The sequence below is a fragment of the Lithobates pipiens genome, unplaced genomic scaffold, assembly GCF_037356315.1.
Source record: "Lithobates pipiens isolate NorthernLeopardFrog02 unplaced genomic scaffold, aLitPip1_a1.2 Scaffold_19, whole genome shotgun sequence".
Classification (NCBI taxonomy): domain Eukaryota; kingdom Metazoa; phylum Chordata; class Amphibia; order Anura; family Ranidae; genus Lithobates; species Lithobates pipiens.
Window position 1 is genome coordinate 52,417,488 of NW_027507764.1, and position 144,179 is coordinate 52,561,666.

The 144,179-nt window shown below is 44.1% G+C and overlaps 1 protein-coding gene across 1 annotated transcript; it reads right to left on the reverse strand.

Moving 5' to 3' along the window:
- Positions 1–2,412: 2,412 nt before the first annotated feature.
- On the reverse strand, positions 2,413–47,693 carry LOC143998198 (protachykinin-1-like). The gene is made up of 6 exons (XM_077493918.1): positions 47,556–47,693; positions 37,024–37,179; positions 23,915–24,020; positions 22,160–22,183; positions 14,341–14,394; positions 2,413–2,580 (listed from the first exon to the last, which is right to left on the reverse strand). The coding sequence occupies exons 2-6, from the start codon at positions 37,132–37,134 to the stop codon at positions 2,531–2,533; spliced, it is 345 nt and encodes a 114-aa protein (XP_077350044.1). The 5' UTR covers positions 37,135–37,179; positions 47,556–47,693; the 3' UTR covers positions 2,413–2,530.
- Between the last annotated feature and the right edge of the window lie 96,486 nt (positions 47,694–144,179).

Here is a 144,179-nt window from a genome sequence, read left to right on the forward strand (position 1 = left end):
TCCAAAGTGGTCTAACAGCTGCACATTGATACCAACAATTGGACATCGTGTTAAATAACGAGTATCTTAATACATGGATAACCGTTTTGAACAAAGGAAATATTCGTTTGTGCGCCAATGACTCTTTTTTTTTTTTTTTTTTTTTATGTAGTGTAGTGGACAGTATAGTGTAGTGGTCAGTATAGTTGGCAGTATAGTGTAGTGGACAATATAGTGTAGTGATCAGTATAGTGGACAGTATAGTGTAGTGGTCAGTATATTTGGCAGTATAGTGTAGTGGACAATATAGTGTAGTGATCAGTATAGTGGACAGTATAGTGTAGTGGTCAGTATAGTGGACAGTATAGTAGTCAGTGTAATGTAATGGACACTATAGTGATCAGTGTTGTGTAGTGGACAGTATTGTGGTCAGTATAGTGCAGTGGACAGTATAGTGGTCCGTGCAGTATAGTGGTCAGTATAGGAATCAGATTGGTTAGTACTATTGTAGGAAGGGAAGGGACAGGACTCGGGGAGTCCTAAAAGTCCACATGTTAGGGGCGCAAATTACTTGCCTTGCCCCGGCGCTGACAACCCACACTACGCCACTGACTCAGGGTCAGCCCAGCTGGGGAGGAGTTGTGATCGAGTGGAAGCTGGAGATGGAGTGTTAGGCTGTCTGGGACTTTGAGGGAGTTACCCAGTCTGGGGGGGACCTTGGGACTGGGCTTGGGTGTGGACAGGACCCTCTCAAGACACACAGAGGTGTCCTGGACAAGAGGCACTGCGAGCAGGGAGAGGGCAGCAGGAGAACACTGCCGGTCAAGTCTCTAGGAACAGGAGGAACAGCCAAGAGAGCTGGTGAGTGACACACAGTCAGGAGGACTGGGAGACACACCTGAGAGGACTGGGTACAAGCAGCCTGGGATGGGTGCAGAGCCAGTAAGGAGGACTGTGGTAGCAGGGGCAGTTAAAAGAGGCAGCTATGGTCAGGAAGGCTGGCAGGGCCTGAAAAGGTGGTGCTGGGATCAGTAGCCAGGTGAGACAGCTAGCACTAGGACTGCCACCATTTTTGCTACACTAAAGAGGCCCACGGTCCCTGCCTGCAAAGGTCATTTGCTTTAGACCTGGCAAGGCCTGAACAAGTGTCAGGCCTTACACACAGTGCTAGCTGGTCCTGAAAGAGATAGTTTGCGACTAAGTGAATGAGCTGGAGGTGAAGTGAGGAAGATGTATATACTGGAGATACTGGAGGTGTATATAGTTTGTCCCTGAAAAGTTGTTCTTCAATCAAGTGGGCATCCCATATCTACTCCATCCCCATCCAAGTTAATAAAAACATAAAAACAAAGTGCAAGAACTGCTTCTTGACTACTGAATGCCTGAAGATTTGTGTGCAATAATCAATGATGAGGGCAGAAACACCAAACTGGACACCATATCCCAAATACAAAAACAAGACAGAAAGGGACTTTCTGTCTTGTTTTTGTATTTGGGATGCGGTGCCAAAAAATATAAAAAATATATTGTCATATACATATATACAAAGAAACATAACAATAACCAAATTGTCACAAAAATATATAATACATACGTCCACATGGAGGCTTACCAGTATTGCCACAGAAGTGAATACGAAGCAACAACAGTAATGATAATAATAAAACCAGCAAGACTTAAAAAACGTCAGTGCAACATCAGTGGGGTCTCCCCTGCTGGGAGCCCTGGAGGAATTTATTTGCACTGTGTTGCGGGTGTTTTTGTGCTGCCTTTACTTTACTATTTTCCCTAATTGGTTTGCTTGGTGATTACTTCCCTGACGTATGTATTATATATTTTTGTGACAATTTGGTTGTTGTTGTTTCTTTGTATATATGTATATGATGTATATATATATATATATATATATATATATATATATATATATATATATATATATATATATATATATATATATATATTTTTTTTTTTTTTTTTATATTTGTTGTTATACTTTCTGACTTGCTATGAATTCTTATCCATTTCTTAATTATTACTATTCCTAGCCTACCATAAAATGTACTTAAACTCCTGAGGAAGCTCAGATGAGCGAAACATGTTGAGTGGTATATGTAAAATGCTAGTCTTCGCTTCCATCCATTTTTCTTCTGTGTATAACATCTGATCTGGATATGTATTTTTAACTTGTTGTCTATTATAAATTTGTGCAATAAAATATATTTTTATGGATATTTTTTAATACCCATCTACTTTGTTTAAAGACACGTTTAAAGTCCCGGGGGTTGGTTCACCCCAAAGTCCCTTTCTGTCTTGTTAAAGATTTGTGTGCCTGGCTGTGCAGAATGAGAGACAGACCACAATAACCAGCAGCCCCTATGGGGGGGGGGGGGGGGGGTATCGCTACACAACTTTTCAGAAAAACGCTTCACGCTGTCAGTTGTATAAATACTTTATTGAATATACATTTGGCTAATTTCATTGAATTAGCCACTGAAAGAGAAGAAAAGACTTTCCAGCCAACGAACCATAACTCATTACAGCGAGAGATAATTTATCTACGCCTTCTGATGAAATACATTTCATTGCTGCTTTCTTGGGAGTCTGAAAAACAAAATCGTGATCCGGTCAACATTGAAGCAATTCAGGAAGAATCCAGATCTTCGTATTCCTAAAAGTCATTGAAAGGGTTGTGAAAGGCTAAATATATTATTTTATCTTGAAAATGCTTAAGTGGACCTTTCCCCTTCAGTGCATGCGCGCCTTAGTAAAATGTAGCATATGGAGGAATAAGACTCTTGTTTCTGGGATTTGTGATTGAAGTTCGACATGTAAATCCATTTTGAAAAGCTTTTACTGTTTGTTGTGTTTTTTTTTTTTTCTAAAATTTTTATTTTACTTTATTGCACCTAACTGCTGGTAATTATGGCAGAAATGTAGCGATATCAACCCAAAAGTGTAGCCCCCAGATAAATCACCCCAAAGGTATAGCCACCCATCCTAATCTATGCTAAACCCTCCCCACTCAGCTGCCTACTTACCGCTTCCTAACAATGGCGGCCTCCTGTGATGTTCATGACCTCATTGAAGAAATGTTGTTCCTTGCTGCTCAATCCTGCACAGTAACTTCCCACTTGAATGGACTGTACCCGTAACGTTAAAGTAAGGCCCCATTCAAATCTTTAGGGCAGGAATTCTCAACCAGGGTTCCTCCAGAGGTTGTAGGGGTTCCTTCAGCATTGGGAAATTTCTGCCTCCCAGATAAGTTCCCACCGACACCATTGATCTTTTTAGCTATCTGTAAGGAGGTAATTCTTCCCAATGATCACAAGTGTAAGGACCATTCTTCCCACTGACCATCACACTAATGTATCATGAGTTGTAGAGTTCTAATTTGTAGCAGGGGGTTCCCTGAGACTGGAGAACTATTTCAAGGGTTCCTCTGTGTTGAAAAGGTTGAGAAAGGCTGCTTTAGGGAGTTAAAATGAAAACCCCCAGCCGTCCTCCCTATCCTCCTAACTTATTCTAAACTAACCCCCCAAAACTGAGGTGCCTACTTACCTCTTTATGACTGCGTCAGCCTCCTGTGTTGTTTACGGCCTCACTGCAGAAATCTTGTCCCACATCTGTGTAGCATCTTGCTATAGACTTGAATGGGGCTTAAATTCAACGGTATGGGTAGGGCCTGTTCAAGTCTAGGGCGAGTTAGTGTGCAGATGCAGGCAGAGCAGGACAAGATTCCTGGAACAAGAAACCAGGAGGCCGCCACCTCTGGAAAAAGGTAAGTAGGGACCTCATTTGGAAACGGGGTGGCGCCATTTAAATGAGAATAGGTTTGGGGCTAGGAATTTTTGATGTGATTCTGTCCTTTACAATTACCAGAATGTGGTATCCAAAGATCTACCAATAAAAGAAATACAGTAGCTTTTCTTTTTTTATATATAGAGATCTTTTTTTATATATAGAGATAACAGGGTGAAATAGTAAAAAAAAAGCAAAAATAAAATGAATAGGCCCATTAATGTGGCCTTTTGAATATTTGATGCTTTTGATTTGGCTTATAATACATGTACACTATATTGTCAAAAGTATTGTGACACCTGTCTTTACATGCACATGAACTTTAATGGCATCCCAGTCTTAGTCCGTAGGGTTAAATATTGAGTTGGCCCACCCTTTGCAGCTATAACAGCTTTAACTCTTCTGGTAAGGCTGTCCACAAGGTTTAGGAGTGTGTCTATGGGAATTTTTGACCATTCTTAGAAGTGCAAATGATCCCCCAAATGATTTGGACCAGTGCACAAAGCAAGGTCCATAAAGACAAGGATGAGCGAGTTTGGGGTGGAGGAACTTGACTGGCCTGCAGAGTCCTGACCTCAACCCAATAGAACACCTTTGGAATGAATTAGAATGCAAACTGCAAGCCAGACCTTCACGTCCAACATCAGTAACAATGTGCTTCTGTAAAAATGGTCCAACTTTCCCATGGATACACTGCTAAACCTTGCGGGCAGCCTTCCCAGAAGAGTTGAAGCTGTTATAGCTGCAATGGGTGGGCCAGCTCAATATTGAATCCTACGGACTAAGCCCTTGTACACACGGTCGGACATTTCTACAACCAAGTCGGATTTTGTCCGACGGATCTTGTCCGTCGGATTTTGTCCAAAACTGTTGCATACACACTGTCGGACAAAGTTGTCGAAAATCCGATCTTTCAGAACGTGATGACGTAATTTTGTTACAATGGGACTACGTTCAGACTAGTAGCCAATAGCTTTGATGTAGGAATTTGATCTGAGCATGCGTGGCACTTTGTCCGATCAGAATTCTCTACACATGATCGGAGTATGTCCTATCGGACCAGTTTGTCGGAAAATATTTCCAGCAAGTTTGAAAATTTAGTCCGACGGATATTCCGACGGAAACAGTCCGATGCATACCACACACAGTCGAATTATCCGACAACACGGTCCGATAGGACACATTCCGACGGATTCTCTGATCGTGTGTACAAGGGCTAAGACTGGGATGCCATTAAAGTTCATGTGTGTGTAAAGGCAGGTGTCCTAATACTTTTGACAATATAGTGTATAATAGAAAACAATTATGTCGATAATATATGTAGCCCAAATGCCTTTCCAATTTGCCAATCTTTTTTTTTTCATTTCTTTATTCCCTAGATAATGATGACATCAAAATAGAATCCCTCATGCATAAATAACATTCCCCCAGGAATTTGTGAGCCCTTTCAATAAAAAGACTACAACAAGTTCCAAGGAAGGTGAACTTGAGTTAAATTGTAGACTCCAAACAAAAGGTGTACCGTTCCTGTTGGCACGTAACTTACTTCTGTTATTAATTATCAATTTAGGCTCTGGAGGGAGATAATGAGTTGCATACACTTCAGAGGCATGTTATTGTGTTTCGTAGGTAATCCTTAACTCAATAGGACTTTGTTTGGGTTTTGTTTTTTTGGTCGCCATAGAAGTTAAATTTTTCAAAGGCTTGTTATAGACAACAGGTGTCTCTTCCACCCCCCCAGGATCAGAGTTCCATATTGACAAAAGTTGGCTTCCTTTCAAGACCGGGAATATTCTACATTAAGAGCTAGTGATAGTAGTGAAGGCTCTCCAGCAGCCAAGTCTTTAGTAATTTTAAGGAATGGGATTTTGCTCCTTTTAGGCTTTGGTCTAGGCATTATATGCACCGAATAGGCTTTAAGCAAGATATCAAAGGACATTAACGAGAAAAATTGTCCTGCCGTACAAAATGCATTGTTAATGTATTTTTCCCTCGTAATGGATCATTCAGGAGAGAAGAAAGGTTTTAATGGTCCTGTTTAGCAATTTCTTCTCCCTTGTCTGCTTATTCTGCTCCTGATATGGACAAGGCGATATTATTTTAGAGGGGGAATTACATGGTCGTGCCAGATTCATTTTGTCATTTTAGCATCCTTTGGCATATAATGGATTCAGAACTAGTTATGCCTGGATTAGAAAAGTTGTAGGTTTGGCACTGTGGTTTAGAGAGTTGTCTAATCATGAAACAAATATTAGTCAAGGTGGTATTAAAGGGACATTGGCCCACAATATGTATGTATATGCCTGCTTGCTCTGTGTTGGTCACTTATTGAAGCTGTTAGTATTGGAGCCATTAGTCCAACATGGCAGCCAGGCAACTAGCAATTTTTAAAAGAAGAAATAGCAGCCCCTGCATTTCTTTAAGCAAAGGTTTCAGACAAAGTCTACCACCCCTTACAATAGTCTGTTAATTGTCATGTTTTTTTATGAACAAGTTCCCAGGGTCCGAAAACACAAAGGATCAGTGACCACCTTGGAGCTATGCCCTGTCCACACAACTAAGTCCTGCTCATGTTTTTCAACAACTCTTTGAGAAAGTCTCAGGAGTCAGTGGCGGCTGTAATATCTGATGGTGGAGGCCGGACTAGTCCCAGGTTGGGAGCACTTGACTTTAGATAGATGTTCAAGGCCTGGTGTATAGCAGAGACCCATATCCACACAACTATTGAAACCTGCTAAGGATTACCATACATTATCCTCTGTACTTTGACACAGCTAAGGTGATTTTTGAAACCCCAAATGGCTAAAACTTAGTTGAATGCTTAAACAACTGTCTCTTTTTAAACTTTTTTCATCCTGTTTGTTATCTCAGTAATGTTGATGTCCTCCAACCTTTTTTTAGCCACTTCTTGTCTTCGTGCCATTTCTCCAGGATTGGCTTCCTGATGGTGACAATGGTGGACCATGCTTGTGGAATGTGCCTCAGGTTAATCATGCTGTGCAGTCTACACCAGGGGAGCATGTGACATGGTGACAATGCAGGGGCACAGTTAGGAGACAGTTGTCATCCTAGAACTGTAATGTTTGCCCCCAATACAGTCGTCAAAGACTATGGCTGGCTAATGTCGATTTACCTATAGCAGCCTATTTGGTTGCCCCCAGGACCAAACACAGAATGCTATAATTTTTGGCCAATGGTACTAAAGGAAGAGCAAAAATATAAAAAGAGGTACATATGCTTCTTAGAAGAGGCAATGATTCAGCGGGTGAGTAGCCCATAGCGATATCCAGAGGGAGGCAGAAGCCAAGGCTGAGGGCAGTCAGTTGCATAATCCAGGATCAGGCCAAAATCAAGGCAGGCGGTAGATAGTAAACATTATCAAGAGACAGACAGAGGTCAGGAAGGGCAATAAGGATAATAAAGGGGCAGGCAGAGGTCAGTGCAAGCAGCATATAAAAAGCATTATCAAGGGACAGGCAGTGGTCAGGGCAGGCAGTAGGGGTAATTCAGGGATGGGCAGAGATCAGGGCAGGTAGCAATAGCAATCAAGAGACAGTCAGTCTAGCAACAGACAGTAAGCATAATTCAGGAACAGGCTGATGTCAGGGCAGGCAGCAAACTATAGAGTATTCCAGGGACAGGATGAGGTTGGGGCAGGCAGCAGACAGGATAGTATTCCAGGAACAGGCTATGTAGGGTCAGAACTGAGAATTTCAGAAACATTGATTGTAGTCAGTGTTGGCAGAACTATCACAAGCCCAGAGCAGTGGACTTGGGATGCTTAAATAGGGTGCATTAATTGCTGCAGCCAATGACGACAGAAGAGGCAAAGTGGCTCACATTGATTGCTACTCAGTAATAGGGAAGCTTTTTCAGAGTCAAGGGGGCACCACGTGCAAAGCAGGGCATGTGATCCAGGCTAAAGAGAGACAGTGGCTGAAGTGGGCTTCCCGGAGGTGGGGATGGGCAGCACAGGAGCATACTGTACAAGATGCTCCTAGCAATAACAGGCATTATCCGAACAATGACCTTCATGGCAGGATCACCAGGTATTTTCTAAATACTTTTGAAATTACATTAACATGTTAAAACCTATATGCATTTTTAGTAATTGGGTTTAGACCTACTTTAGGTGGAATTACCCTTAAATGGTCATAATTAGTTAAGCCCGTGAATGCATAACAATGTGAAATAATACACTGGATCGATGCATGGTAGCACTGGGGCATGGTTAGTAGTAATAAGCATGACAGGTTAAGCTGCTTCTTCATTAACATCTGGATTTGCCGCAGGGGAGTCAAACACCTGACATATGATGGAAAACAAATCTATGGAGGGCATAAGATTAAAAGGGTTAAGCTTGAATGACCCCTCTAGAACTCAGACCATTAATCTGTGTTAGTCTTCGACCTCGGAGACTTTGCCATGAATATTGAAGTCAAAAAGTGTAATTCATGGGCTTGCTGCTATTTTTACTGTGATGTGCATAATATCGATCGATGTATTTTATTTCTGTAGAAAAAGAGAATTTCTCCCAAAAGGTGGATTGTCTTGATGAAAAAACTGAATTTATGTTTAGAAATATTAACAAATTAAAGTCTACAACTTTTACATTTTACAACAATGAGGGGCTTTTCTTGTTGTCTCTGTTAATAAGTAAGTGAGGTCCTTGCTCCCAGGCATGACTTTTCCTTTTGAAAGTTTAACCAATTGCCAAACGGGCCATTTCTGACACTTCTCTCATATATGTAAATATCTGTGTTTTTTTTTGCTAGAAAATAACTTAGAACCCCCAAACGTTATATATATATATATATATATATATATATATATATATATATATATATATAAAAGGGCGACTGTTGCAATTTTTCATGTCACACGTATTTGCACAACGTTTTTTGAAACAAAATTTTTTGGGAAAAAAAACACTTTAATGAATAATAATAAAAAAAGCAATATGTAACCCAATTTTTTTGTAAAACATAAAATGGGGTTGTTACACTGAGTAAATAAATACCCAGCATGTCTTGCTTTAAAATTGCGTACACTAGTGGAATGGTGGCAAACTATAGTACTTAAAAATCTCCACAGGTGACGCTTTAAAATGTCTATAGGTTACAGGTTTAGAGCCACAGATTTGGTCTAGTGCTAGAATTATTGCTCTCACTCAGACATTAGCAACAATATCTCATAGGTGTGGTTTGAACACTGTGTTTACATATTTGGGTGTGACCTGCATATAGGTTCACCACTGTGAGCGAGCACAACGGGACTGGGTCGCTTTAAAAAAAAATATTTTTACACTTTTCCTTTTTTTTTGGATTACTTTTATTTGGACATTTTCACTTAGGGGTGTACTCACTTATGTTGCCAGCGGTTTAGACATTAATGGCAGTGTGTTGAGTTATTTTGAAGGGACAAGCTGTACATTCACTACTTTACATTGTAGCAAAGTGTCATTTCTTCAGTGTTGTCACATGAAAAGATAAAATAAAATATTTACAAAAATGTGAGGGGTGTACTCACTTTTGTGATTTTTATCAGGACTGCGACATTGCAGCCGACAGATCGGACACTTTTGGGATCAGTGCCATTTATACAGCGATCAGAGCTAAAAATAGCCACTGATTACTGTATAAATGTCACAGGCAGGGAAGGGGTTAACACTAGGGGGGATCAAGTGGTTAAGTGTTCCCTGGGGATGTGTTTCTAACTATGGGGACAGTGTAGTAATCACTAGTAATCACTAGGAACAGCAGATCTGTCTGTCCTCCCCTGACAGAACGGGGATCTGTCTGTTTACATTGTCAGATCCCTATTCTGTCTCTCTCACGACCAAAGGCAGGTGGGCGGCGGACATCGCGGCTGCTGGCCATGCACATCAGCTCCAGCATCATGCAGCGGGCACCCTAGTGGTCTTAAAGTGGCCGACGTATCATGATGGCGATTCGCCCAGGAGAGCCAACCTGCCGCAGTGTAATTGCGGCGGCTGGTCTTTAAGTCGTTAAAAAAAACTACCACCATTCAAAACAAAACCAAAAAAAACCCCACCCCCCTGGTGGTATCTCTCCTGTGTTTTGCCCTACCCTCTTGAATATTATCCCTCTGATTATAGAGGGAACAGATCTTTAAACAAGCAATAGGGAGTCCAAGTCCTCCAACATTTCTCACTCTGTTCTTTCATTGACATTGTGAGATCTTCCATTTCCTGGATTCCCATAATTCTAGCAATACACTGTTTTAGTCGGCGCAACTGGACTTTTCCAAAATGCAGGTATACATGATTTTTCAGCCGTTAAAAGATGTTTTAACATTGAGTTTTTATAACTTTTACTGGATACGGGTGTATCATGGAGTAAATATGCTACAGGCATCCTTTCAAGAGACACACCCATTAGCTCTTTAATCGTCCATTCAACCATATCTCAGAAGTCATTCAACATCGGACAATCCCAAAAAATGTGAAATAGGGTACCCTCCAACTTCCAACAACGCCAACAGACATCTGGGGTCTGAGGAAACCTATGATGTAGTACTGATGGAGTTTGGTACCATCTTGTAAGGAGTTTATACCCTACGTCTTGATATCTGCTCACTACTGAGGCCTTAGGAGCAAATAATAAAATTCTCTTTTTGAGTTTCATGAAGTTGATTTATAGATCTCTTTCCCATTGTTGAAGAAAAGGAAGATCATGTGGCGCATTGGCCGTTATCAGCAAGGAGTACAGATGTGATAGTGAACATCTCACTGGCTTCCCGGCAAGGCAGGTCTGTTCGAACGTGGTCAGGTCACTTATCTCAGAACATTTCTCTGGGATAGTATGGAGATATCCACCCAGCTGAGCACAGTGGAGGAAGTCCCAACTGTGGGTGAAATGACTAACAATTTCATGGCTTGTCATGAGCCGATTTTCTTGACAAAAATGAATCAAATGGAAGGAGTCCCGACAAATAAGTATATCAAATTGGAGATCGTTCAGTCCAGATTGAAAAAATGGATTACCCAAAATTGAGATTAGGGGACTCAGAGAAGGTGAAAGGTAAGTATGTTTAAAAACCTATCCTGCCACCGTAAGGGTGGTACGCGCTAAAGAGTGTTGACTGGCCTCTATTGGAATGACATCCCCTGGAATCCAGGGGAGTCCAGCTTACTGGATACCCACGGTCACTGTTCTAAATGCACCCATTGTTCTTTGTTTTTTTTGGGCGCACCAGTCAAGTATTCTAGATAAATGCACTGCCTTATGGAATTTTATTGGGTCTGGAAAACCGATAGCACCTTTTGGCTTTGGAAGTGTCAAAATAGATCTATGCACCCTTGTTGGTTTACATTCCCATGTGAACTTCAAAAACCTTGCACGCAAGTCCTTTAAGAAGCCATGGGGTCATTTAATTGGTAGTGACCGCAACAAATAAATCAATCGGGGCATGACATTCATTATAATAACGTTAAGACATCTTTTGACTATGGCCTGTTTGAGAAGTGGTTTTAAAAAAAAAAAAACTGACAAGTTTACTTTAAGATGCACAGTTTAGATAAAATAAAATACTTTTTATTTGACCTCACAAAGCTTCATTTTTCTAAGTGGATGAGTAACAGAAGGCTCTCAAAGCTCAGGGATAGTTTATGTATTCTGGTTATTGTTTTAATCAATGTAAAAGAAATCTATCTAGCAGTAAATTCAACTTTTAAATCCATAGTTTTTTTCACTTAGATACATTTTATAGCTTACTTGTAGTTTTAATAGATGTGACGTCAGTTGATATAGATACTATTATTAAGGGGAATCCACCCACATTCTTCTCATAAATCAGCAAGCCATTAACAGTATTCTTCTACTGTTGAGGTTATTGGGTAAAACATAAAGTTTTGCTTGATTGACAGGTTCCACTTTCCATTAAGGGATGACATCAGAGGTGACTGAGTGATGTCATTACAGACTTAAGATTAAGAGAATCCGTGGGTGCTCTATTAATCTATAGCCATAGTTTCAATTGTAAAAAATCTAAACTTAAGAGTCCTATAACATAATTGGCTAATAAAATCTGTACTAAAGTAATGTAATGACTGACAGCTGCTCCTCAAGTGGTTGGGTCACATGGTTGCTGGCAAGGTTCCACAGCTCTGGTTGGGTGCTGGCCGCCGGAGGAAGCCTAGAGCTTTAAAGAGGAAGTAAACCCTGATGGGTTTACTTCCTCTTTGATTCCCTGCAAAGGTAAAGCATAATGGACTACTATGCATCGCATAGTAGCCCATTATGTGTCACTTACCTGACACAGGAGCCAGCGAAGTCACCGCTGTCCCCTGTAGTTCAGAGCGTCCATCTTCTTGGTGGATCTCGCTGCTCCGGCGCTGTGATTTGCCGGAGCAGCGATGACGTCACTCCCGCGCATGCGCACGGGAGCCGACACTCACGGCATATCGCCGCGATCTTCAGCTTGCCCAGTGCGCCAGCGATGGCTGTCTTCAGGTAAATATCTCCTAAACCGTATAGGTTTAGGAGATATTTCTTGTACCTACAGGTAAGCCTTAATCTAGGCTTACCTGTAGGTCAAAGTGGTTTGTAAGGGTTTACAACCACTTTAATCACATGTAACCTTTACTCAGAGTTTCTTAGCATCCTATGATAGAGAACAGCCTGGGGACAGCAGTACACAGCATCAAAGTTTAAGTCAACTTAAAGTGTAACTCCATTTTTGTTGAGGAAAAAAACAATGCTGGTATACAGATGAGTTTCTTTACCATTGCATTGCATTTTTTTTTTTTTTTTTTTTTTTGGTGGTGGGGGAGGTTCTGTAAAAGATGTACAGTGCATCCAGAAAGTATACACAGCACTTCACTTTTTCAACATGTTGTTATATTACAGCCTTATTCCACAATGGATTCAATTCATTATTTGCCTCAAAATTCTACAAATAATACCCCATAATGACAACGTGAAAGAAGTTTGAAATCTTTGAAAATGTATTAAAACTAAAAAACTAAAAAATCCTATGTACATAAGTATTCACAGCCTTTGCCATGACTCTCAAAATTGAGCTCAGGTGCATCCTGTTTCCACGGATCATCCTTAAGATGTTTCTACAACTTGATTGGAGTCCGCTTGTGGTCAATTCAGTTGATTGGACATGATTAGGAAAGGCAAACACCTGTCTATAGAAGGTACCACAGTTAACAGTGCATGTCAGAGCACAAACCAAGCCATGAGGTCCAAGGAATTGTCTGTAGACCTCTGAGGCAGGATTGTGTCAAGGCACAGATCTGGGGAAGGGTATAGAAAAATGTATGCAGCATTGAAGGTCCAAATGAGCACAGTGGCCTCCATTATCCATAAATGGAAGAAACTTCCTAGAGTGGGCCACCCCGCCAAAATGAGTGATTGGGGGAGAAGGGCCTTAGTAAGGGAGGTGACCAAGAACCGATGGTCCCTCTGACAGAGCTCCGGTGTTTTTCTGTGGAGAGAGGAGAACTTTCCAAAAGAACAACCATCTCTGCAGCACTCCACCAATCAGGCCTGTATGGTAGAGTGGCCAGAAACAAAATTCTCTGGTCTGATGAAACAAAGATTGAACTCTTTGGCCTGAATGGCAAGCGTCATGTCTGGAGGAAACCAGGCAATGCTCATCACCTGAACAATACCATCCCTACTGCATGGTGGTGGCAGCATCATGCTGTGGGGATGTTTGCAGGAGCTGGGAGACTCGTCAGGATCGAGGGAAAGATGAATGCAGCAATGTACAAAAACATTCTTGATGGAAACCTTCTCCAACGCGCTCTGAACCTCAGACTGGGGTGAAGGTTCTTCTTCCAACAGGGCAACAACCCTAAGAACACAGCCAAGATAACAAAGGAGTGTTTACGGGACAACTCTGTGAATGTCCTTGAGTGGCCCAGCCAGAGCCCAGACTTGAACATGATTGAACATCTCTGGAGAGATCGGAAAATGGCTCTGTACCGACGATCCCCATCCAACCTGATGGAGCTTGAGAGGTCTGGCAAGGAAGAATGGGAGAAACTGCTCAAAAATAGATGTCCCAACACTTGTAGCATCAAAAAGACTTGAGGCTGTTATTGATGCCAAAGGTGCTTCAACAAAGTATTGAGCAAAGGCTCTGAATACTTATGTGCATGGGATTTTTTTTTTTTTTAATTTTTTATAAATTTGCAAAGATTTCAAACAAACTTCGATCACATTGTCATTATGGGGTATTGTTTGGAGAATTTTGAGGAAAATAATGAATTGAATCCATTTTGGAAAAAAGCTGTAACATAACAAAATGTGGAAAAGGTGAAGTGCTGTGAATACTTTCCGGATGCACTGTGTATACTATCCGATCTGTAGTATTTCTGAATATTTCTGATTATTTATGAATATGTTTTTGAGTATCTGAATATCATAGGAAAATTAGATTTTATTGTTTGGAATGGGGATTTGACTTTGATCTTGATTTTGCAATTAAGAAGAAACCTCTTTTTAAAATTGTAATTCTTCAGGTGCTTCCTTTCTAAACATGTACTTATATATAGATAAATGTTTTAAAATTCATAGCAGTACTTACCAGAACCTAATGCTCTTTTGCCCATCAGCCCAACAAAAGAATCCAATTTGTGCCCTGAGACAGAAAACAAGGATCAATTATTATTTGATGGAAATGAAAGAACATCTTTTGGGCCGGCTGTTTTTTAGATGTGTGATGTGCATTGACTTGAGTGACCTGAATTTTACAGTGGAGATATAATGGTGTTGATAATTTTTGTTTATTCAACATTCATACCTGATTTTAATTTAAAAAATGTTTCATTACTTGTATAAAATGTTTACTTAAATGTATACATTTATAAAGTTTGCGAATAAACATTTAAAAGAAAATTATACAATCAGGAGTTCCCTGTAAAGAAGACATTTAACCACTTGCCGACCATTATACTGCGGCAGGTCAGCACGCTCCCGCGAGCAGAACCCACCACTGCCAGGAATGCAACACCCACCACTGCCAGGAATGCAGCACCCACCACTGTCAGGAATTCAGCACTGACCATTGCCAGGAATGCAGCACCCAGTATTGCCAGGAATGCAGCACCCACCACTGCCAGGAATGCAGTACCCACCACTGCCAGGAATGCAGCACCCACCATTGCCAGGAATGCAGCACCCACCACTGCCAGGAATGCAGCACACAACATTGGCAGGAATGCAGCACCCACCATTGCCTGGAATGCAGCACCCACCATTGCCAGGAATGCAGCACCCACCACTGCCAGGAATGCAGCACCCACCACTGCCAGGAATGCAGCACCCACCACTGCCAGGAATGCAGCACCCACCACTGCCAGGAATGCAGCACCCACCATTGTCAGGAATTCAGCACCCAGTATTGCCAGGAATGCAGGACCCAGTATTGCCAGGAATGCAGGACCCACCACTGCCAGGAATGCAGTACCCACCACTGCCAGGAATGCAGCACCCACCATTGCCAGGAATGCAGCACTCACCACTGCCAGGAATGCAGACTCACCATTGCCATCAGTGCAGCCTGATTGATGCCCATCCATCTGCAGCCTCGGAGGGGACAAAGAGGGGACGGGACGAGCACCAAAAGATTACATACAGGAAAAACTCATGTTTTCTCGGCGGCCTTATTAATAGAAAGTCCCGCCTCATTTGATGGACAGAACAGTCGTCCAATGGCAGCGCCATAGATGGGACTTCCTATTACATAGGCTGCCGTGTAAACAGTAAATACCTCTGTGTGTAGGGCACTCATCGCGCCTCCTCCCTGTCCCCTCCAAGGCAGCCAGCATATATGCCTTTTGTGGCCCCGGTGCTGGGAGATCGTTGGGGCCACAAAAGATATATATGTCAAAATAACCAGGCAGGCCACTCAAAAACGATTGGCCCACGGGCCGGACTTTGGATATGCCTGACATAGACCACCCGCCTTCATTAAATGTAACCATATTGCTAGACTTAGAGGGGCCTCTCTTCTCTTTTATATTCTGTAGTTCCTGCTGGATTTTGCTTCTAATCCCCTTGTGGAGGCTTCCATTAGGACATTTTATGGTTACACAACCCATCACAGTGCTAGAATCGTTTTACGTTGACTATTAACTGAAAGACCTATAAATAAATGGTTGTGGAACAAATCATCTTTGTTTTCCATAATTTCTTATGGGGAAATTCGCTTTGATGTACAAGTGCTTTGGATTACAAGCATGTTTCTGGAACAAATTATGCTCGCAATCCAAGGTTTTACTGTACCATACTTTAGAGACATGTCCCTGCGATGGCATTGTGGCTTCACATATATCTACAAACGCATGTTACAAAACCTTTCTTTCTGATGTAAACTGTTGAAAGAGTTTAAGCTTTTGTGTTTGTGTGCCAGGGTGCCATTTCCTGCCCTATACAGTATCTCATCTTCATTATAAACAGCTGTTGTGTCTCCAGCACCAGCTCTCCCCGCTCTGCATCTGTTAATCACGACTCGGGCCATGTGTTCAGTTCAAACATCCTGGGCCAGGTCTATGATTAGCCTTGTTATTAATCTGGGAACTGACCTATCCATCCGCCCCCCCCTCCCCTCCCCTCCCCTCCATGCTCATATCTACCTTTTGGCATGATAACAAGCTAAATTAACCTTTCTCTGCCAAATGGGAAAATTTAATCAAAAAGATTTAAAGGAGTTTAAATGTTACCATTTAGCAAAAGGGTTAAATAAAAAAAAGTTTTTATGCAAAAATATCATTTATAAATACGATAAACACTAGACTTGTGCACAACGGAACATTTCGTTTAGTTTCGGTTCGTTGTCATTCGCAAAATACATAATTTCGCTCTGTTATATTGGTTATGTTACATTAATTTGTTTTCAGATAATTTGTTATTTCTGTAGAGTGTCGATATTCATTATACTGAATTTTGAATCATGTCGAATTCATTAGTTATATCCGCTATAATTTCTTTCATATTAGTTGAAATTCGATATTTATGTATGTACTGTATATATATTCATGATAATGATTCGTAGTTTGGAAAGTCGTTTGTTTATTGAATCTTTTAACACACACAATGACAATATCTCTTCTCCTCGGCTCAAATACAATACAAAACCCTTCTCACTCACTTCTCAGGAATGCACTTTGCCAGTAATCCAACCTCCAGCACAAAATCAATCAGCTGATTGGACTGTAAGATTTACTTGGAGTTGACCTTTTGTTTCTTTAGATCTTTAACGAATTACCGAATCATGTCGAATTCATTCGTTATATTCGCTATCATCTCTTTTGTATTAGTTGAAAATCGTTATTTTTGCAGAGCAGGGATTTTGCAGAGCAGTGTTGGCAGCTTCTTCACATGCTCAATTTTCAGTGTATTTCTACCCTGAGCATTTCCTCCCTATGCAGGGGCGGACTCATGGGGTCCCCCAGGCAATAGGAGATTATGGTGCCCCCAGGCAATCAGACATTATAGGGCCACACAGTATACAATCACACAGTATACACATACATGTACACACAGTATACACAGACATGTTTCTATTGGCTGAGAAGGTACTGGAGAGGTGGGGCAGCTATAATCTCGGGATTTTTAGACCAAAAGTATGTCGGTAAGGGACATTTCAGAGGCAGATGTAAAAAAAACACTGATTTTTACATACTGTCCCTGGTTTTACTGAGGCTGGCAACCCTAATGGGGCCCCCTAGTGGCCCGGGGCCCTCGGGCAGTGCGGTGACGTACAACACGTATGATGGGACTAGAAAAAGGAAGTTCAATAGCCAGTAGCCAATAGTTTCCGTCTCGTACTTGCTTCAGAGCATGCATCTTTTTTGGTACATCGGAACAGCATACAGACGATAGGAATTGGTTCCGTCTGAAATATTTAGAACGTTCTATTTCAAGGTCCGTCAGAATTTGAGATGTAAAAAGTCAGATGGGGCATACACACAGTCGTAATATACGATGAAAAGCTCGTGTCTGACATTTTTTTGTCTGACATTTCACTCGTGTGTACACGGCATTAATCTCAGGGCTGTATAAATCACTAGAATCGGTGGGAGACGACCCCCTACTGAAATATAGGTCCCAGTGGGAACAGGAATTAAACTTGGGTAATGATGATCTTGACTGGGAGGCTAACTGGCAGAATATGTGCAAATGCACTAAAGTTTCTGTTTATGAAGCAGTGAAAAAATGTCACTGCTTCATTCTCTGACATTCTCAGAGGAGATCGTTCTCCTCTGGATGCCAGTTTATGAAGCTTTGTAGATTGCTTCTCATTCGGAGGAGTGAAGTGATCTACAAATGCTTCAAACAGTGGAGAACGGCCCCTGATACTGGAATCCTGCGAGACTTTACGAGATTACAACACCAGAAATTCACAGAAAGACCAAGGTGTCAGTTTATTAAGCGGTGATAAATTATCACTGCTCAATACACAGACAGACGGCGTGGTTAATGCTAATAAAATAAAAAGTCCCCCTACATAATATATACATATATACCTTTTGCCACATTTCAGGCTTCAAACATAAAGATATAAAATGTAAATTTTTTGTGAAGAATCACCAACAAGTGGGACACAATTGTGAAGTGGAACGAAATCTATTGGATATTTTAAACTTTTTTAGCAAATAAAAAACTGAAAAGTGGTGCGTGCAAAATTATTTGGCCCCTTTACTTTCAGTGCAGCAAACTCACTCCAGAAGTTCAGCGAGGATCTCTGAATGATCCAATGTTGTCCTAAATGACTGATGGTGATAAATAGAATCCACCTGTGTGTAATCAAGTCTCTGTATAAATGCACCTGCTCTGTGATAGTCTCAGGGTTCTGTTGAATGCGCAGGGAGCATCATGAAGACCAAGGAACACACCAGGCAGGTCCGTAATACTGTTGTGGAGAAGTTTAAAGTCGGATTTGGATACAAAAAGATTTCCCAAGCTTTAAACATCCCAAGGAGCACTGTGCAAGCGATCATTTTGAAATGAAAGGAGTATCAGACCACTGCAAATCTACCAAGACCTGGCCGTCCCTCTAAACTTTCAGCTCAGACAAGGAGAAGACTGATCAGAGATGCAGCCAAGAGGCCCATGATCACTCTGGATGAACTGCAGAGAACTGCAGCTGAGGTGGGAGAGTCTGTCCATAGGACAACAATCAGTCGTACACTGCACAAATCTGGCCTTTATGGAAGAGTGGCAAGAAGAAAGCCATTTCTCAAAGATATCCATAAAAAGTCTTGTCTAAAGTTTGCCACAAGCCACCTGGGAGACACACCAAACATGTGTAAGAAGGTGCTCTGGTCAGATGAAACCAAAATCGAACTTTTTGCCCGCAATGCAAAAAATGGTGGTGGCAGCATCATGGCTTTTCTTCAGCAGGGACAGGAAAGATGGTTAAAAATTGAGGGGAAGATGGATGCAGCCAAATACAGGACCATTCTGGATGAAAACCTGTTGGAGTCTGCAAAAGACCTGAAACTGAGACGGAGATTTATCTTCCAACAAGACAATGATCCCAAACATACAGCAAAATCTACAAAGGAATGGTTCACAAATAAACGTATCCAGGTGTTAGAATGGCCAAGTCAAAGTCCAGACCTGAATCCAATCGAGAATCTGTGGAAAGAGCTGAAAACTGCTGTTCACAAACGCTCTCCATCCAACCTCACTGAGCTCGAGCTGTTTTGCAAGGAAGAATGGGCAAGAATTTCAGTCTCTCGATGTGCAAAACTGATAGAGACATACCCCAAGCGACTTGCAGCTGTATTTGCAGCAAAAGGTGGCTCTACAAAGTATTAACGCAAGGGGGCCGAATAATTTTGCACACCCCACTTTTCATCTTTTTATTAGTTAAAAAGGTTTCAAAAATCCAATAGATTTCGTTCCACTTCACAATTGTGTCCCACTTGTTGGTGATTCTTAACAAAAAATACAAATTTTATATCTTTATGTTTGAAGCCTGAAATGTGGCAAAAGGTTGGAAAGTTCAAGGGGGCCGAATACTTTCGCAAGGCACTGTATATATATATATATACACACACACACACACAAACATGTTATATATACATATATATATATATATATATATATATATATATATATATATATATATACATATATATATATATATATATATATATATATATATATATATATATATATATATATATATATATATATACATACACACACACATTATATATATATATACACACACATTAAACATTGTATACACATAAATAGGACAGGAGGACATGATAACTGTCTTGGGGAGTTAATAATCTTCCTCTTTCCCCCTTAGTTCCCCCCAGATTCCCTCTTCACTCCCCAATTCTCCACCTCTGAGCTTGTGAATCAGGGAGTGTAAATTCTGACACCGATCGCCAGTGAAGCGCTGAGATCGTAGCTTCATAAACTGCCCGTTTCTGTGTCAGTCAATGAGGATTCTCCGTGTGCGGAGATGATCGGCAGGAGAACATGTTCAAACTTGTTCTCCCCCCAATTATCTCTGGTTCATAAACCGTTTATGGACTGAGACCAGTGGTGATCCTCTGGATGATCGCTGTTCACTTCTTCATAAACGGACACCTATGTTCTTACGGTACTCGCTGGTACTACACCCCTTCGCGTCTGGGTAAAATATACTCACAGTCCTCCTCTTCCTGCTTTAGAGGATGTGCCCACCTGGGTTCCCTTTTTGCATGTGTTCTGGAACTGTGAGACTCTACAACCTACCCGGAGAGAGGCCCTGGGGCTGATTGACAAACTAGCGGGGAGACCGATGGCTCTGACACATACTCACTGTCTTTTTTTAAAAAAACTCTCAGATACCCCGAAACCTCTAATGAAACTAGTACACACGATTTGTGTTGCGGTACATTGGGTAATTGCACTTAACTAGAAGTCTAATACAGTCCCATTCTCACAAGTTATCTCTCGAGTTGATCAAATTATGTTATCAGAAAAAATATTTCATACCCTGAATGGCTCTATCCCTATATATGACGCTAAGTGGAACCCTTGGTTGTTATTTTGTCTTCAAGTATGAGTTAATGTTTTGTTCTTTTTATTATTTTTTCTGTTTTTTTTTTGCTTTTATTTTTGGCTTTTGTTGATGTTTTTACCTTTTATGGTTTCAGTCATGTTTGAAACGCCATATCAATGATTAGCTCATATAGACTTTATTCCTTCCTGTTTAACAGCAGACATTGACACTATTCAATGGATATGTGTTTTATTATGTATGTCAAAAGATATCTTGATGTGTAGATCTAAGACTCGGTTCACACAGGGGCGACTTGTTAGGTGACTAAGCCACTTGACAAGTCACGTTCCATTCTGTACTACGGAACCGTTCTAATAGGAGCGAATCAAGTCGCTCCGACTTAGAAAAAGGTTCCTGTACTACTTTTGGGGCGAGTTCAGGCGACTTGAATTGACTTCTATACAGAAGTCATTTTGCAAGAAGTCGTGTGCAGGTCGCCTCTGTAAGTCGCACTGCAAGTCGTGTTGCCCCTGTGTGAACCGGCTCTTATGCCCTGTACACACGGTCGGACATTCCGACGACAAAATCTGTCAAATTTTTTCTGACGGATTATGCCACAAACTTGTCTTGCATTCATACGGTCGCACAAAGTTGTCAGAAAATCCGATCGTTCAGAAGGCGGTGATGTACAACATGTATGACGGGACTATAAAGAGGCCAGTAGCCAATAGCTTTCATCTCGTAATTTATTCTGAGCATGCGTGGCACTTTGTCCGTCGGAATTGTCTACACACAATCGGAATTTAAGCGATTGGATTTTGTTATCGGAAAATTTTAGATCCTGCTCTCAAACTTCGTGTGTTGAAAATTCAGACGGAAAAAGTCCAACACACGACCGGAATTTCCGACAGCACAGTCTGATCCCACATTTTCCATCAGAAAGTCTGACCGTGTGTGCAGGGCATCAGTCTCATATCATTTTGTACTGTAAACCTTTTGATTGCATTAAAAACCTTTAGAAAAAAACAAACTGTTTGTTGATATTAATTGTTCATGTTTACTCTGTATTCCAAAGGCTGTTTTTGTTTATTTTGAGCATGCGACCAGCAGCAGAGGACTAGAAGCTCCTCCTGCTTATGTTTCCCTGCAGACAGGCTGGGAGAGAGCTGGGTCATGTGACAGCTGTATATCAATTGGGAAAAGGGCACTGCTGTTATTTATTAAAAGTATGACAATGCCACCATCCACATACAGAAAAAGAAAGGGCAATGCAACTTAAACAGTGTGTGTGTGTGTGTGTGTGTGTGTGTGTGTGTTTGTGTGCGTGCGTGCGTGCGTGCGTGCGTGCGTGCGTGCGTGTGTGTGTGTAGTAACACTTTAAGTGTTTACTTACTTTTTGGAGATGACCGTTTAAATTCTGAAAAGGGAAAAAATATGTTACATATGAATAACAGCAGTAACTATAGTACAAGTTTTTTTTGCACAAGAAAATATAGGCAGTGAGGGATGAAGAATGGAATCTAATCAGTTAAAGGAAAATGATAATGGTTAGCTGGTCACTTTTATTTATTTATTTTTAAGCTGACCTCCAGAAAAACAGTCCAATACACAAATGAAACACATATCTGGGAGCTGTTTTACCTGCCAAAGGATTTTTGTTTATGTCCAACCAGGTATAACTGTAATGCCCCGTACACACGGTCAGACTTTCCGACAGAAAAAGTCAGATCGGATTATGTTGTCGGAAAATCCGATCGTGTGTGGGCTCTATCGGACTTTTTCCGTTGGAAATCCCTACGGAAAAAGTTTGAGAGCTGGATCTAAAATTTTCCGACAACAAAATCCGATCAAACTTTTTCCAATCCGTTGTAGAGAATTCCGACGGACAAAGTGCCACGCATGCTCAGGTTAAATTAAGAGACCAAAGCTATTGGCTACTAGCCTCTACGTAGTCCCGCCGTACGCAATGAACGTCACCTCTTTCTAAACGATCGGATTTTCCGACAACTTTGTCCGACTGTGTGTATACAAGACATGTTTCGGACAAAATCCGGAAAAAATCAGACGGATTTTGTGGTCGGAATGTCCGATTGTGTGTACAAGGCTAATTCCAAGTCATACTCAGATCAGGGCTGCTGATAAGGCAGTACAGCCAACCCTCCTGTACTGGGCCCCATCAGTTCAAAAGGGGGGCCCGGGCACCTGCTGAGCAGGAGCAATGGCTGTATTGACTTATTGCCAACTCTTGTGGCTCCCCCTGCAGCTCTGCCGGCTTCTGCTCCTTTTTCTTCATCCGGCTGCACTGCAGGGGGATTGGTATCTGCGTCCCCCTCCTCCCTGCCATTGTCTGGGCCTCCCTGTGTGCCCCCGTCCCCTGCAGCATTTCCAACTTCCCTCCTCTCCTCTCCTGTCAGCAGCTGCTGAGGGCACACTGGGGAATGTTTCAGGATGGAGAGTGAGGGTGGGGGGAGGGGGGTCGGGCAGTAAATATGTTCTATTTATCAGCCCCTTCCTTTCCTGAATACAGTGAGGGATTTGTCCCGATCACTCACTGTGTCCGTTCACCAAGGAAGGATAGTAAATTGTGTTCACTATGCTTCAGTTTGATATTGACCAGGAAGCCTCAAGAGCACTTCCTATTGATTCACTGTCCTGTGCAGCTGAGGCTGCAGAGAAAGGGACTGGGGAATCTCTGTCCTCAGTCCCGTTCCCTGTCTCAAATATGAGGCATCAGAGGTCCGTTTAGACCCGAATGAATATTCGCTACTGTAACACTGATTCTCCTCCCGGCTAATCAGGAAGTGGGTCATGACCCATCACCCGATTGACTAAAAGGAGATCTGATCCGATTGGCCACCAGGAGGAGGAGGAAGGAGATGCACAGAGGAGGCAGGAATCTTAAAAAGCAGCCACCTGCAGCCCGGAGAGGAGCCACGCTGCCCGCGAGATGGGGTAAGTGCGGGGCCCCGACTGACCGCTGACGGGGGGGGGGGGCTTTGATTTGCCAGGCCGACCGGGAAGGGGGTGTGGGTGGGTGTATTGCTTGCCATCCTCCTCCCCCCAAAAAAACACCAGCAGCCACCACTGGAAATGGGATATTACACTAATTATCCTTTTAACACAAATATATTAAAAGCCTGCTCCTTACCCATGTCACCAGTATTCCTTTTGCCCATGGTTCCGTAAAAATGATTTGGTTTGGGTTTTCGTGCGAATCTCAGACGATATCTGTATATTGGTTCATCTAGATCTATCTAAAATTGAAGCAAAGATACAAAAGATAATGTCTTAAAGGGGTCAGGCCCTTGAAAACAAATAGATAAGTAAATAGTGAATGCTAAAGGTTCCCAACTCCACCATCTAAACCTCACATACTATATACCCAGTGTAGTGACTGGCCTCAGGTGAGACACAGAGATGGAACAAACCCTCCTACATAAGTTGTACCTGTTCATCTGCAGCCCTCTCTTCTCTACAGTTGTTCAAAGTCCAGAATTTACACAGCATTTCTCAACTCAAGAAGGAAGGGGGGAGGGGGGCAGATCTGTCCCCGAACAAAATTTTTATCGCTTTGTTCCCATAAATAGAGCTTTCTTTTGGTGGTATTTGATCACCTCTGCGGTTTTTATTTTTTGCTAACCAAACTAAAAAAAGAACAACATTTTTGAAAAAATAAAGTTTTTCTTTGTTTCGGTTATAAAATGTTGTTTTCTGTTTCACTGATGGGCACTGATGAGGCAACACTGATGGGCTCTGATGAGTTGGCACTGATAAGGTGGCACTGATATATAGAATTGATGGGGACTGATAGGCGGCACTAATATGTAGCACTGATGGGCACCAATAGGCAGCACTGATATGCAGCACTGATGGGCACTGATAGGGGGCACTGATGGGCACTGACTGGTGACACTAATGGGCGCTGACTGGTGGCACTGATGGGCACTGACAGGCAGCTGTGATGGGCACTGAGAGATGGCATTGATTGGCAGATAGGCGGTACTGATTAGCACTGACAAGTGGCACTGATGACCAACACTGATGTTGAGGTACTGACAGGTTTTACTGCTGGGCACTGAGATGGGGATTGACTGGCACTGTGGTGGGCACTGATTAGCACTGACATGGGCACTGATTGGCACTTTGATGGGCACTATAAGCTGTGTTTTTATGGGGCACTGACTGATAGCTTATGGGAACATTTTAAAAGGTGTTGTGGCACATCTGAAGGGGCTGTGCTGGTAATCAATGTGCTGATTATCGGCACAGACCCCCCCTCTGACAGGGAGAGCGGGAGAGCCTCCGATTGGCTCTCCCTGTCAGTGCGAACCAAGAAATTATGTTTACTGGTACTTCCTGGTTCACACGATGATCAGCTATGATTGGTCACAGCTGATCACGTGGTAAGAAGCCTCTGACAGAGGCTTCTTATCACGATAGGAGATGCGATGCGTCACACTGACATGCCGCGCCCGTGATCGCCGCGCTACTTACCCCCACGGGTGCTCGCTGGCATGTTATCCTGCTGGACATCATAGGAGGCTCAGTCAGGATAACAGAGCCACTTCCCGGCCGTCATTCTGCATACGGTGGGCAGGAAGTAGTTAAAGTGTTTGCAAAGTCACATTGTGACTTTATTCTATTCTGTTCTATTCCTTTATTTTCTATTCTATTACTTTATTTTCTATTCTATTCTATTCAATTTATTTATTTTCTATTCTATTCCTTTATTTTCTATTTTATTGTTTTCTATGCTTTTATATTCTATTTGTTTCTTTTTTTTTTTTTTATTCTTTTCTTTTTTTTATTCTATTAAATTCTTTTCTATTTTGTTCCTTTATTTTCTATTCTATTTTATCTTATTCAGAACTTCGAATTCAAATCAGGTTCGAAAACAATTTGAATTAGAAAACATTTCGAATTTGATTCAAATTTTGTTTCGTTATTTCAGATTCGTTTGAATTCTTTACTATTGTAATTCAGAAATTTAGAAACGTCCGAATTTCTGAATTGCGAAAAATTTGTCAAAATTTTAAATTTGGAACTAAACGAACCACACATGTCTAGATGGGAGGTCAATCGGCCACAGCTCCCCTTAACAACCTCTGGAAGATTGCTATGGGGGTTATTTACGAAAGGCAAATCCACTTTGCACTGCAAGTGCCCTTGGAAGTGCAGTCGCTCTAAATCTAAGGGGTAGATCTGAAATGAGGGGAAGCTCTGCTAATTTTATCATCCAATCATGTGCAAGTTAAAAGGCTGTTTTTTATTTTCCTTACATGTCCCCCTTGGATCTACAGCGACTTTACTTCCAAGTGCACTTTCAAAGTGGATTCTCCTTTAGTAAATAACCCCCAATGTGTCCAGAGAATCCTGGTGGAGAATGGCTGGTGTGAACTGTTTGGCTAGTGAAAGTTTAAGATTTTTCGGAATTCCAGCTCAGCCTGGTCTGTTACTAACCCATGATCGCTGGCACGTTGACAATATCTCTAAAGCTTTTGTAAGAGGAAAGTCGCAGATTTGTGATTCACATTGACAATTACATGCGGTAATGGCTTATTCTTCTCTTGTCACTGTACGGCCGTCTATTCAGTCACGGTGAGAAGCTCTTTATTTATCGCAGCCTTTGTGAGATCAACTTTATCACATTTACCGTGTCAGCCACAATTAACTTCTCTGGAACAATGCCAAGAGATCCCACCACTGCAGACAACAGCGCGGGCTGCCGGAATTGTGTTCTGATAATAGTCGATTAATGGGCGGTGTGCTTTTGTGTTGTATTCATATATAATATATTCTGGATCTGAAGCCGGATGCAAATTATGTGTATGCAGCCTACATATAACAATAGAAAATTCAACGCAATACCGAGCGCCTATACCTTCATTTTCCATCGTTTTCTTTTGGGTTCAATCTGCACTTGAAACTGTATTTACGAATGTTCAATGGTGACACTTATGTGCTTACTGCTTTGTTCAAATTCTGATTGAAATAATGATTGTTATTAAAAACTAACTTCAGAAATGATTTCTATTGCATACTTACATAATTCACACTTCCCAACTTTTTGAGATGGGAATGAGGGACACCTATCAGCAAAAGTATGCAGGCATAGGACACGCCCCCAAGAAGAACCGAAGAGGGGGACAAGACCCCTGAAGTCGGAAGAAGACCACCGGGCGGTGGCGAGAAGACTCCCCCAAGATGGAAGACCACTGGAGCTGTGCAATAAATTATTTTGAAACCTTGTGTTGTGTTTTATTTACTTTTTTTTCCCCCAGATGAATGGGTAGGGGTACATGGTACCCCAATACTTATTCACAAAGGGTGGGGGGCCAGTATCTGGGCGCCCCCTTCTTAAAGGGGGCTCCCGGATTCTAATAAGCCCCCTGCCCGCAGACCCCCACAACCAACGGCCAGGGTTGTCGGGAAGAGGCCCTTGTCCTCATCAACATGGGGACGAGGTGCTTTGGGGTGGGGGGGCGCAGGGCGCCCCCTGCCTCCAAAGCACCCACCCCCCAATGTTGAGGGCACGCGGCCTGGTACGGCTCAGGAGAGGGGGGGCGCTCGGCCATCCCCACCCCCCTTTCCTGACCGGCCGGGCTGCGTGCTCGGATAGGGGTCAGGTATGGATTTTGGGGGGACCCCCACGCAGATTTTTTCAGCATAGGGGATTCCCCTTAAAATCTCTACCAGACCTAAGGGCCTGGTATGCCCCCGAAGGCATGCCGGTTTCATTAGTGAGGCGACATTATCGCCAATGTCCCTACTTGCTCGCTACTATAGGAAAATTACATTTTCCTTTTGCAGCCAGCGCGAGAACCAGCGTGATGGGATCGCGCTGGTTAGAGAAGCCTGTCGACGGGAACCAGCGCGACAGGATAGCGCTGAAAACACAATATTGGCGGCACTTACTGTACCTAAGGGTGTCCTGGCCCTAACCCTCTCTCCCAACATTCTGCTTGAGAGAAAATAAATCGCTTTGCATTCACAATGTGTCTTGCGCCCATGAATCTATCCTGCACTACACCCACCATGTCTTGCAACCTACTCTATACAGAAGAATGTCAGCTGTCCCTGGCTCTGGAGGTTCTCATTTGACTAAAGGAGACCTGGGACCTTGCTACATTAATATAATAATAACATTAGAGTGGTTGTAAAGGCTTCAGGCTTGTTACCTTAAAGTTTTACTAAACCCACAACAGTGAAATCAGTCTGTATATGCAGTAAATCATGCTTGTTATACTCACTGTGGAACCTAAGGGGTTAATCCTCTGCATTGTGTAAAAGGCTGTTTGATCCTGTCTTCTCTGATCCTCCCCTTTGTCCACTGTCCCCAATCTATCTGCTGATAGAACAGAGCCTTGGGGGCAAACTGCACATGCTCAGGTTGGTGTGTATTGCTAGAGAGGTTTTTTATTCTTCCTCTTGGGAGGGTGCATGTGAACAGCACAGGGCCAATCAGCACTGTCCAGACAGAAGGTCAGGGGTCCTGCAGCCTCATAGGACAGTGAGAGGATGAAAACTCCTCCTACAAGCTTTAACCAGACACTGATAGAAGTCACAAGACTGCTATATACTGCTGATGAGAAAAGGTATTTAGCAGTTTATATTTACCAAAATAATTGCATTTCCATGTTTTGTGTACTGTAGTGAATGCAGGGTCCTGGGATTAGTAACACTTTAACCGCTTCTCGACCTCCTCGTGCAGATTAACGTACCTGTACGTTGCTCTTTAAGAGGCTGTTTGCGGGCCCGCCGGGAGCTCCGTGAGTGTGATCGCCGGTCCCGTGGACTCGATGTCCGCGGAGATACCCACGATCGTCTCACAGAGAGGAAGAGCAGGGAAATGCTAATGTAAACAAGCATCTCCCGCGTTCTGCCTAATGACACTGATCACAGCTCCCTTTAATCGGGAGCGGTGATCAGTGTCATGTCACACACAACCCCTCCCCCCCACAGTTAGAATCACTCCCTAGGACACACTTAACCCCTACAGCACCACCTAGAGCTTAACCGCTTCACTGCCAGTCACATTTACACAGTAATCAGTGCATTTTTAATTGCACTGATCGCTGTATAAATCTGAATGTCCCCAAAATCGCGCCATAATGTCGCAGTCACGATAAAAATTTGCTGATCGCCGCCATTACTAGTAAAAAAAAAAAATTATCAATAAAAATGCCATAAAACGATCCTTTAATCGGGATGCCATAAAACGATCCCCTATTTTGTAGACACTACAACTTTTGGCAACGCTTATTGCGTTTTTTTTACCAAAAATATGTAGAAGAATACGTAACTGAATCGGCCTAAACTGAGGAAAAAAATGTATTTTTTGGGGATATTTATTATAGCAAAAAGTAAAAAAGTTATGCGGTTTTTTTTCGTCGCCTTTTTTTGTTTATAGCGCAAAAAATATAAATAGCAGAGGTGATCAAATACCACCAAAAGAAAGCTATATTAGTGGGAAAAAAAGGATGTCAGTTTTGTTTGGGAGCCACGTCGCACGACCGCGCAATTGTCAGTTAAAGCGACGCAGTGCCGAATCGCAAAAAAAAAAAACGCTCTGGTCTTTGGCCAGCCAAATGGTCTGGGGGGTTAAGTGGTTAATGACCATTCAACCCTTGTGGGTTGGGGTAAGTAAAAACATAATTCTGGAATTGGGCTTTAATATTAGCTATTTATTGACATTGGCAAATATCTATTTTTTTGCTTGTCTGAAAGTGATATATTAAAATTTGTACAGACTGGCAGGAACCCTGTAAGCCCTTGTACACACAGTCGGACATTCCGACGGAAAATGTCCGATCGGACCGTGTTGTCAGATAATCCGACCGTGTGTGGGCTCCATCGGACTGTTTCCGTCGGAATATCCGACCGACAAAGTTTAAGAGCTGGGCTATAACATTTTCCCAAATAACGTCATTGCGTTATGAACGATCGGATTTTCCGACAACAAATCCGTCGGACAAAATCCGATGGATTTTGTTGTCGGAATGTCCTACCGTGTGTACAAGGGCTTAAACAAACACTTACAGATTACCAGCAATTCGGTCCATCGTGTTAATGAAAATGAATTCTAATTTGTCAACACATGCGGGAGGGGCGGCTGCGATCACAAAGCACTTCCACGCGTCTCACAGCATTTTCTGAGAACTGCTCAACCTCACATGTCACGGGGGAAAAGAAACGTTTCTTTAAATTCCTTTCTTCTATTGTGATAATTCCCAGCGCATAACAGAATGAGTTTAATTCAAGTATATTCTGCTTAGGCAGAGAGCGCCGCGAGATGAAATAAACATTAGCCTCATTTAGGCTTAATGGATTCCTCATCCAGCCTCTCCTACTCATCCCGGTCTCCAGATAATTCCTGTCAATTGCATCTTCTTCAACCCGTTCTTCATGGTAATCAAGACTTCATTATCATCAGCCTTTGCCCACCTTTTTGCTTTTCTTCCTTTGTCTCTCAATGGCATCAAGTTAGATAAGGATTCCTTTACACTTGTGGTTGGGGGGTGGTAAAAAAACAAACAAAAAACACATGGTTGAGGTACTTTTTAACTGTTTCCCCTACTACTCCTCCTTAACCAAAAAGCGATTACCGCTCCAGCCTCTCACCACACACGTATATATCCCTCATGAGACACTCAGGGGCTGGCTCTGCACAGCGTAGAAAATAAAAAAGAAGTTCCTGGATGGCCGCACGTCAGAGAAATGGCATCTTTATTGGTCGATAAAATTCAAATGCAGTCACTTATCAAATATGGAAAAACAGGATTAAAAACTAACGCGTTTCACGCCTTGTTCTGGCGCTTATTCATAGCTAAGGATAGAGAGCGAAACCACAGTTATAAATAATAGCCTAAAAAGTGTCTATGGGATGAACAGGAATAATAAATTAATTTTGTGATGTCTGATTGGCTGTTCATCCCATAGACACTTTTTAGGCTATTATTTATATCTTTGATTTCTCTATCCTTAGCTATGAATAAGCGCCAGAACAAGGCGTGAAACGCGTTAGTTTTTTATCCTGTTTTTCCATATTTGATATGTGACTGCATTTGGATTTGGACATGTGGCCATCAAGGAACTTCTTTTTATATATATCTTTTTATTTTCTGCTCCCCCTTAACCACTGCCATCCGGAAGATTTACCCCCCTTCATAACCAGGCCATTTTATGCTATACGGCACTGCGTACTTTAACCACTTTCTGACCAGCCACCACAGTTCATACTGCGGCAGAATGGTACGGCTGGGCGAAACGATGTTATGTAACGTCGTTTTGCCTTGTGGCCATTAGGGGCACATGGAGCCCTGTCCTGCTTGCCCACGGAGCCGAAGCGAGTGCCCGGCTGTCGCGACCACTGCCGGGCTCCCGCTAGGGGCACACGGAGAACCGGGATCTGTGCATGTAAACACACAGTTTCCGGTTCTCTGAAGGGAGAAGAGACAGATCACCTGTTCATACAGAGTATGAACAGCGATCTGTCATCTCCCCTGCACAGTCCCCTCCCCTCTTCAGTTAGAACACACACTAGGGAACACACTTAACCCCTTGATCGTCCCCTAGTGTTAACCCCTTTCCTGCCAGTGACATTTTTACAGTAATCAATGCATTTTTAGAGCACCGATCGCTGTATAAATGACAATGGTCACAAAAATGTGTCAAAATTGTCCGATGTGTCCACCATAATGTCACAGTCCCGATAAAAATCGCAGATCGCCACCATTACTAGTAAAAAAAAATATATATATATATAATAAAAATGCCATATTTTGTAGACGCTCTAACTTTTGCGCAAACCAATCAATATACGCTTATTGCGATTTATTTTTACCAAAAATATGTAGAAGAATAAATATCGGCCCAAACTGAAGAAAACATTTTTTTTTATATATTTTTGGGGGATATTTTTTATAGCAAAAAGTAAAAAATATTGCAGTTTTTTCAAAATTGACGGCCTTTTTTTGTTAATAGCGCAAAAAATAAAAGCCGCAGAAGTGATCAAGAAAGCTCTAATTTTGGGAAAAAAAGGACGTCAATTTTGTTTGGGTGCAGCGTCGCATGGTTGCGCAATTTTCAGTTAAAGCGACGCAGGGCCAAATCGCAAAAAGTGCTCTGGTCAGGCGGTTAACTAACAAGTGCGCAATCGTGTGGCGCTGTACCCAAATAAAATTTTTCCCCCACAAATAGAGCTTTCTTTTGATGGTATTTGATCACCTCTTTTTTATTTATTTTTTGCGCTATAAACAAAAAAAAGCAACAATTTTGAAAAATAAAACAATATTTTTTACTTTCTACTAAACGTACCCTGTACAAAAATGTAAAAAATCTAATTTCTTCATCAATTTAGGCCAATTTTGTATTCTGCTATATATTTTTGACCAAAAAGATCCCAGTAAGCGTATATTGATTGGTTTGCACAAAAAGTTATAGCGTCTACATATGGGATATTATTTTTTTTTTTAAATCAGCAACTTATAGTGGGACTGCAATATTGCGCCAGACAAATCGGACACTAACTGACACTTTTGACACTTTTTGTGGACCAGTGACACTAGTACAGTGATCAGTGCTACAAATATGCACTGCCACTGTACTAAAGACACATCAGGAACGATCAAAGCATTAATTGTGTGCCTAGGTTGGGTTTACTGACTGTGTGGGAGGTGCTTTGACTAGGGGAAGGCAAAGATCTGTGTTCCTGCCTTGCAGGATCACAAAATCAATACCTTCCCTTCTGACGGAACGACAATCTTCCTAGTTTACTAAGGCAGATTGTCTTCTGCCTGTGTTCTGTGTAATCAATGGAAGCCAGTGGACATCGAGTCCATGGTATCCACCGCTGGGCTGGGTTGCCAGAAGCATGTGCACACACCCCAGACCCGGGCTTGTTAGATGACTTGATCAGGTACATGATCTGGAACAGAGCAGCCACCCTGCCACAGTAAATGTACTATGGGTGGTCTGCAAGTGGGTAAGTGGCAGAGGCAGTGGATGGGGTTGTACCCATGTTGCAGTGAATATGCTTTGCTTCACAGCCGCAGCAAGATTTAAATCTTTGATTCCATGCAAAGGTATCGCATAGTAGTCCATTATGTGTCACTTACCTGACACAGGAGCCAGCGAAGTCACCACTGTCCCTTGTAGTCCGGAGCATCCATCTTCTTGGTGGGTCTCGCTGCTCCAGCTCTGTCATTTGTCGGAGCCGCAATGACGTTACTCCCGCGCATGCGCACGGGAGCCGCCACTCGCGGCATATCGCCGCTAACTGCGGCGCGCTCAGTGTGCCTGCGTTCCGCTGTCTACGGTGCATGCGCCGTAGACAGTGATGCCTGTCTTTCGGCAAATATCTCCTAAACCGTGTATATTTCTTGGACCTACAGGTAAGCCTTAATCTAGGCTTACCTGTAGGTCAAAGTTGGTTGTAAGGGTTTACAACCACTTTAAACCCCCTTTCGCGTTCCTCAGGCAGCACCACCTACCAAACGTGACCCTTGCAAGTGAATGGGGCCATGCTGCGACCCATAGTGAAAGGCTTTTAGGGGTTAAAGTGGCTATAAACCTGTGAAATGGAACATTTACAAACCATATCCTGCTATAGTGTGTGTTTGCCTTAATCCAAAGCACTTAGTGTGATTTCTCATGCCTCCTTCCTCTGCTATCTGCATGAGTCATTTCTGACAGTTTATGCCAACACCAGACAATCCCAGGAGATGGCCCCGTGCAGACAAGTGCAGTTTATCCTCCTCTCTGTAGGTGGCACTGTTTTGTTGACTGCTGTATAGCGGGAATGGAGGATGAGAGGAGCGTTGTTCCTCTGAAGCCTCAATAGGTGTCATCAGGGAAGCAGCTGTCTGATTGGAAGTTGCAAGATGGCAGCCATCTTAAAAAATGGGAATGCTAATAAATAGCACTGTTCCAATGTAGTTGGTGTGCATTTGCGAAGTGGATAATGAAGGGACAGGATCTCCACTGGGAGGGAAAGGTTTCTGTTGAAGAGGGACACAACAGGGCTACTGGCTCCACTATCTGGGACAAAGATCTTGCTATCGGTCTGCTAAGTGTGGCAGCACCGCTGTTCTGCCTATCAGCCACCCCCTTCACTCAGATGCTTCTCTGGTAGGGTGAGCATTATTAATGTGGCACCTCAAGTCTTGGGACTGTGTTAAAGTACTGCAACGCTGCTGAGAACTGTTGTACGTAAGTCTCCTGTGTTATCAAGACTCTTATGCTATATTGTTTTGGACTGTTAAGTACGTTGCTGCTGCCCTTCACATGTTATTTGTTACTTCTAGTTAACCAAATTACAATGGTGCTACTTTACTTGGTCTCTGTGTGCCTTGATGCCATCTTTGGTGGCAATCAACTGGCACCACCCACAACTCGTTATAGTCAGCAGTGTATGCCTCATACATCGACTGGCTTGGACAGGTGTCTAGGGACCACTATGGCACCCTTAGGAGCAGCTTTAGTGCTAGCCCTAACGCTCAATGGATCCTATGTCTTGGAACTGGAAAGTGCAGTATGGCTCTACTAAATGCCCACCAAGCTGATGCAGAGTAAGCTATTAATTCACTGGAGGATGATGCCCACCAAGCTATCATGGTACTGCCAGAGGAGGAACGCGCTAGCTTGGAGCAAATAGTGGTACTGCTAGAAGGCCTATTTGAGGAGAATGTTATTCTGACTGAGCTAAGATGCAGATTTTTCATTTGCATACAGCAAGAGGGTAAAAGCCTTAATCAATTTGTTGTAGCCCTGCAGAAATTATGGAAGCAGCTAAAAAAAGGACCTTCAGGAGTGTGCTGATATGGGTGCTCTGAACAAGCTATCATGGGACCAATTCATAGGAGAGGTGAGTGCTGGCCCCATGTGGTGGGTCCTGCAAGGATGGGTGAAGTCCCAACCTTCCCTCACCTTTTGGTGAGGGAAGCGTTGGCCTGGGTACAAGAGGATAGGGAGACCACTCTAGTGGTGACAAAGAAAACTGAGCTGGTGTGCCTTAGAGAAGAGGCTGTGGCAACTTCCCCTTTGTTGGCTCAGCATACAGCTATACAGGAGCTGACACAGAATATGGCCTCCATATAACAAGAGATTTGGTTCTAAAGGAGATTTAAAGGAGACGTACAGCCAAAGCTCATTTGGCTGTAATTCTCCCATGGATAACAGGAGTGCAGTTCGTTCTGCACTCCTGTGCCCTGTTTTCAGCAGACAGTGGGCTGAAGCCCACTGCTGGCTAATGTCACAGAGCCGGTCCAAGCTCGTGAAGCATCATGCCCATATGATTGGGATCTGCCCAGAAAATTGGACTGGCACCCAGCTCAGCCTTTCTGCGAGCCGCTGAAAGCCTGAACCCAGGGCCGTCTTTTCGTATGAGCCAAGCATTTCATAAAGTTTGTTGCTGCGTTGTGCCAGTGCTGTGCAATGGCATCACCAGCGTGGGGCCTGATGGGGCCATGACCCCCCCCAATTTTACTTGTGCACCCCCAAATTAAGTGCTGTACTGTTTTTGTAAAACCGAAACAATGGCCGCCGGCTGGCACCACGCCACGGCTGTCTGAGTGTCTGCCCGCTGATCGCTGAATGACTCATTATTGAGTGGTAGTCTGTCAGGTGACATTGCGTGATGGCTGCCGTTGTGGTTTATGGGAGTTGTATTCCGGGGTGGTGGCTGCGTGCTCAAGCTCTCTGCCCCCAGGAGGTGGAGTCAGTCTCAGGAGGGCAGCGCAGCCAGCCTACCACATGCTATGACTCCCATCAGAATCCAGGATATTTTGCCTGCCCCAGTGCCTCTGCTTGGCTGGACACTGTGTAAAAACACCACGTTGCGTGGCTGGCTGGTGGTAGGTACAGTAACAGTACTGTGGAGTAGATGTGACGCCCGGCCAGAAGTAACATCATCACCCACCCCCCAGGACTGGAGGAAGTTGTGGAGAAGGAGGACCTGTCCTGCTGCTGCTGAGCATTGAGTCTGCTAAGCAAGCTCAGATGAGAGACCCTGACACCCCTACTGGATCAATCATCCCATCCCATCCCATTTCAATCTGTAATTTCTTGTTTTTCCATTTCTTGCTTTTCAAGCTCGTGTTATATTGTCCAAACGTTGTGTTAATGTTTAAACACTGATTTTGTTGTAAGTACCAATAAATATAATTTGCATTTTTATTTTCGGGCGTGATTGTGTAGACAGGGCCCCAGTGCACTGTATTGCCCAGGGGCCTATAATGCTATTAATAAGGCACTGCCTGAACCAACCACTCGGAGAGCGCGGGGCAGGGCAGAGCAGAGAGTTGGTTACTGACAGTCACCAGCTCTCTGCTCACGGAGCCATAAGAACTGGGTTCCCAGGGTTAGAGCCAGCGCGGGACAGGTGCAGCATCGGATTGATGCTGCATCTAGCTAGGTAAGTATGAATAAAAAAAATACATTCTTCTCTTGTAAGTGGTGTACATAGGTCTGTTACCCAGGATACTGTCTCTAGGGACTTTGATAAATTCAAGATGCATTATGATGGATTTACTAAACTGATTAATATTGTCCTTTTGGGAATGTGGACAGGGCTAGAAGGACTTTGCAATGTGAGAAACGGTGTCATAGTGGAATAAAAGGTAACTAAACATAACTATGAAGGTCACAAATACAATGGTGAACTAAGGCTTTCATGATCTTGCAGATTGCATGACTAAGGGTCGGTTCACATCTGAGTAGTGTGTTTTAGGCATTGAACTCTGGTCTACCTGCCAAATGATTTGTATTTCTGTCCCTTAGATTCAGAGATTTATACCACTCTGCTACATGGCACAGCTGTATCCTGTAGGGCAGAGGAATTGATTTTTGCCTGCTGCAGTTCAGTAATACATACAGATCTTGTGCCTCCCCCTAGGCTGTGACTGGACAGTGAAAGGAGAAGCAGCAGACTGATGAGCTCATCTCTCTGTCACTCTGATCTCTCCTCCTATTAACACAGAAGCACTGAAGCACAGCTGATTGATGCCTTTGCTGCTTCTCCCTGCCCCAATCTGAGCTCTGCTATACAGAGGATGACACCAAGTCAAATTCTGGCGACTTCAGTTACATATCAAAAATACATTGATTGATGTCATGCAATGTAAGGCGCTGCATTCATATGTGTCTGTTATATCTGCCTGAAGTAAAACTTACAATTGTAAGTTAAACAACACTCTCGTCATCAAATAACGGACAGACCTTTACACTCAGATGTCCATAGAAGTATCCCAGCAGTCTTACCTGATTTAATTCACTTTCTGGCCATAAGCTGCCTTCGGTCCACTCCATATCCTCCGCCAGTAACTGTGTCGTAGAGAGGAAGAACACTAGACATGCTACTATGAGGTTCATATTGGAATCCTTTTCTTCTCTTTCCCAGGGGTAGCAGCGTCGCTCCTTAAAAGCAGAACGGTTGTGGTTATTTATTTATCTGTCGTACTTATATAGTGCCAGTTATTACACAGCTCTTTACACAGTGCGTAGAACCAATGACATCAGCCTCTGTCCCCAAAGGAGCTCACAGTCTAACACTTCCGCAGTCACACACCCTTCAGTGCCAATCTGTTCCTAAGCCAAATACGTTAATCCTGTATCTTGGGAATAATTAGTAAACTCCAGTACTTGGAGGAAGACCATCAAACTTAGGGAGAACCTTCAACCCTATGTAGAAAGTGAGAACAGTGCACCAGATAACAGTACAGCACAAGCAGATAGCCCAGGAAGTTAGAAGTTCACTGAGGGTAGAAAGTAAAAATGTTTCCTACATTATTTCAGTCTTTTCTACAACCATGTGATACGTAAAGTGAAAGTATGAGTACAGAAATGTGTGAGCTGTTATAGTTGACCTGTTTTTTTTTCCTTGTTGGGAAATCTTATCTTTCTCGCTAATTAGTAAACCCAGGATTAGAACACAGAGCTTGCAATTCAAATAAGCTGTCACTGAAGATACCAAATTCCTGCCAGGATCAGTTTAAAGCTATATGCAGCCAAATCTTGAAAAAAAAAAAATGGATAGCATAGGGAATGGTTAAAAACTCAACACATTTTTAATTTTTTTTCCTTGTTCCATTGTAGAGATTTCACCTTTTGGGGACACAACAGGAAATGAGAGGAAATATTTGAAGTGAGTGGACATCTACTCCTGGACAATTGTCATTAGCACTGGTGTCTCTATTGGAGAACAACTGTAAAATGTTGGATTTCCCAACATTTTGGACCATTGTGAAAAAACAGAGTGTGAATCTTCCAGTGAAGACATAGAAAGCAATATAAACATGAAAATGTTTTTAAACACCTTTTGAGGACACAACAGGATATGATTGTAAATCTTTAAAGTGAGTGGACATCTACTCCTGGACACTTGTCATTGTCACAGGTAGTGATGGACGAACTTCCGACGGGACGTTTCGCGAACGCGAAACGCGAACGGACACAAACATTCGCGAAAACGACCGTTCGCCGCGGGCTCCATTGACTTCAATGGGAGGCGAATTTCGCAAACCTTTAGGTCGAATTTGCGGCCACGGGGTAATTATTAGGGGGTAGCACGTAGTCCCACCACCTGGACAATAGCATAATACATGTATGAGGTGAATTTGGGATCGATAACTACAAGCATTTTTTTTTTATTTGGGAAATTGTTCTGACAATTCAGGACTATGGAGCTAATGAAGGCAATGGAGGAGAGGGAAGGTCAGGGACCAGGGTAGGCAAACAAGAGGGTGCAGGAGATACAGAGCACTGACAGCAGCACCGTAATACAGAGCACTGACATCAGCACCGTGACATACAGCGCTGACAGCAGCTCCGTGACATACAGCGCTGACAGCAGCTCCGTGACATACAGCGCTGACAGCAGCTCCGTGACATACAGCGCTGACAGCAGCTCCGTGACATACAGCGCTGACAGCAGCTCCGTGACATACAGCGCTGACAGCAGCTCCGTGACATACAGCGCTGACAGCAGCACCGTGACATACAGCGCTGACAGCAGCTCCGTGACATACAGCGCTGACAGCAGCTCCGTGACATACAGCGCTGACAGCAGCTCCGTGACATACAGCGCTGACAGCAGCTCCGTGACATACAGCGCTGACAGCAGCTCCGTGACATACAGCGCTGACAGCAGCACCGTGACATACAGCGCTGACAGCAGCTCCGTGACATACAGCGCTGACAGCAGCTCCGTGACATACAGCGCTGACAGCAGCTCCGTGACATACAGCGCTGACAGCAGCTCCGTGACATACAGCGCTGACAGCAGCTCCGTGACATACAGCGCTGACAGCAGCTCCGTGACATACAGCGCTGACAGCAGCTCCGTGACATACAGCGCTGACAGCAGCTCCGTGACATACAGCGCTGACAGCAGCACCGTAAGCAGCCCCAGGAGGAAGTCAGCACAGCACAGGGATGGTGTGATCCCCTCATAATAAGAACCCCCAGGAGGAAGTCAGCACAGCACAGGGATGGTGGGAGCCCCTCATAATAAGAACACCCAGGAGGAAGTCAGCACAGCACAGGGATGGTGGGAACCCCTCATAATAAGCAGCCCCAGTAGAAATATGACACCGCTCAACCTCTTCAAAGAGGAGGGTAGGGGCATATAGTACGGTGTGCTTTTTTGGGTCAGGGAAGTGAGCCAAATGAATTAAGAAGGTCTGTGTGCTTGATTCCAAAAATTGTTTATAGACATATACATGGTCTACTGATCACATGTGTTGAATTCCTCCGAGATCCATGCCTCATTCATTTTTAGAAATGTGAGGTAGTTAACACTGTGGTGAGCTAGGCGAGTACGCTTATCGGTCACAATCCCCCCTGCTGCGCTGAACGTCCTTTCGGACAGGACACTGGATGAGGGGCAAGCCAACAGTTCGATTGCAAATTGGGCAAGCTCTGGCCAGAGGTCAAGCCTGCCCACCCAGTAGTCTAGGGGTTCATCACTCCTCAGAGCGTCCACATCGGCCGTTAACCCAATGTAGTCGGACACCTGACGGTCTAGGCGTTCCCTGATGCTGGATCCGGATGACACCTGTCGATGGGTCGGCTGAAAGAATGACCTCATATCCGAAGTCACCAACACATCTTCAAACCGGCCTCTTCTTGCAGGCGCTGTTGGATTGGTACCCGCAAATCCTTCTCTGGGAGTGGGAATTGCTCCTCTGCCAGCGCACGCAAAAGCAGAATGCAGCATTTCTCGAAGCAAGGCCTGGAAGTGCTGCATTCTGACAGCCCTCTGCGACGGCGGTAACATTTCCGCCATTTTGTGTTTGTACCGGGGGTCTAAGTACGTTGCCACCCAGTACTGGTCCTTGACCCTCATGCTTTTTATACGGGGGTCCCTATTAAAACACTGGAGCATGAAGGCCCCCATTTGCACTAAAGTGGAAGCGGTGTGGTGGCCTGGCTCCTGCTCATCATCCAGGATAATGTCGTCCTCTTCATTCTCCTCTCCCCATCCTCGCACAACAGGGATCCCAGAAAGGTTTAAAGCATGCTCTTCTTGCTCCTGCTCATCCGCCCCGGCACCATCCTCCTCTGACTCCTCATCAGACTCCTGTTGTTGACTTGTCTCAGATAGAGTAGCCCCCCCTGGGAATTCATCCAGCATTGCGACTTCCTCATCTTCCCGCTCCTGCTCCTCCACAGCCTGATCAATGACACGACGCAATGCACGCTCCAGAAAGAAGGCATAAGGTACCATGTCACTGATGGCGCCATGGCTGCGACTGACCAGTTTGGTGATCTCCTCAAATGGCCGCAGAAGTCTGCATGTGTCGCGCATGAGCAGCCACTGGCGCGGTGAAAAAAAACCCAGCTCCCCAGAACCGTTTCTTTCGCAGAGTTCATACAGGTAGACGTTAACTGCACGTTTCTGCTGGAGCAGCCTATCAAGCATATAGAAGGTTGAGTTCCATCGCGTCGGGCAATCGCAAATAAGACGTCTGACCGGCAGATGGTGTCGCCGCTGAATGTCAGCAAGGCGAGCCATGGCCGTGTAAGATCTTCTGAAATGGGCCGAGATTTTCCTTGCCTGCCGCAAGATGTCCTGGACCCCAGGGTATTTGACAAGGAATCGCTGCACGACCAAGTTTAAGACGTGTGCCATGCACGGCACGTGCGTGATTTTGCCCTGTTTCAATGCGCTAAGCAGATTGGCACCGTTGTCACACACCACTTTACCAACTGTCAAATTGAGCGGTGTTAGCCACTCATCTGCCTGTGAACGCAAAGCTGAAAGGAGTGCCGGGCCAGTGTGGCTCTTTGCTTCCAGGCACAACAGACGCAGCACGGCATGGCAACGTCTCACCTGGCATGTGGAATAGGTTCTGGGGAGCTTGGGCGGTGCAGTGGAAGAGACGCTAGCAGCGGAAAAGGAGGAGGCAGCTGAGGAGGAGAGGGAGGAGGATGGAGTAGGAGGAGGAGAAGAAGAGTCAGGCCTGCATGCAATCCGTGGCGGTAAAACCAAATCTACACGGGTGCCACGGGTTACATGCTTGACGGCCGTCAGAAGGTTCACCCAGTGGGCAGTAAAACTGATATACCTTCCCTGCCCGTGTTTGCTAGACCACGTGTCTGTGGTCAGATGTATCTTGGCACCGACACTGTGTGCCAGAGATACATTCACTTGCCGCTGAACATGGCCATATAGCTCTGGGATGCCCTTCTCTGAGAAATACTTCCTTCCTGGGACCTTCCATTGTGGTGTTCCAATGGCCACAAATTTGCGAAAGGCCTCCGAGTCCACCAGTTTATATGGCAGTAGTTGGCGGGCTATGAGTTCTGACAAGCCAGCCGCCAACCGTTGGGCAAGAGGGTTATCCGGCGTCATCATTTTTTTACGCTCAAACATTAGGCCCACGGAAGCCTGCCTTTTTGCAGAAAAATGTGAGCTTGGCGTGATGGAAGGTGGAGTGGAGGACAATTGTGAGGAGAGAGGAGAAGGAGAAGTAGAAGACGAGGCTGGACGGTGAGAGCCTGCAGTGTGGCTTTGTGTGTTCCGTTGCTCCCACTGGGCTCGGTGATGGCTGCTCATGTGCCTTCTTAAGGCGGTCGTCCCTAGGTGAGTATTGGGCTTACCGCGACTAACGCGTTGACTGCAAAGATTGCAGATGGCAACGCTATTGTCAGCAGCGGACACGTTAAAAAAAGCCCACACTGCGGAGCCATGTGCCGGTGTCCTGGGAGCGCCAGATGTGACCGTACATGGTCGATGACTCGCTCCTGATACATTTGCAGTCTGCTTTGTCCCTGCTGTGCAATGTAAGTCATTGCTGCTTCTCCTCCCTATCTGCTGGTCCATATCTCCCTCTGAACTCCCCTCCTCTTCCTCTCTTGTGGGCACCCACGTGACATCACTAGACACGTCATCATCAACGTCACCTTCCCCACCGCTATAAGTAGAGTAGGCAGCAACACCGGGGACCAACCTCCTCCTTGGGCTGATCTGGGTACTGGCGTCAGACTGCTGAGTAGCGCTTGTTGCTACCTCCTCTTCCTGATCCAATACCAAGAGTGGCTGCGCATCAGAAATGTCCTCTTGATATGGATCGGAAAATAATTCCAGTGACTCAAGCGGAAGGTATGTGGTGGTGGTGGTGGTGGTCGTGTTGTTGGTGGTAGTGTCTTTGGGGGTGCACATAGCAGAGAGTGAAGAAGAGGGTGCAGATCGAGAGGATGAGGAGGGTGCAGAAGAGTAAGGCTGAGCGAGCCACTCAACCAAGTCTGGTGCATCCTTTAAAGTAATTGAACGCACCTTCTGCAACTTCCCACTTTGGCTCAAGCCTGTTGCTCCTGCCCTACCCCTACCACCCCTGCGGAAGGGCCTGCCTCTTCCTCTGCATGTCATTTTTTAAATGACCCTGTGACAAAACTCTTAGTCCCTATACCGCTGAAGGACTGCTGCAGTATAGGTGAGCGGTCAGCAGTGGTGCACGTCAACCCTATCTATTGTGGACCTATAGCGGTCCTTACAGAACAGCAGACTGTACCGCACTCAAGCCTATGTACCGTAGCACCCTATACCAAGTTACCAGTCCTTATAAGAACTTTTGTGGACCAAGCAGGTTGTGTATTAGTGTTTAGCAGACTGTACGTCAGTCCCTATACCGCTGAAGGACTGCTGCAGTATAGGGCAGCGGTCAGCAGTGGTGCACGTCAACCCTATCTATTGTGGACCGATAGCGGTCCTTACAGAACAGCAGACTGTACCGCACTCAAGCCTATGTACCGTAGCACCCTATACCAAGTTACCAGTCCTTATAAGAACTTTTGTGGACCAAGCAGGTTGTGTATTAGTGTTTAGCAGACTGTACGTCAGTCCCTATACCGCTGAAGGACTGCTGCAGTATAGGGCAGCGGTCAGCAGTGGTGCACGTCAACCCTATCTATTGTGGACCGATAGCGGTCCTTACAGAACAGCAGACTGTACCGCACTCAAGCCTATGTACCGTAGCACCCTATACCAAGTTACCAGTCCTTATAAGAACTTTTGTGGAACAAGCAGGTTGTGTGTTAGTGATTAGCAGACTGTACGTCAGTCCCTATACCGCTGAAGGACTGCTGCAGTATAGGTGAGCGGTCAGCAGTGGTGCACGTCAACCCTATCTATTGTGGACCGATAGCGGTCCTTACAGAACAGCAGACTGTACCGCACTCAAGCCTATGTACCGTAGCACCCTATACCAAGTTACCAGTCCTTATAAGAACTTTTGTGGAACAAGCAGGTTGTGTGTTAGTGATTAGCAGACTGTACGTCAGTCCCTATACCGCTGAAGGACTGCTGCAGTATAGGTGAGCGGTCAGCAGTGGTGCACGTCAACCCTATCTATTGTGGACCGATAGCGGTCCTTACAGAACAGCAGACTGTACCGCACTCAAGCCTATGTACCGTAGCACCCTATACCAAGTTACCAGTCCTTATAAGAACTTTTGTGGACCAAGCAGGTTGTGTATTAGTGTTTAGCAGACTGTACGTCAGTCCCTATACCGCTGAAGGACTGCTGCAGTATAGGGCAGCGGTCAGCAGTGGTGCACGTCAACCCTATCTATTGTGGACCGATAGCGGTCCTTACAGAACAGCAGACTGTACCGCACTCAAGCCTATGTACCGTAGCACCCTATACCAAGTTACCAGTCCTTATAAGAACTTTTGTGGAACAAGCAGGTTGTGTGTTAGTGATTAGCAGACTGTACGTCAGTCCCTATACCGCTGAAGGACTGCTGCAGTATAGGGCAGCGGTCAGCAGTGGTGCACGTCAACCCTATCTATTGTGGACCGATAGCGGTCCTTACAGAACAGCAGACTGTACCGCACTCAAGCCTATGTACCGTAGCACCCTATACCAAGTTACCAGTCCTTATAAGAACTTTTGTGGAACAAGCAGGTTGTGTGTTAGTGATTAGCAGACTGTACGTCAGTCCCTATACCGCTGAAGGACTGCTGCAGTATAGGTGAGCGGTCAGCAGTGGTGCACGTCAACCCTATCTATTGTGGACCGATAGCGGTCCTTACAGAACAGCAGACTGTACCGCACTCAAGCCTATGTACCGTAGCACCCTATACCAAGTTACCAGTCCTTATAAGAACTTTTGTGGACCAAGCAGGTTGTGTATTAGTGTTTAGCAGACTGTACGTCAGTCCCTATACCGCTGAAGGACTGCTGCAGTATAGGGCAGCGGTCAGCAGTGGTGCACGTCAACCCTATCTATTGTGGACCGATAGCGGTCCTTACAGAACAGCAGACTGTACCGCACTCAAGCCTATGTACCGTAGCACCCTATACCAAGTTACCAGTCCTTATAAGAACTTTTGTGGAACAAGCAGGTTGTGTGTTAGTGATTAGCAGACTGTACGTCAGTCCCTATACCGCTGAAGGACTGCTGCAGTATAGGGCAGCGGTCAGCAGTGGTGCACGTCAACCCTATCTATTGTGGACCGATAGCGGTCCTTACAGAACAGCAGACTGTACCGCACTCAAGCCTATGTACCGTAGCACCCTATACCAAGTTACCAGTCCTTATAAGAACTTTTGTGGAACAAGCAGGTTGTGTGTTAGTGATTAGCAGACTGTACGTCAGTCCCTATACCGCTGAAGGACTGCTGCAGTATAGGTGAGCGGTCAGCAGTGGTGCACGTCAACCCTATCTATTGTGGACCGATAGCGGTCCTTACAGAACAGCAGACTGTACCGCACTCAAGCCTATGTACCGTAGCACCCTATACCAAGTTACCAGTCCTTATAAGAACTTTTGTGGACCAAGCAGGTTGTGTATTAGTGTTTAGCAGACTGTACGTCAGTCCCTATACCGCTGAAGGACTGCTGCAGTATAGGGCAGCGGTCAGCAGTGGTGCACGTCAACCCTATCTATTGTGGACCGATAGCGGTCCTTACAGAACAGCAGACTGTACCGCACTCAAGCCTATGTACCGTAGCACCCTATACCAAGTTACCAGTCCTTATAAGAACTTTTGTGGACCAAGCAGGTTGTGTATTAGTGTTTAGCAGACTGTACGTCAGTCCCTATACCGCTGAAGGACTGCTGCAGTATAGGGCAGCGGTCAGCAGTGGTGCACGTCAACCCTATCTATTGTGGACCGATAGCGGTCCTTACAGAACAGCAGACTGTACCGCACTCAAGCCTATGTACCGTAGCACCCTATACCAAGTTACCAGTCCTTATAAGAACTTTTGTGGAACAAGCAGGTTGTGTGTTAGTGATTAGCAGACTGTACGTCAGTCCCTATACCGCTGAAGGACTGCTGCAGTATAGGGCAGCGGTCAGCAGTGGTGCACGTCAACCCTATCTATTGTGGACCGATAGCGGTCCTTACAGAACAGCAGACTGTACCGCACTCAAGCCTATGTACCGTAGCACCCTATACCAAGTTACCAGTCCTTATAAGAACTTTTGTGGAACAAGTGAGTTGTGAATGTTTAGCAGACTGCAGCAGAAGGGCAGCAGTCAAGTATAATATCCTTTCTATATTTGGAAGAAAGAATATTATACATGTACAAGCCTATTACTGTACCACTGATACCAGTCCTGAAAAGAACCTTTGTGGAACTAATAATAACAGCAAGTCTTTAAAATTACCCTCACTGCCTGACAACACTGCTTCCTTCCTGTCCCTATACAAATTGGCAAAAAAAGAGAACGATTAGTGGTTACTGGAACAGCTCTTTTGTGGACCTTGATAGTAACAGCTAATGATGATGATGATGATGATGATGATGAAAGACTAATCTGGCTGTCCCTGTAGCATACACCGTCCTTTCCCTTTCTCTAAACTAACAAAAGACACTCAGGCTGCTGCAAGAATCAGCAGCACAGCAAACCTATCAACACCTAACACCTATACCAGTCCTGAAAAGAACTTTTGTGTACCAAATAGCTAGTGGTTTATCTCTCCCTACTCCACACAGGAACCTGTCCCTATCTTAACAGAAGAAAGAATGTAAAATGGCCACCGGATCGGGTGTATTTATAGGTTAGGGGGAATGTACAAGTGTCCATGTGCTGTCATGTCTCAATTGGCTGTCCTGTATCACATGATAAACGTGTCACCAAAGGTTAAAGTTCTTGTATACATTAAACACGTAAGTCCGCCGCGGCGAACGACGGAAAAAGGCGTTCGAACGTGCGGACCGCGAATGTCGGAAATTCGCCGCGAAACGACCGCCGGGCGAACCGTTCGGCCATCACTAGTCACAGGTGTCTCTATTGGAGAAAAACTGTAAAATGTTGGATTTCCCAAAATTTTGGGCCATCGGGACAGAGAGTGTGAATCTTCCAGTGGAGACAAAGCAATAAAAACCTGACAAAGTGTTTAAAAAACTTTTGGGGACACAACAGGAAAAGAAAGGAAACCTTCAAAGTGAGTGGACATATTCTATTGGACAGTTGTCATTGGGACAGGTGTCTCCATTGGAGGACAACTGTAAAATGTTGGATTTCCCAACATTTTGGGACATCAGGAAAAATAGAGAGTGTGAATATCCAGTGGTGACAGAGAAAGCAATAAAAACCTGACAGAGGTTTTAAAAACCTTTTGGGGCACAACAGGAAATGAAAGGAAACCTTCAAAGGGAATGGCCATCTTCTTTTGAACAATTGTTCTTGGGACAGGTGTCTCCATTAAAGGACAACTATAAGATGTTGGATTTCCCAACATTTTGGGCCATCAGGACAGAGAGTGTGACTCTTCCAGTGAAGCCAGAGAAAGCATTAAAAAGTTGACAAAGTTTAAAAAAAAAACCTTTTCACTTTTTGGGCACACTACAAGGAATGAGAGGAAATCTTTGAAGTGAGTGGACATCTACTCTTGGACAGTTGTCATTGGCACAGATGTCTCTATTGGAGAACAACTGTAAAATGTTGGATTTCCCAACAATTTGCACCATCAGGACAGAGGGTGTGAATCATCCAGTGGAGACAGAGAAAGCATTAAAAACCTCACAATGTTTTTAAAAACCTTTTGGGGACACAACAGAAAATGAAAGGAAACTTTTGGAGTGAGTGGACATCTGATTTTGTACAGTTGTCATTGGAACATGTGTCTCCATTGGAGGACAATTGTAAAATGCTGGATTTCCCCAAAACTTGGGCCATTGGGAAAAATAAAGATCTCCCAGTAAAGACCGAAAAGGCAATACAAACCTGAAAGGGTTTTAAAACTTCCAAATAATTAGAATATAGATAAAGTTTAAGATAGATCCAAAAACCATCATCAAGCCAACAAACGACTAAACATCGTATTCAGTACTTACTCCTTTGTAGAGCAGATCAGCTTCCAGCCTTGAGAGTATCTGAACATCTCCAGACAGCCTCTTCGTTTTTATATCCCTGGTGACCAGCCCAGCAAATGAGTCTAATTTGTTTAAAGCTAATAAACTTTGAAATTTTTCTTCCCAAAACAAGGAACAGTGACAGCTTCCTCGTGTTTGTTTTTAATCATTATTTGATTACCTAGCCATGTTGAAGAATTTGTTCCGATGAGTGAGCATTGGAAAAAAACGAAGGCTGGCCTAGACCTTCTAGTTAAATTTGGAGCTGTGAAGTCATGGCCTAGCACCACCTAGGTGTGCAGTCTGTAAAAGTCAACTTGTGTCTCTGCTAGCTTCTAAGGAATCGTTGACTTCCATGTTGCCCGGTATTGTGATGTCATGCTGCGCCGTAAAGTTTAAAAACATGTATTGACTTCATTAATTTCAATGGAAAATCAGGCCCCCGTGTATACAAAGTAACATACATGCATTCAGTGGGTGTCACGTAAGCTTTGTTTATATACGACTCTTTTATGTTGATTACTATGGGTGCTTTCCAAAAACTTGTTGATACAAGGGAGTAGGATATGATTTGTTTGCGGTATTCAGCTAGAAAGGAAATGAGATGTGATTTCTAAACAGGTATCGCTGACCACATAAAGGAAGTCTGATATCCAAGAACATATTTAATTTGTTGCAAAGCTACAAGGAAAATGATTAACAATAGAGCCACAGACAGATTTGGAGTGGTTTGGTTGTAGCTATTAAACGTTATCACAGAAAAAAATCATTCTGAGGTTTTAAGAAGATTCTTTTATATCGTACATTTTATGAATGGTCTTTTTAAAAGATGATAAAAAAAAATTATATGATGAATCCAAGTCTGAAGACTTACAGTCCATGTACAATAGCAGTGATTGGTGAACAATGGCATTGGGATATTGCCAAGAAATACATGACAAGGGAATAACATGATAACTATAAGCCCTTGTACACACGGTCGGAGATTCCGACGGAATGTTTCCTATTGGACCGTTTTGTCGGATATTCCGACTGTGTGTGGTCTGCATCGGACTGTTTCCGTCGGAATATCCGACGGACCAAGTTTTCCAACTTGCTGGTAAAATTTTCAGACAAAATGCTCCGATTGGACATACTCCGATCATGTGTAGCCTACTCCGATGGACAAAGTGCCACGCATGCTCAGATCAAATTCCTAGACCAAAGCTATTGGCTACTAGCCTGAACGTAGTCCCGTCGTAACGAAATAACGTCATCACGTTATGTACAATCGGATTTTCCGACAACTTAGTCCGACCGTGTGTATGCAACATCGCATGTACAAGGGCTAAGAAAAGTTTGTTAGAGAAGGAGGAAAGGAGAAAATGTAAGAGATAACAGAGGAGGAAGAAAGAAGAAAACGAAAGGAAGAGGAGGACAGAAACAGATGGAGAGAAGGAAAGAGGACAAAAACTATTGAGAAAGAAGAGAACAGAGCAAACACTATATTCTGAAAATGATTGGGGCACCTACCTCCAACTCCACCCCAAACTCGCTCATCCATGTCTTTATGGACCTGTTTGTGCACTGGTGTACAGTCATGTTGGAACAGGAAGGGGTCATCCCCAAACTGTTCTCACAAAGTTGGGAGCGTGAAATTGTCCAAAACATCTTGGTATGCTGACACCTCAAGAGTTCCCTTCACTGGAACAAAGGGGCCCAGCCCAACCCCTGAATAACAACCCCACACCATAATCCACCCACCACCAAATGATTTGGACCAGTGCACAAAGCAAGGTCCATAAAGACCTCACAAATGCTTCTGGAAGAATGGTTAAAATTCCCATAGACACACTCCTAAACCTTGTGGCTTTTCCAGAACAGTTGAAGCTGTTATAGCTGCAAAGGGTGGGGCAACGCAATATTGAACCCTGCAGACTAAGACTGGGATGCTATTAAAGTTCATGTGTGTGTTAAGGCAGGCGTCCTGATACTTTTGACAATGTAGTGTAGATGTAGCTGTGTTTATTGTGCTCATCTTTGAGCACTAATCCGTGCCACTTTTTCCAAATTTTTCAAGCTCCCATAATTCATCCAAGTGGGTTATTTTTGTGGTCAAACAGCTTCAACATCTATAAAGAATGGCATCTGGGGATTCTGTCAAGTGAGATGTCTTTGGGCTTGCTCCATGGTAGTGGTGGTGCATCCCTCTAGTGCAATGTGTTTTTATCAGCAGTGTTATGTGATTGGATTCTTTTGTGCCATCTCTGTTCCTTTAAAGAAGACATTATCTTGAAATGCGTCAGTAAGATAAATTTGTGTGTTGTAATTTCTAACTGTTTTAGCAGCTACTTATGATATGTTTAATATTTTGGTATTATTATTATTATTATACAGGTTTTATATAGCGCCAACAATTTGCGCAGCACTTTACAACATGAGGGCAGACATTACAGTTACCTTACAAATTGGTACAAGAGGAATCAGAGGGCCCTGCTTGTTAGAGCTTACAGTCTAAAAAGGAAGGGTCAATTGATACAAAAGGTAATAGCTGTGGTGGGGTGAGGTGATGAAGGAAGTAAAACAGTGTTAATTAGAAGGAGAGTAGGCTTCTTTGAAGAGAAGGGTTTTCAGGGATCGTCTAAAGATGGATAGATTAGGGGACAGTTGTAAGGGCTTACCTAGATTGGAGTCCATGTTGCAGAGATGTAGGCTCACCCTTGCAAATAAACACAGCCCACAGTAACAAACAGATAAGCTACCTGGGCTGTGAATCTGTGCACGGGGGCTTGACAGGAATTTGCCAAAGGATTGTCCAGGTAAAGCCATAGTCAGGGATTCCAGAAGACAGAATAAACGATATACAAGCCAGGGTCGGTAGCCGGGGTCAGTCTTGGAACTCAGGAACCTTTGGCAACAAGAGACAATGAACTGACAAAGCCCTCAGAGTGAGGCAGTGTTTTATACCCTAGCTGATTAGGTAACCTGCCACAGCTGATCCAAGAGTGAAAGGTACAAACAGAATTGCCCACAGTACTAATGCAAAACTAGACATGGCTGGAAAGCAGGCAGAATAGAACTGAGGTGTGGCTCAGAGGTAAGGTAACGGGAACAACTACTGGCAGTCATGAGTTCAATACCACCCAGAGCCACTTGAGGCGTGACTACACCTGGCTGTCCAAAATACACGGTAGGGACCGTGACAACAGTCGGACAGATTGGGGTAGGGAGTTCCAAAGGGTGGGAGAAGCTCTGGAGAAAACCTGGAGGTGAGCATGGGAGGAGGTGACAAGGGAGCTAGAGAGCAGGAGGTCTTGGGATGTCCAAAGAGAGCAGCTTGGTTGGTATTTTGGGACTAGGTTAGTGATATAACTAGGGGCAGAGTTATGGATGGCTTTGTAAATTATTGTTAGTACTTTGAATTTTATTCGTTGGGTGAGTGGAAGCCAGTGGAGGGATTGGCAGAGAGGGGTGGAGGACACTGAATGGCTGGTAAGGTGGATGAGTATGGCAGCGGCATTCATTATGGACTGAAGGAGGGATAGTCTATGTAAAGCTAATTCAATGAGGAGGGAGTTGCAGTAGTCGAGGCGAGAGATGACCAGGGAGTGAATTAAAGTTACGCTTACCTGTAACGTCTTTTAGGGCAGGCACAATGAGAGACCCTGGCTCCTCCCCCTCCTAGGAAACCGCGCTAGCCCACAAAACTCCACTTCCCCCTGCCGGACCCCAGTTTTTTCTAAGAGCATCTCCAGCTAGCTGGGGAGACACAAGAACACATTAATAACATACCATCACATATTACTACTGTGCCTGTGTTGAGGTCTTCCTCAAGACCTCCCATTTATTCAGGTGGGTAACTAATGCTGTCCTGAAAGATTACCGCAAAAGATGTTACCGGTAAGGGTAACTTTAATTTTCCCTCACCGTCTTTCAGGACAGCCACAATGAGAGGATAGACAAGCACTTACCACTACTACCAGCTGTAGTCTCACCCTTTAGCCCAAAGGCTTGCTCATTTGCCGACACCAGGTCCGCCCTGTAATGTTTTACAAAGGTGGCGAAACTGGCCCCCATTGCTGCTTTGCAAATTTGCTCTGGCCGCACTCCAGCCTTTTCCATTTGAGAAGCTGCCATAGCCCTAGTATAGTGTGCTTTTATACCAACAGGAACTTCTTTTCCTGTTAACATATAAGCCTGGCCAATGGTTACCCTGAGCCATCTGGCAATAGATTTTACTCAGGGCCGGCGCTACCACTAGGCGGACTAGGCAATCGCCTAGGGCGCACTGCCGCCTAGGGCGCCCGGCCGCTGGTTAGTTTATTCCTGGCTGCCTGCACAATGTCCTCCTTGCTGTCCGTGCCATGTCAACTTGTCAAGCAGCGGCGCCATCCGCCCTCCCCCTCGCCGCGCTCTGGCTTTCCAAAGTAATCCTCCTCACTGTTCAGACCTCTATAGGGCACCGCACCGCCTCTCAGTGTCTCAGGCAAGCCGCCCCCCTCCTCCCCTCCTCCCCTCCGCTCTCTGTCAGACGCTGTCAGCCTCAGTTATGCCACACTCACTCACACACAGGCAGGCACACTGCAGCCGCTCCCCCTCCCGCCCCCCACCCCCACCTGTCAGTCCGACGGTCTGGGAGAGGGACATGGACATTAGCAATGATGATCAGTCTGTCTGTGTGACTCACACACAGGCACAGTAGCAGCCGCTCCGCCCCTCCGCTCTCTGTAAGTCCTCTGTGAAGGCTTTGATAGCATGGAGGCGGAGCCCCTGGCCCCGCCCCCACGCTCTCCTGGAAGTTCCTGGAACGAAGGATGGATCATGGATGGATGCAGGCAGAGGCAGCATGCATGCATCATGGGATACAGCATCAGCTACGTGCAGCCTGGAACAGGAAGAGAAGAGGCACCGCACCACACGAGGCAGGTACACAAGCTAGCAATTACTATTACTAATTAGCAATTAGTAGCAAATACAGTGGAGTTGGTGCCAGCAACAGGTGTTAGGCTGCTTTCACACTGGGGCGGTATTCAGGCGTTACAGCGCTAAAAATAGCGCCTGTGTAGCGCCTGAAAAAAAACGGTCCCTTTAACTCCAGTGTGAAAGCCGGAGGGCTTTCACACTGGAGCGATGCGCTGGCAGGACGGTGAAAAAAGTCCTGCTAGCCGCATCTTTGGAGCGGTGAAGGAGCGGTGTATTCACCGCTCCTAAACCGCTCCTACCCATTGAAATCAATGGGACACCGCGGCAATACCGCCGGCAAAGCGCCGCTGCAGCGGCGCTTTGTGGGCGGGTTTAACCCTTTTTCGGCCGCTAGCGGGGGTTAAAACCACCCCGCTAGCGCCCGCAGACCGCCGCTAAAACGACGGTAAAGCGCCGTTAAAAATAGTGGCGCTTTACCGCCGACGCCGCTCCCGCCCCAGTGTGAAAGCAGCCTTACTGGTGTGACCGTGAGGTAAGTAAAAAACTGTTGCTTTCTCTCTGTTACACCCCTTTCACACTGGGGCATTTTTCAGGCGCTAGAGCGCTAAAAATAGCGCCTGAAAAAAAACGCCCCTTTCACTCCATCTAAATCAATGTGGCAGCGTGGCTATACCACTGGCAAAGCGCCACTGCAGCAGCGCTTTGCGGGCGGTTTTAACACTTTTTCGGCCGCTAGCGGGGCAGTTTTAACCCCCGCATACGCCGCTAAAACAACAGTAAAGCTCCGCTAAAAATAGCGGCGCTTTGCTGCTGAAGCCCGCACCACCCCAGTGTGAAAGGGGCCTTAATGTGAATGACATTATGTGAATGTGATGACCATGAAATGTAATTTTAAAATGTGAGTGTATATATATCTATTATATTGACTGTTGACTGATCTGCCAAATGTTCCCCCAAGTCTGTAATTTATGCACGCTGGTGAAGTGGCTTTGATGCGCTCTGGTGTGGCGGAATTGTTGAGCGCTGGTGAAGCAGTATTCATGGGCATTGGTGGGCGCTGGTGAGGCGGCATTGTTGAGCGCTGGTGAAGAGGTATTGATGGGCGCTGGTGAGGAGGTATTGATGGGCGCTGGTGAGGAGGTATTGATGGACGCTGGTGAGGAGGTATTGATGGGCGCTGGTGAAACGATATTGATGGGCGCTGGTGAAACGATATTGATGGGTGCTGGTGAAACGATATTGATGGGCGCTGGTGAAGCAGTATTGATGGGCGCTGGTGAAGCAGCATTGATGGGCGCTGGTGAAGCAGTATTGATGGGCGCTGGTGAAGCGATATTGATGGGCGCTGGTGAAACGATATTGATGGGCGCTGGTGAAGCAGTATTGATGGGCGCTGGTGAAGCAGTATTGATGGGCGCTGGTGAAGCAGTATTGATGGGCGCTGGTGAAGCGATATTGATGGGCGCTGGTGAAGCAGTATTGATGGGCGCTGGTGAAGCAGTATTGATGGGCGCTGGTGAAGCAGTATTGATGGGCGCTGGTGAAGCAGTATTGATGGGCGCTGGTGAAGCAGTATTGATGGGCACTGGGGAAGCGGCATTGATGGGCACTGGTGAAGCAACATTGATGGGCGCTGGTGAAGCAGTATTGCTGGGCCCTGGTGAGGCTGCATTGAAGGGCGCTGGTGGCAGGGGAGGGCTGGTAGCCTTAGGCCTGGGGGGCAAGTCCAGTCAAGTAGCCCATTTAACCACCAAATTAGCTCCACGTTGCCTGCACAGAGAGAGAAATAGCTCCACGTTGCCTGCACAGAGAGAGAAATAGCTCCACGTTGCCTGCACAGAGAGAGAAATCGCTTCACATTGCCCGCACAGAGAGAGAAATCGCTTCACATTGCCCACACAGAGAGAGAAATCGCTTTACATTGCCCACACAGAGAGAGAAATCGCTTCACATTGCCCGCACAGAAAAATCGCTTCACATTGCCCACACAGAGAAATCGCTTCACATTGCCCACACAGAGAAATCGCTTCACATTGCCCACACAGAGAGAGAAATCGCTTCACGTTGCCCGCACAGAGAGAGAAATCGCTTCACATTGCCCGCACAGAAAAATCGCTTCACATTGCCCACACAGAGAAATCGCTTCACATTGCACACACAGAGAGAAATCGCTTCACGTTGCTCGCACAGAGAGAGAAATCGCTTGACATTGCCCACACAGAGAGAGAGAGAAATCGCTTCACATTGCCCACACAGAGAGAAAGAGAAATCCCTTCACATTGCCCACACAGAGAGAGAAAAATCGCTTCACGTTGCCCACACAGAGAGAGAAAAATCGCTTCACGTTGCCCACACAGAGAGAGAAATCGCTTCACGTTGCCCACACAGAGAGAGAAATCGCTTTGCATTGCCCACACAGAGAGAGAAATCGCTTTACATTGCCCGCACAGAGAGAGAGAAATCGCTTTACATTGCCCACACAGAGAGAGAGAAATCGCTTTACATTGCCCGCATAGAGAGAGAGAAATCGCTTTACATTGCCCGCACAGAGAGAGAGAAATCGCTTTACATTGCCCACACAGAGAGAGAGAAATCGCTTTACATTGCCCACACAGAGAGAGAGAAATCGCTTTACATTGCCCACACAGAGAGAGAGAAATCGCTTTACATTGCCCGCACAGAGAGAGAGAAATCGCTTTACATTGCCCACACAGAGAGAGAAATCGCTTCACATTTCCCGCACAGAGAGAGAAATCGCTCCACATTGCAAGCACATCGAAAGAGAGAAATCGCTTTACATTGCCCACACAGAGAGAGAAATCGCTCCATATTGCATTTTCTCTGTGGAAGCAATGTTGAGAAGTCTCTCTCTCTCTGTAAAGGCCAGTGCACCAGTCCCCAGGGTCAGATTAAGGGCACTGTGGGCCTGGTGCAGCAGTGAAGCAGGTTTAGGAGTGGCAGGGATACGATGTAAATAACGTCATATCCCAGCTCTCCTGTTACTAGGCACCATGCTGCATCTCTAGGAGCCTGTGCTGGCTTGTGCCCAGACTTAGTCGCAGCTGCACAGGTGTAATGCTAGGGAAGCCTGGCATTTGATTTATCAAGCTTCCGTAAGAGCCGTGTGTGGGTGTGTGCTCTTAGGTGAAGGTTTCCGAGCCATCAGAATACAGTGATCACTGCTGGCAGCTATAGCAGCCAGCAGTGATCGTCAAAAAAAAAAAAGACACGCTGGTTGTACTGAAGTCAGTTGATCTTTCAAATTCTGTACAACCAGTCTGCCCATCAGGGCCAGTGCTACCACTAGGCAAACTAGGAAGCCGCCTAGTGCGCACTGCTGCCTAGGGGCGCCTGGCCACTGGTGTTACTACTCTGTTCTCTTTGCAACAAGCAACTAAGTCTCAGCATCAGCAGGCAGCCACCGCTCAGTTCGTACATAGCGTTGGAGGCGCAGTGGCGGCGGAGGACTGTGTCTGTGTCCCAACTCCTGAATGAATGGAAGCAAGCAAACATTCATTGATGGGCACAAGTAGGCTGCATTGATGTGCACTGGTGAGGCTACATTGATGGGCGCTGGTGAGGCTGCATTGATTGGTGCTGGTGAGGCTGCATTGATGGGCGCTGGTGAGGCTGCTTTGATGAGCGCTGGTGAGGCTGCTTTGATGGGCGCTGGCGAGGCTGCATTGATGGGCGCTGGCGAGGCTGCATTGATGGGCGCTGGCGAGGTTGCATTGATGGGTGCTGGCGAGGCTGCATTGATGGGCACTGGTGAGGCTGCTTTGATGAGCGCTGGTGAGGCTGCATTGATGGGCGCTGGTGAGGTGGCATTGATGGGCGCTGCTGAGGCTGCATTTGATGGGCACTGGTGGGCTGCATTTGATGGGTGCTTCATTAAAAAGGTGGGGTATACATGGGCAGGACAAAGGGGTGAAGTCAGGGGTGGAGCGGGGGGGGGGGCGGCAAAATGAGGTTTCGCCTAGGGTGTCAAAAATCCTTGCACCAGCCCTGATTTTACTGCCCCAGAAAACAAAACAACCAAGGAATCTGATTTCCTTACTGCTTTCGTCAGTTCCAAGTACTGCAGGATACATCTCCTTACATCTAAAATGTGTGAAATTTAAACTCCCTTTCTCCTGAGGTATTAGGGAAAAAAAGTGGGTAAAACCTTCTCCTGGCTTCTATGAAACTCCAAAGCCACGATAGGTAAGAATGCCGCATCCATTTTGAAAACGACCTGATCCGGAAATACAACAAAAATAGGGGGTCTGACTGACAAGGCCTCCATTTCGCTGACCCTCCTGGCAGTTTTCACTGCAACCAATGTTTTGAAAGTAAGATCCTTTAGTGAGCAATTTTATAAAGGTTCAAATGGTGGCTCCATTAGGGCCTTTAATGCCGCGTACACACGAGCGGACTGTATGGCATACTTAGTCCGTCATACAATCCGACGGACAGTCCGTCATACTTTCGACTGAACGGATTTGACCACACACGGATGCACAAACAGTCCGTCGAAAGCTTGCGCGATGACGTGTACAGCACGTACGACGGGACTAGAAATAGGAAGTCCAATACACAGCAAAGCACCCTTCCGCCGTGTAAATCCTTTCTGGGCATGCGCCATTCTTAGTCCGTCGAACTAGCATACTGACGAGCGGATTGTCCGCTGAAACCAAAGTATGACGGACAGAATTTCGAAAAATCTGAAATACTTAGAACGCCAGACTGCACGCTGAAAATGTCCGCTGAAGCCCACACACGAGCGGACTGTCCGCTGAAATGTGTTTTGACGGACTAAGTACGCCATACAGTCCGCCCGTGTGTACGCGGCATAAGACCAAAGATAGGTCCTGCTTGGGGAAGGGTATTATATGTGATGATGACATTTTGTATTTTTATACAATTTAGTAGCTGGAATGCCTAAAAAAAAATCCCAATCCATGCACTTTCCTTGTTATAGATGGAGATAAAGTTTGAGAGAAGAGGGAAAGATAACAAGACCAGAGAAGAGAGGAAAAGAGAATGGGTGGGGAGAAAAGCATATGAGAAGAATAAAACAGTAGAATGGGAAGAGAAGTGTAGGCTATAAAGGAGGAAAGGAGAGTAGAGAGGAGGTGGCAGAATAAAAGAAGGGAGAAGAGGAGAGCAAAAGGAAGAAGAGAGACGACCGGGGAGGGAATGAACAGTGGAGATAGGAGAGTTGGGGCAGAATGTGGAGAAGCAGGAAACTAAAAGAGATGAGAAGCTATAGGCAAGGAAAAGAGAGGACAGATGAAGGGGGAAGGGAAGAGAAAAGTAGAGGAGTAAGAGGGAAGTAGATGGTGGGAGTGGAGGGGTGGTGAGGGCAGAATGAGTAGAGCGAAGAGAAGGGGAGCGAAGACAAGAGATGAGGAGGCAAGAGGAGCGTAGGATAGGAGGGAAGATGATCAGGGGGGAAGAGAGAAGGATAAGGAAGAGGAAAGGAGAGGCGAGAAGAGGAGAAGAGGGAGGGGAGGTTGAGGAAAGGGGAGAGTAAAATAAAGGAAGCTGAGGGAAGGAGAGGAGAGCAGAGGAAAAGAGAGGTAAGTAGGATAGTAGAGGGGAGAGCAGAGGGAAAGAGAACAGAGAAGAGAGGAGAGAAAAGAAGAGGAGAGGGAAGGAGATGGTGGTAGGGGAGAGGAGGGAAGAGAAGAGGAGGGGAAAGGTGCGGTAGGAGACAGGGGCGTAACTAGAAATCACAGGGCCCCATAGCAAAATGTTGTATGGGCCCCCCACCAAAAAAAATGAACTAATGCCATTAAACAACAGACTACCACACCCATGTGGCACAGTACCCAGGCAATGGCTTATATTAATTTTGAACAACAAAGTATGCAGTATACTCTATGCAGCCCCTGAAGGGAACACATTGCTGACCTCCAGGCCTTTTAACCAATTTCTGTTCTGTTATATAAAATGAAATAGTTCAACTCACCATAATGCAAAATCAGTGGGATCCCTGAGCGTGTCACTTGCCATCATCGCCTGCCACCAGATGCAGATTGTAACTTGTCAAACGTTGCGGAATGTCACCTACCACATGTTGCGGATTGTCCACTTGCCACATCCCAGATTGTCACTTGCCAAGTCACCTGCCACACATTATGGATTGTCACGTGCCACGTCCTGGATTGTCACTTGCCACACATTATGGATTGTCACATGCCACGTCCTGGATTGTCACTTGCCACGTCACTTGCCACACATTATGGATTGTAACTTGCCACGTCCTGGATTGTCACTTGCCACACATTAAGGATTGTCACTTGTCACATCACCTGCTACACATTGCAGATTGTCCACTTGCCACATCGCCTGCCACCAGATGCAGATTGTCACTTGTCACACGTTGCAGAATGTCACCTGCCACATGTTGCGGATTGTCCACTTGCCAAGTCCCGGATTGTCACTTGCCACATTACCTGCCACACATTACGGATTGTCACTTGCCATGTCCTAGATTGTCACTTGCCACGTCTCGGGTTGTCACTTGCCACGTCACCTGCCACACATTACGGATTGTCACTTGCCACGTCACCTGCCACACATTACGGATTGTCACTTGTCACATCACGGATTTTCACTTGCCACGTCACCTGCCACATGTTACGGATTGTCACTTGCCACATCCAGGTTGTCACTTGCCACATCACCTGCCACACATTACGGATTGTCACTTGCCACGTCCTAGATTGCCACACATTACAGATTGTCACTTACCACATCCTAGATTGTCACTTGCCACACATTATGGATTGTCACTTGCACGTCCCGGGTTGTCACTTGCCACGTCACCTGCCACACATTACGGATTGTCACGTCACGGATTTTCACTTGCCACGTCACCTGCCACATGTTACAGATTGTCACTTGCCACATCCAGGTTGTCACTTGCCACGTCACCTGCCACACATTACGGATTGTCACTTGCCACGTCCTAGATTGCCACACATTACAGATTGTCACTTACCACATCCTAGATTGTCACTTGCCACACATTATGGATTGTCACTTGCACGTCCCGGGTTGTCACTTGCCACGTCACCTGCCACACATTACGGATTGTCCCTTGTCACGTCACGGATTTTCACTTGCCACGTCACCTGCCACATGTTACGGATTGTCACTTGCCACATCCAGGTTGTCACTTGCCATGTCACCTGCCACACGTTACGGATTGTCACTTGCCACGTCCCTGGTTGTCACTTGCCACGTTGCCTGCCACACATTATGGATTGTCATTTGCCACGTCATGGATTTTCACTTGCCACGTCACCTGCCACACGTTACGGATTGTCACTTGCCACGTCCTGGGTTGTCACTTGCCACGTCGCCTGCCACACATTATGGATTGTCACTTGCTCTGCCACTTTCCTGCTGTGTCACAGAGTCAGGCAGCAGATTATCAGTCAGGCAGCAGAGAGATAATGTCATCTCTCTGCTTCCTGGCTGCCTGCACAGTGAGGGGGGAACTGCACTGCAGGGATGAGAGGGCGGCGAGAGATGATGTCATCTCTATGCTCCCTCGCCCGTCAGCTCCCTGATTGGCCAGCCCGCTCACGCCCACTCTCTCACCAGCGGACCGGCCACTCTCATCTGCCTCCCACTATCACCCGCGGACCCGCGGAGCCCCCCGCGGACTGCCCGCTCTCACCCGCGGAGCCGCCCCGCGGTCCACCCGCGGAGCCGCGGACTACCCGCGGGCCGCCCGCGGACCACCCGCGGAGCCGCGGACTGCCCGCGGGCCACCCGCGGAGCCGCCCGCTATCTCCCGCGGAGCCATAGTGCCTGTCCTCACCGGGCCCCATTTGACTGTGGGCCCCATAGCGCCCGCATGTGCTGCTATGGCGGTAGTTCCGCCACTGGTAGGAGAGATGAAAAGCAGGTAAAGCAATGGTATAGGAGAGATGAAACACAAAAACATACAATTTTATTTCTACAACAGCAGAAAACTGAACAATTGACAGAACTTTTACCTAAAATATATTTGACAATTTCATATATGTCAAATAATATAAATTAATAGTAACATTTATTTAATATGTCTTTAATACATTTTGAAAATTTTGCACTTTCAACAGATTTGAGGTGCATCTATCAGATGGTATCATACCATGCTTTGAGCAAGCTTCAAGTTTTGCTCAACCTTGCTGAGAGCCTGATAACGTGCTAACAGTTTATAGCTACTGCCAGTACACTCAAGAGTATTCAGCACTCCTAGATGGGATTTAAATGGCACTGCTTCAAGAATGATCTTTCAAGCATGGCTGAAATAGTTTTGAAAACTTGCTACTGTAGATATGGCACTTCCAAAAAGCCTCTGCAAATGAAAGCAAATGGGTAATGGGAGGAATCTATAAACTGCCGGCACTGACCTTTTAAAATTGCTAGGTGACTGGCTGTCTCTGGCTTCAATACTTTCTGAGCCACTGACCAGAAGTAAACATGGAAGCAAACCAAAGTGGAGGCAACAGGCCTGATCTCCATACTTGTCGGGGGAGTCAATGACTCAAAACTTACAGTGCCTTGCAAAAGTATTCACCCCCTTGGCTTTTTATGTATTTTGTTACATTACAGCCTTTAGTTCTATGGTTTTTTTGATCTGAATTATATGTGATGGATCAGTACACAATAGTCTAAGTTGGCAAAGTAAAATTGGTTTAAAATATACATAAAACTATTTTTCAGAAATAAAAAACTGCTAATTGGCATGTGCGTATTGTATAGGGTCAGCCTGGGGCAGAGTTAAAAGGGGGTTAATTGAAGAAGGCAGGTACTTCCCTTTCAGACCTGCTTATGGTCAGGTGTGCTGAAAGTGTCAGTGTGGAGCTGTTGAGTAGGAGAGAGAGACACAGCAGCACGCTGTGTGGAAATGTCCATTGCTGGATGGTGTACCTGCTGGATGAGCTTAAACCACAAAAAGACTGTAGCTCTGATTGGAGCCATGAACTGTTACCTCTAAGCCTGTGTGCTGATGAACTGTGAGCTGTACCTGTGTGCACATCCGTGTGATATGACAAGTCTCTCTGGTCTTATGTTTTTTTTTTTTTTTTTGCTGTTTTGCTGAATAAAAGCCACTTTTATTTTACTGGACTGCCTCTGAGCCAGCTATTTACCCCTCTGATCCCCTACAGTATGTATTCATCCCCTTTGTTATGAAGCCCATAAAAAGCTCTGGTGCAACCAATTACCTTTAGAAGTCACATAATTAGTGAAATGATGTCCGCCTGTGTGCAATCTAAGAGTCACGTGATCTATCATTACATATACACACCTTTTTGAAAGGCCCCAGAGGCTGCAACACCTAAGCAAGAGGAATCACTAAGCAAGCGCTGCCATGAAGACCAAGGAACTCTCCAAACAAGTAAGAGACGATGTTGTTGAGAAGTACAAGTCAGGATTAGGTTATAAAAAAAAAATCCAAATCTTAAATGATCCCTAGGAGCCCCATCAAATCTATCATAGCCAAATGGAAAGAACATGGCACAACAGCAAACCTGCCAAGAGATGGCCGCACACCAAAACTCATGGACCGGGCAAGGAGGACATTAATCAGAGAGGCAGCACAAAAACCAAGGTAACCCTGGAGGAGCTGCAGAGTTCCACAGCAGAGACTGGAGTATCTGTACATAGGACAACAATAAGCAATACAATACGCTCAATAGAGTTGGGCTTTATGACAGAGTAGCAAGAAGAAAGCCATTACTTTCAGCAAAAAACAAAATGGCACATTTTGAGTTTGCAAAAAGGCATGTGGGAGACTCTCAAAATGTATGGAGGAAGGTGCTCTGGTCTGATGAGACTAAAATTTTACTTTTTGGCCATCAAAGAAAACACTATGTCTGGTGCAAACCTAACATATCACCCAAAGAACACCATCCCCGCAGTGATGGTGGTGGTGGCAGCATCATTCTGTGGGGATGTTTTTCAGCAGTCGAGACTGGGAAACTAGTCAGGGTTGAGGGAAAGATGGATGGTGCTAAATACAGGGATATTTCTGAGCAAAACCTGTACTACTCTGTGTGTGATTTGAGGCTAGGACGGAGGTTCACCTTCCAGCAGGACAATGACCCCAAACACACTGCTAAAGCAACACTAGAGTGGTTTAAGGGGAAACATGTAAATGTGTTGGAATGGCCTAGTAAAAGCCCAGACCTCAATCCAATAGAAAATCTGTGGTCAGACTTAAAGATTGCTGCTCACAAGCGCAAACCATCCAACTTGAAGGAGCTGGAGCAGTTTTGCAAGGAGGAATGGGCAAAAATCCCAGTGGTAAGATGTGGCAAGCTCATAGAGACTTAGCCAAAGTTACTTGGAGCTGTGATAGCCGCAAAAGGTGGCTCTACAAAGTATTGACTTTAGGGGGGTGAATAGTTATGCACATTGACTTTTTCTGTTGTTTTGTCCTATTTGTTGTTTGCTTCACAATAAAAAAAAAAAATCTTCAAAGTTGTGGGCATGTTCTGTAAATTAAATAATGCAAATCCTCAAACAATCCATGTTAATTCCAGGTTGTGAGGCAACAAAATACGAAAAATGCCAAGGTGGGGGGTGGCACTACAGCTAAGCCATTGGATCAGCCAGAAAATTAGCATTTCCGCAATGGTAAAAAATATATAAATCAACCAGTGCAGCATGTTTACTATCATCCGTACCTTGTAAACATCAGTAGTGACCAATATAATAAAACTGATAGGGTGTAATAAAATTGTTAGTACTGTCATTAATACCCTATAAACATCAATAGTGACCAGTAAACAACATACAATGTCCTGTAATGAAATCGTGACCATAAACAGAAAAGAGTCCATAAAATGTCCAGCTGCAGTGTTGTTAAACAACTATTCCACCATACGCGCAGAATTTTGAGTTTTTATTATTTCCGCAATGGTAGCCTAAATTTTTCGCTCAGGACAAGTTTCCTTCAAACCACTGTAAACTAGTACTTACTGCTACACTTTCCTATTACTTTTACTGACCCTGTTTTCCAGTAAATATATGACTGTTTTGGCATCAAAGCAAATGAGAACACTTATAAATAGGCCCCAAGGAAGGAAAAACATTTACAGAGAATACAGAAGATAGAAGATGAGATCTAATGATCTACCACTAGGTCTTACCATGGCCTTTCTTCCAGATATCTTTAATCTCATCTCTAACATCCACTGACAGCCTGTAGCCATCTGCGTACATATTACTCAGCTCCCATTAAAGGAGTAGTTAGCAGGGAGGGTAGTCTGTTAGCCAATAACCTAAATTCTAGTCTATTACACTCCCGGCATTGCGTTTCAAGTGTCTTCGACTCGGCAGCGGCTTTGCTTTGCTGTAAAAACACAGTAATTACTGTTTTAGAGGATGACAAATTTGTATCATTTTGAGGGCAGGTTATACAGACAAGAAAACTACAAGAAATCTTTTTTTTTGCTTTACTTTCTTGTGTTCCGACAGTGATTTTATACCATGGTAAAAAAAAATGGTTAGGAATATTTTGTTGCATATATCTAGCTTGTTTTTGATGATCAATAAATGTATATTTAATATTGGTTGTATTAGCATTGCAACTTTGCTTTTATTAGGATCATTCTTTTTGTTGTTTTGGTCCATAGATCCTTCTAAGGCTAAAATGTATGAACAGATCTCATTCAATCCCTCAAAAAAAAAAAAGATTATTTCATTTTTTGGGGGGAAAGTGGGTGAAGATAAGTAAATCATTTCTATCCGCCCCAAAGGCCAAATGCACACTCAGAACCGCTGCTGTCTAACAAAAAAATCTCCAAAATGAAAAGTTGGCACCACAGTAAACATCTACTGATGAATAGCAACTTTATTGGCATATAAGGCTAAAATCCAGCATGACAAAAACCTACGCATTTCAACCATGTGGGCCTTAACCATAGCTAACCGTTAGGTAAAACAACCACATTAAATAGCCCCTTTTCACGCTTACCACAATGCAGGTGGTCAGACACTATAACTAGCTTCTGTGTTTGCCTATAGCAGCCCCTTTTCCCTCTAAATTTGATGTTGTTTTGCCTGGAGCGATCCTCTAAGTCAGCCAATTTCAATTTAATGTGGTGTATTTCTGATGCGTGGTGATAATGTGCATCTAACAGCTCATTATGTGCTTTAGAATGGTAATGCATGTTTTCCTCTAGCACATCAGCACTTTCTTCCAAACAATCCACCCTGTCATGTATTTGACAGATTGACAACTGGTTTTGCAGGGTCAACAGCATGGATTTTAGCATGGCGTCTGACACAGGGATGGCTGCTAAAGCCAGGATGTGTTCTGTGTCAGAAGTTTCACTTGACAGATTCGCCCAGAGGTGTTTTTTGAGTTGGGGCTCTTTGCTGGGGAGAGAGCAGGGGAGGATGGCAGCCTCTTACCTCTGTCTGTGCCCTGCATTGAGGAAGGGGTGTTAGGTGAGGGCAGGGTGTCCATGTCATCTCTGGGGTCCTCCCTGGAGAGTGTGGCAGGGAAATCCTCCAAGAGGATGTGGTGTGCTGTGTGTCCACAGCCAGAGAGCGGGGCTGAGTGTTTCTTCTGTTCCCAGCACTGGTGCCATCTGGGGCTGAGTTCATAACCGCGTTGCTGAAATAATCAGTGAGGCGGCGGGGTGCAGGCAGCTTATACCGCTTCTTGTACATGCCTGGGATGGTCCTGAGTCCTTACCCCCTCCATGTAGCTGGATCAGGGGCCGGACAGTTGCCATGAATTGCTCTGGATCTGAGCAGTGGTGCAGAGCTAGGGACTTAAGTCCGCAGCAGGCCATGCCCACAACCCTCTTTCCCATAAGGCAAGCAGGCCTACCAGTACTCAGTTACCCCCAGGTCTTATACACAATGCTATAGTGCCTGGCTACCACACCAGGGCAAGCACAAACTGAGCAAAGCAAACAGGTACCTGAGGTTAGCAGACAGGCAAGCAGTGTTGCCAACCTACCACAGCATTTTTTACTGGCAAAATATGGAAAATGTACTGACAGAGTAGTATTTCATTTTATTGAGAACCTGAAAAATAACAGAACTCCTATTAAAAAACAACAATTGACAATTGATATAGATATTTAAACACAACCAGGAAACACGGACAAAACCCATATCAAGTAATTGCCCGGTTTACACTCGGTCCCTGATATTTACAGACAGTTGTAAAAATCACAAATATTTCAAACTGTCACCCTGTAGGCAAGGTTTAGAAAAGTCAAAAGACAGGCAGATTTTAAAAAATTGTCGATATCCAATCTGAGGTCGTCAACGAGGGAATTTAGCAGAGCAGGCCGGAAAAACGGGGAGCCTGCAACACGTATTACAAGTGCTATCACAAGCCTGAGACTGCAGGCTTGGCTAGCTTAAATCAGGTTTGGTCTCCACCCAGAGACTGACCACATCAATCACCTTGCAGGTGGACAGGCAGAGATGGGAAATGCATCACAGCCAAAATCAGGATGCTGGAACCAACAGCTATGATGAAGCAGGAGCGCACATGCTCCTATCACTCCTGTATCCAAAAGGGAAAAGGAAGAAGTCACAAAAAGTCATGTCTATAACCTACGGAAATAATAGCGTGATTGAGCACTTATGAGAACGTGAAGGAAGGTTTGTCTGACGGCAATACAGACGCTAATTACCCACACAGAGAAGCAGTCTGGAGACTGTAGGATTACCATCTGAGATCCATTGTGGTGGACATGAGGAGTGATTTGTCTATGCTTTTACATTCATCTTTGAGGTGAGCAGGCACTTTAGGTGGTTGAGGTGTCCACTGGATGTTGGACCTTTTGAAGACGAACACACACAGCGGTGATTGTTTTGGAAGCATTGACACAGATGAACTGTTTTTTTTGTTTTTGTTTTTTTTTACCTTTTTGTTTTTTTTGTTTTTATTTAAACTATTTTTTGATCATGAAATGTTTAATATAAATTTTGTATGCACATTATTTAATGAGACACAGCACTGCACTATTTAGAAAACAACCCATAGGGATGTGCGTGGTTTGCTGCTCGAAGCGTGATGACAGTGGAAAGAAAATCCAAAAGGAAACCAGTTTCTATTGTCCTTATTGTGACGTCTGACTTTGTGCAGTCCTATGTTTCAAAATTTATCATACCAGGGATGTTTACTGAAGCAATATGACTAGGAATATTGCACCCTTGTTTGGACAAATGTCAGTGTTTTTGATTTGATTATATTATTGACTAAAATGTATTGAATAAAATGTATTATTATTATATTATTATTTGTTATTATTTATAGTTATTATATTATAATTTTGTGTTTCTAACTTAATCATACCGGGGATATCTACTAGACTATTGATTTAAGGGTCCTAAGAATTACAGGCCTATAATATAAAACGCCAGATTTCCATGCAAAACAATTGTACCACTTTCAGCATCACAAATCTGACATAATCATACCGCCAGGGAGGTTAAATTAGTGTTTTATATTAATATATAAGAATGGGAGTTCTACACAGGAGACTTTAACATGCAATCAAGTGCTTAAGTCCTATAAGTTTATCAAAAACATCTCTATTGAAAACTTTTTTCATTTTGGATAAAGTAAGGTATTTATTTATAGAGCACATACCTGTCTTTTTCTTGGTCTCTGTGTCCTGTTGGGTAGATTTCCTCTCACCTTTTGCTCCAAAGACAACAAGTGAATGAAAATCTCTCAAAGTTGAGGGGAAATTATCTCTTGACAAACAGATTATCCCATTGCAAAATTTCCCCTTGTACCCTGTTACTATGACAGCTTTGAAATTTTGGATTCCCCTTCACTCTCTGTTTGGATGACAGATAGGAGTTGATTTACTTATGTTACAAATAAACTGTGCACTTTGAAAAGTGCAGTTGCCCTCTGCAAGAGCAGTTGCTCCAGAGCTTAGTAAATGAGCAGAGGCTCTGCAGACTTCCATCATCCAATCATGTGCAAGCAAAAACTCTGTTTTTTTTTTCAATTTTCCTTGCATGTGATTGGGTATTTTTTGCAAAGTTAAGCTTTACCTCATTTACTAAGCTCTAGAGAAACTGCACTAGCAGAGGGCAACTGCACTTTGCAAAGGGCACAAGTCTTTTTGCCTTTAGTAAATCAACCCCATAGATGGGTATTTGTCTCCAGAGGGCACACCGCCATAACAATCTTGAGTATGGACTCCAACGCATTTTGAGTGTTTAAACCATCCCTAATTTTTGAGGGTGAGGTGTTGAACAAAGTTTATACTGGACTGCACCATCTGGAGAGATCATACTAGTTATTCCTCTGGATCCCTCCAATTTTATATGTGTGGTGCATACTTTGTTCAACCATACCAAGCCCTGATCAAGGTGGTCCATTTAAAACCCCCCCCCCCCCCCCCCCTCGAAATGCATTGGAATTTTTTAAAATAGGAGTCTAAATAAAACTGAATCTGCACTTTATATGTTCTGTATTTAGTGCTTTCCTTTATACTGACCCAGCCCATGAGTGAAGTATCAACCTTCTGACACCAGCATTGGGAGAGCTACCCAAGGAGAATGATCTCTTCTACAATGCTTAATTAGGATCTAAGAACAAGTACTTCTTTAAGAGATCCAGCGCCACACACCTTTCTTCTATTTCTTTTCAGAGGTTGTAACTTTAAGGGATCCACCACCCTACACCTTTTTTCTACTTCTTTACAGAGAAGTAACTTTGAGAGATCAAACACCCGAAGCCTTTGTTCTACTTTTCTACAGAGGTTGTTACTTAAGGGGATCCAGTCTCCAACACCTTTTTTCTACTTTCCAACAGAGGTTGTAGCTTTACTCTATCATTTATACTATGCCTTACTGTACTCTAGTGGTACAGTAACAGGAAGGCTTAGTATAAAAAAGCCCTAGCAGAGCATCACTCCTTGTGGCAAGTACTGTGCGGCCATTAAGCATTCCATGTTTGGGGCCCCGCTTATTCTAAATGTAGATCAGATGGTTGCTGGGACACCTTCCACAGTCATGTAGACCCAGGCATGGCTCATACCATCTAGTTGCCAATCAATCCAGCGTAAATAAGTGTTTTTACTTGGCCAGTTGTTGTGTAAAGGCATAAACATTGGTCATGCTCATCCTTTGGTGACTCTAGCTGGCATTGTGCTCTCCTCTTGCAAATCTGCAGAAAAAACAAAAAGCCTACAGTAATATTAGAAATCATAAGATCTTCTCAATTTTCATTATTTTTTTTTATTCTATCTCCATCTCGTTGACTTTTCATGATTTTCTTCTGATTTACAATATTTCCACGAGGCGGCCTTTAAATACATCCTTTTTGGCAATTATGCAAAAATGAGTGCTCACTGGAGATGTGCCTCCCATTTCTATTAAATTACATTTTACTTTATTGAAAATTATTTTAATGTAAAACTTTTATTGGCCCATATTTCCTTAGCCAGCTCTGACTCACAGACATGTAGCCCATACTATTAATAAATGGAGAGGATTAAGGTGCCTCGGGGGAGCCATACGTTTGATATAGTTAAAATACTTATGGAAAAATATGCAGTACAAACTCCAGTGGGTTTTCTCTGCCTTGGAGGCTTGTTGCTTGCATAATATAAACAGTTTATTCAATAAAGCAGTGCAAAGGGCAATGATGACATGCAATATGCAATAACCAGCAGAAAAAAATAATGGCCTCTCTGCAAGGAAATACTGTTGGTCATTGCCTTAATAACAGTTGCTCAGTGTATGTGCATATCCCTTTGCAATGATGTTTTAAAGAAAATCTAATATAGAGCGAAGCAACAGGTTTGCTTTAAACCTGCCATTGCCAGAAGTAGACCTTTCTTCCACTCCTAGTGTCTCTGTTCGGCTTTGGGAGCCATAGAAAATCCCCAATACTTCTGGGTTTTAAGGAGCATTTGGATAACACTGGGCCAATCAGTAGTTGCAATAAAAAAAATAGTCCTGTGTAAGCTAAAGTCCTGGAAACTTGTCTTTTGCATACTTTGTAATGTAGGCTGGGCAGAGATGGCCAACACTAGAAGCCAATCAGGTGACATGGATGGGAGAAGAGAGCAGACTGAGCAGATCTTATCTCTGTGCTGCTGCTCATTCACTGTCCAATCACAAGCTGGGGGCATAGAGGTAACCAGACTGCATAGGTGTGGGCAACCTATTGCATTAGGGTGTGCACCCCAAAGCTCAAACACTCATGCATGTATGTGTCTATATATGGCCCTGGCACATTGATCTCCCTGCTGGCACAGTGAAAGAGGAGTGCGTAAATACTTCTCTTATGGCAGAGCCGGGAAGAGAGAGATCTTTGCCATCTCCCCACTGCTACACAGAGTGATAATGCTAATGCATATTAGGTGATTAGAGTGTGCCCATGCACACCAGGCACACCCTGTGCACATGCCTATGCCAGACTGTGTTCCATGACTGTAAACTGTGAAATACCTTTCACCTGATCGAGGCTCTCTCCAGGTGCTTACACTCAAGCAGAGCTGTGGTGGTGATTTACGCAGGGAAATTGATTAGCTGGCTTTTGGGCAGGTGGATGTTGACTGTGTCTCGTGACCATAAGCCTTCTGGGTTCTTCTGGGCTACACTGGGCAATTGTGGGTGGGGTCACTTGCAGTACATTTGCTGTGTAGTGCTCATCAATAGCCCAGGACAAGGCAGGGATTGCTTTCAGGGAAAGTCAACCTTAAAACAGTCCTCCAACTTGGAGATGGGCTGTACACTATGTACACTGATTGCATAACTGGATTTCAGTTAATCTTCTGTTCTCATGTCAATGCACACCTTGGCTGTATCTGTTGCACTTAGGAGGGAAACTCCAACCATCCAGTGTATCTCTGCCACCTCACTCCCAGTGACAGAATGGGGCCCCATTGTGAACATAGCATGGTTCTGATGGCTGTACTATATTCCTCTTGCTTTCTCGAAACTGGTGGCTAGGCGAGGGCTTCCGTGACGCTGATCTGCTCCCATTGCTATGGAAGATGGTCCGCTTGGGAGCCCAGAGAAGCGACCAGAGGACACCTCACCTAGCACAGGTACCACGCATCTTGACAGGATGCTTGTACTGGTTACTAGTCTCTCATTACCCTTGGAAACTACTTGCTTCTCCTCCATACCATGTTGACTCCTGAAGAGACTGACTTCATACTCAAATGTGCTTTACTGACCCGAGCTTCAGATGTCTATGTGTAGCGTGCCAGGTACTTTCATACACCCCTTTAGAATGGCTTCAGACCAGGCAGGATAACCTTTCCAAGGCTTTACTGATAATACTTCAGCATAACGGTTTAACAGTTCAAAAAGGCAAAGAGTCTTTCCCTAACTAACCCTAACTGTGGCTGCCCCAGCATATCTGCACAGGTAGAATCCAATAGTGGTGAATCCAGAATGGCGGTAGTCCATGCAATGGTGTCCCGATGAGACAGCGTTCTTCAGAGAAGACTCCAAGTCCCAGGAGACCCTTTACATGGTCTCAATATTACTATTCTCCAAGCAGAGTTCAGCAGAAGACTCTCTGACTCACTGGAGACCCTCCGGACTCCCCGGCCCCACATTCTCCTTTTATAGACATACAAGACAGGTGGGCCAGACCCAGACAAGCCAGTGAACTAAGCCTGGGGAAGGCGGTAAATGATTTAACCCCTTCCCCCTGGCCAGGGCAGCCATAACTAGATACCTACAGTAGGCAACCTACTTACAAGCTTAGTTTATATTTCACTTTTTTTTTATTCTTCTTTTGCATAAGGCACAAAAACATCCAAAAACATATGCAGTGAGCAAGACAAAATCCACATTACCACTCAGATAAATTATGTATAAGGTACATTTTGACAGCGTGCATCATATATCATGCAATACTTATTGAGAAACTGTCCTTAATCAAAAACTCTGCAGATGACACTATAAGAAAGTTCACCTGTGGGGAAACATGCAGCAACCTTACACAAAGTTTTCAAAATTTTGTGAGCTATGCTTAAAAAAGACCCAAGTAGGAACTAGAAGTAGAAAATGGGATTAAGGAGAGAGAAAAAAGAAAGAGGGGGGGGGGGGTGAAGGGAAGGATGGGGGAATAGCAGGAAGGGCAGTTAATGAAGGGAAAGGGGGTGGCCCCCCATCTTATTGCCTATGAGAGGTCTTCGTAATTCTTTGTAAGTTGCCAAGACATTGTGAGGTCCTCCACAGTCTTTTTTATTGGTTACTGAATTAATCCATTGGCCTATCGAAGGAGTCAGGCCTGACTTCCAGTTACATGAGATACAAGACCTGGCATTTCAAAAGTGGAGAACCAAGGATTCCAGGTTTTTTTTGCTTTGATAATGTGTGGAGATGTAGGAAGCATGCATTGGGGTCATTTGCTAGGTATACACCTGCGCCGTAGACAGCGGTGGCTGTCTTCGGACAAATATCTCCTAAACCGTATAGGTTTGGGAGATATTTCTTGGACCTACAGGTAAGCCTTAATCTAGGCTTACCTGTAGGTCAAAGTGGTTTGTAAGGGTTTACAACCACTTTAATAGATCAAGCTGACGTTGGAAGCTGATTGGCTACCATGCACAGCTGCACCAGATTCGGATTGCTCCAGTTTTAGTTAATCAACCCCCATGCCCAGTGTACTGGTGGAGACCAGATATGGTTAATACAGGCTCCTGGGTTTAGTAACACTTTAAAATATTATTTTCAAAGCATGACTCAAAGATCTCTGACTAACAATATCACTTTCTTCTAAACCAGGAATAACAATGCGTCTTTTGTATGTATGATTCCACTTAGACATTGAAGCCCCCGCCATCTTTGACTAGATCAGTTACACGGTGCACTAAAATTGCTTTTCAAGTATAAAGACATTTTAGAAAAACTTCTGAAAGGCGAAATGGCTAAACTAGCTCAGTTGTAATGATTGCATGACAAATGATTTCAGAGAGAATGAAGTAAAGAAGAGATTTTCATGATAGAAATTGAATTTTAAAAGAACATCCTGGGAGGATTGTTATTGATTGTATCTGACAAAATTTTATATTGTTTTTTTTTTTTTTTCTTCTGTGCAATTAGCATGAGAGCATTAGACATTTCCATTAGGCTGAAAGAAAAGAATACGAGTGACTTTTAAAAGTTTTCAGTAGAATAAAGTGCTGCATGTAATGTGTGTGGCATTTTTTTTTTGTTTTAAATCTTCTTTATTATTTTTCTTATAACAAATACATCAAACCATTACTTTCAATCTTAAAACATTTGGGGTTTACACATATACCCCAGTATCTTCACATTCATACATTCTTTTACATATCCATAATAACATTATATGTTGGCTCTAGAGGGGGGGGGGGGTTTGTTGGAGCGGGGATGTTCTGTGGAGGAGAGAAAGAAAAAAAAAAAAAAAAGAAAAAAAAAAAAAAAGGAGAAAATTTTTGTGTTTATCCTTTCTCTTTCTATAACCTTCCTTTGGTGCATTATTTATACTTTGTGCGAGAAAGAGAAGAAAAGAAAAGAAAAAAAAAAAAAAAAAAAATTTTTGTGATTGTGACATTTATTTTAATGTCTCCACATATGGTCATCTCCGCTCTCCCCCCCCCCCCCCCCCCATGGCATGTGACCGGATTGAAGAGTTTGGAGAGGCTCTTTTGAGTCTTTGGGGGAGAAAAAAAAACAATCTACTACCCCACCGAGGTCAGCATGATATCAGTCTCTCTAACAGTGCACTTTCTATTATAACACAGTGCCCGCTTTGACCAATGAAACACTCCAATTGTGGATATGGATATGGCAGGGCTTGGACCCAGATTCAGGAAGTCAAGCCCTTAGATTGAATTCACACGTACCACCTTCTGGAACATGTAAATGAAGCCTTATGCCACGTACACACGTCGGAGAATCCGTCGGAATGCATCTTATCGGACCGTGTCGTCAGATAATCCAACTGTGTGTGGTATGCATCGGACTGATTCCATCCGAATCTCCGTCGGACCCAATTTTCCAACATGTTGGAAATATTTCCCGACCAACTGGGCCGGTCGGACGTAATCCGACCATGTGTAGAGAATTTTGATTGGACCAAGTGCCACGCATGCTCAGATCAAATTCCTACATCAAAGATATTGGCTACTAGCCTGAATCTAGTCCCATCGTAACGAAATTACGTCATCACGTTCTGAAAGATCGGATTTTTCGACAACTTAGTCCGACCGTGTGTATGCAACAGTTTCGGACACAATCCGTCAGACTAAATCTGACGGACAAAATCCGACGGATTTGGTTGGCAGAATCTCCGACCGTGTGTACAGGGGCTTAGAGGTTGACTGCGTGACTTCATTCACAAGTACTTCCCCCTGGATGGAAGAGTTTGGAGAGGCTCTTTTGAGACTTTGGTGGAATGTTTGGTGAAATGTGGAAAATGTTCAGAGCTTATCTGGTTTAATTCTGGGCGGGTCTACAACTTATATGCGCTATTATTAGCCAATCATTGCATAGAACATGGGTGTGGTTAATACATAGGTGTACATTACATATCATTGCATATCATTAATTATGCCATCTGCTTTCATGACTCATAGTCATGAGTCCTGTGGCCCAGACATATTGAGACACAATTTCTTTATTTAGACAGTACACAATAAAACTGCTTATGCAAGCTATATTTTCTTATATGTATGTGTTATAGGAAAACCACTACAGTCTGTAAATACAGAGTTTAAACTAACTAACAGGTTAACCCAAGTTAATCTTATATGAACTTATAAAGATGGAGTCACTCCGGTTCAGCAATATCACAACACTCCCCTGGGTGGAAGAATTTGTAGAGGCTCTTTTGAGACTTTGGGGAGAAAAAAAAAGCAATCTACTAGACCACGAGGTCAGCATGATGTCAGTCTCTCTAACATTGCGCTTTCTATAATAACACAGTGCCCCCTTTGACCAAGGAGACACTCCAGTTGTGCAAGAATATGGCAGGGCTTGGTCCCAGATCTAGGAAGTCCAGCCCTTAGATTTAATTCACATGTACCACCTTCTGGAACATGTGAATGAAGCCTTAGAGCTTGACTACGTGGCTTCATTCACAATTATCTGCCCTTGGATGGAAGCGTTTGGAGAGCAGTTGTGGCCAGTGAAATTTTTGTTTGGGAGGGCAGCAAACAGTATGCCAACTCCCCCCCCCCAGTAGGGAGGTCGGTAGCACTTACATCATCACCGGCAGCTTCCCCTGCTCGGTGGCGGCAGCCACCCATTCTCCTGCTCTGCACGGTGGCTTCAGTTTCCTTCCTCCTCCTCGACGGCAAATCAGGAGTCTTCTCTTTTCGGCCAGTCGGAAAATGGGTCTCACATCCTCTTCTGATTGGCCGGATTGTGGTTCAGTGTTTCAACAGCGAATATTCATTCTCTGTTGTAACACACCTGGGTGGGATTTTACGCGCATTCTCTGACCTGAGCTCCCCCCTATTTTGAAGCCTATTAGAGCTTCTGGCTCTAATCAGGTACTTAAAAAAAAAGCAGCAGCTGTAATTCATGTGCTCTAGCATCCTGAAAGGGGCCAGACGCATGAATAGGGGGTGGCCGCAGCGGCCGTGGATAGATTCATGCTATGCATGAATCTATCCATTGTATATAGGGGGGTGATGTGGAGAGAGGGGGCGGCGCCCGGGCGCCCTTAATAGAAGGGCCGCCGCTGTTGGAGAGGCTCATTTGAGTCTTTGGGGGGAAAAAAGTAATCTACTACCCCATGAGGTCAGTCCCTGTAACAACACTCTCTATAGTACCATGACTATCTCAGGCACTCTAGTTGTGCAAGGATAAGGCAGATGAACAGGGCTTTTTCCAAGATCCAGGAAGCCAAGACCTTAAAGTGGGAGTAAACTCCCATGCATTAATTGTACCTATAATAAGGCTTACCTATAGGTACTGTAAATATATATTATACTATATTATATTTATATAATACTGTATACTATACTATACTATATTATATTTACTGTATATGTAGCCGGTGCATGTGCTCCGAAGGAACGGCCACCCAGGCAATACCTACAGAGTCCTGTGCCGTAAACAACGGAAGTGACATAATCGCGGCTCCGGCCACTCACACATTCGGAGTTCGCGAACCTGGAAGGAAGACGGGTGAAGATGAAAGCCGTATCAGCGCACTGCTGGAGAGCTTTGTTCGAAGGTAAATTTCACATAATGGGCTAGTATGCAATGCTTACTAGCACATTATAACTTTGCCTCGCAGGTTAGAAGAAAAAAATAAAAAATCGCCGGCTGTTTACTACAATTTTATGTGTTTAAACTCTTATTTATTAAATTTTTATATAAAAAAAAAGGACATAGCATAACAGTCACAAGCATGTGTATCATTCCTAGAATAAACATTATATAAAACATTTTAAAGCCTCCAAAATATGGTCAAATTTCTTAAGTTCTAAAGTTCTTTCTCAACCGTTCGTCCTCCAACAACAACCACCCCTCCCTCCCCTCCCCCTCCTAAAGAAAAGAGGAGAAGAAAGAAAAAAGAAAAAAACACACAAACCCCTCTCTCTTATGCCATGTACACACGATTGAATTGTCCGGCGTACTTAGTCCGGCAAACAATCCGGCGGATAGTCCGGCGGACTTTCTACCAAACGGACTTGGCCACACACGGACACACGGAAAGTCCGGCGATTGCTAGCGCGATGACGTACAGCACGTACGACGGAACTAGAAAAAGGAAGTTCAATAGCCAGTAGCCAATAGCTTCCTTTTCGTACTTGCTTCTAAGCATGCGTCATTCTTAGTCCGCCGGACTAGCATACTCACAAACGTATTGTCCGCTGAAACCCAAGTCCGACGGAAAGAATGGGCTGCAACACTACTTTCTAAGTCCACCGGACTTTACGCTGAAAAAGTCAGCTGAAGCCCACACACGATCGGATTGTCCGGTGAAATGCGGTCCGGCGGACTAAGTCGCCGGACAATTTGATGGTGTGTACGTGGCATTACTAACCGTGGATTACCAAATAAGCCTAACATTTTGGAAAGTGAATTGTTTATTAATTTAAGGGATGGAGTCAGGATTGAGGTAAGCTAAATAAAGCCACCATCCTGTCTCCATCCGTATTACAGTGACATACTTACTGTACAGCACAATATTTACCAAAAAAATAATAAAAAATGTGTTTGTGAGCTCTTAATTTATTTTAAGGGTAAATCAGGATTTTGTGTTTGTGAATTCTTAATTTAATTTCAAGGGTAAATCTAGAGACGACCACATATAGTTGCCCCCTTAGTTACCATGTGATTCCCCTAACTACTAGGGCTTTAAGCAGGCCATACACAATTCCCACCGTGCGTGGGCAGGCTGGATGTACCAAGTTGATCAATCAATCAACTTGTGTACAACCAGCATGCTGGTGTTCTATCAGAATACCGCTACCCATCAGAAAGTGCAACGGAAGTGACGTTCCAGCCAAAAATGCCTTCTGCACCTTCTGTTCCAACATGGCCGCTGTGCGTTCAATCTGACAGAACACCAAGGCGGCAGTGGACACCTTGCTTTACCCAGCAAAGTCTTGTATTTTACACTTATTTTAGCAGTAAACTCACCTTATATACTGAAATACAGTATCTTCAACTACTTGTGGACTGCCCGCCGTCATTGTACGTAGGCTGTTGAAGTGGAATACCGTTGTTATGGCAGTAGATAGCTGCCATAACCCCGGTATTCTCTTCAATGGCGTAGGTCCTCTTTTAGATAAAAGTGGTCTCCTTGGTGGATTCGCTGAGAGATCTCTTTTATCGGGGGCGGTGCCCCCCCTCCAGCCGCACTCGGGTCGTCTCTCTGCCGCTTAACGGAGTCGTCGGTAACGGTGGAGGCGATTACGTCATAACCCCTGTGAGACTCGATGCCGAGTGAGGGAAAGATGGCCCCCGCTCGGCTCCATAACATTGGATGACAGAAGCAACGTCAAACGTCACTTCCGCCCAATGGTCTTACAGGGGAAAAAATACATTTATTTATTTATTTATTGCACTTTAGCGTAAATATGAGATCTGAGGTCTTTTTGACCCCAAATCTCACATTTAAGAGATCCTGTCATTCTTTTTTCTATTACAAGGGATGTTTACATTCCTTGTAATAGGAATAAAAGTGACGCACATTATTTAAAATTTTTTTAAAAGGGCAGTGTAAAAGTAAAATATAAAACATTTAAAGCACCCTGTTCCACGAGCTTGCACGCAATGTGAATTGATACGTAAGTCGTGCCCGCATATGAAAACGGTGTTCAAACCGCACATGTGAGGTATCGCCACGATTGTTAGAGTGAGAGCAATAATTCTCGCCCTAGATCTCTTCTGTAACTCAAAACTGGAAACCTGTAGAAACTTTTAAATGTCGCCTATAGAGATTTTTAAGGGTCAAAGTTCCACAAATGGGCGCAATTTTGAAACGTGGTATCAATTTACATGGTGTAATATCATCTTTCACAATATAAAAAAAAATTGGGCTAACTATACTGTTGTCTTATTTTATAATGAAAAAAATTTATTTTTTCCCAAAAAATTGCGCTTGTAAGACCACTTCACAAATACGGTGTGACATAAAGTATTGCAATGACCACCATTTTATTCTCTAGGGTGTCTGAAAATAATATCTATAATGTTTGGGGGTTCTAAGCAATTTTCTAGCAAAGAAAAACAGATTTTAACTAAAGTCTGAAAAATAGACCCAGTCCTTAACCTCCCTGGGGGTATGATTAGTTCGGATTTTAGGTGCTGAAAGCGGTACAATTATTTTGCATGGAAATTTGACGTTTTATATTGTAGGCCTGCAATTCTTAGGAATAACTCTCTTAAATCTGTTCAAACCTGAGTCTAGCAGACATCCCGGGTATGATAAAGTTTATAATATAATAAATAATGATAATAAATAATAATACAAATTATTCAATAATGTAATCAAATCCAAAAACACTGAAATTTGCTCATTTGCAGAATTGTCGCTGTCATTAGATTCAGTGTTTGATGACGAATTTCCCCACAAATCGCTATCGCTCAATTCTCCAAGTGATTATAATTTATTATCGCTGTTTTCTAGTTGGTCTAAAATTACTTTTGACATAAAGGGACAGTTTTTGGTTGCTATGGACAATCTCCAAATTCCAGGCAGAAAAAAACAGTATTTATAATATAAAACTACATGCAGGGCACTGGACAGACCACTAGGGACAAAGAGGGTGTGTAATTTTTTTTTTATACAGTACTGTAATCTGTAAGATTAGAGTACTATAGGTGTATTGTGGGTTTTTACTTTTTTGAATTTGGCGCTGATCTCCGCTCCCGTGCGTCGTAACGTCACAGGGAACGGAGCTTGGCTGCACTCGGGCACTGTGTGAATCGAGGGGAGGACGGCTCGCTCACACAGCGCGGAGGACATCGCTGGATCCAGGGGACAAGGTAAGTAACCTCTCCCTGTATCCAGCGATATGATCCCAAGTCTGGCTCGGGGTTACCGCTCGTGGTACTGAAATCCCAGCCCGAGCCAGACTCGGGATCACCGCCAGGGAGGTTAACTAATTAAATTTGTTTTGATGTTGAATTTGAAAAGCAGTGACAAGACTGCAGTGAGAAGGTGGCGACGGCCATCTTGGTACACCCCGCACTGCTCAGCACCAAACTGATAGTCATTATGCGCCGAGGGACATTTTTCGACACCCTCACAAGGTCTTGGTGAAATTGTCTATTTCAGTATATAGGTGAGTTTACTGCTAAAATAAGTGTCAAATTGAAGACTTACCTGGGTGTAACAAGATATCCGCTGCCGCCTTCATTTACTGTCAGACTAGGAAACCTATTGGAACACACAGCAGTCATGTTGGAATGCAAAGCGCATGCGCAATAAGCATTTTTTGTTCGCAACGTCACTTCCGTTGCATTTTCTGATGGGTAGCGGTATTCTGAAAGAATGCCGGGCTTTACCTGTGATTATCGCAAGCATTAATAACTATCTTCACACGGCAGAGATGGCATACACACGGCGGAGATGGCATACACACGGCAGAGATGGCATACACACGGCGGAGATGGGGGGGGGGGGGGAATCAGACAAAAATTTGAAGATATACAAAAATAATATAGTAGCAGTAAATTGTATTAGTAATTAAACATGATTAAAAATTGATATCCTCAAGGGGAAAGGTCTCCCTGCACTCCAAGGCAGCAGAACGGCCAGAAGATTATACTGGGGCCAGATAGTGGATATGATACTATTAGTTGCCTAAAAAGTCCATTCAGGGGAACCCCCTTTCTTTGTCGTGATTTTTGTATATTCCATTTTCTTGTGGACGTTCTGTCGATCGCTCTGCCATGCAGAAAGCTCATAGAAGGAGAAACCACAAAGCAATACAATCAAAGGAATGTGGAAAAGCAAACATGTTAAAGGTAAACGATGTACTGAATACAACATTGATTCCTTTCCAAGTAGCTGTTGAGGTTAATAAAAAGTAAGCATTTTTAGGAGAATTGCAAAGAATGTATTATAAGTACAGTTGTCTGTCTCCGTTGTGTTTCCATAGCAATATAGGTTGTCAGTCTCTGGCTGTCAGTTCTGCTACTGACAATGAAACATGGTAACAACATGTAAAGGGAATAAGAAGGAGTTCAGTATTAGGAGCCTCTATCTTTTTCTTTGTCATTAATGCCCATATTAAAGAAAGAAGAGCCTCTTAAAGTGGAACTTCAGTTATTTTTTCATTGTTTCATCTATTAAATCTTCTGCCCTTGTTGTTGTTTTAACTTTGGATAGTAAAACTTTTTTTTTTATGGCAGCAAATACCTAATACAGCCCACTTCCTGTTTCTTGTCTGGTCATTGGCCTAGGCTTATGACATCATACACAGCTCTCTCTCTCTCTCATGAGAGTTTGCCAGGAAGGGAGAGGGAGATGAGTCATAGGAGAGTCAGCTCTGCAGCTCTCATTGGCTCTCCTATGACTCATCTCCCTCTACCTTGTGTTAAAGAGGAACTGCAGTCTGCTCACATAATTTGTAATAAAAGCATCTTTGCCATTCTGAAGCTTCCCTCCAACCACTTTGCATATTATTTTATATATACTGTGATTCTGTACTTGCCCAATATGCTGCAGAAATCTCCCTCCACTGAGTCTGGCTGCATCCATTTTAACTGTGGGCAGCTGAAGCTGCTGCCTGTTCACTTCCTGGATTTACACAGACACTTTTATTACAAATTATGTGAGCAGACTGCAGTTCTTCTTTAACACAAGCTCAAGTGGACATTTCACTAGTGTTACTAGTCCGCATGAATAAATTACCATATAATGCGAAAATATATTTGTTAAAAAAAAAAAAAATATATATATATATATATATATATATATATATATATAGTCTGACATATATATATATATATATATATATATATATATATACATTACAAACGTGTTGGGTACAAGAGTATTTTGTACTATTGTATGTATATTGATGTAAATGCCATACATGCATTCCCTATTTTACATGATTCATACTTTTTTATATCAGATTTTATACCATATATTTAATAAAATATTTTTGTATTAAAACGCTATTTTATTCTCTATGTGTCTAGAAAGTCCACCACTAGGGTTTTTTGTTTTTTTAGCTTTAATACTGGATGTGGCACAATAAAATGCATTAAATTGCTTTCTATTTAAATTTCTTCCATATTTGCGCAGAGGCTGCCTTGTAGGGTGTGTAGCCCAAATAAAATTCCCTTCCTCAGCCTTGGTGTGTCAGAGGGTGTGGCATTGCTGGAAGGGGTAGTTGCCATCCAGAATTAGGGCAACCATACATCCGCAGCTCCTCCAGGAATGAGCACTACACTGATATATATCACTTCTAAAAAGGGTGACCCCATTGGTCCCATCCCAGGTTTTGCCAAAAGGCTTCCTCAGGTGATAATCTCCTTAGGAAGTCTTTCAGATGAAACCAGGTTGGATGATCAAGTTTGGGGTGGAGGAACTCGACTGGCCTGCACTGACCCGATAGAACGCCTTTGTTATGAATTAGAGTGGAGACTGTGAGCCAGGCCTTCTTGTCCAGCATCAGTGCCTGACCTCACAAATGCGCTTCTGGAAGAATGGTCAAACATTCCCATAGACACACTCCTAAACCTTGTGGACAGCCTTCCCAGACGAAGCTGTTATAGCTGCAAATGGTGGGCCAACTCAATATTGAACCCTACGGACTAAGACTGGGGTGCCATTAAAGTTCAGGTATATGGTGTATTTTTCTTTTAACTATTTTCTTTCCTAGAATATTTGAAAACACAATGATCCCTCTAATTAACCTAAGTATTCCCCCAGCTCTTCTGCTCTGCTGTGCCCCGGTGTACACATTATAGAAGAACTGTCAATGAAATGTGATTAATAGGTGCGTTTTATACGGTGTACACCGCTCTAGTGAATGTTTTGTCATTAACAAGGATTGAGATCTTTGTGTTTTTAATCTTCAAATGAATCCGGTATACATTGAACAGCCCGGGGCCCTTGGAGGCCTGCCTTTTGAAGCTGATGATACCAGTGATATAGAAGCCGCATCTATAACTCAATGATAAATGGATCTCTATCAGCTCACAAGACATTGCAAATTAATCAAAGGTATAAAGAGACAAGACCTCTGCCTTTGGACTACAGAACAATGATGAGATGAGTTTTCGTTGATCAGTTGGGGGTCTCGTGTCCTTTTCAAATGTCAGGTAGCAATGTTATCTGACCTTGTAGGTAGAACGAACGGCTTACGTTTTCTTCATTTTATATACCGTATACAGTGAGGGGAAATAAGTATTTTATCCCCTGCTGAATTTGGAAGTTTGCCCACTGACAAAGAAATGATCAGGCTATAATTTTTATGGTAGGTTTATTTTAACAAGGAGAGACAACAAAAATATCCAGAAAAACGCATTTCAAAAATTTTACAAGTATTCGACCTCTTCGCAAAACATGACTTGTGGGAAAACCCTTTGTTGGCGATCACAGAGGTCAGACGTTTCTTGTAGTTGGCCACCATGTTTGCACACATCTCAGGAGGGATTTTGTCCCATTCCTCTTCGCAAATCCTCTCCAAGTCATTGTGGTTTCAAGACTGATGTTTGGTAACTCAAATCTGCAGCCCCCTCCACATATTTTCTATGGGATTAAGGTCTGGAGACTGGCTAGGCCACTCCAGGACCTTAATGTGCCTCTTCTTGAGCCACTCCTTTGTTTCCTTGGCCATGTGTTTTAGGTCGTTGTCATGCTGGAATACCCATCCATCCTGACCCAAGATTTGATGGTACAAGACCGCATCCATCGTCCCTTTGATGCAGTGAAGTAGTCCTGTCCCCTTAGCAGAAAAACACCCCCAAAGCATAATGTTTCCACCTCCATGTTTGATGGTGGGGGGTGGTGTTCTTGGAGTCGTAGGCAGCATTCCTCCTCCTCCTCCAAACACAGCGCATTGAGCTGATGCCAAAGAGCTTGAATGTGGTCTCATCTGACCACAACACTTCACCCAGTTCTCCTCTGAATTATTCAGGGCATGTACATGTGCTTTTTTAAATAGGGGGACCTTGCGGCGGGCGCTGCAGGATTTCAGTTCTTTGCAGTGTAGTGTGTTACCAATTGTTAAAAAAAACGCTTTTTTTCATTTTTGGGCAAAAAATTATTGTTCAGTATTGCCAATAAAAAGGAAATAATGGATACAGATGTAAGGTGTAAATACGCCTCTGAATAGTTTTATTTCTTATAAAAATGTATAGAATTACTTACTATAGAACTAGAGCTTAGGGCTCCAATGATACCATAAGGAGGGTTGTCAGCGGTGTAAGTACAGGCTGGAAGTCAGGGTACTGTACTATTATCTGCAATGGCACCAGATTTCAGACAAGTCAATCATAGGAAGACAGGCACATTTATTTTCCGTCCCCTACAATGATCATTTCCCCGAACTTGTCAAGGACGGCACTTGAGCAGAATGTTGATCATAGCGGTGTGACATCTGTGAGATGAATAGATGTTTTTACTCCTTTCATCATTTAGCTACATACTATATCTTGCTACAATGTCATTTATTATTTTTTGGCTACCTTGATCCAAGAATAACTAGTCGTTCAATGGAGGGAAATGATTATGGTTTAAGGTCAGTTTGATTTTAAAATAGTTGTAAGCCTCTGAAATGTAAAATGAACAAAGCATGTCCTTCTATATTGTGTACTTGCCTCAACGTCTGGTTAGATTTTTAGCTTTTCTCTCTTTCTCTATTTTTGCTTGCAAATGATTGGATGATGGGAGTCGGCAGAGCTTCTGCTCATTTACTAAGCTCTGAAGCAACTGCTCTTGCAGAGTACAACTGCCCCTTTGTAAAAGGCACAGTCTATTTGCCTTTAGTATATCAACCCCAAAGCACTCTAAGGCCGCGTACACACGGGCGGACTGTCTGCCCAACTTAGTCCGCTGAACAGTGTTTCAGCGGACAATCCGCTCGTGTGTGGGCTTCAGCGGACTTTTTCAGCGGACAGTCTGACGAACAAAGTCTTACGGAATTTCCGTAAGACAGTCCGTTCAAACTTGGTTTTGTCCGTCCAAACTTGGTTTCAGCGGACAGTCCGCTCGTGTGTAGGCAAGTTGGACGGACTAAGTATGGCGCATGCTCAGAAAGGGTTTACACGGCCGAAGGTTGCATTGCAGTGTATAGGACGTCGTTTTTCTAGTCCCGTCGTACGTGCTGTACACGTCATCACGCACGCTTTCAGCGGACTGTCTGCTCATCGTGTGTGGTCAAGTCCGTTCATGCTAATTTTGAACGGACTGTCTGTCGGATTGTCTGCCGAACTTAGTTGGGCAGACAATCCGCCCGTGTGTACGCGGCCTGAGGTTAATTTGCTCAAGGCAAATGTGCGCTTTGCAACGTGCAGTTGTTCCAGATCTTGGCAAATGAGATAAAGCTTCACTTTGCAAAGAATACCCAATCGCATGCAAGGAAAATATAAGAATAAAAATAACAACATTTTTGCTTGCACATGATTGGATGATGGAAGTCAGCAGAGCTCTCCCTCATTTACTAAGCTTTGGAGCAGCTGCACTTGCAAAGTGCGCAGTTTATTTGCCTTTAGTAAATCAACCCTTCTGTGATTAGGTGGGGTGGAAGTTGTAAAAGTGGCTACATGCGACTCTGCAGCTGCTGGAGCTGAGACTAGAAGGTCCAGCATTGGAGTATAGCAATAACCTTGATCCCTGTGCTCAGTAAAAAATTCAATTATGAATGAAAGGGATGCTGTAAGTCCAGGAAGTGGCTTGCACCTCATTAGAATTAACCCCTGGTAATCCAGAACATTTTTCAAAGTCAAGTCAAACTGGCTTAGTTCCTGGAGTTCAGCTTTAAAAGGGTTGTAAACCCTTGTGGTTTTTCACCTTAACCTCCCTAGCGGTAATCCCGAGTCTGGCTTGGGTTGGGATTTCAGCACCATAAACGGTAACCCCGAGCCAGACCTGGGATCGCATCGCTGGATACAGGGAGGACACAGGGAGAAGTTACTTACCTTGTCCCCTGGATCCAGCGATGTCCTCCGCGCTGTGTGATCGAGCCGTCCTCCGCTCGATTCACACAGTGCCCGAATGCCGCCGAGCTCCGTTCCCTGCGACGTTACGGCACACGAGAGCGGAGATCGGCGCCAAATTCAAAAAAGTAACAACACACAAAACACACACAGTACTGTATAAAAAAAACAGTATACAGTATTGAATAAAAAAATATACACCCCCTTTGTCCCTAGTGGTCTGTGCAGTGCCCTGCATGCACTTTTATATTATAAATACTGTTTTTCTGCCTGGAATTTGGAGATTGTCCAGCAACCAAAAAGTGTCCCTTTATGTCAAAAGTGATTTTAGACCAACTAGAAAATTAGAATCACTTGCAGAATTGAGCGATAGTGATTTGTGGGGAAATTCGTCATCAAACACTAAATCTAATGACAGCGACAATTCTGCAAATGAGGAAATTTCAGTGTTTTTGGATTTGATTACATTATTGAATAATTTTTATTATTATTTATTATATTATAAACTTTATCATACCCGGGGTGTCTGCTAGACTCTTTTTTGAACAGATTTAAGAGAGTTATTCCTAAGAATTACAGGACTAAAATATAAAATGCCAAATTTCCATGCAAAATAATTGTACCGCTTTCAGCACCTAAAACCAGAACTAATCATACCGCCAGGGAGGTTAATGCATTCTATGCATTAAGGGGAAAAACCTTTTGTAGTGCTGCAGCCCCCCAGTGCCCCCTTTTTACTTACCTGAACCTGGTTTTCTTCTCCCCGGGGGGAGCACACCAGCTCTATCTGGTGTCTCATGTTCTGATTGAATAGATTGATAGCAGCGCAGCCATTGGCTCCTGCTGCTGTCAATCTAATCCAATGACTTGGGCGCCGGGGAGGTCGGCCCGTAGCCTGCTTTCTGTGTCAATAGAATCAGAAGCAGGATTCGGGAGTGAGCCCGCATGGGTGTCCCATAGGAGAGCGCTTCTCCGACGGGTCACTGGATGCGGGAAGGTGCTACTAGCCCCACTGAGGTACCACAGAAGAGGAGGATCGGGGCCACTCTGTGCAAAATGAACTGCACAGTGGAGTATGACATATTTGTTATTTAAAAAAAAAAAAAAAATCACCAGGGTTTAATAACCCTTTAAAGCCACTTTCAATAAATCTATACTTTGAAAAACTTTTCTGGTTTACTGCTGAAATTGATACCCATTCGTAATATTTCCTTGTTTTTTGTTGCAGATCTGTGAGATAAATTTACATTCACTTTTTGTTTTTACACAGGCATAGGGGGTTATTTACTAAAGGAAAATCCACTTTGCACTGAAAGTGCACTTGGAAGTGCAGTCACTGTAGATCGCAGGGGGACATGCAAGGAAAATTAAAAAAAACAGCATTTTAGCTTGCACACGATTGGATGATAAAATCAGCAGAGCTTCCCCTCATTTCAGATCTACCCCTTAGATTTAGAGTGACTGCACTTCCAAGTGCACTTTCAGTGCAAAGTGGATTTGCCTTTCGTAAATAACCCCCTTAGTTTATTTCAACATTTGCCTTTATAATGAATTTGTGCACATTTGCTACATATTTACAGAAATAACCCTATTTCAGCATAATGTTGATTCGGAAACCCTCATGCTGTGATTATCCTGAACAATATTTCAGAGTGGCTGATATATCAGGAGATCATTGACAAACATGACAAGAGTAGTGTCACCTCAACTTTGGGAATCACAAGACCTTGTCATTGATCGGTTTAGGAGTGACAGGCTTGTCATGTGGATCGGGACAGCTCTTCACGGACCCTCATTCACTTGCTGCTTCATGCTTTGTGGATTTACCTCATCCACGCCATGTTGAGATACGCCGACACGTCTTTGGGGAAAAAACACAAATCTGGTGACGTACAGCAACAGTGATACGAGACTAATGAGGTTACAAAAAGACACAAGCTTATCGAATGTAACATCTGCCAAATTGTCATGCTACTAATCCAGAGGAAGGCAGCAAATAAAACTGAGTAGACAACGGTATTATTTGTTTTGTATGCTTGTATTTGGAAAGACTTCATCTTAAATTGCCTCTATCCTGGTATAGTAACTTGAATGCTGCCTGTAAAGAAAAGTCTTAAAGAGGAAATCAAAATTAGAAGATGTGCCAAAAAAATGGCAGAAGGCAAAAGATGAATAACCAGCATGGCCTGTAGTCTCCCTACAGCTGATCATTCCTCATTACTTGTTGGGAGGTTCAATGGATCACCCTCTAAGCCCCGTACACACGGTTGGACATTCCGACGGAAAATGTCTGATCGGACCGCGTTGTCGGATAATCTGATCGTGTATGGGCTCCACCGGACTTTTTCCGTCGAAATGTCCGACCAACAAAGTTTGAGAGCTGGATATAAAATTTTCCGACAACAAAATCCAATCGGACTTTTTCCGATCGTTTGTAGAGAATTCCGATCGGACAAAGTGCCACGCATGCTCAGATCAAATTACGAGACCAAAGCTATTGGCTACTTGCCGCAACGTAGTCCCGACGCAACAAAAAAACGTGATCACGTTCTGCACGATCGGATTTTCCGACAACTTTGTCCGACCGTGTGTATGCAACACCAGTTTCAAAATCCGACAGATTTTGTTGTCGGAATGTCCAACCATGTGTACAAGGGCTAAGGGACACTGGGGATATGCAAGGCATTTCAGTTATACTCTTAAAATTCCGGGCTATTTCTAACTAAGCTTAAAGGGATTGTAAAGTAAATTTTTTTTTTTTTTTTTAATAACAAACATGTTATACTTACCACCACTGTGCAGCTCGTTTTGCACAGAGTGGCCCCGAACCTGCTCTTCTGGGGTCCCTCGGCGGCTGTCTCTGGTTCCTCCCGCAAGTACTTCTCACATTCATGCGAGCACCCTCGCATGGGGAGAAGCACCTGCGGACGCGCTCCCGTGATACAGCCGGCGGCTATAGCCGCTCGCTGTATCACACTGCCCCGCCCCCCGGCGCTCCGCGTCAGTGGATGTGATTGACAGCAGCGCGAGCCAATGGCTGCGCTGCTTTCCATCCATCCACTCTAGCCAATCAGCGGCCAGGCTGAGTGGTGAAGAAGAATGGTGGGGGCGAGTGCGGGATTTTCGAGGGGTGAGGTAAGTAAAACGGGGGGCTCGGGGCGCCGGCAGTGTCAGATGTTTTTTCACTTTAATGCATAGAATGCATTAAGGTGAAAAAACATTTACCTTTACAACCCCTTTAAACCTGCTCCCACCTCCTTCTAAACCCTATTCTAATTACCCTGTGAAATGCACACACAGTAAGGGAAAAAAGTATTTAATCCCCTGCCGAATTTGTACATTTGTCCACTGACAAAGAAATGGTCAGTCTATAATTTTCATGGTAGGTTTATTTTAACAGTGAGAGACAGAATAACGACAAAAAAATCCAGAAAAAAAACGCATTTCAAAAATGTTTTAAATTGATCTGCATTTTAATTAGTGAAATAAGTATTTGACCTCTTTGCAAAACATGACTTGATAGCAAAACTCTTGGCAATCAGAGGTCAGACGTTTCTTGTAGATTTTGTCCCACTCCTCTTTGCAGATCCTCTCAAAGTCATTAAGGTTTTGAAGCTGACGTTCGGTAACTCGAAACTTCAGCTCCCTCCACATATTTTCTATGGGATTAAGGTCTGGAGACTGGCTAGGCCACTCCAGGACCTTAAAGTGCTGCTTCTTGAGCCACTCCTTTGTTGTCTTGGCCTTGTGTTTTGGGTCATTGTCATGCTGGAATACCCATCCACGACCCATTTTCTATGCCCTGACTGAGGGAAGGAGGTTCTCACCCAAGAGTTGACGGTAAATGGCCGTGTCCATCGTCTCTTTGATGCAGTGAATTTGTCCTGTCCCCTTAACAGAAAAAACCCCCCAAAGCATAATGTTTCCACCTCCATGTTTGACAGTGGGGATGGAGTTCTTGGGGTCATAGGCAGCCTTCCTCCTCCAAACATGACAAGTTGAGTTCATGCCAAAGGGCTTGATTGTGGTCTCATCTGACCACAACACTTTCACCCGGTTTTCCTCTGAATCATTCAGATGTTCATTAGCAAGTTTCAGACAGGCCTGTACATGTGCTTTCTTGAGCAGGGGGACCTTGCCAGCGCTGCAGGATATCAGTCCTTTATGGCGTAGTGTGTTTTCTTGGTGACAACGGTCCCAGCTACCTTGAGATCATTGACAAGAGTCAGTGTAGTTCTGGGCTGATTCCTCACTGTTCCCATGATCATTGAAACTCCATGAGGTGCGTTCTTAAATGGAGCGTCAAACTGAGGGAGATTGCCAATTATTTTGTGTTTCTTCCAAATACAAATTTTCGCACAAACTGTGGTCACCTTCTCACCAAGCTGCTTGGCGATGGTCTTGTAACCCATTCCAGCCTTGTGTAGGTCTACAATCTTTTCCCTGACATCCTTGGACAGCTCTTTGGTCTTGGCCATGCTGGAGAGATTGGAATCTGACTGATTGATTGCTTCTGTAGACAGGTGTCTTTTTTACGGGTAACAAGCTGAGATTAAGAGCAGTCCCTTTAAAAGAGTGCTCCTAATCTCAACTCGTCATCTGCATAGAAGATACCTGGGAGCCAGAAATCTTGCTGATTGATCAATACGTATTTCACAAATTTAAATGCAAATCAATGTATAACTTTTTTGAAATGCGTTTTCTGGATATTTTTGTTATTCTGTCTCTCACTGTTAAAACCTGCTATTAAAATTATAAATCGATCATTTCTTTGTCAGTGGGCAAATGTACAAAATCAACCGGGGATCTATACCTTTTTCCCTCACTGTACTTATACTTACCTATTTTCAGGGAATCATGATCTCCCCAGCTGCCAATTTCAGGGGAGAGGAGAGATTGCCAACAACGACTGAGATGCCTGGCCGCTAACATCATCCCTAGGCTTGCTATGGGGCATCTGCTGTCGGCTGTTCCACCTTTCCCCTGAAGCTGCTGATGGGAGGCAATTATGTGATAGGACTGAGTTCCCTCAGAATGGGTAAGTATAAGCATCTTCCCACCACAGGGTAGTTAGAATAGGATTTAGAATGGGGATGGGAGCAGGTTTAGGTTTAGTTAGGAATAGCCTGGAATTCCACTTTGGATTGCATTTGTTTTGGCATTATCACTTTCAGAACAGCAACCACTTGCCACTTAAAGCCCCACTTACACTTATAGAAGGACAGTGTCTCTTCTTCAGCCAGAAGCTAGGTCTGTTCGTACCTGTCCCACAACAAGACTACAAAGACATTTTGAGAAAGTGGCACAAAGCACACACTTTACCCCGCTAGCCTGTATTTTCACACTGCATCTTTACCTTGACCAGCCCATAGACACTAAGGGAGGCCCACATACTTCATTTCACAAGGCCTTGTGCATTTGTGATTCCAGCCTTGAAGATCCTGTACTGCCATGGGCTCCAATATGGAGACCCTAGCACTAAGGGAGGTGCATGAAATATGAAGCTGCACTACCACCACCAGGACCCCCTGTCTCCTGTCACTCTGAATGCTTCCTTTGTCTACTGGCTGCTTCTCCTTTTTGTTACACACCTATGCTTCTCAACCATCAGGTAGACCAGAATGTTCACTGTAAATACATAAACACTTGGGTTAACTTAGTAAAACTTATTAGTGCATAGATACTCTTCTCCTTAACCCAGATAGATAAACATGTCTTGCTACCAACTCCCAGTTCTTTTGAATGCACCATGAATACCCCATGTAGTAATACACTTTAAAAAGTGCACTTTAAATTGCACTGAAAGTGCACTTGGAAGTGCAGTCGCTGTAGATCTGAGGGGAAGCTCTGCTGATTTTATTATCCAATCATGTGCAAGCTAAAATTCTGTTTTTTATTTTTCTTGTATGTCCCCCTCGTATCTACAGTGACTGCGCTTCCAAGTGCAATTTCAGTGCAATTTTTCAAGTGCACTGTGCACTTGTAGTGCAAAGTGGCTTTGACTTTCATAAATAACCCCCTTAGTTTCTTTCATAAGTAATTCAAACCAGGCACCTCTTCTTCTTTCCCAAGAAATGTGTTTACTGTATAATATAATTTGGGGTTGTTTATATTTAATAACGTAACATCCTCGGACATAACACAGTCTCGCCACACTGTGCAATACATTGGGCTTGCTACAACTGGCTGTGTTCTGCCATCCCCCTGTAATACCCTGATTTAAGCAAAGTCTCTCTCTGATTGTCAATCTATACACGTGGAACCCAGGATCGGGTCCTGTAGAAGGATAGATTGCTGGCAATGTACAGTAGATTACATCTCAACGTTGGTCCTTACACCACCACTCCAATGCCCATCCTGCGGCTACCATCCCTGGTATCTATTCCCAATACAGGGGACATGACACATACACAGGGAAAGAGATGTCACAAGAATTGTTAACCCCCTGGAGCGCTTGCCAGAATGATAACTTTTACTTAGCCATATGCCTACATTCTGACTTACCGTGCTTTCTTGTAATGTGTCTCTATTTGGAGGTGGCCATCTCTGTAGGGGAGCAGAGCTTGCTTCTGTCAGAGCTTCCCATTTGATGAATGATGATCTGGTGACTGACTGGTGAGGAAAGATCAAGACACAAAAATGTTGAAGGAAGCAAAGATCAACAGAATGAAAAAACAGAAGCAGGGAGATCCTTGCACTGTAGTGCTTCAGGTATAGCTTTCTTTCCAGCAAGGAGAATAATGGTCAGCACAGTAGTGACACAGGACCCAGAAGCTAGCGGCAATCACTAGAGTAGTGGTGTCTATTACAGTGATTTCCAGCTTCAACAGGGATTGGCCAGGAGGGGGGCGTGGCGACCGCTGAGCGAGATGGCCGCATAGGAGAAGGCTCCGTCCGACGCTGGGGGAATTGCTGTTAGCACGGCGGCATTAGGAAGCACCAAGAGCGGCAGCTTACCGGATCATCAGCGGATCATTCCGGCATTCGCCTCAGGATGGGGAAGAGGCAGCCCGAGCAGCCACGAGTGGCGAAACTGCCGGATTTCTTCCCGGCGGCACAGCGCGGCCCTCCACAACATGGCGACGGCAGACCCGCCGCTCCGAAACACGGCGACATCACGCAGGTAAGCTCTGCGGAACCATCAGAGCACACAAAGGGCGCGCTGGGCACAGGGGAGCACACAGATTCCAGCACACCATCTTCCCCTGGCGATTCTCCTCAAACAAGGAGCCCAGTAAAATCTAAACCCAGGCTGGACTTTGCAACTCAGCAAGGGTCCTCAGCTCCCACAATAGCAATGGAGGTGAGCGGCATGCTTAGCCAGGAGCCACATGCTGGAGCAGGTAGTGATCCTATGGCACAATTCCCCACCACAGGTCAACCTCTTTTGGACAGCACCATGAAAGAGATGTTGCTTTCTTTACATTCGTCCATTCAATCAGACATGATAGCATGTGTACAACAATGCAGGGAAGAAATAAGAGATATTGGGGACAGAGTGCACCAAGTAGAAACTCGTATGTGTGATGTCACAACATCTTTTAACTCCTTGGTGGATTCTCACACCGCACAACAACAAACGATCTCAAAAATTCTTAACAAACTGGCAGACCTTGAAGATCGGTCTCGCAGAAACAACCTAAAACTTAGAGGAATCCCTGAGTCCATTTCTGCACAGCAACTCCCACAGTTTGTACAGGAATTGTTCCATGTGGTGGTTCCCTCCCTCTCACCTGCGGATCTTGTGATCGATAGAATCCACAGGGTACCAAAACCTACATTTCTTCCCCAGGAAATACCCAGAGACGTGCTATTACGAATACATTTTTTCCTAGTGAAAGAAAAAATTCTAGAGGTTTTCCGCAGAGCGGAGAATCTTCCAGAACAAGCCGCCGGTATCCAAGTGTTACCAGACCTGTCACAGCATACGCTTCAACTACGGCGTAACATGGCAACGCTCACAAAAGCTTTGAGAAACAGCAAAGTAGTTTATAGATGGAAATATCCTGCTAAGCTTATCATTTTCCATCAAGGCTCCAACCACACAGTTAACTCGATGGAAGAAGGGATCCAGCTCCTAAACCAATGGCGTATTCTGATTCCTGAACAGAGTCCAGAAGTACCCACTCCCCCTCATCAGCGAACCACATCTGGGAAACTAACCTCAGATTGGAAGGTCGTGACGCACCGTAAGACATCAAACAGACATAAATGACCGATCTTAGACTGAGTTTGCAGTGCTTCATTCATCTAAGTTTTATTCCCCCAGCGGACGGAATTCTATGGTACACAACACCGTACCAAGACCCCGTTGTACTAGGCAGCAGATGCCTGTCCTTTGGACCTTTCTTAGTTATTCTTCTTTGTTCTACCTGAGTTTTTTGTTAACCTCATCACTTTTAAGGTTCCCCGTTGGGAGCATAGCAGTTTTTACTCAATTTGTACCTTCACAATGGATCCTCCATCCCAGATTCGTCAGGAGCATACTGTACGATTACAAGGAATGTATCAGTGTCTCCATGTTCCCTTACTCCAAACTTTACAAGATGACAAACGATTCCTGCATTATTTACCATTACCAGACATTTCCACTTCTTATTTCATTTTCTTGGATGACAGTGATCGACAGCATACAACCCCCTTATATTCTTGGAACTTAAAGTTGTATCACTTAATGCAAGAGGACTAAACCACCCAGTCAAGAGAAGATCATTGTGGAGAGAAGCTACTTCCCTTAAGGCAGACATTTTGGCTGTACAGGAAACCCATTTTCATGAGTTGGCCACTCCGAAATGCTCTCATCCCAACTTCCCAAATATTTTCCATGCTTCACTACGAGCAAAAAAAAGAGGAGTATTATTGGCTATAAGAGACATGATATCCTTTGTTCTAAAGCGATCGGTGATTGATCCTCAAGGCCGCTTCATTATTTTAGTGTGTACTATCAATCATTTTCCTGTAACCTTAACTAATGTCTATGTTCCAAACTCGCACCAAATTAAATTCATTAGGAAACTTATAAATAAAGTAAACCAGGTGCGAGAGGGGAACATAATAATTTGTGGGGATTTTAACACAGTTCTGGATAGTAAGATGGACACTACTTCACTGACAAGGAGACAATCCCCACTTTTTAGGGACCTCCTGGTCAGGGAAGAGCTTTTTGATGTGTGGCGATGTAAAAACGCTAACGACAAATCATATACCTTTTACTCCCCTATACATAATTCTTATTCAAGAATAGATCTTTTTTTGATTGACAAAACAATGTTGCAATGGATCTCTAATTCTGAAATTCTGGGAATAACATGGTCGGACCACGCCCCAATTACGATCCAAATAGAAGTAGGGAGATCCTTTGCAACATCCAGTATATGGAGGTGCAACAATAGGGTTTTACAGGATCCAGAGTTCCATAAGGAAATTTCCCTTAACATTGAAAACTACTTTACTTTTAATATAGACGAGGCCACTGATACGTTCACTAATTGGAACGCCCACAAGGCGTTCATAAGAGGCGTTCTCATTAAAATTAACGCCAAACTGAACAGAAAATATTCATCTAACATATCGGAGATTCTCGTAAAATTCAAACACTAGAATTGCAAAATCAGTTATCCCCATCCCTCTCTTTAGCGTCAGCTTTATCTGATCTAAGAAACAAATTAAGAGAAATGTTGAGTACCCAATATGACTACTATATGAGGAAGCTTAAATTAAACTACTACGCTAACAATAATAGAGCAAGTAAGCTACTAGCTAGTAGGTTGAAAAAAAAGAAGAAATAAAACAAACATACTTCACATATTTCACCCCAATACGTCAGCTAAACTACTTAACCCACAAGAAATAGCGGATGCGTTTGCGGACTATTACTCTGCACTTTACAACCTAAAAGCAAACCGAGATACCCCTCAACCCCCATTAGATGATATAGAAAAATTCCTATCCCAATTAAAGCTCCCGTTGCTATCTGAAAGCCAGCTAGCTTTGTTAAATTCCCCATTCACCCCAGAGGAAATAGAAAAAAATATTTTAGCATCACCCTCAGATAAAGCCCCTGGGCCGGATGGCCTAACCAATGCTTATTATAAAGTGTTTAGACGAATACTCCTTCCTAAGTTAACAACGTTATTCAATAAAATAATGACTACCGGTGAAGTATCAGAGGAGATGTTAAAAGCTTATATAATTACATTGCCCAAACCAGGGAAAACTCCAGATACACCAGCCAACTTTCGTCCGAAATCTCTTCTAAATACAGATATCAAGCTTTATGCTAAGACACTAGCCACAAGACTGTACGACATTCTACCTGCCCTAATAAATCAGGACCAAACAGGCTTCACTAAAGGCCGCCAAGCCACAGACGCTACAAGATGTTTAATCAACGTTATACACTTAGCCGAAACCACAAGAACGCCTTCTCTGCTCCTGTCATTGGATGCAGAGAAGGCGTTTGACCGCATCCATTGGGGATATATGGAAAAAGTGCTTCACAAATTTGGTTTTAGAGACCAGATCTTATCGGCAGTTCTGGCCCTATACTCATCCCCATCAGCTCAGGTTCTCACTTCTGGGTTACTATCAAAAAAATTCAAGATCACAAATGGAACCCGCCAAGGGTGTCCGCTTTCCCCGTCTATTTTTAACCTGATGATGGAACCTTTGGCGGAAACTATTCGCTCACACCCTCACATATCAGGCTTCAAAATTAAGCAAACCTCACATGTCATCAATTTATTCGCGGATTATGTCATCTTACTTTTATCTAACCCGCTGGTGTCGCTTCCGTTCGCACACGAAGTCCTCCGCACCTTTAGCAATATTTCGTACTACAAAGTAAACTTTACCAAATCGGTCATTCTTGATCTAGGCATAAACCCGCATATTCGCACACACTTAAAATGCCAATTCCCATATAGTTGGGCAGATAATTCCATTTCCTATTTGGGGACCACAATCACAGCCACAGTTTCACAATTGACGGAAGCAAACATCAAACCACTAATAAAAGATATTCGGGCTCTCTTGCAGCGCATTTCGAAAACGGAGGTATCTTGGGTAGGAAGGATTGCAGCTTTTAAAATGTTAGCCCTCCCAAAAATCTTGTATATTTTCAGAACTATCCCAATCCCTATTAAACCTGCGCAACTCAATGAACTTCAGAAACTGATTAGACACTACGTGTGGCAGGGAAAGAGAGCGAGATGCCCCCATATACACCTTATACAGCACAGGAAAGCAGGGGGTATAGGGCTGCCGGAAATTAAAGATTATTATTGGGCCAGTCTCCTAACACAACTCAAACAAGGGTTTATAACGCAAGAGGCACCGCACTGGGTGAACATAGAACTGGCCTTCTCTAAGGTCTCTAACATAAGACATCTTTTAATAGCTGACAATTGGAAACCAATCAATATTCAAGGGATATCTCCTACCATACAAGCGTCGATACTGGCTTGGAGATATTTAACCACTCATATACATCAAGGGGTTCCCGTATCTACAATTAGAATACCAATGGAAACACTTAACACCCTCCTCCCGTATAGTTCCTTTACCAAATGGAAAGAGAAAGGTTTACTCTGGATAGATGAATTGCTCGAACGGGATACTCTTATACCATTCAACAAATTAAAAAAAAAATACGATCTCCCTAGTAACAGTGTACACCTACATAGACAACTAGCTTCTTTTCTTACCAAACATCCCCCTCCCCTTTTGGGTATCCAGCCAACATTTTGGCAGTTTTACACATCACCTGAATACAGAAGGAAAGGTATAGGTTTGTTTTACAAAAACAAGAATTTGTTAAAACCCCTCCCATGAAGGGTGTGGGAAAAAGATCTAAGCCAGGTTTTCGGCCCCGACAAATGGTCAAGTATGTTAAAAATCATTTATTTTTCCTCACATTGTATTAATCATTGGGAACTAGCACAAAAGGTCTTGGCTAGGTGGTACAGAACACCGCATCAACTCGCCATGATGTACCCAACATATTCCTCCATGTGCTGGAGAGATTGTGGCAACCCAGGTACGATTTTTCATGTTTTCTGGACTTGCAGGAACCTCTCTAGTTATTGGAGGAAAATATTCAGTATAGCAGCCGAAATTACGGGTATTTTAAAAGGTCCTGAACTGGCATTGGCTATCCTTCTTCTAGGAATAGATGATTACTCACCTCAATTTAGAACTGTGTTGGTTCATTTAATGAACACAGCTAAACTAGTGATAGCTAGACATTGGAGAAGTAGGTTCTCCCCTAATCCTTCTGAAGTAGTAGCCCAAGTGAACCTTAATTATCATTTTGAGAGGATGCTAGCCATTAGGAACAACTCTTGCAAATTTTTCGATAGAAATTGGGATTGCTGGAAAGTCTGGTATAAAAAGTAACTAATGAAAGTTTGAACATGTTAAATGTTATTTCATATTTTAGGTCATGATGAAGATCATTAGGATTATTAACGATTAGGGTTGGACTTCTAGCGTGAAGATCAAGTGGGAGGTGGGCGGCGCGCTCCAGCCCCGTAGTCACAGTGAGATCCCAGTGTGATCCCTCTGTGGGGTAGGGAGTGGGCACCTAGCCTCCCCGGGAATAGATAATTTAAATGTAAGACTTTATCGCCATGATAGGATAATCGCCTTGTTTCGAAACAGAAACTTTTGGAGGATCATATAATATATATATTATATAGTTTTGTTTGATTATATTGTTTTTTTTTTCTTCTTTTTGTTTGTTTATTGATTATTGTCAAATGGTACTTATAATAATCACAATATACATTTAATGGCAATATATATCGCAAACAGCTTTGTATTGTTATAGCCTACTGTGTATTCTGTTATATGCTGAAACTTAATAAAAACTATTTAAAAAAAAAAAAAACAGGGATTGGCCAGGTATGGCGCATACAGTCATGGCCAAAATTATACCTTCTCAAAATTGTAATAAATAATTGCATTGCATTTGTGATGCTCCTGTAATTTGTAAATAAGCTCACCTGTATCAATTAACAGGTGCTGACAATATAGAAATCACACCGGCAACCAATGGTTAAAATGGTGAAACATTGACTCAACCTCTCTCTTGTAGGTCTCTGTGTCTGTGTGCTACACAGAGCATGGAGAAGAGAAAGAACAGCAAAGATTTGTCTGAGGATTTGAAAAAAAAAATGTGGAAAAGTGTGGACAATCTTAAAGTCCATCTCCAGAGATCTTAATGTTCCTTTGTCCAGTGTGTGCAACATTGTCAAGAAGTTTACAGCCCCTGGCACTGTAGCTAATCTCCCTGGACACGGACAAAAGAGAAAAATTGATTAAAGATTGCAACAAAGGATTGTTCGAATGGTGGATAAAGAACCTCGATCAATTTCCAGACAAATTCAAGCTGACCTTTAGGCAAGGAACAACTGTGTCAGCTTGCACTATACGTCGCCATGTAATGAAAAGGAATGCTATGGTAGGTGACCCAGGAGGTCCCCACTGCTGACAGAAACATAAAAAGCCAGATTGGAGCTTGCCAAAATCCAAATCCTTTTGGGAGAATCTGCTGTGGACAGACAAAACAAAATTACAGCTTTTTGTAAAGCCCACCATTTTACTGTTTTCAGAAAAAGAAATGAGGCCTTTAAAGAAAAGAATACAGTTAAACATAGTGGAGGTTCACTGATGTTTTGAGGTTGCTTTGCTCCTTTAGGCACTGGATGTCTTGACCATGTGCATGGCAATTATGAAATCTGAAGACTACCAAAGAATTCTAGGATTCAATGTAGGGCCAAATGTCAGAAAGTTGGGTCTCCATCAGAGGTCATGGGTCTAACAGCCGGACAATGACCCAAAGCAAAACACACCCAGAAATAGTTTAATGCGAAGCAGTGGAAAATACTGAGCAATGAGTGCAGATGTAAATCCCATAGAGAACCTGTGGAGAGATCTCAAAACAGCAGTTGGGAAAAGGAAACATTCCAGAAGAGTGGTGAAAGAAACTCATTGATGGTTGTGGTGAAAGAAACTCATTGATGGTTGTGGTGAAAGAAACTCATTGATGGATGGTGGAGTGGTGAAAGAAACTCATTGATGGATGGTGGAGTGGTGAAAGAAACTCATTGATGGAAGTGGTGAAAGAAACTCATTGATGGTTACAAGAAGCCATTGATTTCAGGTATTTTTTGCAAGGGGTGTGCTATCAAATATTAAATTGAGGATGCCAATAATTTTGTCCAGTCCATTTTTAGAGTTTTCGATCTGAAATGAGGGGAAGCTCTGCTGATTTCATCATCCAATCATGTGCAAGCTAAAATGCTGTTTTTTTTCTTTCCTTGCATGTCCCCCTCAGATCTACAGCGACTTTACTTCCAAGTGCATTTTCAAGTGAACTTGCAGTGCAAAGTGGATTTTCCTTTAGTAAATAACCCCCAATAGTGATGGACGAACTTCCGACGGGACATTTCGCGAAAGTTGACCGCGAACGCGGCTGATAGTTTGCGAACTGTAACGTTCGCGGTGGGCCCCATTGACTTCACTGTGAGGCGAACTTTGCAAACCTACAGGTCAAATTTGCAGCCAAAAAATAATTACTAGCTGTGCAAACATAGTCCCACCACATGGCCAATGACATAACACATGTATGAGATGAATCTGGGATCGACAACTACAAGCATTCTTTTTTTATATGGGAAATTGTTGTGACAATTCAGGACTGTGGAGCGCATGAAGGCAATGGAGGAGAGGGAAGGTCAGGGTAGGCAAAGAAGAGGGTGCAGGAGATGATCACCAGCAGCGTGACATACAGCAATGACACCTGCACCGTGATAGTGATCTGACACCAGCACCGTGATAGAGAGCACTGACATCAGCAACGTGACATAAAGCACTGACACCAGCACCGTGATATACAGCACTGACACCAGCACCGTGATATACAGCACTGACACCTGCACCGTAAGCAGCCCCAGGAGGAAGTCAGCATAGCACAGGGATGGTGGGAGCCCCTCATAATGAGCATAGCACAGGGATGGTGGGAGCCCCTCATAATATGCACAGCAGAGGTACAGCCCCAGGAGTAAGTCAGTATAGCACAGGGATGGTGGGAGCCCCTCATAATAAGCATCCCCAGGAGGAAGTCAGCATAGCACAGGGATGGTGGGAGCCCCTCATAATGAGCATAGAACAGGGATGGTGGGAGCCCCTCATAATATGTACAGCAGAGGTACAGCCCCAGGAGGAAGTCAGCACAGCACAGGGATGGTGGGAGCCCCTCATAATAAGCAGCCCCAGGAGGAAGTCAGCACAGCACAGGGATGGTGAACTTTACAAACCTACAGGTCATATTTGCAGCCACAAAATAATTACTAGCTGTGCACACATAGTCCCACCACATGGCCAATGACATAACACATGTAAGAGGTGAATCTGGGATCGACAACTACAAGCATTCTTTTATTATATGTGAAATTCTGACAATTCAGGACTCTTGAGACAATGGAGGCGAGGGAAGATCAGGGTAGGCAAAGAAGAGGGTGCAAGAGATGATCACCAGCACCAGCACCATGATATAGAGCACTGACACCTGCACCGTGATAGAGTGATCTGACACCAGCAAATGATAGAGAGCACTGACATCAGCAGCGTGACATAAAGCACTGACACCAGCACCGTGATATACCAGTCCTTAAGGATTAGCAGACTGTACCTCACTCAACCCTATATACTCTAGTACGCTATACCTTACCAGTCCTTAGAAGGACCTTTGTGCAACTAGTAGGTTGTGATTAGCAGACTGTACCTCAGTCCCTATACTGATAAAGGACTGCTGCAGAATAGGGCAGCAGTCAGCAGTAGTGCACCTCAACCCTATATATTGTGGACCTATACCAGTCCTTAAGGAATAGCAGACTGTACCTCACTCAACCCTATGTACTGTAGTACACTATACCTTACCAGTCCTTATAAGGACCTTTGTGGAACTAGTAGGTTGTGATTAGCAGACTGTACCTCAGTCCCTATACTGATAAAGGACTGCTGCAGAATAGGGCAGCAGTCAGCAGTAGTGCACCTCAACCCTATATATTGTGGACCTATACCAGTCCTTAAGGAATAGCAGACTGTACCTCACTCAACCCTATGTACTGTAGTACGCTATACCTTACCAGTCCTTATAAGGACCTTTGTGGAACTAGTAGGTTGTGATTAGCAGACTGTACCTCAGTCCCTATGCTCATAAAGGACTACTGCAGCAGAAGGGCAGCAGTCAAGTATAATATTCGTTCTATATTTGGAAGAAATAATATTATACGTGTACAAGCCTATTACCATACCAGTCCTGAAAAGAACCTTTGTGGACCTAATAGTAACAGCTACTGATTAAACTGACTGTCCCTCACTGCCACACACAGCTTCCTGCCTGTCCCTATTTAAACTGACAAAACACAGGCTCCTGCAACAATAACTTGAATAGCACTCAAAACTATATCCTGTACTACTTTACCATACCAGTCCTGAAAAGGACTTTTGTGGACCTAATAGTAACAGCTAATGATTAAACTGACTGTCCCTGCTGCACACAGCATCCTGTCCCTCTCTCTACACTGACAAAAGACAGGCTGCTGCAACAATGACTTGAATAGCAGTGCCTCAAACCTATATCCTGAACTACACCTAACACCTATACCATACCAGTCCTTAAAAGAACTTTTGTGGACCTAATAGCTAGCGATTTGGGTCACTTCAGTCTCTCCCTGCTCCACACAGCAACCTCTCCCTATAGTGACATACGAAAGAATGTAAAATGGCCGCAGGATCGGGTCTATTTATAAGTTAGGGGAAATGTCCAAGTGTCCATGTGCTGTAATGTCTCAATTGGCTGTCCTGTACCCCATGATGGATGTGTCATCATAGGTCAAAGTTCTTTTACACAGTAAACACGGAAGTCCACCGGGCGAACAGCGGGAATAGTCCGCCGATCGGGCGGACCGCGAACAGCCGAAATTCGCCGCGAAATGACCGCCGGGCGAACCGTTCGGCCATCCCTAACCCCCAATGTGTCAGATTTGGCTGTTTGTTTCTCCACTTTTTTGTGCCATACCAATATAAGCAACAAAATTAAACATGAGAATGCTTAAACATTTGTAATTGCAACAATTTTCTGGGTGAAGTGGTGCATCATCTGACAGAAATGAAGGGGTGCCATGACTGTACATACTTACACTGGTTCATACTGGATAAATGTAACTATGCAAAAACACCCATACATAAACTTCAACCTTAAAGTGGATGTAAACCCAGTCTCATCCTTTTTAAACTTCTGCAATATTGGTTATCTAGAAGGATATACATGCCTCCTGCATGTATACTTATCTGTCGAATGTCTCCCCTCTGTCTGCTATGAGACCCGAAAAACTGCAGATTTTGTGGGTGGGTCTGTTTTCCAGGGCTCAGTGGGTGGAGTTGTGATGTCAGTAGACTCCCCGCCCACCTCTACACTCCCCTTGTCAACATGCATTTTCTCCTGTGTATTTCTTACACTGAATTTCTGCTATGATCTCTAACATCCAGTCAAAACCCAGAAAAGTCCCCACATGACTTCAGCATGGCAAATCATGCTGAGGTGTGGAACAGCCAATCCTTGCAGAGCAGCAGAAGAAAGGAGTGGGAGGGAATTCAAAAATAATGCATGTCTCTTAGGCTAGTGCACGAGATATGTAAATCACCCGTCACTCACAGCAAGGGGGAGGATTTGACAAAGTTTTTCTCTGTTTGTGAAGATTTATCTCACTGAACAATAAAAGATGATTGCTCAGAGCTGGATTAACTCTTTGTGGCAAGACTGGGCTCAAATGATAAGAAATCTTATACTCTACATTATGACATCAAAATAAATAAATAAAAAATTGGGGTTTACATCCACTTTAAACTATTCAGTTGTGCTTTTACTTTAAAAAGATTAGTTGGGTTTTAAAAAAGTTCCACGCAAATTATTTAATATACACAATACATATTCTAAGATTGTATTGTCCTCACTTGATTATACTGTATGTGGTTATTGTTGATTTGTTCTGCTTAATATAAAATTTCATGCAGAGAAAAAAAGCACACAATATGAATACACCGTATATCACATTAGTACGGTCACACTGATTTTATTATATGAAAACCCCCCTTCTGAGATGGGAAAGGTAATATCATCCTAAGAACCTCTCCTGTACTTCACTAGCGAATTCTTCAGCGCTTTCAAAATAAAAGCAGGATGCACTGACAGCCATTAATAAAACAATCTGCAATCTCGAGTATGCAAATTAGGCAAGGATATATTGTGAATTTCTTATGAGCGTTGCTAATCAGACAAACAGCTCGGCTCGCCAGCAGTGCAATTTATTCTACCTGTGTTTGTGTTATACTACACTGTAAAAATAAAATATCATTTCCTCTGTGATTAGCTTAAATTGCAGGTTATATAACACCATTTCCTTATTATGAGACATTTGTGTTTTATGTTTTGAGTCTTCATAATTTACTGAGAGATATAAGTTATGAACAACAGCCAAATAAAAATATAGACAGATATTACCAGGGAACATGAAATGTTTCTCGTGATTTTGAGATCACGTGTTTTTTTTTTTTTTTATTGCATTTCTTTTAAATTATTTAATAAATTCTGTAAAGTGTATGTAAACCCTGAATTTTTTTTTTGTAAAATTATATGCAGTTGAAAATCTAAATCTAAGATTTTGTAATGTTACGAATTGTAATAATAACTACCCGTTATTATCCTAAGTCCTATGGGACTTCCGCTAAAGTGATTTTTTTATATATATATTTTTAAGTTTTCATCATAGAAATTTGTAGAAATTTACAGACGAGAAAAAAGAAACTCAATTAGTAACTTGGAAATATACAGCAGAAAAAGGTGATTTTTAAAATAGCAAACATGCTATACTTACCTGCTCTGTGTAACGGTTTTGCACAGAGCAGCCCCGATCCTCCTCTTCACCCCGCCGGTGCCCCTGTTTTCTCCTGCATTCAAGCATGACGCCCTGATTTGGAGGGACTGTCCCTGATTTGGAGCAATGTCCCTCTGTCCCTCTTTCCTCCTCATTTGTCCCTCATTTTGGTCTGATCTATATAGATGTATATAAAATGCACTTTTTATCTTTCAAAAAGTGTTTCCCAGTGCTAAACCTTTCATCCAATTTCTAAATTGCTGCATTTGAAAATTTTAAAAGCCAATAAAAGGAATAGTCGAGGTAAAAAAAAAGCCCTTGTGGGTTTAACAAATCTTTTATTTTTGGTTAATTCTCCTTTAATGGGGTGTGGCAGGGGGGCGTATCCTATGCTTGTAAGTGTCCTTTATTCCCATCTCAAAAATTTGGGATGTATGATTCAAGTACCTCCTTAGCAAGCTGCTTACTGGTGGGGTACTCATGTGAGCTTGATCCCGAGAGACACATGGTGTGTCTATTGACACACACAGTGCAGCAGTGCAAGCCTCCCACTCCCTTGTCTCTTTATTTGATTGACTAAATCCTGTGAGGAGGGAGAGAGAGAGAGAGCAGTGCTGCTGGAATATGGGGAAGTATTAAAGTGGTCCTAAAGCCCAAACATTTTTTTACCTTAAAGTGGAGTTTCACCCTAAAGTGGAACTTCCGCTCATCGGAACCCCCCCCCCCCCTCCAGTTTCACAGTTGGCACCTTTCAGGGGGGTGCTGATACCTGTCTAAGACAGGTATTTGCACCCACTTCTGGGCATAGACTCCCATGGGAGTCTATGCGTCTTCCTGTCCCGCCGCTCTGTCTGCTGGGGTACACACGGGTCCCACAGACAGCGCGGACCATTCCCATTGTGCTTCGCGTCTTGTGCATGCGCAGTAGGGAACCAGGAAGTGAAGCCGCAATGCTTCACTTCCTGATTCCTTCACCGAGAATGGCGGCGGCAGCAGTCGAGCGATCGATCGGCTTTGGTTGCCGACATCGCTGGACCCTGGGACAGGTAAGTGTCCATTTATTAAAAGTCAGCAGCTGTAGTATTTATAGCTGCTGGCTTTTAATAACTTTTTTTTCCAGTGGACTCCCTCTTTAATGCATTTTTTGTATTAAAATGGTTGTAAAGGCTCAAGGTTTTCTACCTTTATATGCATGAAGGTAAAAAAACTTTCTGTGTGCAGCATCCCCTCCAGCCCCCCTCAAAACCTACCTGAGCCCCATCTCAATCCAGTGATGTGAGTCTCAGCTCTCACCCTCCTCATTGGCTTAGACAGCAATCAGAGCTGCCAATCTGTCAATCAATCACAGCCAGTGAGTCAATTAGAAGAGCGAATGGGCGAGGCCATGCCGTGGCTCTGTGTGTGAATGGACACGCAGAACACTGGCTCAGGAGCAAGCCTGTGTGGGCGCCCCCACAGTAAGCTGCTTGCTGTGGTGGGAATTTGGCAGGAGGGTGGAGCCAGCAACGCCGGCGGGGAACCACGAAGAGTAGGATCAGGGCCACTCTGTGCAATTCCTTTGCACAGAGCAGGTAAGTAATGAGATGTTTATTATTTTAAAACAAATCTTCCTTTACGATCACTTTAGACCCTGTTCACACCTGAGCGATTTTCTGCATGAAGCTTGTAGCTCTAAAACACCCAACAAACCAAATCCCATTCATATCAATGGCCCCTGCTCATCTGAGCATTCTGTCACCTGAAGTAAAATGCCTGTCACTCAAAAAAGTACATGAGCTTCCTTTTGGCAGGTTGCAAGCATTTTTGGCCCCCATAGACTTCAATAGAAACATCTGACTTGAGCGTTTTACGAGCATTTTGTCGCCATTTTCTGTTCTCCATCCCTAATCTCCTCTCCCTCTCCTCCCCCTAGTTCTTTCTAGTGGCTAAACAAATTTATGTGCCTATGTGTACTAGTGTTAGTGTAGTGTTGGTGCAAACTCACATTGATGTCTTCTCTCCTCGGGTGCCGGAACGAAAAAGCTGCACAAGGAGAGATGACATCACGCGCATTTCAGAAGCAGAGGAAGCTTCCCATTCGTCAGGAGCGATCGTGAGGGGGTGGCCATGAATTTTTTCCCAGGCTTCCTATTAAGCCTACCTATGATTAAAGACGAGCTGCAGTCTGCCGAGTAATAAAAACGATTTTGCCATTCTGAAGCTACCCTCCAGCCACTTTGCATATTATTTTATATATACTGTGATTCTGTACTTGCCAAATATGCTGCAGAAATCTCCCCCCAATGAATCTGGCTACAGCCATTTTAACTGTGGGCAGCTGAAGCTGCTGCCTGTTCACTTCCTGGATTTAGACAGAAGCACACCTCCAGCTCTCATTGGCCCTCTTATGACTCATACCACCTCCCTCCCTGGCAATCTCTCACGAGAGTGAGAAAGAGAGCTGTGTATGATGTCATAAACCTGGACTAATGACCAGACAAGAAACAGGAAGTGGGCTGTATAAGGTATTTACTGGTAGAAAAAAAAAAGGCAGAAGATTTAATAGATGGAAAGATGAAAAAAAAATACTGAAGTTCGCCTTTGAGTAGAAAACAAATGTCGAATATCATTTTGCTGTGTTCTAATTGTCGTAGTGGAATGTCTTTACTGCCTGCTTGAGAGACGTTGAGATCGAACACCACACTGGAATGACTATGATTAGAAACTACACAGGAGGCACTGAAGGATCGTATATTTGAATTTAATGTTATGGTTTCTTATATACACTCAAGAGGTAACCGTACTGAATTTTCAATTTCAACTTCAGTTTTATTGAGATAGATAAATATCCTCTGGGCCAACTATAAATAGTGAATTTTAGAAATCTTGACTTGTAGCTACCTGCCTGCTCCTGATATTTAGATATTTTTTATGCCCCCCATTTTTTGTTTCTTCACTTATTCTTTACAGTGCTTTGAAAAAGTATTCATACCCATTGACGTTTTCCACATTTTCTGATGTTACAACCAAAAACGTAAATGGATTTTATTGGGATTTTATGAGATAGATCAACACAAAGTGGCACATAATTGTGAAGTGGAAGGAAAATTATAAATGTTTCTCCAAATTTTGTCCAAATAAATATGTGAAAAGTGTGGGGGGTACATTTGTATGGCGCCCCCCTGAGTCAATACTTTGTAGAACCGCCTTTCACTGCAATTACAGCTGCAAGTCTTTTTGGGGATGTCTCTACCAGCTTTGCACATCTAGAGAGTGACATTTTTGCCCATTCTTCTTTGCAAAATAGCTCAATCTCTGTCAGGTTGGATGGAGAGAGTCTGTGAATAGCAATCATCAAGTCTTGCCAGAGATTCTCAATTGGATTTAGGTCTGGACTTTGGGCCATTCTATCACATGATTATGCTTTGATCTAATCCATTCCATTGTAGCTCTGGCTGTATGTTTAGGGTCGTTGTCCTGCTGGAAGGTGAACCTCCGCCCCAGTCTTAAGTCTTTTGTAGACTCTAATGCGCCTACACATGATCCGACTATCCCGCGGACTTGGTGCGGCGGACAATTCGCCCCTGTGTGGGCTCCGGCTGACTTTTTCTTCCCAAAAGTCTGGCGGACTTTGAAAGAAGTCTTGACTCAAAATTGTCCGCCGGACTCGGCAGCCCGTCTGTGTGCTAGTCCGCCGGACTTTTGAAATGAACGGACTTGCCCACACACACAGTAAAGTCCATTCATTTTGAACGTGGCTCCAGGTAGACGGAACTAGCGAAGGACGTCAACGTCGCTGCCTCCATCGGCATGATTGACACCTCGCTAGCCCCGTCACCTGGTATGGATTTAAAGGGAAACCCCAACACCAAAAAAACGCAGTGGGGTTCCCCCAAAGTCCATAGCAGACCCTTATCCGAGCACGCAGCCCGGCCCCTGGAAAGGGGGTGGGGACGAGTGAGGAGCCATACCAGGCCATATGCCCTCAACATGGGGGGGTGCTTTGGGAAGGGGGCCCCCACCCCAAAGCACCTTGTCCCCATGTTGATGAGGACAAGGGCCTCTTCCCGACAACCCTGGCCGTTGTTTGTCGGGGTCTGCGGGCAGGGGGCTTATCAGAATCTGGGCCCCCTACCCTATGTCAATGAGTATGGGGTATGATGTACCCCTACCCATTCACCTGGGCAAAAAAGTGTACATAAAAAAAACACAACGCAGGTTTTTAAAGTACTTTATTAGAAAGCTCCAGGGGTCTTCTTCCGTCTGCATGGGGGCTCCTCCGCTATCTTCTGCTCTTTTGCTAGCTCTTTTACTAGCAGAGGAGCCTGGCTTTCTCCTTTGTGGCCACCGCTGTCCGGGGGTCTTCTTCCGACTTCAGGGGTCTTCTTCCGACTTCTGGGGTCTTGTCCCACTCTTCGGTTCTTCTTGCCGGGCCTCCGCTTTCTTTTTCCAGCTCTTTAACTAGCGTTGGCCTGGTCTTGTCACTGTCGCTGCCGCCTTCTTCTTCCTTCCGATGTTGACACAACGCTCTCTCCAGCCTTAATGGCAGGGACGCGTTGTGCGGTGAATTATCTATGGATAAGGGGCGGGGTCACCGGGTGATGTCACATGGTGACCCCGCCCCTTATGATGTCACCGTCCCAGCATCCTCCTAGTCGGCCAGAAAACTCCGGTCATGTGCGGGCGTGTGTGTGGAGATCCGCTCGTTTGAAAAGTCTAGCGGACCTCCGCTGCAAAGTCCGGCAGGATAGTCTGATCGTGTGTACGCGGCATTACAGGTTTTCTTCTAAGTTTGCCTAGTATTTGGCTCCACCCATCTTTCCATCAACTCTGACCAGCTTCCCTGTCGATGCTGAAGAAAAGCATCCCCACAACATGATGCTGCCACCACTATGTTTCACGGATGGTGTGTTCAGGGTGATGTGCAGTGTTAATTTTCCACCTGACAGTGTTTTGCTGTTAGGCCAAAAAGTTACATTTTGGTCTCATCTGACCAGAGCACCTTCTTCCACATGTTTTCTGTGTCCCTCACATGGCTTCTCACAATCTGTAAATGGGACTTTTTATGGCTTTTCGTTTAACAATGACTTTCTTCTTGCCACTCTTCCATAAAGGTCAGATTTGTGGAGAGCACGACTAATAGTTGTCCTGTGGACAGATTCTCCCACCTGAGCTGTGGATCTCTGTAGCCCCTCCAGAGTTACCATGGGCCTCTTGGCTGCTTCTCTGATGAATGCTCTCCTTGCCCGGCCTGTCAGTTTAGGTGGACGGCCATGGGTAGGTTTGCAGTTGTGCCATACTCTTTCTATTTTTGGATGATGGCTTGAACAGAGCTCCGTGAGATGTTCAAAGCTTGAGATATTTTTTTTACAACCTAACCCTGCATTAAACTTCTCCACAACTCTAACCCTGTCAACCTGTCGGATGTGTTCCTCTGCCTTCATATTGCTGTTTGTTCGCTAAGGTTCTCTAACAAACCTCTGAGGGCTTCACAAAACAGCTGTATTTAATCTGAGATTAAATAACACACAGGTGGACTCTATTTACTAATTGGCTGACTTCTGAAGGCAATTGGTTCCCCTAGATTTTAATTGGGGTTTTAAGAGTGGGGGGGGGGGGGGGGGGTGAATACAAATGCACAACACACTTTTCAGATATTTATTTGTTAAAAAGTTTGAAAACCATTTATCAATTTCCTTTCACTTCACAATTATGTGCCACTTTGTGTGTTGGTTTATCACATAAATTCCCAATAAAATACATTCATGGTTATGGTTGTAACATGACAAAATGTTGCTAATGTCAAGGGATATGAATACTTTTTCAAACCACTGTATGTTGGTGGTTTTTGGGAGCACTTTTGAAACTTGCTTTTGGGGTCACACATGGTCTATTGGGGAGGGTGATTTGAATACTCTGAGATGTGGGTGGATTTTTCTCAGCCTACTGAATTTTAACCCCCAGTTGAATATATGGAGGGAATTTAGTGAGGTTTAAATTTACCTCTATCGCTAAGGGATTATTTTTTAAGAGGTTTTATTTTGTGCCATTGAAATATCAAGGTGTATCAAAGCTGCCATTATCTTACAGAGTGGACACAAACTTACCTTTTTTGGCTTAAAGTGGATGTAAACCTGAAAATTAATCCAGCTCTGAGCAATCCTCTTTTATTGTTGAGTGAGATAAATCTTGATAAACAGAGAAAAACTTTGTCAAATCCTCCCCCTTGCTGTGAGTGATAGGTGATTTACATATCTCGTGCACTAGCCTAAGACATGCATTATTTTTTAATTCCCTCCCACTCCTTTCATCTGCTGCTCTGCAAGGATTGGCTCTTCCACACCACAGCATGATTTGGCATGCTGAAGTCATATGGGGACTTTTAGTGATCATAGCAGAAGTTCAGTGTAAGAAATACACAGGAGAAAATGCATATTGACAAGGGGAGTGTAGAGGTGGGCGGGGATCTACTGACATCACGACTCCACCCACTGAGCCCTGGAAAACAGACCCACCCACAAAATCTGCAGTTTTCGGGTCTCATAGCAGAGGGGAGACATTTGACAGATAAGTATACATGCAGGAGGCATGTATATCCTTCTAGATAACCAATATTGCAGAAGTTTAAAAAGGATGAGAGTGGGTTTACATCCACTTTAAGGTTGAAGTTTATGTATGGGTGTTGAATAGTTACATTTATCCAGCATGGACCAATGCAAGTATGTACAGTCATGGCACCCCTTCATTTCTGTCAGATGATGCACCACTTCACCCAGAAAATTGTTGCAATTACAAATGTTTAGGCATTCTCATGTTTAATTCTGTTGCTTGTGTTGGTATGGCACAAAAAAGTGGAGAAACAAAAAACGCCAAATCTGACACATTTACATATCTTGTGCACTAGCCTAAGAGACATGCATTATTTTTTAATTCCCTCCCACTTCTTTCTTCTGCTGCTCTGCCAGGATTGGATGTCCCACACCTCAGCAAGTTTAGGCATGCTGGAGTCATGTGGTTACTTTCCTGTCTTTTCACTGGATGTTAGTGATCATAGCAGAAGTTCAATGTAAGAAATACACAGGAGAAAATGCATGTTGACAAGGTGGAGTGTAGAGGTGGGTGGGGAGTCTACTGACATTGTGACTCCACCCAACGATCTCCAGACAACAGACCCACCCACAGATTATGTAGTTTTTCGGGTTTCATAATAGACAGAGGGGAGACATTTGACAGATAAAGATACATGCGGGAGGCATGTTTATCCTTTTAGACAACCCCTATTGCAGTAGTTTAGAAAGGATGACATTGGGTTTACATCCACTTTAAGATATTACATCTACCTGGCTATAATTGTATTTTATAGAATCTCCCCCTTAAAGCAGTAGTAAACCACATCCTTTTAAAAAAAAAAAAAAAAAAACTGCAAGACAATGGCATAATGGGCTACTTTGCATCGCATAATAGCACATTATGCTTACCTTATAATGAAGCCCTCCACTGGAGCGCTGTCACTGCTGACAGGGCTTCCATCTTCACCTGGTCTTCCTTCCAGGTTTGTGTGCTCTGGCACGTCTAATTGGCCAAGCCGCAATGATATCACTTGCACGCATGCATTAGAGAGTCATGGCCATGGCACAGAGCTCTTCAGAACGCATGCGCCGGTGGCGTCATCAGCTGCATGCAGTGTGAATATCTCATAAACAGTGCAACTTTAGGAAATACTCACTGTACCTACAGGTACACCTTATTATAGGCTTACCTGTAGGTACAAGTTTGAAAAAAAGACTTGCATAAAACTGCATAAAATGGTTGTACTGTACTGCAGTGGAGAAGATTCTTTTGGATTACTATGGACTACCAATATTATATCTTTATATTTTCTTAGGAGCACAGCCTGTCCATTAATGTGAATAAGCACACAGTTATTTATACATTTTATTTAAAAGTCCTTAATAAAGGTTATGTTTTATAGCGTTGGCTTAGGAAAATGCACCCTTGTCCTGTAGTAGTTGATATTTACATAGGACTTAGATAGGGCTAAACCACTTATGGGAGGGTCTGAATATTATAATCCCATGATCGTTCTTAATGTTGTTTTTAAGAAAGTATTGACCACTTTAGCACACTTGGTCACATATCTGACTGTGGAGCCTGAGATGATGAGGGTGGCCTCTTGTGCAATTCCCATCTAAGCACCCCTAGTAGGGGAGACAGGGACTGCTAGGGTAGTGGAGAGGGCACAGGTGCCAGGAAGCTTGAGTGGTGAACTTGAACTTGGAAACACAGTCCTTACAGCAGTAGTATGTAATTTGGTCACAAGCTATGTTCAGCAGCAGCCAGACAGACAAGTGCAGGGTCAGGATCAAGTTCAAGGTCAGGAACAGGCAGGAGTCAGTGATGTGCTGGTGGCAGGGTACCAAGTCAGAAGGCAAAATCGTAGTCAGAAGACCAAGCCATGGTGGGTAGCACAGGTGAGCAGCATACAAAACAGGCAGGGGTGATCGAAGAGTGGTGTCAGACATTGCCAGGTCAGGAACAAGGGAGAAGACTCTCAGGAACTCAGGATACAGGAACTAAAGCTAAATAATCAAGCACTGAGGCTAGGCAGACCTTTCTCACATTCTTTGCTCGTCAGGTTAGGCTTCTATGCTCATGACCCTGCACATGCACGTGAAGATGAGAACTTGCCGATAGGATGCTGCACAAGCTCCCTGACAACCCTTTAGCTGACCAATGGTTTTCTCTAATGTCTTACCAAACATTGAATGAATGAATGAATGAAATACTTGTATAGCGAACAATGCGAACTGAATCGCCTCTAGGCGCTGTGGCGAGCTTTGATCATCTGCTAAAAGAGGAAGGTCTTGAGTTTTTTCCTAAAAGCCAGGTGATTTTCCTCCAGGCGGATGTTGATTGGTAGAGCATTCCATAGCTGAGGCCCTTGGACAGCGAATCTCCGATCCCCCTTGGATTTATACTGGGCTTTGGGCACGAGGAGGAGGTTTTTGTTGGCTGATCGAAGACTGCGGTTTGGTGTGTAATGATTTATTTTCTCCATTAGGTATTGCAGAGCTTCTCTATGCACGCATTTGTGGGTGAGGCACAGGGTCTTGAACGTGATCCGATTTTTTACGGTTAGCCAATGTAAGCTCCTCAGCGAAGGAGAGATGGATTCCCAGGGTTTTTTTCCTGTTATCAGCCTTGCCGCCGTGTTTTGGATCAGTTGTAATCACGCAAGTTGATATTGTGGTAATCCTATGTAAAGCGAATTTGCGTAGTCCAGTTGTGAATTAATGATTGTTCCAACTACCACTGCTTTGTCATTCTTTGGGATAAAAGGGATGAGTCTGCGAAGCATGCGCAGCAGATGGTGAGATCCACTGACTACAACATTAAACATTAAACTCAAAGGGTAGTGCCTTAATGAGAAAACCTGCAATTTGGTCTCAAGCTGTGAAGACTTCTGGGAGAAACAAAGAGACAATATCAAGAACAGAGGGAATATTTGTTAATAGGGTACTGTTCAGGCACCGGATGCATGGATTCAAATGTTTTTTTTTTTAAGCACGTGATAACAGCCAAAAGCTCTAATAGGCTTCACAAAAAGATGGGCTCGGGGCGCAGCACACTGTGCCCGAGCCCACACAGTTGTGTGACATTACCAATGAACTATCACTATTGTTACCCTGATTCTCCTCCTAGCCAATCAGGAAACGGGTCATGAGACCAATTTCCCAATTGGCTGAAAAGGAGAAACGATCCTATTGGCCTAGGAGGAGGGAGGAGACACACGAGAAGCTGCGCCTGTCTCCCGGAGGGAAGTGCTGCTCGTGCCATAGATGAGGTAAGTGCAGGGCTGGTAACCGACCAACCGGGGGGGGGGGGGGGGTGCAGTTCACGGCAGAAGGGGGGATGGTGGGTGCGGGTGACCCGACCGACCGGGGGTGGCTGTAGTTGCATTGTTTTCTGCCCCCCCCCCCCAAAATATACCATCATCCGTCACTGGTACTGTTGTCATTTGTGCCATTGGCTGCACTCTGAGATATACAGTGGGAAATGGCTCACAAACTGACAGCTTATTCTATCAATTTTTGGTGGTTGTCCTGGGTACTTGAGTTACGCTCATAGTACCGGGTACTTACGTGAACCTGCCTGTTCTACCATTTTTATTTTGTACCTAAAGTTCCTTTTTAATTGTGTCATTTGTTCCTCTGTTCGCACAGCCTGTAGTAGAGAAAATATTCACATTCTTGTGCTAGAAGTTTCTGTTTTTATAAAAACATGAGGTATTCAGCATGGCACTGCACAGGTTAAAGGGGTTGTAAAGGTTTGTGTTTTTTCACCTTAATGTAGCCGAATGCTGGACTCGAGAGCATACCTGCAAGGTAATCCTCTGGGAGAACGTTTCTCCCAGGGGGTTATCTGATGAGCCGTGAGAGCCGTCAGGGGACTCCAAAAGAGGAGGCTTCGAGGCCACTCTGTGCAAAACAAGCTGCACAGTGGAGGTAAGTATGATAAAAAAGAATTACCCTTACCATCACTTTAACACATGAACTCTGCCTGTAGTCTGAGAACTGACACTTCCTCTGAAGAAACCACATATCCCACAATCCCTGCATCTCTCAGTCTAGCACTGCCACAGGTAAGAGCTACACAGTAATTAGACCTGATACAAACACAAACAGACAAAGCATTGAGAGAGAGAGAGAGAGAGAGAGAGAGAGAAAGAAATCACAATGCAACTGGTAGAATTACATTAGCACTCCTTCTGATATGACACAGAGTGGATGGCAAGGCCTGATGCGGACACTTTATGATTCCCCAACAAGAAGTTTTCTGTCCCTCTGGTGAATAGAGATAAGCTAACTGAAGCAATACATTGACCTCTGGCAGTGATGGCGAACTTTGGCACTCCAGATGTTTTGGAACTACGTTTCCCATGACACCCATGCAGTTGAGCATCATGGGAAATATACCGTAGTTCCAAAACATCTGGGGTGCCAAAGTTCACCATCACTGACCTAGGAGAATTGACCAGTCATGACACTACAAAATGCTGCTTTAAAATGTGAGCCCATCATTACCGGGTAAGGCCAACAAATAGCACAGGGAATATAACTACACTAATACCCAGTTAATACAATGAAAACATTTGAAAGTGTAATCCCTTAAATAAATACATTTTTTTGGTCTTAAGCAGTATAAAAAAAACACAAAAACATGACACATATGTAAAACCACAACATATTCCCCTTAAAATATGACATTTGTTTGCAATATCTCTTTATTCTGAAACCTTTCATTAGCATTTCTGCAGTGTTAATTAAAAATGCCTTATGGAATTACAAACAGAAATTATTTCTCCTAGATCTACACAGCTAAATAGGGATTGTCACTCTTGGATGAACACCTTAATGGTGCCAGTGGTGAACTCACTGGATATTATACAGGGATTATAAAGCTTGAATGATTAATGATGAATCTGCAGGTCAGTTTCAGGCATTCCTTCTCCTCCAGCTACAACACTCCTTATACATAGCGTGTGGCATTTAATTTGCTCGGATGACTCCCCACTGTTAAAAGCATTTGTTTAAATGATACATGTGGAGTGTAGGGAGGGGGGGGGGGGCAGAAAATATTTCAGTTCCGTCCCAAACCTCTGTCCTATGGGGAATATTGAAACATTAAATTCACTTTCCTTTGCTTCTCATTCATTTTAGAGACCTCTCATTATTATTTGCTTTCCGGGAAATGCTTTAAAAAGACTTGACACAATATTTTGGTGGTATGGACCCTTTAAAACACTCTGCACTTAATTTATTAAAAGAAAAGTATTGGGACTTTTTTGGGGGAATCATACTAACCTAAGTGGATGCAGCATCGGTCCGATGCTGCATCTGTCCCCCAGCGAATCTAAGGCTGGACCGACTCTATGATGTCAGAGTGGGCTTCAGGCTGCTGTCTGCTGAAAATGGGTCACAGGAGTGCAGAGTGAAGTTTGACTTTACCTATCCTTTAAAGTCCTGGGGCAGTTTCCTTAAAGCCGGCCATACTTGGATCGAAACTCAATCGGTTCAGCAAGCACCAGCCAAATTTTGAGCCACGTATGAGGTTGTACAGAATTTTATCTACCAATCGACTTCTGTATAACTGCCCCTTATTAAAGTGGTTGTAAACCCTTACAAACCACTTTGACCTACAGGTAAGCCTAGATTAAGGCTTACCTGTAGGTACAAGAAATATCTCCTAAACCTACATGGTTTAGGAGATATTTGCCAAAAGACAGGCACCGTAGACAGTGTCGCTGTTAACGGCGATATGCCGCTAGTGGCGGTTCCCGTGCGCATGCGTGGGAGTGACGTAATCTTGGCTCCGTCGAATGACAGCGCCGGAGCAGCGAGACCCACCGAGAAGATGGAGGCTCCGTACACAAGGGGACAGCGGTTACTTCGCTGGCTCCTGTGTCAGGTAAGTGACACATAATGGACTACTATGCGATGCGATCCATTATGCTTTATCTTTGCAGGGAATCAAAGAGGAAGTAAACCCATCAGGGTTTATTTCCTCTTTAATAACCAAAACATATTAAAGTCAATGTAGTGCAAAATGTCCAATATCCTTCAAATAAATCTTCCTCACACAATCTCCTTACGTGTTTTGTGTTCCCAAAAATTCCAAACTCTCACCAGATGTTTCGACTCGTGTATATAAATGGGTCAAGATAGGCTTGATATGTTTTTAGAAGAAATGGCTGCACACCACTGTAGATCAAAATCATTTTTATTTGGACAGCACAAAAATTATAGGAATCAGAATGCTGGGTAGATGTGTTTCGCACACTTCACGTGAGCTTATTGGTAAATTGGGTAATTACTAAGCGCACCTGAAGTGTGCGAAACGCATCTAGCATTCTGATCCCTGTAGTTTTTGGGATGCCCAAATAAAAAGGATTTTGATCTTCAGTGGTGTGCAGCCATTTCTTCTAAATGTATTGTGTGCGGAGGCGAGCCACTGGATCATTAGGCTTCCTGATCTCATCTGGAGCATCGAGTGTGTCTTTTTCCATGGCTTGATATGTTAATTGCAATCTCCCGATATCTCCCTTCTTTCTTCAAATCCACTGCTCAGATGCTTCTCCAAAGATGTATTTCTCCAAAGTGGATTTTTTAAAAAACAAAGAAAAAAAACAACATAATGTTGTATCTACTATAAGTGGAATATAAAAGTGGAAATTTGCACTGACCCTCGAAGGAGCGGCTGGTTTTCTTGGGCTTACCGTTTACCTCCTCCACCTTGTTACTCGTCGTTCTTGTCTAGGGGTTCCCGAGGAGATAGCCCAATAACTGCAGAGACCGACACTTGAATTCCTTTAGGAATTTTTATTTGCTTAAAACGTTGTACAGAAACACAGTCTCTCAGTTGGGAATAGAGGGTATGGGTAGGAAGCTCAGGCACTTTGGAAACTGCTGACATCCAATAAATGTCTCTCTCTAGATAATCCAGGGAATAGCCACTCGCAACTGAATATTTTTACTGTTGGATAAATCCTGATTTAGGGATTTAGCAGCCGACAAATAACTCAAACTAAGCAAAGTCTCTGCCACAGACTTGGTTTCAAACTTTAGATGAACACAGAAAGTCTCATACAGGAACTTAGTTGTAACAGAAGGACAAAAATAGGAACTTTCTTACAGTACCAGTATCTTGCAGCCAGTTTGGCGATACCGTAAGAAATGTGGATTCAATTAGTATCCATACAGCTCAACATCCAGTCTCTTACCGAGCAGCTAGCCTCGTGCATGGCCCTCTTCTGAAGAGTCCTCCCCTAGTTGCATGACGAGTTGCTGGGCCTCTCCAAAACCCGAGACGGCACCGGACCACTTTAGAATCCTCCTTCCAGTTACTGTGCTTTGGACTAGCCATCTCCGAGACTCAGAAACGGATGGATCCGCAACCCAGGCCATGGGGGCCCCTGGGGGCTGGTCAGGAGGACCAGGACCATGGAGTCAGAACATACTTCTGGACCGGAACCCAGAACCATGTGACTTCAGCACCTTAAGTACCCTCTTCCGGAATACACAGCGAGACAACGCACCCACTGATTGGCTCCAAGAGAGAAATTGGTACCCAATGCGACCAACCAGACTGCGTTCCAATGCCTGTCAAAGGTGCTACCTACACCTATGACCAGGCAGAACATTAGTACAGCCCAGCCAAACTGATGCCAAAACCACAATTAAGAGCAATTAACCCCAAGACTCAACTACAGTCTTGGGAAAAAACTAAATTTACAGACATAGCGTGTAGTCTTCAGGAGTACCGGCGCTATACTTACATCACACAAAACCACCAAACCAATGCCAAAAAGTGTGAGTGCCAGAATGCCAAACTCAGATCACCACCATGCTGGAGCTATAGATGTACTCTTACCAATAACAAACACCCTGTCTGTAGTATATGATTTTATATGGAAGGAGCTACTCCCTCCAGGCTCCTTAATTTGCTCCAGGCAATGTAGGTTCCTAGCCAGAAGGGCTTGGCAGCTCTTCCCAGCCACCCTGCTGAGGGTTCAGCCTCACTCATTGAGGTCCCAGCTGCCCTACCTGGGGGGTCTATCCTGCTACAAGTTCTTTGGAAGCCAAAGAGGGGTGCCACTGAAGATCTGATCTGGGAACTTTACAGAGGAGACTGCCTGCCTGAGTTTGAGAGAGACATTCAAGCCTTGTGGACACTGTGAGTTCAGGGAGAAGGATCTCAGTGAGTTTTGCTGTTGTTAACTCCTGCTGCACTGAAACTAAGACTTGCCTGGCTTGGGACATTGCTGAAGGTGCCCCAGTGCTGCCCACTTTATGGCCTGCTACTTAAGGCACTGTGTTGGGAAGCTGTTACAAAGGGAAGAGTGTCCTCCTTTTTCTAGTTATGCCCTGGCCCCTGTACACACAAGTGGATTTTCCGTCAGAAAAAACTTGGATGGTTTTTGTGACGGAATTCCGCTCAAGCTTGGCTTGCATACACACGGTCACACAAAAGTTCTTTGAACTTTTGACCGTCAAGAATGTGGTGGCGTACAACACTGCGACAAAATAAATATTGGAAGCTCTGGTCCCCAGCCAGAGATACCAAGAAAGGAGAGAGCTAATGGACTATTGCGGTGCAGATAACAATGTATAAATGTATAAATACAATTTTAAGACAAATTTAAAATGTTAAATCAATTTATTAAAGTATAAAATTACAGAATTATACAAACAATCGAAGGCTGGTAAGAGGAGTGATGTATTTTCGACGACACTGCGCCGAGCCTAGAAAATGAAGTTCAATGCTTTCCAGCATGCGTCGAATTGTTTCCAAGCATGCGTAGGAATTTTGCGTATTTGAATTTGTACAAACGATCGTAATTTCCAATCAAAACTTTTTCCGACCGACAAATTGAGAACACGCTCTCAATCTTTTGCTGGCTGAGATTCCGCCAGCAAAAGCCAGATGGAGCATACACATGATCGCATTTTCCGACCAAAAGCTCTCATCGGACTTTTGCTGGCGGAATTTCCGATCGTGTGTACGGGGCATTAGAGTCTTGAAGTATTCCGCAGCTGCCTAACCCTATCCAAGTTGATCTGCAAATAAAATGTTTAACAAGGCAACCCCTAGACTATTTCTGAGCCAAAGGAGTGAAAGTTGCTGTTTGCCTGGCTGCCACGGCACTATCAAGAAGAGAACATGGGGCACAAATTAGCACCCCTTATGGGGATAGAGCTGCATCCCGTATAATATATATATATTAGAACTTTCCTTGTGGGGTTAAGTTGAATATGTTTTTCTGTGTATTACGATGTATCTGCTTCTTGTGTATAATATGAGCCAGCTGCTTCCATTATTGGCAGTCAGGTCACCTAACATGAACCAAAATAGGAAGGTAAATCATTCACGCCACCTTTTATTTCCCTGGCCTGTTATAAATTTTAACAATGTTTATAAGTTGTAATAACATTTCATATTGAATTTGGCTATTGCTATCCTGTCTTTAAAGCTCTACGGACAAGCATTCTGTATTCCCTGGTGATGAGAACTCCTATTGACCTAATTCAGGCTTACCACTACTTCACTACTTCCCCCACGCTTTATTAAAAGGATAATATACATTTTAGTGTTACCAAAATCATACTAAAGGACTTTTTTTCTTTCTTCTTTTTTTTTTTTTTTTTTTTTTTACTTTCAATAGATTTTTATTGAAATAACAATGAAATATATAACAACAGCAGAACTGTGCTCAAAGTGATAGCTGACAACAATGAGTTTCACATAGATAGAGAGTAAAGCATAAGGTTTGCTAAATAAAGTCTAGAATAGTTGAGATGACTAAGGTAGGCATACAAACTGGTATACAAATAGTATCACGAGAGATATCTGCAGGGGTACATAGCAACACTTGGGATTAAGAACCCATAATACTAACAGCTAAACAGTAGTGAAAGACCACTCGTGTCCGACACCCCAAATGGGATCACACTGTGTCGGACACCTGAAGGTTCAGACCCCCATAAAAAAGGAAAAAAGAATACCATAAGCCTGCAAATAACCTATCAACTGATCTAGGTAGGAAAAAAAAAAAAAAAAAAAAAAAAAACCCCCTTTTGCCTAAGCGAGTGAAAATAACTTGTATCAGATAATTAAAGAGCTGTTAGAGCTAAAGAAAGGCAATTGCCCTGAGAAAGTCATGTAACACATTTAGCATGGTAATGTTGTACTCTTATAGAGTATAGAAACCCAATGTTGAACCTAGATACGGTATCAAAGAGAGCACTAGATATAGAAAAAACAGTAAAGAGAAAGAAAAGATGAAGAATAGAGAGGAAAAGGAAAAGTAGAGATAGTAGGGAACAGTTGAGATAGAAGAAACTATCGCAATGGACCGCTCTCACCTGGCTCACGAACGTTGCTCAGGAGAATGAAGACACTTGGTGGTGTATCTGATCCACGGATCCCATGTCGCTGAGTGTTTATATCTACCTTGTCAAGGAAAATGCTCACTATCTTTTCTTGAATCATGATCCATGATATTTTCCTTTTTACCAATCCCAAGGAAACCGTGGGCTGCTTCCAGGCCCTGGCAATGGTAAGTTTGGTACCAATGAGAATAAATCTAATGAGATGTTGTGTTAATTTCGGAACCCCCTGTAGAGGGAAATTTAGAAGGGCTATTTGAGGCGTTTTGTGGATAGGAAAGGTTGTGATCTTCCGGATAATATGGAATACCTTATTCCATAGGTTTCTAATTTTGGGGCACTCCCACCAAATGTGTATCATCGAGCCAATGTGACCACATTCGCGGAAACAGAGGGGAGAAGCGTGTGGGTATATTTTGGCTAGTCTCAGAGGAACCATATACCACCTCATAAGAACCTTTAAGTTAGCTTCAATAAGAGTTGTATTGAGTAAGCCTTTAGCTGCCGCACGAGTTGCCATGTGCCAATCGCCTAAAGACCATTGCTGCTGGAGATCATTTTCCCATTCCCGCATAAAAAGCGTTTTAGATTCTGTTTGGGCAAGCGCGCGATAAATCACAGAAATCCCCCCTCTCTGCTCCATGGCCTGGCCACCCCAAAGTTCATATTCAGTAATTGAGAGAGGAGAGCCTGAGGACAATCCTAGAGATTTGAGGAAATGAGAGATTTGTTGGAATCTGAATTTTTCCGAGACTGGCATGTGCAGTTTCCTCAGACAATGACTTAGAGAAAAAGGACCTGAGGGGGAGACTAGGTGGCCAATCCTATAAATGCCCTTGTCGAGCCACCAACGAAATGCCTTAATGTCCTGGCCCGGAGGAAATAGAGGGTTCCTAAAAACGTGAGAGAGGGGCTTCCAGTTGGAGGTAATATGTGGATTTGCTTTCATGGAGTCCCAGAGAGCAATTGAGTGTGAGAGTGTAGGTGCTAGTATGGCTAGTCTGATCTTAGGTGCACACCAAAGAAGATAGTCAAGTGTAAAGTTGGGAACTGCCTGTCTTTCCATATTTATCCAATCCGGGTGAGCGATTTTTAAATAAACCGTTGATAATTGGGAGAGTTGTGCCGCCTTATAATACCAGAGAATGTTGGGGACTCCAAGACCCCCTTGATTTTTCATACGAAACATAGTTTCCTTCGATAGTCTGTGGCTTTTGGATCCCCAAATAAATTTCATAATTCTGGCCTGAAAGATACGGATACGATCCTTAGGTACCAGGATAGGTAGAGACCGAAAAAGATACAGGATACGTGGGAGAAGAGTCATTTTAACTGAATTCACCCTACCTAACCAAGATAATTTAAGTGAGTCCCAAAAGATGAGATCTTCCTCCAATTTGCGAAAAGTCGAGGGAAAGTTAGCATTGTATAATCTGTCAATGGAGGCCGTCAGGTGTATTCCTAAGTAAGGGAGGGAAGAGTCTGACCATGTGAACTTGAAGCTAGATTTTAGTCGGGAGACAAGTGATAATGGAAGGTTAATGTTAAGTGCAGAGGATTTCGCATAATTGACCTTAAGGCCCGAGAGTTCACCAAAATCATTGAGAAGTCTGCAGAGAACTGGGAGCGATGTGGTAGGATGAGTAATAAAAAGCAGAACGTCATCCGCAAACAAGGCACATTTATGAGTTTGAGGGCCACACCGTACACCTGTAATGTCTGGGTTCGCTCTAATCGCTACTGCCAGAGTCTCAATGATCATGGCAAAGAGCAGGGGCGATAAGGGGCATCCTTGTCTCGTGCCCCTGAGAATCGGGAAAGGGCTGGAATAGTAACCTTGCATCTTAATTTGGGCTTCTGGGTTTGAGTAGAGAGCATGAATGATATTCATAAATGACTCACCAAAACCCCATCTTTCCAGGGTAGAAAACAGGAAAGACCAGGAAACCGAGTCAAACGCTTTCATAAGGTCAAGAGAAAGGAGGCAACCCTGTTGGGGGGGTCCCCCATCCCACTTCGATCCCAGGAGCGAAATTACGTCCACTGCCCTCCTAATCTGATCCGGTCCCTGTCTTCCCGGGATAAAGCCCACTTGGTCAGCGTGAATATAAAGACTGATGAAGTTAGAGAGTCGATTTGCTAGAAGTTTCGTTAGGATTTTAAGATCATTATTTATCAAGGATATCGGTCTATAATTAGCAACACAACTGGGATCTTTTCCCGGTTTAGGTATGACCGTAACGAAAGCTGAGTTCAGGGCTTTATCCAGGGAAGAACCAGACCGAAGGTGATTAAAGAAGCGTGCTAAGTAAGGGGCTAAGACATGAGAAAAGTGTTTATAGTAATGAACAGAGAACCCATCCGGCCCAGGAGCGGAGTTGGTCTTTAGATTTTTGATGACCCCTTCTATTTCCGCAGCCGAAATTGGCGCATCCATTTCATCCCTATGGCGACCTTTTAAATTAGGGATTTGTATCGATTGTAAAAAAGAGTGGACATCATCGGGAGATGAACAGTCAACCTTGCTACCGTAAAGAGAGAGATAAAAGTCGTGGAAAGCGGCCAAAACTTTACGGGGATTCTGAGAGGGAGACCCGTCTTTCAATCTTATCTTGGGAAGAGAAAACAGTCTGGTTTTGGGGGTTAGTCTTTTAGCAAGTAATGTGCCTAATCTGTTACTTTGATGATAGAAGCGTCCCCCTTCCCATCTGAGATCTTTTTCTGCTACAGCTGTTAGTGCAAGGTTTAGATTGGTGCGGGTAGCATTAAGCTGGTCAGCAGTGAGTTTAGAGGGATGAGCTTTATTTAATTTGCTTAAGGAGGAGAATTCCTTCTCAAGCCTATCTATGTCTACTTTGCGAGCCTTGCGAAGTCTAGAGGAGATTTGAATAAAGGTACCCCTAATGGTGGCCTTATGAGCCGCCCAGAGCGACGAAGGGGAGATGTCGTCCACGTCATTGAGGTGGAAATAATCCTGTATGTGTTTCTCTATCTCAGTCACATGAACCGGGTTACTAAGTATGGAAGCATTCAGTCTCCAATGAAATCCCGATCGCGGGAGTGAGCCACCCTGGATAGAGAGAAGAACTGCGGAGTGATCCGACAAAGCAGAGTCTTTAATGATTGCCCTTTGAACCAGCGGAATATGTTGTTGGAGGACAAAAAAGTGATCAATTCTAGCGAAGGTTTGGTGAGGACTAGAATAATGAGTATAGTCCCGAGTTCTAGGATTAAGTTCCCTCCATATATCTACTAGACCATAATGAAACAGTTGTCTAGCAACTTTCAGACTCTGCTTGGTCGGACGGACCCTATCCTTTCCTGGGGGACGTGATTTGTCGACACCACAGTCGAACGCAAGGTTAGAGTCCCCACCATAAATGACAAAACCTTCTGTTATTGGGGTTAGGGTATTGAACATGGATTGAAAAAACTGCGCTTGTCCTTTATTCGGTGCATAGTAGGAAATAAGAGAATAAATTTGATCATCTATGAGAACCTTAACAAGTAGGAATCTGCCTCCAGGGTCTCTAAAAATGGAGACCTCCGAAAACTGAACCCCACGTGCAAAGAAAATACCCACCCCTTTCGTTTTATTGTCAGCGTTGGCTAAGAAAAATTTGGGAAATTTGGCATGAATGAAAGATGGTTGGTACGATTTAGGGAAGTGTGTTTCTTGAAGGAATAAGATATCAATTTTTTGGCCGTAATATTGTTGGAAATTTTTTTTACGTTTGACCGGGGAATTAAGGCCTTGGGCGTTATGAGAAGCTAGGCGTAATGAAGTGCTATTACTGGGGGGATTAGCCATGGAGCAGAGAGGTACCGAAGGCAGGAAATCTCTGTAAGCCTACCTTCGCGCTATATGCCAGATGCGAGTTCCAGAGAATCCATGAGAACCACCAAGCGTCATTTCGCGTGTCACAGGTGAGGGGGTCCACTTCTAGAGCTGCAAAAAGGGAAGAAGAGAATGGGTAAAGAGAGAGAGAATAAAAAGAAGAGATAAAAATAAAAGAAAAACAGTGGATTCGAGACGGAGGAGAGGACAGAATCCCTCCGCCCGAAGCCACCAACCACATAATCCCCCCAAAGGAGGAATGACCCATCCTAGATAAGAACACTCCACTAGGGAATCTCTCACCCAGGATAGAGTGAGTGCGCAGGAGGTACGCCCCAACCCCCACAACACTAATGAATAAGCATGCATTGAAATATAGAAAAACCGAACACCAATAATCAATTTTTAAAATACTGAAGACCAAATAACGCAAATTAAAGGCCTGAGATAAGGCCTGCACTAAGGTGTAATAATGTCCAATGGGCAAAAACCCAAAAAAAAAAAAAAAAAAAAAAAAAAAAAATTTTTCAAAAAGTTTTCAACTGGCCCTGAGGCCCCTGGTCAGAGTGAACTCTGCCCAAAAAATCGTATGACAAAAATAGAAACCCGGAAGAGGAGAGTCACAAAATCATGGAGGAAGTCCATCCTTTGCTTTCTTGTGCTTGGGCGAGACCCAGAGGGAAGTGAGTTGGCTAGATGGTGGTGGTCGCTTGGACATCCCAGAAGAGGAGGTCTGCATGGGTGAAGGAGGATCCGTGGGAATAAGACCCAGTTTTCGTAGCAAATGTTCCCCGTCCTGCAGTGAAGAGAAGCGATAAGGTTTACCATTAAAGTCAAATTTCAGACCAAACGGGAACATCCACCAGTATTTGATATTCTTCTGCGTCAGGATCGTTAACAAAGGCTTGAGGGAACGCCGCTTTTGAATGGTGGAGGGAGAGATATCTGCGTAAATTTGTATTTGATGACCCATTAACTGAATTTGAGGCGAAGACCGGGCCCTCTTCATAACCTCTTCCTTAACGCTGAAATAGTGAGGTTTGACTACAATATCGCGAGGGAGTCCATCCTTGCGGGGAGGGCCCAGAGCTCTATGTGCACGGTCTAATTCCAATCTGTGTGATCTTATGTCAGGTATAAGGGACTTGATAAGAGAATGCACTGCTTCATGCACATCAGTGACGGACTCAGGTAGTCCTCTGACGCGAAAGTTCAGTCTGCGCGATCTATTTTCCAAATCATCAATTTTGGCGTACGCCCCTTCAAGTTGCTCATGTAATTCTTGAAATCGATCAGTATTCTGGTTCACCCGGTCAACTGTGGCGTCCAATTTGAGTTCAATATTTTCAATTCGGTTCCCCAGCATATGAAGATCAGCTTTGATATCAGAAGTGATTACAGATGCAGTCTGTGCTAGCCCTCTATCAAGCATTTCAGCAAATTTAGAAAAGAGCACTGACATGTCCTGTGCCTGAGGAGACTGGGATGGCTGAGGGATGAGCAGGGCTGCCTCCTTGTAAGATAAAGCACTCTGAATCCTGCCTGTGTGTTCCCCTCCAGGGGAAAGCCCCTGAATTTCCTCCAGCGTCTGATTAAGCAGGGAGACAGTGGTAGCCGGGGATAAAGGCCCTCCCTGGGATAAGTGTGAGATACCTTCTCCGCATACCTCCTCATGCAGTCTGTCACGCCAGGGAGATGAGCCTGAGGAGCCTGTGTGAGCCTCGTGAGGCGGCCGCTCCGCCGCCATCTTGGATTTTTCGGCCGCTCCCGGGAGTCCCTCAAAACGGGATTTTAAACCCCTCCTGACTAGTGATGGACGAACTTCCGACGGGACGTTTCGCGAACGCGAAACGCGAACGGACACAAACGTTCGCGAAAACGACCGTTCGCCGCGGGCTCCATTGACTTCAATGGGAGGCGAATTTCGCAAACCTTTAGGTCGAATTTGCGGCCACGGGGTAATTATTAGGGGGTAGCACGTAGTCCCACCACCTGGACAATAGCATAATACATGTATGAGGTGAATTTGGGATCGATAACTACAAGCATTTTTTTTTTATTTGGGAAATTGTTCTGACAATTCAGGACTATGGAGCTAATGAAGGCAATGGAGGAGAGGGAAGGTCAGGGACCAGGGTAGGCAAACAAGAGGGTGCAGGAGATACAGAGCACTGACAGCAGCACCGTAATACAGAGCACTGACATCAGCACCGTGACATACAGCGCTGACAGCAGCTCCGTGACATACAGCGCTGACAGCAGCTCCGTGACATACAGCGCTGACAGCAGCTCCGTGACATACAGCGCTGACAGCAGCTCCGTGACATACAGCGCTGACAGCAGCTCCGTGACATACAGCGCTGACAGCAGCTCCGTGACATACAGCGCTGACAGCAGCTCCGTGACATACAGCGCTGACAGCAGCTCCGTGACATACAGCGCTGACAGCAGCTCCGTGACATACAGCGCTGACAGCAGCTCCGTGACATACAGCGCTGACAGCAGCACCGTAAGCAGCCCCAGGAGGAAGTCAGCACAGCACAGGGATGGTGTGATCCCCTCATAATAAGAACCCCCAGGAGGAAGTCAGCACAGCACAGGGATGGTGGGAGCCCCTCATAATAAGAACACCCAGGAGGAAGTCAGCACAGCACAGGGATGGTGGGAACCCCTCATAATAAGCAGCCCCAGTAGAAATATGACACCGCTCAACCTCTTCAAAGAGGAGGGTAGGGGCATATAGTACGGTGTGCTTTTTTGGGTCAGGGAAGTGAGCCAAATGAATTAAGAAGGTCTGTGTGCTTGATTCCAAAAATTGTTTATAGACATATACATGGTCTACTGATCACATGTGTTGAATTCCTCCGAGATCCATGCCTCATTCATTTTTAGAAATGTGAGGTAGTTAACACTGTGGTGAGCTAGGCGAGTACGCTTATCGGTCACAATCCCCCCTGCTGCGCTGAACGTCCTTTCGGACAGGACACTGGATGAGGGGCAAGCCAACAGTTCGATTGCAAATTGGGCAAGCTCTGGCCAGAGGTCAAGCCTGCCCACCCAGTAGTCTAGGGGTTCATCACTCCTCAGAGCGTCCACATCGGCCGTTAACCCAATGTAGTCGGACACCTGACGGTCTAGGCGTTCCCTGATGCTGGATCCGGATGACACCTGTCGATGGGTCGGCTGAAAGAATGACCTCATATCCGAAGTCACCAACACATCTTCAAACCGGCCTCTTCTTGCAGGCGCTGTTGGATTGGTACCCGCAAATCCTTCTCTGGGAGTGGGAATTGCTCCTCTGCCAGCGCACGCAAAAGCAGAATGCAGCATTTCTCGAAGCAAGGCCTGGAAGTGCTGCATTCTGACAGCCCTCTGCGACGGCGGTAACATTTCCGCCATTTTGTGTTTGTACCGGGGGTCTAAGTACGTTGCCACCCAGTACTGGTCCTTGACCCTCATGCTTTTTATACGGGGGTCCCTATTAAAACACTGGAGCATGAAGGCCCCCATTTGCACTAAAGTGGAAGCGGTGTGGTGGCCTGGCTCCTGCTCATCATCCAGGATAATGTCGTCCTCTTCATTCTCCTCTCCCCATCCTCGCACAACAGGGATCCCAGAAAGGTTTAAAGCATGCTCTTCTTGCTCCTGCTCATCCGCCCCGGCACCATCCTCCTCTGACTCCTCATCAGACTCCTGTTGTTGACTTGTCTCAGATAGAGTAGCCCCCCCTGGGAATTCATCCAGCATTGCGACTTCCTCATCTTCCCGCTCCTGCTCCTCCACAGCCTGATCAATGACACGACGCAATGCACGCTCCAGAAAGAAGGCATAAGGTACCATGTCACTGATGGCGCCATGGCTGCGACTGACCAGTTTGGTGATCTCCTCAAATGGCCGCAGAAGTCTGCATGTGTCGCGCATGAGCAGCCACTGGCGCGGTGAAAAAAAACCCAGCTCCCCAGAACCGTTTCTTTCGCAGAGTTCATACAGGTAGACGTTAACTGCACGTTTCTGCTGGAGCAGCCTATCAAGCATATAGAAGGTTGAGTTCCATCGCGTCGGGCAATCGCAAATAAGACGTCTGACCGGCAGATGGTGTCGCCGCTGAATGTCAGCAAGGCGAGCCATGGCCGTGTAAGATCTTCTGAAATGGGCCGAGATTTTCCTTGCCTGCCGCAAGATGTCCTGGACCCCAGGGTATTTGACAAGGAATCGCTGCACGACCAAGTTTAAGACGTGTGCCATGCACGGCACGTGCGTGATTTTGCCCTGTTTCAATGCGCTAAGCAGATTGGCACCGTTGTCACACACCACTTTACCAACTGTCAAATTGAGCGGTGTTAGCCACTCATCTGCCTGTGAACGCAAAGCTGAAAGGAGTGCCGGGCCAGTGTGGCTCTTTGCTTCCAGGCACAACAGACGCAGCACGGCATGGCAACGTCTCACCTGGCATGTGGAATAGGTTCTGGGGAGCTTGGGCGGTGCAGTGGAAGAGACGCTAGCAGCGGAAAAGGAGGAGGCAGCTGAGGAGGAGAGGGAGGAGGATGGAGTAGGAGGAGGAGAAGAAGAGTCAGGCCTGCATGCAATCCGTGGCGGTAAAACCAAATCTACACGGGTGCCACGGGTTACATGCTTGACGGCCGTCAGAAGGTTCACCCAGTGGGCAGTAAAACTGATATACCTTCCCTGCCCGTGTTTGCTAGACCACGTGTCTGTGGTCAGATGTATCTTGGCACCGACACTGTGTGCCAGAGATACATTCACTTGCCGCTGAACATGGCCATATAGCTCTGGGATGCCCTTCTCTGAGAAATACTTCCTTCCTGGGACCTTCCATTGTGGTGTTCCAATGGCCACAAATTTGCGAAAGGCCTCCGAGTCCACCAGTTTATATGGCAGTAGTTGGCGGGCTATGAGTTCTGACAAGCCAGCCGCCAACCGTTGGGCAAGAGGGTTATCCGGCGTCATCATTTTTTTACGCTCAAACATTAGGCCCACGGAAGCCTGCCTTTTTGCAGAAAAATGTGAGCTTGGCGTGATGGAAGGTGGAGTGGAGGACAATTGTGAGGAGAGAGGAGAAGGAGAAGTAGAAGACGAGGCTGGACGGTGAGAGCCTGCAGTGTGGCTTTGTGTGTTCCGTTGCTCCCACTGGGCTCGGTGATGGCTGCTCATGTGCCTTCTTAAGGCGGTCGTCCCTAGGTGAGTATTGGGCTTACCGCGACTAACGCGTTGACTGCAAAGATTGCAGATGGCAACGCTATTGTCAGCAGCGGACACGTTAAAAAAAGCCCACACTGCGGAGCCATGTGCCGGTGTCCTGGGAGCGCCAGATGTGACCGTACATGGTCGATGACTCGCTCCTGATACATTTGCAGTCTGCTTTGTCCCTGCTGTGCAATGTAAGTCATTGCTGCTTCTCCTCCCTATCTGCTGGTCCATATCTCCCTCTGAACTCCCCTCCTCTTCCTCTCTTGTGGGCACCCACGTGACATCACTAGACACGTCATCATCAACGTCACCTTCCCCACCGCTATAAGTAGAGTAGGCAGCAACACCGGGGACCAACCTCCTCCTTGGGCTGATCTGGGTACTGGCGTCAGACTGCTGAGTAGCGCTTGTTGCTACCTCCTCTTCCTGATCCAATACCAAGAGTGGCTGCGCATCAGAAATGTCCTCTTGATATGGATCGGAAAATAATTCCAGTGACTCAAGCGGAAGGTATGTGGTGGTGGTGGTGGTGGTCGTGTTGTTGGTGGTAGTGTCTTTGGGGGTGCACATAGCAGAGAGTGAAGAAGAGGGTGCAGATCGAGAGGATGAGGAGGGTGCAGAAGAGTAAGGCTGAGCGAGCCACTCAACCAAGTCTGGTGCATCCTTTAAAGTAATTGAACGCACCTTCTGCAACTTCCCACTTTGGCTCAAGCCTGTTGCTCCTGCCCTACCCCTACCACCCCTGCGGAAGGGCCTGCCTCTTCCTCTGCATGTCATTTTTTAAATGACCCTGTGACAAAACTCTTAGTCCCTATACCGCTGAAGGACTGCTGCAGTATAGGTGAGCGGTCAGCAGTGGTGCACGTCAACCCTATCTATTGTGGACCTATAGCGGTCCTTACAGAACAGCAGACTGTACCGCACTCAAGCCTATGTACCGTAGCACCCTATACCAAGTTACCAGTCCTTATAAGAACTTTTGTGGACCAAGCAGGTTGTGTATTAGTGTTTAGCAGACTGTACGTCAGTCCCTATACCGCTGAAGGACTGCTGCAGTATAGGGCAGCGGTCAGCAGTGGTGCACGTCAACCCTATCTATTGTGGACCGATAGCGGTCCTTACAGAACAGCAGACTGTACCGCACTCAAGCCTATGTACCGTAGCACCCTATACCAAGTTACCAGTCCTTATAAGAACTTTTGTGGACCAAGCAGGTTGTGTATTAGTGTTTAGCAGACTGTACGTCAGTCCCTATACCGCTGAAGGACTGCTGCAGTATAGGGCAGCGGTCAGCAGTGGTGCACGTCAACCCTATCTATTGTGGACCGATAGCGGTCCTTACAGAACAGCAGACTGTACCGCACTCAAGCCTATGTACCGTAGCACCCTATACCAAGTTACCAGTCCTTATAAGAACTTTTGTGGAACAAGCAGGTTGTGTGTTAGTGATTAGCAGACTGTACGTCAGTCCCTATACCAATGAAGGACTGCTGCAGTATAGGGCAGCGGTCAGCAGTAGTGCACGGCAACCCTATGTATTGTGGACCGATAGCGGTCCTTACAGAACAGCAGACTGTAACGCACTCAGGCCTATGTACCGTAGCACCCTATACCAAGTTACCAGTCCTTATAAAAACTTTTGTGGACCAAGCAGGTTGTGTGTTAGTGTTTAGCAGACTGTGCGTCAGTCCCTATACCGCTGAAGGACTGCTGCAGTATAGGGCAGCGGTCAGCAGTGGTGCACGTCAACCCTATCTATTGTGGACCGATAGCGGTCCTTACAGAACAGCAGACTGTACCGCACTCAAGCCTATGTACCGTAGCACCCTATACCAAGTTACCAGTCCTTATAAGAACTTTTGTGGACCAAGCAGGTTGTGTATTAGTGTTTAGCAGACTGTACGTCAGTCCCTATACCGCTGAAGGACTGCTGCAGTATAGGGCAGCGGTCAGCAGTGGTGCACGTCAACCCTATCTATTGTGGACCGATAGCGGTCCTTACAGAACAGCAGACTGTACCGCACTCAAGCCTATGTACCGTAGCACCCTATACCAAGTTACCAGTCCTTATAAGAACTTTTGTGGACCAAGCAGGTTGTGTATTAGTGTTTAGCAGACTGTACGTCAGTCCCTATACCGCTGAAGGACTGCTGCAGTATAGGGCAGCGGTCAGCAGTGGTGCACGTCAACCCTATCTATTGTGGACCGATAGCGGTCCTTACAGAACAGCAGACTGTACCGCACTCAAGCCTATGTACCGTAGCACCCTATACCAAGTTACCAGTCCTTATAAGAACTTTTGTGGAACAAGCAGGTTGTGTGTTAGTGATTAGCAGACTGTACGTCAGTCCCTATACCAATGAAGGACTGCTGCAGTATAGGGCAGCGGTCAGCAGTAGTGCACGGCAACCCTATGTATTGTGGACCGATAGCGGTCCTTACAGAACAGCAGACTGTACCGCACTCAAGCCTATGTACCGTAGCACCCTATACCAAGTTACCAGTCCTTATAAGAACTTTTGTGGACCAAGCAGGTTGTGTATTAGTGTTTAGCAGACTGTACGTCAGTCCCTATACCGCTGAAGGACTGCTGCAGTATAGGGCAGCGGTCAGCAGTGGTGCACGTCAACCCTATGTATTGTGGACCGATAGCGGTCCTTACAGAACAGCAGACTGTAACGCACTCAGGCCTATGTACCGTAGCACCCTATACCAAGTTACCAGTCCTTATAAGAACTTTTGTGGACCAAGCAGGTTGTGTGTTAGTGATTAGCAGACTGTACGTCAGTCCCTATACCAATGAAGGACTGCTGCAGTATAGGGCAGCGGTCAGCAGTAGTGCACGGCAACCCTATGTATTGTGGACCGATAGCGGTCCTTACAGAACAGCAGACTGTAACGCACTCAGGCCTATGTACCGTAGCACCCTATACCAAGTTACCAGTCCTTATAAAAACTTTTGTGGACCAAGCAGGTTGTGTGTTAGTGTTTAGCAGACTGTGCGTCAGTCCCTATACCGCTGAAGGACTGCTGCAGTATAGGGCAGCGGTCAGCAGTGGTGCACGTCAACCCTATCTATTGTGGACCGATAGCGGTCCTTACAGAACAGCAGACTGTACCGCACTCAAGCCTATGTACCGTAGCACCCTATACCAAGTTACCAGTCCTTATAAGAACTTTTGTGGACCAAGCAGGTTGTGTATTAGTGTTTAGCAGACTGTACGTCAGTCCCTATACCGCTGAAGGACTGCTGCAGTATAGGGCAGCGGTCAGCAGTGGTGCACGTCAACCCTATGTATTGTGGACCGATAGCGGTCCTTACAGAACAGCAGACTGTAACGCACTCAGGCCTATGTACCGTAGCACCCTATACCAAGTTACCAGTCCTTATAAGAACTTTTGTGGACCAAGCAGGTTGTGTGTTAGTGATTAGCAGACTGTACGTCAGTCCCTATACCAATGAAGGACTGCTGCAGTATAGGGCAGCGGTCAGCAGTAGTGCACGGCAACCCTATGTATTGTGGACCGATAGCGGTCCTTACAGAACAGCAGACTGTACTGCACTCAGGCCTATGTACCGTAGCACCCTATACCAAGTTACCAGTCCTTATAAAAACTTTTGTGGACCAAGCAGGTTGTGTGTTAGTGTTTAGCAGACTGTGCGTCAGTCCCTATACCGCTGAAGGACTGCTGCAGTATAGGGCAGCGGTCAGCAGTAGTGCACGGCAACCCTATGTATTGTGGACCGATAGCGGTCCTTACAGAACAGCAGACTGTAACGCACTCAGGCCTATGTACCGTAGCACCCTATACCAAGTTACCAGTCCTTATAAGAACTTTTGTGGACCAAGCAGGTTGTGTGTTAGTGATTAGCAGACTGTACGTCAGTCCCTATACCAATGAAGGACTGCTGCAGTATAGGGCAGCGGTCAGCAGTAGTGCACGGCAACCCTATGTATTGTGGACCGATAGCGGTCCTTACAGAACAGCAGACTGTACCGCACCCAAGCCTATGTACCGTAGCACCCTAGACAGACCAAGTTACCAGTCCTGATAAAGAGCTTTGTGGAACAAGTGAGTTGTGAATGATTAGCAGACTGCAGCAGAAGGGCAGCAGTCAAGTATAATATTCTTTCTATATTTGGAAGAAAGAATATTATACGTGTACAAGCCTATTACCGTACCACTGATACCAGTCCTGAAAAGAACCTTTGTGGAACTAATAGTAACAGCAAGTCTTTAAAATTATCCTCACTGCCTGACACACTGCTTCCTGCCTGTCCCTATACAAATTGGCAAAAAAGAGTAGGCTGGAACGATTAGCTGGAACAGCTCTTTTGTGGACCTGATAGTAACAGCTAATGATGATGATGATGATGATGATGAAGAAAGACTAATCTGGCTGAGCTGTCCCTAAAATAGCAGCATACAGCGCTCTGTCCCTTTATCTAAACTGACAAAAGAAACTCAGGCTGCTGACCTAACACCTATACCAGTCCTGAAAAGAACTTTTGTGTACCAAATAGCTAGCGTTTTCTCTGTCCCTACTCCACACAGGATCCTTTCCCTACAGTGACAGAAGAAAGAATGTAAAATGGCCACCGGATCGGGTGTATTTATAGGTTAGGGGGAATGTCCAAGTGTCCATGAGCTGTCATGTCTCAATTGGTTGTCCTGTAACACATGATAAACGTGTCACGAAAGGTTAAAGTTCTTGTATACATTAAACACGTAAGTCCGCCGGGGCGAACGACGGAAAAAGGCGTTCGAACCCGCGGACGGCGAAAGTCGGAAATTCGCCGCGAAACGACCGCCGGGCGAACCGTTCGGCCATCACTACTCCTGACGGCCCCCGCGTACATTAAAAAGTGCCCCCGTGTCAGCGGGCACCTCCGCAGGCACTTTGGTCCCGATCCGCTGCGGTGTTCGGCCGCTAAGTGTGCGATCTGGCTGGGGCGGTGCGGAGCCCTGTGTTCAAGCGTCCATCACAGGGCGCCGCGCATGCGCACTCCTCTTTCTTCTTTTTTTTTATAGAAAAGAGGTAATACTTACCTGCTCTGTGCAACAATATTGCACAGAAAAGTCACTTTCCTTCTCTTCTGCTAGTCCCGCGTTGGCACTGCCAGCTTCTCCCTCCTACAGTACACATGTGCGTTTTCGCTTCGTTCTGAATTGATATTTGGACAAAATTTTCATTATTCTGTGATTCAGATATATCTGAATACCCAAATTACAGTATAAATGAAGCTTACTGAATGCTCCGAATTCCGAGATGGAATTTGTCTGAATTTCTGAACTTCAAATTTAAATTTGAATTGAATTTTACATTGAATTCCATTAGAAATTTAACTGTAAACATATTTCTTAAATCAAAGACTGTGTGTGTTATTAGAGTGCCGATTCAAAATAATGCTGTTTTTGTTAACCACTTCAGCCCCGGAAGGATTTACCCCCTTCCTGACCAGAGCACTTTTTGCGATTCGGCACTGTGTCGCTTTAACTGACAATTGCGCGGTCGTGCGACGTTGTTCCCAAACAAAATTGACATCCTTTTTCTCCACAAATAGAGCTTTCTTTTGGTGGTATTTAATCACCTCTGCGGTTTATATTTTTTGCACTATAAACAAAAAAAGAGCGACAATTTTTTTTAAAAAGCTATATTTTTTACTTTTGCTATAATAAATATCTCCAAAAAATATATAAAAAAAAGCTAATTTCTTTTTCAGTTTAGGCCGATATGTATTCTTCTACATATTTTTTAATCGTAATAAGCGTACATTGATTGGTTTACGCAAAAGTTATAGCATACAAAAAAGGGGATAGTTTTATGGCATTTTTATTATAATTTTTATTTTTTACTCGTAATGGCGGCGATCTGCGATTTTTATTGGGACTGCGACATTATAGTGGACACATCGTACACTTTTGACACATTTTTGGGACCATTGGCATTTATATAGTGATCAGTGGCTTACCTGCCTCTAAGTCACTGCTACAGTGATACACGCAGGTGAGCAATGTTGCCGCAGTATAACTGCGGCGGCTGGTCGGCATGCGGTTAAAGAGGAATTGCCGTCTGCTCACATGATTTGTAATAAAAACATCTGCCATTCTGAAGCTTCCCTCCAACCACTTTGCATATTATTTTATATATACTGTGATTCTCTACTTGCCAAATATGCTTCAGAAATCTCCCTCCACTGAGTCTGGCTGCATCCATTTTAACTGTGGGCAGCTGAAGCTGCTGCCCGTTCACTTCCTGGATTTACACCGACACACCTCCAGCTCTGCAGCTCTCATTGACCCTCTTATGACTCACCCCCCCCCCCCCCCCCCCTTCCTGGCAAACTCTCACAAGAGTGAGACAGCTGTGTATGATGTCATAACCCTAGGCTAATGACCAGACAAGAAACAGGAAGTGGGCTGTATAAGGGATTTACAGTGGTGTGAAAAAGTGTTTGCCCCCTTCCTCATTTCCTGTTCCTTTGCATGTTTGTCACACTTAAGTGTTTCGGAACATCAAACCAATTTAAACAATAGTCAAGGACAACACAAGTAAACACAAAATGCAATTTGTAAATGAAGGTGTTTATTATTAAAGGTGAAAAAAAATCCAAACCATCATGGCCCTGTGTGAAAAAGTGATTGCCCCCTAAACCTAATAACTGGTTGGGCCACCCTTAGCAGCAACAACTGCAACCAAGCGTTTGCGATAACGTGCAATGAGGCTTTTACAGCGTCCTGGAGGGATTTTGGCCCACTCATCTTTGCAGAATTGTCCTAATTCAGTTACATTAGAGGGTTTTCGAGCATGAACGGCCTTTTTAAGGTCATACCACAACATCTCAATAGGATTCAGGTCAGGACTTTGGCTAGGCCACTCCAAAGTCTTCATTTTGTTTTTCTTCAGCCATTCGGTGGTGGACTTGCTGGTGTGTTTAGGATCATTGTCCTGCTGCAGAACCCAAGTTCGTTTCAGCTTGAGTACACGAACAGATGGTCGGACATTCTCCTTCAGGATCTCTTGGTAGACAGCAGAATTCATAGTTCCTTTTATCACGGCAAGTCTTCCAGGTCCAGAAGCAGCAAAACAGCCCCAGACAATCACACTACCACCACCATATTTTACTGTTGGTATAATGTTCTTTTTATGAAATGCAGTGTTCCTTCTACGCCAGATATACTTGGACACACACCTTCCAAAGAGTTCCACTTTTGTCTCATCGGTCCACAGAATGTTGTCCCAAAAGTCTTGGGGATCATCAAGATGTGTTGTGGAGAAATTGAGACGAGCTTTGATGTTCTTTTTGCTCAGCAGTGGTTTTCTCCTTGGAACTCTGCCATGCAGGCCATTTTTGCCCAGTCTTTTCCTGATGGTGGAGGCATGAACGCTGACCTTAACTGAGGCAAGTGAGGCCTGCAGTTCCTTGGACGTTGTTGTGGGATCTTTTGTGACCTCTTGGATGAGTCGTCGCTGCGCTCTTGGGGTAATTTTGGGTGGCCGGCCACTCCTGGGAAGGTTCACCACTGTTCCATGTCTTCGCCATTTGTGGATAATGGCTCTCACTGTGGTTCGCTGGATTCCCAAAGCTTTGGAAATGGCTTTATAACCCTTTCCAGACTGATAGATCTCAATTACTTTCTTTCTCAATTGTTCCTGAATTTCTTTGGGTCTCGGCATGATGTGTAGCTTTTAAGGATCTTCTGGTGGACCTTACTGTGTCAAGCAGCTCCTATTTAAGTGATGCCTTGATTGTGAACAGGTGTGGCAATAATCAGGCCTGGGTGTGGCTAGAGAAATTGAACTCAGGTGTGGACAACCACAGTTATAGTATGTTTTAACAAGGGGGGCAACCACTTTTTCACACAGGGCCATGATGGTTTGGATTTTTTTTCACCTTTAATAATAAACACCTTCATTTACAAATTGCATTTTGTGTTTACTTGTGTTGTCCTTGACTATTGTTTAAATTGGTTTGATGTTCCGAAACACTTAAGTGTGACAAACATGCAAAGGAACAGGAAATGAGGAAGGGGGCAAACACTTTTTCACACCACTGTATAGGCAGAAAGAAAAAAAAATACTATCCAAAGTTAAAACAACAAGGGCAGAAGATTTAATAGATGGAAAGATGAAAAAATCACTGAAGGGTCCGCTTTAACTAAAAATGCTGTTTCCGCCATGGGTCCCTCCCATTATATGCCATGGCACAGGTGACCACAGACAGATGCATGCATGGCTGCAATCTCTGAATTATATAGGGAAAATGACCAACCCATCCCCCTCTGGAGAAAAATTAGAAAGTGGGCTCAGCCACATCCTGGTCAGTTAACCACTTCCCGGCCGGTGCACACCGATGTACGTCGGCAGAATGGCACAGACAGGTAAATGGGTGTACAGGTACAGGCCATCGCGCGGGACCTCCGTGAGTCCGATCGCGGGTCCCGCAGATTCGATTGCCGCCGAGATACCTGCAATGGTCTCACTGGGAGGAAGAATGGGGAGATGCTAAAGTAAACAAGCATCTCCCTGTTCTGCCTAGCAACAGTGTCACTGATCTTTGCTCCCTGTGATTGGAGCAGAGATCAGTGATGTGTAAAACACAGCCACGCCCCCCCACAGTTAGCAACACACCTCTAACCCCTACCACTTAACCCCTACACTGCCACCTAGTGATTAACCTCTTCACTGCCAGTGTTATTTACACAGGAATCAGTGCATTTGTATAGCACTGATTGCTGTATAAATGACAATGGTCCCAAAAATGTGTAAAAAATGTCCGATGTATCCACCATAATTTTGCAGTCACAATAAAAATTGCTGATCACCGCCATTACTAGTAAAAAAAAAAAATATTAATAAAAATGCCATAAAACTATCCCCTATTTTGTAAACGTTATAACTTTTGCGCAAACCAATCAATAATCGCTTATTGCGATTTGTTTACCAAAAGTATTTAGCAGAATACGTATCAGCCTAAATTGAGGGAAAAATTTTATTTTTTTATACATTTTTGGGGGATATTTATTATAGCAAAAAGTAAAAAATAATGCGTTTTTTCTAAATTTACGCTTTTTTTTGTTCATAGCGCAAAAAATAAAAACTGCAGGGGTGATCAAATACCACCAAAAGAAAGCTCTATTTGTGGGAAAAAAAGGACGTCAATTTTGTTTGGGAGCCACGTCGCATGACCGCGCAATTGTCAGTTAAAATGACGAAGTGCCGAATCGCAAAAAGTGGTCTGGTCTTTGGCCAGCAAAATGGTCCGGTCTGAAAGTGGTTAACAATAACATCTAACCATAGGTTACAGGTTATCAATAGGGAAACATGTAATATGCAATTTCCACATCAAGCTATCAGCCTGGAGTTTGGCTTTAACACTAGTGACAGTCTGCATCATACGTGTCAGTTCTGATTTTGCCCGTGGTTCTACTTTAATTTGTAAACACACATCCCTGTCTGAAAATGTTGTAATTTCCACGGAGATTAATTATCGCACTTTATAAAGATGAATCTCACCTTCCATAACCTTGAATAAAATACCGTATGCATGGCACGCCGTTTGAACGCCATTAGTGAAATAAATTCCCAGCACTCGCGGCTTTTTTTCTGACTTTATTAGCAACGGCAAGAATAAATAATTTTTGTGTCTCACGTTAAAATACTTGGCGTCCCTCCATGACTTTGGCTGACCGACGAGCATATAAAGAATCTCCAGATACCTTTAATGCGATGACCATCATTTTTTTTCCCTCAAATATATCATATTAAAAGTAAACTTGTAACAATATTTTTTTTATAGTACTGTTGTTTAAGTTTTAAAAAGATGAAACTTTTGCAATGAGCCAAGACTAAAAATATAAAAAAAAAAAAAAAAAAATGAAAAAGCAAAATCGAATTAAATTAATTTTATCGACATAGCGCACATGCTCCTTGCAAATTCACTTGCATTATGGAGTTTTATACATTTTGTACACAAAATGGATTATATTAAAGCAAAACTAAACTCTTCTATGCTTTTCAGCCAAGGAAGCTGCCTTTAAGGAGCCTGTTATGGACTGGGGGGGGGACCCCACATTGTTTTTTTCTTTATTTTTTTTTAGCCAGGCGTCGGCAATTTCACCCGCAAGTCAATTTAAATGCGATTTGACTAGTTTTTTTTTTTTTCTTTGAAATTGTAATTTTTGCTGCAGCAAGTTCTTTACATGCTACAGATGCTCCACTTTATAGGCATACTGAGGGGACCCCCCCCCCCCCAGGCACTATATTTAAAGGGATTTTTCATTTTTCTTGTTTCACTTTAAAGTGTTTGCAAACCCTTATAGGCAGGGGTCAAGTCCTGGGGAAAAAGAGGGAGAGGGACATTGCTTCAAATCAGGGACAGTTGGGAGCTATGCACTTATAGGCACTGATAGGCGGCACTGATGAGATGGCACTGATGGGCAATGATGAGGTGGCACTGTTAGGCACAGATAGGCGGCAATATGTAACTATGTGTAATATTTGTGCTGCATTGAGAGCTACAGTCCCTCTACCATTGGGACCCACTACAGATAAGACTTGTAGTAGTTACATTCACTACTTCCTATGAATAAATTAGTTGGCTGTGCGGGTGGGACCATGCACTACTGCGCTAATTTGAAATTTGAAATGATGCTGGGGGAGGAAGAATCCTCTGTTCCTGTAAAAGGGCAGCAAGGGTGTTTTTGAAGTGGGGGCTGTGCACCCTAAGTATGGGTGTAACATGAAACATGGTCAGAAAGGTGAAGTTATCTTTTAAAACCAGCTTAATATAAACCCTACATTAGTACAGAAAAAAAGCGCCTGTGCATAGACGCATAAGCCATTGCTTTAATTGAATACAAACATTTGGATTGACTTTAAGCATACATTTACTACTTTGCTGCAATTTATTGCAAACATTTGGATTGACTGTTGAGCATTAAAATTATTCTCCTGATATCAATAAATAAAACCTAAGCACTATGAGGTTATCTTTCAATGTAACCACTTTTGATGCCAACACACGATTATATTTAATGTGGTGAATAATTCAGGAGAGTCTTGATTTGTGCAGTCCTGTAATTCTACACAACAGGGAATAACTGGCAATTTTGTAATTAATTATAGAATAAAGTCAATGAGAAAAATTCTTTTCACATATGTAAAATATTAGCAGTTGCGGGAAAGTAGGACATCTCTATTTCTGTAAATATGCTGAAATGTTGATTTTTGGCGTTTGGAGAAATAATGAGGAAAAGGTGACAGTTAGATGATTTTCTACCTAAAACTTTGACAGTATAACTGTGACCTTGTCCTGTGACCCCAAGTGATAGTTTACCATTGTTCCAGGACTCTAAAGGTTGTTATACACATACAAAAATAGTCTTTTGTACAAAATCTAATTTGACGATTATTAGACAAAATGAGGTTTCATATAGAGTGTCAAGAGAACCAGTTAAATAACACAAAGATGTCCAACCATTACATAGAAAGCAATCGAGAACAGATCAGTGTGTTAAAGATAAAAAAAAAAGGTTTTCCTGTTGAAAGCTTTCTTCTCACACTGACAAATTTAAGAGTTTATCTTTTAAGATAGTCCATTGTCTGAACTTTTCAGCAAGTCAAATCACTGTATGGCCAACAGTAAGACTGACATCACAGTTCCCTCCATTTGTCATGATCAACCCTTAGTGCTTTATAGTGGGTTCTAGGCTTCCATGATGACCAAGTCTCCAGAGGGTTTGTCCATGATGACGTCAGGTGTGACGAAACGCACAGGGAGGAGCTACATGCTGATGTCACTGCGATACACGCAAGTCCCGGACCACGGGCTGCTACCGAGAGCCAGCCGGCTTGGTTTTTACTTTGCATATGATGCTTTTTTTACAAATGGAAGTGGAATACCTCTTATTATTCTTTATAAAATAAATATTTTATGGTTTTACGCTATGGAAGCTCTCTATTATTCTTTTCTGCAAAAAATCTGTTATAACCTTCCTGTATGAGCTATAAACTCCTGTGAAAATACTGGGATCTTGGCTGCGTGGAATCCAAGGCCCGGGCTGAGTATCAAGCCACAGGCAAGTGTGATTTCTTATAACAGCCTTTCTTAACCTTTTCAACACAGAGGAACCCTTGAAACCTTGAAATAGTTCTCCAGGCTCAGAGGAACCCCTTCTAAAAATTTTAAATCTACAACTCATGATGCAATAGTGTGATGGTCAGTGAGAAGAACGGTCCTTACACTTGTGGTCATTGGGAAGAATTACCTACTTACAGATAGCTAAAAAGATCAATGGTGTCAGTGGGAACTTATCTGAGAGGCAAAAATTGCCCAATGCTGAAGGAACCCCTAGCAACCTCTGGAGGAACCCTATGGTTCCAAGGAACCCTGGTTGAGAATCACTGTCTTATAACAATTAGAAGAGGGAAGGTCTGGACAGCCGCACTCCAATAAAAAAAGCCTTTATTGTGCCAAATAACAAAAGTACAAACCACAGCAGGGTACAGGATATAAACGGACGCGTTTCACACTTTCAACAGTGCTTAGTCATAGCTAAGCACTGTTACAACTAAGCACTGTTGAGAGTGTGAAATGCATCAGTTTATATCCTGTACCCTGCTGTGGTTTGTACTTTTGTTATTTTGCACAATAAAGGCATTTTTATTGGAGTGCGGCTTTCCAGACCTTCCCTCTTCTAATTGCTATATGCTTAGCCTGCACCTGATGCTTCCACCTTGAGGAGAGTGGCATTTCCACACATCCATCTGAAGCGGTGATCCCTTCCTCAGATTTGATCTCCTATAGCTATAAAGAGATCCACAGGAGCCGGTAAGAGGCCGATTGTGTGGAGGTGGAAGGCAGACCTTTTTCTTTTATCACCATTCCTGGGTGTTTTATGTGATATTTGCACAGTGGAGATCAACTATTAATCTGAATGGACTATCAATTATACACTATTTGACTAGTTTCTCATTTTACTGTTTGATCAAAATAAGGTCATAGTACCATATTTATCTTTTTTTTTAACCCACAGCGCGACTAATGCCGTGTACACACGAGCGGATTGTATGGCGTACTTAGTCCGTCATACAATCCGACGGACAGTCTGTCATACTTTCCACTGAACGGACTTGACCACACACGGATACACAAACAGTCCGTCGAAAGCTTGCGCGATGACGTGTACAGCACGTATGACGGGACTAGAAATAGGAAGTCCAAGACACAACAAAGCACCCTTCCGCCGTGTAAATCCTTTCTGGGCATGCGCCATTCTTAGTCCGTCGAACTAGCATACCGTATTGTCCGCTGAAACCAAAGTACGACGGACAGAATTTCGAAAAAAACGAAATTCTTAGTACTCCGGACTGCACGCTGAAAAAGTCAGCTGAAGCCCACACACAAGCGGATTGTCCGCTGAAATGTGTTTAGACGGACTAAGTACGCCATACAATCCGCTCGTGTGTACGCGGCATTAGTATTTGGAAATTGTTTATTGATGTGTGTATCTTGCAGAGAAGTCACAGCGGTTCACATTCACTATTTTGCATTCAATCACTTATTTGGTGTCACATTGCTTTAGGATAGCACAGTAATTATAAACCATATACATATGTGTCCATGACAGCCTGGGCTCAGGGTATGTGGGTTGAACGATGGTCGCCATCATTAAGGCTCCGTTCACATCTCCGCGTTCTGAATCATGGGTGGAATTGCCGCGATTCCACACAATGCGACTGGGGTTGGTGCACATTTTGCAATTAACTAGAGTAGGGAAAGGAACCCACCTCCAGGCCCTGCCCACATGCTGCCAGATTTCAACTGTTGTGCCCTCTTGGTTAGTGCAGGTTGTTAGGTAAACTGAATTTGGCTCCTCTGTAGTGTAGCAAGGGGTTAATGTTCCAGTCAGCTCAGTGTCTCACATGCTGTTGATCTGAGTGCTTTCCCCTGCATTCTAGAGGATTCCAGAATTATAGCGGAAGGAAGAATAGAGAGGCAGCTTGAATATTTATAGAGGTCCAGCCAATCCCTGGGGAGGTGTGTCCAGTAGGTGGCTGAAGAGTCCATAAATAGTTGATCCTGGTTTTATTCTTTTCATCCGGCGATTCCCAATTATATAAAAGTGATCCTAGCAGCTATACAACCACTTGATCACTTTTACAAGCGGTGGCCTTCCCATCGGGGAGCCTGGTAAGGATGTAACCAGTGGCATTGGCTTTTCAGGTACA

What these genes read in the sequence shown, in the direction of transcription:
- LOC143998198 (XM_077493918.1), bottom strand. Translation starts at nt 37,134, where the DNA reads ATGAACCTCATAGTAGCATGTCTAGTGTTCTTCCTCTCTACGACACAG. An exon ending in TAAACGGTCATCTCCAAAAA is followed by an intron (nt 14,395 to 22,159) that starts GTAAGTAAACAC and finishes TTTCTGTCTCAG; the next exon opens with GGCACAAATTGGATTCTTTT. An exon ending in CAAAAGAGCATTAGGTTCTG is followed by an intron (nt 2,581 to 14,340) that starts GTAAGTACTGCT and finishes TTTGTTTTTCAG; the next exon opens with ACTCCCAAGAAAGCAGCAAT.